At 36.5% G+C, this 121896-nt stretch overlaps 1 pseudogene; it reads left to right on the plus strand.

Annotated features, from left to right (window-relative positions):
* The first annotated feature begins 62895 nt into the window (after nt 1-62895).
* LOC147621992 (uncharacterized) lies at nt 62896-116482 on the plus strand (annotated as a pseudogene).
* The last annotated feature ends 5414 nt before the right edge of the window (nt 116483-121896 follow it).

Here is a 121896-nt window from a genome sequence, read left to right on the forward strand (position 1 = left end):
CGGGCGCGCAGAAGCCCGCCGGGCCCGCCTCCCGGCCCGGCGGGCTATATTGTAGTATAAAAGGGTGGTCCAGGGGGTCACTGTTCACAGAATCTTCCTTGTACTTGGTGTCAGTGGTGCTAGTGTGATCAATTTGAGGTAATTTTTAAGTTGAAAGTGTTGGTGTCATTTAATTTTTTGCATACGCTTAAGTTTAACGTTGTTTGTGATGCATGTGCATGTGTCGTTAAATGTTAAGAGGCCCGCTGCAGATGGCCGAGCGATTGTCTAGGTCTGCTGATGTGCACTCTTAATATTTAACTTATGTAGAAGTTTTCGTTGTGGCACGGTATCTGCAAATGGTCGGTTTACTAACTAGGTTTGCAGTTACCAAGTTACAATGCGGCTTTGTTTTTGTTAAATGCTTTGAGAGCCCGCTGCAGATGGCCGGTTTACTGGCTAGGTCTGCTGATGTGCGCTCGTAGCATTTGACATGTGTGATGCTTTGCTACTTAGTACAGTATCTGCAGATGGTCGGTTTACTGACTAGGTCTGCTGACACCAAGCTATGTGGTGAAGTTTGTTTTTGTTATTTGGTTTGATAGTCATCTGCAGATGGTCGGTATACTGACTAGGTCTGCTGACGATGTGTCAAAGCATTTAACTTGTGCCATAGTTTTCATCTTAATGCGATATCTGCAGATGGTCGGTATACTGACTAGGTCTGCTGACGTCAAGTTAAGTCGTAAACTTGTGTTTTGTGTTTGTTTTTTACGATGAATGTGATTATTTAGTTTGCATGACATGAGTCATAAGTGTGTTGGATGTAGAAATCTCTTAGTTAGCTTACAAATAGCATTTTTTGTGGTTATAAATGTTGCAACTATTTGTCAATTATATTGTGCAGATTGATGGCGACGCTTGCACTTACTCCTGAAATCAAGAAATCAATTCGTATCAAACTCGTTACCCTCAATAGTTGCTTGTCACCTAATCACATCGAGGGTATTGTGTCTGATAGGAATCGATTTGAGCAAATATTAGGTGAGGTTGTCCGCGCAGTGAAAAATATCCATGTGGGTGCTGATGGAGCAGCCATCAAGCATTTTGTTACTAGCATTGTGGGCAACATGCCTAGATGCGCTGTTGACCTAGGTGACGACAGACCAGCGGAAACAAATGAATCCAAGCTGGAGCACTTCCACACAAAATGGAAGGTAGAGAAAGAGAGGTCCAAGCGTGCAAAGGCCATAGACACCCAAGATATCCTGAGCAAGAGAGCTCGCAAAGAGCTGGACCGGCCTGCTGAGAAGATTTATCATCTGGTGCACGTGAGGTCTCTAAAGGCACCCACTTGCAGCGCACAAAGCATAATACTAACTGCAGCATGACAATTGGGTTGCCTGCAGAGGCCATCATCACAGAAAAGAAGATGGGCTCTGGATCGTACGGCGTTGTACATAAATGCCATATTCAAGGTGTCTCCTGGTTTCCAGAAGGCATTTCTTATTGTGCAAAGCAATTCCTTGGTAGCCGAAGGGCTCAATTGAAGTCTTTTGCTCAGGAGGCTTCAATCGACCTAACCCACATGGGCATAGTGCGCGCCATTGGGCACACAAGGAAGGAGCCATGTATACTGCTCTTCCCCCTCTTTAATGGGGGAAGTCTTGGAGATATAATGGAGTGTGTTCCGCCTCCTAAGGGGACCCTCAGTTCCATGCTTGCTGCAGGCAAAGGCAACAGATACAAGAAAAAACAAGTGGCTCCTCATGAAATGGAGCGATACAAGTCTTTGATTTTTCATGCTCCCGAGCTTATCTGTGCCCTTGTGAATACCATGGCCTTTGCACATGCTGAAGGGATCATCCACAATGATTGCCACCCCTGGAATATAATGATAGATTTCACCAAAGAAGGGGTGCCACGGGTAGGCATCATTGACTGGGGTCTTGCATTGAGGGATGGGATTGAGTTCAAACCCACAAATATCGCCAACAAAGCAGAGCACGATCAACGCCCCTGGAGAGCCCCTGAGCTCGCAGATGTAAGGTCCCCTTGTCCATGGAGCAATGCATCAGCAGATGTCTTCTGCTTGGCTTGGGTGATTGAAAAGTTTACATTATTTTGTGCTGAGTTTGCAGAAATGACCAAAGTGCCGTGGGTGGGTAAAACTGCCATCCACACAAATTTGATTAAGGAATGGACGGCTGCCTATATGACGCCATCAAAGGAAGATAGGAAGACCATGGCAGATTTTGAGGAGCAATTGAAGAATTTGGAAGTGTCACCTGCTGCATGCTTACGTCCACTATCTGAGATGACACCACACTTATTATAAAGCCTCTTGTAAATGATATGTTTTGGTTGGCTATCTATTCCATGACCTGCCTTTAATCGACTGACACTATTTTGGTCCCAATTGTTAAATATTATTTTGATCCCAATTCTCTCTCTCTCTCTCTCTCTCTCTCTCTCTCTCTCTCTCTCTGAGTATTTGAAAATAACAAGTTTGCAGTAAATAAACATTGATTTTATAAACTTATACCTAACATCTGAAAATAACTTTAAAGCTATTCCTAAATTAACATTGATTCTATAAACTTAAAGTGTATACATACTTTTTCTCAGATGGCTGATAATAATGAAGCCGCAAAGAAGGCATTTGAACGCTTAAAGCAAATCTCGGGCACTGGCACTGTGAATGATGCGGCACGTATTGCCGGACGCACCTCCAAATGGGCACCGGCCCATGGATTACAGTATGCCCAAGTAAATAAGAATGTGTCCAAAGAGATGGTCAAGAGCATCTGGCCTGACGTCTCCAATGATGCCATAAAAAAAGGGCGCTTGAAGCTAACACAATGTAGTGTTCCTTTAATTATCGAGCATGCGGAGCACATTTTTGTGGATGTCATGGCCCAACCCATGCATCACGGTGACTGTCCCCTCTGGTTTGCTAAAATGCTATATGCACAATTTGTGCAGAATTCAGTTGTAGACTTTAGCTCTCGACCTCCTCATCTACATGTGGAAGACATTCGGAGTGAGTCAATCACTATGCCTCGAGATGAGTTGCAACTGGCCATTCTTGGAGCCTCAATGGAAGTTCATCACACGGTTGATGAGCTTCAAACTCAAATCAACCAAATTAGAGGCACCCAAGGCCCTCAACAGACGGAAGCAGCACCAGAGTGCGGGCAAGCACCTGAAAGTTCAAGCGCTAGAGATATACTAAGAGAGAACAAGATCTTGAAGAGGCGCATAACGCAAATGGAGGAGCAAGGACATGCAAACTCTCCTATGATGGCATTTGAACACCCGAATAGTTTGGAGCAACCACCTCTACATGGGCACGAAAGTGGCGGACCATGCCCTATTTGTTATAGTTTCTTTCACTCATGGTCTGGCCACTACACTGTCCCATGTGGGCACATGTACCACTTGACCTGTCTTTTGCAACACATGGTCAACAGTACTACGTGTGCTTTGTGCGGCAAAGAATTTCACAAAAATTTGTATATATGTTTTAAATTGGGTGCCGACTATGATCGGTTGACCAATGCACGACACATGGACGAGTTAGAGCCGCATTTAAACTTATCTCTCTCTTAAATGCAACCCTGGAATTTAACAAGATTCAGCAACTTTGTTCAAAAGATTTCCAATGCTCTCTCTCTATCTCTCTCTCTCTCTCTCTCTCTCTCGCACACACACAAACACATGCACACACACAATGAGACGATATAATGTCATTTTTCTTTTGCAGATGGAAAATTGTCAATCTAAAGAGGAAGTGGTATTGCAAGTGGTAATAAACCATTTGCGTGGGACAAGATGGCAAATAAAAGTGGCTACAATAAAGAAAGTTGGTGACACCCTCTTTGTCCCAGAGGAAAATAGGCATGCCAACAATATATGGTTGACCAAACAGTCTATGACGCGTGTGACTGTTTGGGGACACCGTCAATTCTTAAATAATATCAAACTGGCAATGATTAAGGAAGGGTTGGGAATGGGTCCAAAATATTATTGTATTGTTCGCTCAGAAGTTGAAAACTTTGCCAGTAAAATTCTGTTGTTAACTAGATATTTACCTCATGAGAAAATGTGTATATACCCTATTACTCTCACTCCTTTGCAAAGTCCATTTCTTAGAGCTCGCTGGCAAGAAATAGGCAAGGGTATAGCATCTCGGAGTCCCTCTATGGGAACCCCTCCTCCTTTTTGTGATCGGTGCTATACTTGGTGGTGTTCTTGCAAATCTGGCATTACATTAGTACCTCAAGAAAATGTTTAGGAGTACAAAATTCACACCGGCTTGAATTCTTGTAACCGTCTGAAATTCTTGTGGGTTAAACTAACTTGATTCGGCATTTATGGCGATGGCAAAATCCAAACGTTTCTCTCTCTGCCTCTCTCTCTCTCTCTCTCTAATATGTTTGATGTCCAGTTGTTGTAAGACATAATGCATTGGAGTGTGGGCAAAACTAACATGGTTTTGTAGGAAGACACTTATATATGTAACTTTGCCTAGCTCTTACTGAGCTCTTTTGAAAGTCTCTTACTAGTTTAACATGACATCTCTAAAACCATTTTCTCTCGAGTCTCCATGACATGACTAAAAATCATTCTCTCTAAGTTGACACTAAAATGTTTGATATTCCTTCGGATAGCAAGATGTAATACATTGGAGTGTGGGCATGAATAAAATGATTACACATTGAATTTAAAGTCTTATCTGCTAAGTTTAACGACATGACTAAAAACCATTCTCTATAAATTGACACTAACATTTTGTGGATGTCGAATTGTTGCAAGATGGAATACTTTGGAGTATGAGCAAAATTAACGTGATTTAAAAGTCTCCATGACATGACTAAAAACCATACTCTCTAAATTGACACTAACATGTTTGATATCCAGTTGTTGCAAGACAGATTACTTTGGAGTGTGTCAAAACTAACATGATTTCGTATTCTAAGTTTAACATGACATGACTAAAAACCATACTCTCTAAATTGACACTAACATGTTTGATATCCAGTTGTTGCAAGACGGATTACTTTGGAGTGTCTCAAAACTAACATGATTTCGTATTCTAAGTTTAACATGACATGACTAAAAACCATATTCTCTAAATTGATCACCAACATGTTCAGTTGTTGCAAGACGGATTACATTGGAGTGTGTCAAAACTAACATGATTTCGTATTCTAAGTTTAACATGACATGACTAAAAACCATTCTCTCTAAATTGATCACCAACATGTTTGATATCCAGTTGTTGCAAGACGGATTACATTGGAGTGTGTCAAAACTAACATGATTTCGTATTCTAAGTTTAACATGACATGACTAAAAACCATTCTCTCTAAAATGTTCACCAACATGTTTGATATCTAGTTGTTGCAAGACGGATTACATTGGAGTGTGTCAAAACTAACATGATTACATCAAACGTGAGGAGCGTCTGCGGGTGGCTTTACTAACACCAAAATCGGGTTGCAAGTTTTCTTCTATCTCTTCAATAAAGCACAAGTTATCGCTCGTATGTGGGACATTAGGCTCTACATCTCCATTCTCTTCTGCATCATACTCATCCTGAGTAATGTCATATGTCCACTTAGGCATCTCTTCGTTGTAATCATCTGACTCAATTGACTTCACCAATTTATCATTACAATACATATACACCAACTTCTCAGCTCTATCACTCAATAAACGATTTCTGCTAATAGAATGCACATACTTGTAACTGCTCCAATTACGTTCAGAACTAGAATTTGAAGCACATTGCGCAAGCACTCTCACAGCTAAGCGTCGCAAAGTTGGAACACTTCCCCCATTCAACATCCACCATTTCCAAGCAGGCTGTTCCTTAGCAAGCTTTTGCACAAACTCCAAGGCAAATCTACCTTCTTTCAATTTATACTTGGTTAGCTCAATTACCGCTGTTGCTTGCTCATCTGGATCTTCATAAAATCGCTCCACAACATCATAGAAATCATCGATTACCTCCTCATCTAGGGCATTCACGTCCATATGCCAGTATTCTGGGTCAAGACAATATGCAACACTATGCAATGGACTATGTGCTCCTACCCACCGAGCGCTTACATACTTGGCCAAGATATTTCTCCTTGCTCTGGTGAATGGAGGACTCCAATGCTTGACAACAGTTTTAGTGGGCTCCTCTGGGTTTGCGAGGCTTTCTTGAATGGACCACCACGCCATCCAAACCTTCCCGATATTTGGCAATCTAGAATCCAACTGGCGCAAAGCAAGCATAACTGGCATCATAACATGATAACAATCTGCTGCTTCCTCCCATAAACTACGATCCGATATCAAAGATCGCATGTACCTCACCTTTTCTTTAACCTTTTCGGACTGGTCAGCCTCCCACTCAGAGAAGCCAGCACACACAAAGGTTTCCATGACTGCATTCCTATTTCTTAGGAGAGATTGAAGCATATAAAAATTAGTGCAAAATCTGGTTTCACAAGGCAACTTTAGCATAGTTTCCATGCGTTGACGATACATATCTAAAACACGTTGCCGTTTGAGCACAAATTTGACAATCTTACTTGCACTATCGATAATCTCCTTGAACCACTCTGTATCAGCATTTTTGTACCAATCTTGTAACACCAAGTTAAGGCTATGAGTGTTACAACCAAATGTATAGATATTGAAAAATCGAGATTCCAACATACGACCTGCTGCTCGACAATTAGCTGCATTATCCATAATCACTTGAAGCACATTTTCAGACCCAACTTGGTTGATAGCATCACCAATGATATCGGCGATAAATTGACCAGATTTAATTTCCCCGGAGCTATCAACAGCTTTGATAAAGAATTCCCCACGAGGACATACCAACATTACATTTATCAATGGACGTCTTTGGACATTCGACCAACCATCACTGACAATTGTGCATCCAGACTGATTTGTGGTGTCAATTATGAGTCTTTGAACGCTTTCCCGTGTGTTGTCATAGCACTTGTCAAGTAATTGATTTCGCATGTGGTGATAAGTTGGTGGACAAAACCCAGGTCCATATTCTCCAATCTTCTTCCAAGCCATCTTCCATGAATCTTTCGTGACCATAGACAATGAAGAACCAGTAAAGAAGATCGCTTTCGCTAAAGCAAGTTGAGCATCCTCTAAAGCAGTGGCACGAAAGCTGTCAACTAGATTAGTTTGTCTGGTACGAGACATACCCACCTGAAACTCAGGAGATGCATCCATCGGTATTGAGACATCTGGACCTTGGGTGTCATTTTGGCAAGTAGTATGTGTTGGAGTCACTCCTTGGTTGGAGATCCCTCCACTTGATGCTGCCAAATTCGGCGATTGGTGATTTCTTGCACAGAGATTGGGCCTCTTGTTTTGTGATGCTTGTTTACTTATCAAAGCTCTAAGGCGCTTTGCAGCATCATCAGCTCCTGCACCCTTGCATTTACCTCCGGGATTTTTTGTGCTAGTGCCAAGCAAATGCTCCCTTATTCTGGGAGCACCCCCAGATTTTACCAAGCCACAAAAATTACACTTCCATTCGACAAATCTAGAAAGATTGGAAGCAAATTGCCATTCAGGTCCTGGTGATTTTCCTCCGCTCCTCCTCTTGCCACTTTGAGACGCAACATTCAAAGTTTGTGCTGTCATATCTCGTTGCAAGGAAACTCCACTAGTTTCTAATGGTCTGTTGCTTCGTTGGGTTGATGTGCCGCAATTAGAAGCAACCATTGTAACACCTAAACAACAATCATGCAAGATTTGAGATCCAAAACAGCTTGAGTAAAACTAAAATATGCAATTATAAAGTCTAAAACCCACTTCTTGCCAATGCAACCGAACGTTTGGTGAGACGCATTTGAGGCAATCCATCCCTAAATAGAGATGATGTCCCGAACATCTCACCACCTATATCCTCCTCTAGAGAAGCTCCTACCCAGACCAAATGGCACTCGAGTAGACCATCCAAGAGGAGGTATTGCTAGTCGACCTAAAGAAACCAAACGTTTGGTGAGATGCATTTGAGACAATCCATCCCTAAATAGAGATGATGTCTCGAACATCTCACCACCTATATCCTCCTCTAGATAAGCTTCTACCCAGACCAAATGGCACTCGAGTAGACCACCCAAGAGGAGGTATTGCTAGTCGACCTAAAGAAACCAAACGTTTGGTGAGATGCATTTGAGGCAATCCATCCCTAGATAGAGATGATGTCCCGAACATCTCACCACCTATACCCTCCTCTAGAGAAGCTCCTACCCAGACCAAATGGCACTCGAGTAGACCACCCAAGAGGAGGTATTGCTAGTCGACCTAAAAAACCAAACATTTGGTGAGATGCATTTGAGGCAATCCATCCCTAGATAGAGATGATGTCCCGAACATCTCACCACCTATACCCTCCTCTAGGGAAGCTCCTACCCAGACCAATTGGCACTCGAGTAGACCACCCAAGAGGAGACATTGCTAGTCCACGTAACAAATACGATAAACCATTTACAATCAAAATCTTATAAAATACAAAATATTATTAACAAGCTTCAAACAAAAATCCAGAATATTTATACTCACCTCTTGTGTCTTTTAGCCTGAGGTGAGCCACCCAAGTGCTTTGGTAAAGCACATTTGGAAGTGAGGGGAAACCCTTTATATAGGTCCCTCCAAAACAGCCAAGTTTTTGGCGCAAAAAAAAAGGCCCGGGGGCCCGCCGGGCTAGATAAGTAGCCCGCCGGGCTAAACAGTGGCCCGCCGGGCCAAGCTAGTAGCCCGCCGGGAAAACCGGGATAGCAAGTTTCTCCCGGTTGTGTGAATATCTATGATATTAACAAGTGTGTGAGAGTGTTATTAACTAGTGTTATTACCACTTCGCGGTTAACGTGATCACGTGAATGAAATCCCTGCCAGAATTTCACCCACCATGGTCTCCCCATTCAAAGATGTACCTGGAGGTTGTCAATAGTGAGGTTCTAGTACAAATTTTCTCCAATGCATGAGTATAGATATGTACTCATGGAGGAGTTGCTGCTACATTAACATAGCCAAAAGAATAGTAAGCTATAAGCTTAAATATAATAGCTATTGAAGATCCTTGGGAGTTGCTTGTGATCTTCTGCCACTTCTAGGTAGGCCATATCTGAGACTCCCTTGTGTTTGTGTTTGTGTTTTTTATTTTTACTACCACCTTGCAAGCAACAGGTTCTTATGGCTATTCTCCTTTTTGAGAGAATAGATTCTTATAAGCCCACCGTGTAGCTTCTACACTTACGCTTCACATCCAGAGGTATGAAAAGAGCATTTTAAGTTTGTCTTTGATGTGCTCATAAGCCTCCATTGCATATGTGGGAATTGATTCTTAAATTTTTGGCTCAAATGTTGTCGAGAAGGCGGTAGGTAAGACTATGGATTAGTTACCATTGGGGTTGCTTGAACACACAAGCTCTTGTGTAGGTGTTGAATACACGAGAGTGGTTAAGTGACTTGCTTGGTGTTGCTTGGATTTCCATTCTTGTCGAACTTTATGTGAAGCTGTTGGGGTTAAATTCAGTGGTGAGGTTGTCTTCAGGTTGTTCAGTTTTGGCAACCATATGATGGCATTACCTTCATAATATCCATGTTGGTTAAAGCACATGCACAGGCACCCATCTTTGATGAACATTATAAATTGGTGGTTGATGCTTTTGGTGCTAAGGTCTTCTCCTTTGTGTGCAAGCTTAGGGGACTTTGTGATGCGCTTGGAAATCTAAGTGGTAGTATTTCCTTGGTAGTACCCTTGTGCTTGTAGTAATCCTTTCGGTACCCACACTTTGTTGACTTAGTGGAGTTCTTTGAGGAACTCACATAAGCTTTTGTAGACGGTGTTGTGGAGTACTTTTCTTTTTTCCTGGCCTTTGAGTGCTGCATTGAGGAAGAGGCTTTGACTATTAAGGCACCCAAATTTGATTGGCACCTTTGTAGTAGCCTTGATTAACAAGTAGCTGCTTCTCCACCCACATTTTGATACCATTAAGATACCTTGATTTTTTTTGTCTTGGTGGATTTTGCTTTTTGGTTGAAGTGGAAAGTTGTGAGACCTCTTGCACATTAGTTAGCACTAAGGCCACAGGTTTGAGACTCATGGGCATTGTTGACGATGAGGTTCGAGTCTCTTGCAGAGTGGTTGTCGATGATGAGGCTTTTGAGTATGCGGTTGGCTCCTTTGGTGAGGTTTATCGATGAAGAGGCAACCAGGGTCCTAGGGATCTTTTCAATAAGATATCTTGGAAGTTCCAACTCCTCCAAGGTCTCTTCCTCTCGTAAATAACAATTGTACAATGCTTGTAGGAGTGTTCAAGGTGACTATTTGCATGGATTCATTAATTGATTACAACAAGTCACGTATCCAAGTTCCACCAAGGACAACATTATACTCAAGGGAATCTAGGGTAACATGGAATGTAAATTCCACATCTCCACCGATTGTTTGAGTAGCATAGCTAAAGTCACTGCGAGAACTTTAATGTTTTATACATTGGCTTCTCTTGCAAGACCATTGTCTCTAGGGATGAGTTTAGGTTGTCCCAATGACACCCAAGTGTCTACTTTCATGATGTTATGACTAGCTCGAGGGCTAATCAACGTGCGTTTTCACTTAACATCATCGCCTATAGGAAAATCTAACCATACCATGATAGAATATTCAAGAGGAACCATGGATGTTATAGTTTTTATTTCAGCTTCAGATCCCGTTTCGGTTTCATATTCCCATTCACTTTCATTCTCTTTTTGGCTCTCAACTTTTTCAAGAGTAGCCAATGTGTACAATGGCACACTTGGTCCTCTGACAATTCTAACTGTGTTTTGTTTGGAAACTTGTGAATCCTCACAGTCCTATTCTATGGATCTCTTTATGTCTTGGTATAACTCATGTTGATGAGCCCTTAAAGGTGTAAGTACTGATGCTATGCTAGCTTCACCATGAGAAAAGAGCATTCCTCCAAATGAGATTTTGAGAGACTACTTTAATATTATAAGGGAATTATCGAATTCCTCACGTGCTTTCTCAACCACATAATTCGTACAATCTATCTCTAATGGCTCTTCTATAGATAGTATGTCTTTCTCTTAAAATGGGAAGCAGTACTCCTTTGGGCGTTATATTTTGGTTGCTTTTTTACGATTGGCATTACGAGGCTTAATCACAACCGATGATCCTATAAGACACTCAATCGTACTAAGAATGCTCTCTTGAGCTTGATTTTTGCATTTCGCATATGTCATATGATCATGATTACTTTTTTACGATTGGCATTACGAGGCTTAATCACAACCAATGATCCTATAAGACACTCAATCATACTAAGAATGCTCTCTTGAGCTTGATTTTTTCATTTTGCATATGTTATATGATTATGATTTTCAATTTAGGGTGATTGGGCGGGTTCTAGTTTCTGGATTCGGGTTCTAGTTTCTGGATTGGTCTAGGAAGTACACTGAGTGAAGAGTCAGAGCTTGTTTCATCCTCACTTAGTGACTACTAGAACTTGTTTCATCTTCTAACTTTCTTTGGATCATCAGTTTTTTATTATGTTTGCCCATGCGAGGAGATTGAATTCTCTTTCGGGCTTTTGTATCATGTGTCGCACATATGGGTTTTGTAGTTTGTGTGGTGGTCTTTGTGGTAGATGCTTTTGCATCATGTGTAGCTTTTGGCTCTTTTGGGTTTATGTCCCCTTTTGGATTTATATCCTCCACCCACAGGCTCCTTTTCCCTGACCTCTTTTTCAACTTTGGTTTTAATAGTTTGTTGCCCCTTGTTTTTCTTGGGTTTAGAAGGTTTTGTTTTCTATTTTGGTTTCTGCTTTAAGGCATGTTCTTCTACGCATTTCGAAGTGTTATCTTTTGCATTCTTTTTTACACTCTCTCCTGCCTTGGCTTGTAAGAGTGTAAGCACATTCAAGGGTACAGTGGACAATTTTTCGTTTTGTACACTTAAGATGTTTAGAGTTGTATTTTGTGAGACAAGTTGCATTGAAGCAACTCTTCTTGGGAAATCTTGGAACATGTGATCAATGCCACATCTTTCACACATGGGTTGCAAAGTGTTAATGACTATGGGCATGGATGTATTCCAAATTGTGCAGCCTGCCACTTTGTGTGGTCCATGACAATAGAAACACTAAAGTGTTCGATTAATTGCTTCTTGAGTACTTTCTACCCTTTCGATTGTTTTTGTTTGGTACACAAGAGATGGGGGTTTTGAGTCAATTAATGATGAATAGAGACACTTTGTAGTATCATGATCAAAGGATTTACAATACGTGCAATACAAAAAAATAGGTGCCTTGTATGCACAATGGGGATTGGAATGGTTGTGTGATTGCACTAAACACAATGCATTTCGCTCCTCACTTGTAGAGGCATTAAGGATGTTTGTCTTTGAAGGATTTCATCCTCTCTTAGAGATGTCGATTTGAAAGCTTTTAAGCAGGGTTGCATAGAACTCGCGAAATGACAATTTTGAGATCAATCATTCTTTTGACATTGCTTCACTTGGTTTAGATGAGGAACATCTCGTAGCATGATCATCTTCTATCATGTTGTCATCTAAACATATAGCTTCTTTACAACATTGATCAAATGTTTCTGGATTATATACAATGATCAAATTGTGTAAGTTGTTTTTCTTTAAGTCCATCTCATGAAACATCTCTTTAATTCAAAATTGTTTAATTTTTCCTATGACTCACATCATGAGTCCAAGAGTTTTATCTGAAGGATAAAGTCTCTAATGGTTTCGTTTGGTTTATGCTCAATTGAATAGAGTTCTCTTATTGTACTCCACCGATCACTTTGTCTTGAAAAGCCGTGGATAAAGGCTAACTTTTAGGTTCTAGAGTTGGTCTTGGTCGCCTGCCGGCATCAATGTGATGAACCATCGACTAGCTTTTTTCTCTTACTACTAAGAATAGGTTCAACGCATGTACCCTAGCGGGGCAGTTTGGATTTTCAAAGGCTTTACATCTCTGTTTAAACATTTGTATGAATTGAATAAGATCTGTTGTTCTGTTGTATTTGCCCTTAATTGTGATCTCTGTATGAGTCATGAAGGCCATATGTGAGTGCTCCTATTGGTAGTAGGGACTCACTAAGTCCTTGGGCAACCCCCCTTCCTAGACTAGTTAGTATATCCAAGGTGTGGGCATCCACCCAGGGGTTGGAAAGGGTTGGTACTTAAAGGATTTGTGGAAATGTTAGGTAAAGAACCAAAGCCCGGTCAGATTGAAGTGACAGGGGGTGTAAAACCCAAAGACACTCTTGTTGTTGGCATGGCAAATGGTATTGGGAGTTGCAGTTTTTGGGGCATAAATCTGAATGGCTCGAAGTTGTCAGCCATTGGGTTATGTGAGAGTGTCGGTCCACGTAGTCCCTCTATCGTTGCCATGTCTAATGATGTCAATTCCTCCTTAATGAGCAAGCACACATGTTTTTTTTTCACTTTTTATATTTTTTCATAGCCCGTTATAGCCTCAAGAGGCCTGACGTAATCTTCGTTGCAGTAAACGAATGTTTGTTTGTACCCTAATTAGCTTAGACGCTACGCGCACGTAAACGACCACTTAGGGGTATTTTTTCAAAAAAAGTGCATGCTAGTAACTTCCCAAATGGAAGACGAGGTCCTAAAACCTATTTTCCATCACTCTCTCAAGATAATAAAAAAATTCTAGATGTTTTTTTTCCTATTTCACAATACATTTTCGAGGGTGTTTGAAAAAAAATTTAGAGAAACTCTGTATGAGAGAGTTGTAGTATTTTTGAAGTGCTACAACTTTTTTTCTCTGAGACGTTCGTGATTTCAAAACGTAGCCCGAATATGGTTCGATGTCATTTTTGCACTGTTTTATATGTTTTATCGAGCTTTTTGGGCTATTTTTACCTCGATTTTTGGGTCAAATTTTAAGGCTATTGGTCGTATAGGCCAAAATGAGCGATTGTGATTTCGGACGGCCAGTAGAAAATTTAAAGAGCTCAATGTTAGCTTTTCTAGAGGGCCTTCATGGGATTCATGGTTAGGAGATACGAGCCTCCAAACAAGGTTTTTTTTTTTTTGCCGACGGACTCCCTTTTATGTCGTGAACTAGCATGGTGCAGTTTATGGTGTGAAGCATACTTCACGAATTTTATCATTTTTTTGGGACTGTTTCACGCCATGAGATATTTAGTATTTTACGCCATGAAATGCTCAGGGTTCCATGCCGTGAACCGGACTTCATTAAAAAAAATTAAATTTTTTTGGATTGTTTCATGCCATGAGATATTTAGTGTTTCATGCCGTGGACTTCAAGGAAAAATTAAAATTTATGTTTTTTAAGACTATTTCACGCCGTGAGATATTTAGTGTTTCATGTTGTGAAATGCTTTGGGTTTCACTCCGTGAACCGGAGGACTTCACGGAAAATTTAAATTTGGTTTTTTTAATGCACGCGAAGACTATTTCATGACGTGAAACACTTACTAGTTCATGTCGTGAACCATTTAGGACGTGAACCGATTTTTTATTTTTTATTATTTTTTGGGAGAGACGTGAACCTTTAGGCCGTGAGACCTTAAGCTGTGGGAGTGTAGAAAATGGTTCACGTGTGAACCATTTTTTTCTTTTTTTGTGTGTAGTGGAAAATATGAATTCTCGTTTTTTTGGGGGGGGGATAGTTTTTGAATTTAAAATTAAGGAGACACGGGCATTTTCCCAAAAAGATAAGTGGGAATCAAAAAGTTAACCTTTTTATAAGACCCCCTTACACCCTTCATAAATGAACCCCAAAATGGACAATTTGACAACTCATGGGCATCTACTCATTGAATGCTCATTAGCCTTAATGAGCTATGTAAAAAGGTGATTCAAAACTAATCAAAGATTAATTCTTTCACTAATCTTTTTCTCTTTTAAACTAATCAAGGGCTCTTATTAACCACTAATCTCTAATTAATTCACACAATTGAGCACATCATTGGATAGAGAAAGGGAATGCTAAGCTGTGTGCATTAACAAATGTGTAAATTAATCTAAAATAGGAGATTAATTAGACTCTTAATTGTGGTCTCCTCTTTTAAGGCAAAATTAAGCAAAGAGAGTCAAATTCCTCCAATTGATGAAGAAATTGATGTAATTAGGTGTTTTGATGAATTTAGATGCTCTCCAAACACTTACAAACACTAGTTTTGATTACTCACATGATCAGTTTAGACCCCAAATAACACATTTTCTAAATTTTTATCTCTTCAAGTGGATTAATAACTCTTAATGACAAAAACCAGTCCATTAAGAGAAATTAGTCGAATCAAGGGTTTTTTATGGTTTTGAGAAATTTTTTGAAGGATTAAGCTACTCTTAATGCTTTTTAACACTCGAATGCAAACACTTTCAACAATAAACACACCAATTAATCTAAAATTAATGAGTTTAGTTCTATGTTTAACACTAAAGAGAGCTAACTTTCACTAAAAATTACATTCTATTACATTGTTTGATGCAATGGATGCAAACTAAGCCTAATACAAACTATGTGCAAGTCCTAAGAACATGAAAAACCACATTAACAGCAACAAAAACGACAAATTAAGCTAAAAGCATTCTTTTAAAAAATAAAAAAGAGAGCTATTCTACACCAAATCACACACAAATAACCATCCAATCCATATCTTTTTCATGGGAAACCATTAATTAAGATAATGGGCAATGGGTAATGCATAGATTAGAGGAAAATGATGGAAAAGGCCAAGGGATGGCTCCCGAGACAATAGCACAAAAAAGGTTATAGCTCACCTTATCCCCTTGAAACACAAGAGATTACCTGGTGAACTACAACTGTTGTGAGAATCTTTCCAATGGCTAAGCTCGTAACCTTAAGGTCTCCAAGCTCTAGAAATCCTTGAGAAGAAATTCCACCATGCCTCCCACGAGCATTGTCACACCGCCGCGTTACGCTACAAGTTCTCGTCCCTCCTCTCTCCTCACATCACTCACACACACTCACTAGCATGCATTAGAGAGATATATTAGCAAGAGGATTACCAAGAGTAAGACTCAATTGCACAATGGGAGAGTATGTTGTATTATGAGAGAAATTCACTTATATACATGGCCATAAGTGTTCACTTTCACTTAAATTGTGGGCTGGGTACTTTAGGTTCACTTATATACATGGCCACATAAGTGTTCACTTAAACTATTGGCTAGGCACTTTAGGCTCATAAGAGGCCTAATGCTATTACAATGACTACTCTCATAATATATCCATGAAGTACATCACTTGGAACTTCATCCTACATGCTACCACATGCTCTTGAAGCAGGAATCGCCCTAAATACTATGTCACACCATTATGAGTGCCCGTCCAAGTTGTAGCTTTGGACACCATTGCTTCATATCTTGAATGTATAACCCTTTGGTGTATCTACCTTGACTCCTTGATGTAAGATAATGGTGGTAGCTCTTGTTAACCCTAGGAATGGGTTAATAGGGTTGTGTACATAAGTACACCAAATATAGTTGGAGAGAAGAGAGTGAACCCATTCCAGTGGCTCTAGTGGGCCTATTCTAGGTTAAAGTTGCCAATGACTCTAGTGGATCTATTCCAGTGGCTCTAGTAGACCTATTCTAGCTTAAAGTTTCCACGGTGACTCTAGTGGACCCATTCTAGGTTAAATTTTCCAACACTAATTTCTAGCTTTGGATCAAGAAGGATACAAAAGGAGTAGATCTACATTTGACTGGGGCCATGAAAAACAACTTGTAGATCCTTGAGAGATAATGCTAGTCTCATAGAGAAGACTCTTCAATGCATTCCATCAACATTTGTGAATAGATCTAGTCTTATTGAATAGACTTAATAAGAAAAGCAACTCTCCTAGCCTCAACATGAGTCTTGTTATTAAATTCCAAACATGGTAGTTGTTGATAGGTGTGAAAAGAGAAAAATCGCCACAATCCTTTCATTTGTAAACTACTTGTTAGTTTATCATCAAGAGGTAGGATGCCCTCTTATTTACATGAATATGGAAAAGCTAAGGATGATTTTCTATCCACATAAACTAACCATAGATAATATGAAATTAATAATAAGTTAAATGGTGTATGTGGGGTTAGGATTTCTCTTTTATTTTATATGTATGCTTTGTACTCCGTAAGGTGAACTACTAGGTCGTATCAATCCTCTTGCTAAGAGATCTTCTACTTGATTTTGGATTTCCTTTTGCTCAAGCATATTCACTCTATGAGGTGCTTTGCAAAGGGAGGAGAATTTTCACTACAAGGGAATGATGGTTTACCACAAACATCGGTATGCACGCAGGTATACCCCGTGGTACATAGGTGCTAGTATGCACAGCAGTATAGGCATCGGTATATGGGTCGGTAAAATTAAAGTTTCATCACCGATTACCTGCACCGATAATACCAACACGCGTACCGGCCCCTATACCGATGTTTTGTGTAAGAAAGTGTTTTTGTAACAACACTTTGTATGTCATAGAGAATCATATGTACATGTAAAAAATGGCAGCCTAAAATACGTGTAACAAAGTAATTCTACATGAAAGTGTTGATCCATTCATGGATAGCAACACGACAAAAGAACATGTGTACAAGCCTTATGTAAACCTAGCTAGCACCACACTACTTGTCGCCAGGTTGTGCCTGAGGCATATCCTATATCAATGCATGCATAAGAAGAAATTAGTATTCAATGCAAACATGCCAATACAAATGAGTAGATGCATGCAAGTAGTAGTAGGATACTGACCACATTTGTTGCCACTCCCAAATTGATAGGCATACCCTCAGACTCCAATTTCTCAAGTAGCGCCTACGTGCCAAACTTGTAGCCATATCTCTCCCCTTGTAGAAATGGAGGATGTCCTACCATGCTATCCTACACTAACCAACCCAAGGTTTAGGGCATGCAACCAATGCACATCATAGACAACGAATGAAAGAGATTTGTAAAAAACACTCATAGAGTACTCTCGCTGAAGAACTCGTAGCCTCCACTACCAACGTGTGAAGAGTCGACACTCTCCATCCGAGCCCATGCAGCTACACTTTAGTGGTTGTACGTATCATGCGTTTAAGTTTTGGCTTCCCCTCATAGCATCTCGCACCTCGGATCTACACGATGCCATGGTTTTAACCATGACACTGTTCATCCATTGATTTGGCACTACATCAACTGAGGGAGTGCACTTGCTCTTAATTTGCTCAATAAAAGTTTTTCTTATCTTTATCCATGGAATCCCACTTCCTCATCACTTCATGTGCAAATTGAATCTTTAAGAGCTGGCGACGGATGTGCCCTTTCATCTCCTGCCCTACGTCATCCATGAGCACGGCTCCGTTGTGTACATGATACTCTATGGATGTCATGCAAGGAGCATAAGGACTCCTAGGTGTGCGTGGTGTACTAGCTGAGGAGATGGGTAGGCATTGATGTGTAGGAGACACCGCATCTATGGCACCACTCCCAGAAAAACCACCACAATCACCCCCACCTACGCGTAGTCAAGCGATGACTAGGGGTGCATGCTAGTGTAAGAGAGGGAGTGGGGATCGGTGTGGCTATAGTGGTGGACGAATCAGAGGGCCCAACCTCCCCTCCCCCCCCCCAAGTACTATTGTTCCATGGCTCTCTGCTCAGAGGTAGCCTATGAAATCACCTTAAAGAACTACTCTATGCTATAGCCTATCGTTTAGGCATGACAGAGGTGTGGTGAGGCGTTTCCAAGGGACTGTAACCTCCTAGGGTATCGGCCATGATCCTACACACATACGTAAAGTTAGAGTTTGTGAGAAGCATGCATAAATATTAATGTAAAAAGCTTAATGCATGCATGCATGCATGCATAGAGCTAGATGCATTAAAAGCGTGTATGTAAGAAGCATGCATAAATCTTAATGCAAGAAGCTTAACGGATCTAGCTCTTGCATCTATCCACCATTTTGGCAATAAAGAAGGGACACCTCTTACTACCATTCATAGTTCCAGGGAAATGCAAAATAAAGAACATGGATGTATACTTGGCCCCATTCGTAGAGCTTTAAACACTTTGGGATGGCATTCAAGTTCATGATATGTCCAATTACTATGGAAAAAGAATTACAACTAAAGTCCATATTAGATAAAATGGGAAAAATCTTGCATTTTGGGAATTTTAAAATTCGTATGTTTTGCATAAATTAGGAATTTTCCACTTATTGTGGGAATTTGTACATGTGTAAAGAATGGCCGTTGGGCCATTCCATAGATAGATCATGTAGGGAGGTAGTGTTGATAAACACCATAATAAGGAAGCCGCATATGTCTTGTATATAAATACCCACTTCATGATTGTGGATCAAACTAATAAATGAAACTCTTCCTTCAATGGCAACAATTAAATGAAACAATCTTTAAATTTAAATACCAAGTCTTGAACAAGTATGATGGTAGATTATGATGGTGGAAAAGTAATTTTGTTTGCAAATTAGATTGTGAGAAATAGAAAGTTTCAAATAAGTGAGACTGCTGCATTTTTACTATCATACAAATTTAAAGCAAAAAAGTCATAGCACCCACAAAATCCATAACTCTTCACGGTAGACACTGTCAAAGTCTTCCTCATCATAAGGTTGATCTGCTCTACCTAGGCGCATTCCTTCTTGAGCTTTTTTGGCTTCCTTGACTAGTATCTTGATTCTCGTATAAGGCCCTCATTTTATGGGCCTCCATGACCAAACAATTACATCCACCTCTTCCCACACCCGAGGATCTACCTTGTTCTCTGCCCAAAACCCCTTCCAACAATCAGCATAGGCCTTTGCATCTGTCAAACCACCCTTTCTTGCACACGGTGCCCAATATTGTATCAGAATCTTCTTGTAGTTTAGTGACTTCATATCTATATCAATGTTTGATTCAGCCATAGCAAAGCCAAATAGGATCCACATCTCTGTTTGGTGGGAGAAACAAGATAAAGTCGCCTTGTTGGACATCTAGCATTGGGTTGAATTCCTCCCTTGGTTTCTCTCATTAAGGCTCGCAATAATGATCATTGTACTCCTCATAACCTAAGAACCTTTCAGGTTCAAAGGAAGCTTCCATGTCCCGCTGTGTTGAGAGCCTCTTGAGTGTAAGATTCCTCCCTCCAGCTTTTGAGGTGTGCATGTGTAAGAACCTCCCCTTCTGATCTTATAATTATTGCCCTCTCTTAAATAAAAGAGAAATCCTGTTTTATCCTATAGAGAGAGAAAATGTTTAGAGGGAAGTAATTCAAAATTGAGATATTTTTGGATATAAAAATCCTCCTAGTGTCTAAAATGGTTTCCCCTGAAACAGAAATTCAAAAAGAACTTTTCAATGTGCAATTGGAATTAATTAAAAATAGGTATAAAGGACCTTAGCCTAAGGGTCAAGATTTTTAAATATTTTTGGAATTATGCTCTAATTAAGGTTCCTATGGACCAATAAGGTTAATCCAAATGTAGGGAGGAGATAAATTGAAGAATAAAACAAAATCTCCCAAAAAATGAGTAAATACTCACATAAGATCTAAGGACAAGGTTTATTAGTTAAAAAAGAAGAGATATTTAGAGGGAATGATGCATTTTTGATACCTCAGTGTGGGGAATTTCCCTCATGAAGGAGGTGCCTATTTCACATGTGTGGAGGAGTTTTAAACTCATAAATAATGAGATATTTTCATCTCTCCTCTCTCCTATTTCAACTAGATCCAAAAAGTAAGCTAAACTGACCCAAAAATGGTCAAAATTGACCAAATTGATCTGAAAAAATCTAGAATCAATTTGCTTGGTTAGAGGCTCATTTTTTCCTATAAATAGAAGCCTCCTCCTTTGTAAAAGGTTAATAGTGTTTATGCACTGCTACTCTACTCCCCCAGAGCCAAAAACATTGAATTCACTTGATAATTCAATTGTTTTTGACTAAATTCTTTACAAAGAATTGGTGGCCACTCTTGATCCAAACAAGAGTAGAACCCTCAATCCCTCAAGCCAAAGGAACGCTCACAAAACTCTATGTAAGTTAATAATTCTACTTTTTTTAAGTTCTAATCTATGGTTTTCTGATTTCTTGCTTTTTTAAAAGCTTTATTTTTATTTCAAAAGTGTTGCTTTCATTAAAATTGATTTTATGCATATAAAGATGCATAAAAGATTTATTTTTATTTCAAAAGTGTTATTCTCATTAAAATTGAATTTATGCATAGAAAGATGCATAAAAGATTTATTTTTACCTCAAAAATGTTATTCCCATTAAAATTTAATTTATGCATAGAAATATGCATAAAAGATTTATTTTTATTTCAAAAGTGTTATTCTCATTAAAATTGAATTTATGCATAGAAAGATGCATAAAAGATTTTTTTTTATTTCAAAAGTGTTGCTTTCATTAAAATTGATTTTATGCATAGAAAGATGCATAAAAGATTTATTTTTACTTCAAAAGTGTTATTCTCATTAAAATTGAATTTATGCATATAAAGATGCATAAAAGATTTATTTTTATTTCAAAAGTGTTATTATCATTAAAATTGAATTTATGCATAGAAAGATGCATAAAAGATTTCTTTTTATTTCAAAAGCGTTGCTTTCATTAAAAATTGATTTTATGCATAGAAAGATGCATAAAAGATTTATTTTTATTTCAAAAGTGTTATTCTCATTAAAATTGAATTTATGCATAGAAAGATGCATAAAAGATTTATTTTTATTTCAAAAGTGTTATTCTCATTAAAATTGAATTTATGCATAGAAAGATGCATAAAAGATTCATTTTTATTTCAAAAGTGTTATTCTCATTAAAATTAAAGTTATGCATAGAAAGATGCATAAAATATGTATTTTTATTTCAAAAGTGTTACTTTCATTAAAATTGAATTTATGCATAGAAAGATACATAAAAGATTTTATTTTATTTCAAAAGTGTCATTCTCATTAAAATTAATTTTATGCATAGAAAGATGCATTAAGGATTTATTTTTCTTTAAAAAGTGTTATTTTTCCTAAATTGAACTTATGCATAAATAGATGCATAAAAGGATTTTTATAAAAGTGTTATTCCTATTGAAGTTGATTTTTATGCATAAATAGATGCGTATAGAATCTTTATATCAAAATTAGAATTCTCTTAAATTCTATGTTTAAATTGAATGAATGGATGGATGTGATGTAAATAGAGGTGATGAGATGTGAGGTGAATAGATGTTATGTGAATGAGATAGATGTGAATGGATGGATATGATGTGATGTGAATAGAGGTGATGAGATGCGAGGTGAATAGATGTGATGAGATGTGATGTGAATGGATGGATGGATGTGATGTGAATAGAGGTGATGAGATGTGAGGTAAATACATGTGAATAGATGTGATGAGATGTGATGTGAATCAGATAGATGTGAAAGGATGGATGGATGTGACGAGAATAGAGGTGATGAGATTGAAGGTGAATAGATGTGATGTGAATCATATATATGTGAATGGATGGATGGATGTGATGTGAATAGAGGTGATGAGATGTGAGGTGAATAGAGGTGATGGGATGTGAGGTGAATATATGTGATGAGATGTGATGTGAATCAGATAGATGTGAAAGGATGGATGGATGTGATGTGAATAGACGTGATGAGATGTGATGTGAATCAGATAGATGTAAAAGGATGGATGGATGTGATATGAATAGAGGTGATGAGATGTGATGAGTTGTGATGTGAATCAGATAGATGTGAGGTGATGAGATTTGAGGTGAATAGATGTGATGTGAATTAGATAGATGTGAATGGATGGATGGATGTGATGTGAATAGAGGTGATGAGATGTGAGGTGAATAGATGTGATGAGATGTGATGTGAATGGATGGATAGATGTGAAGTGAATAGAGGTGATGAGATGTGAGATGAATAGATGTGATGAGATGTGATGTGAATCATATAGATGTGAATGGATGGATGGATGTGATGTGAATAAAGGTGAAGAGATGTGAGGTGAATAGATATGATGAGATGTGATGTGAATCAGATAGATGTGAAAGGATGGATGGATGTGATATGAATAGACATGATGAGATGTGAGGTGAATAGATGTGATGAGATGTGATGTGAATCAGATAGATGTGAAAGGATGGATGGATGTGATGTGAATAGAGGTGAATAGAGGTGATGAGATGTAATTAGAGGTGAATAGATGTGATGAGTTGTGATGTGAATCAAATAGATGTGAAAGGATGGATGGATGTGATGTGAATAGAGGTGATGGGATGTGAGATGAATAGATGTGATGTGATGTGATGTGAATCTATTAGATGTGAATGGATGGATGGATGTGATGTGAATAGAGGTGATGGGATGTGAGGTGAATAGATGTGATGAGATGTGATATGAATCTAATAGATGTGAATGGATGGAAGGATGTGATATGAATAGAGGTGATGAGATGTGAGGTGAATAGATGTGATAAGATAAGGTGTGAATCAGATAGATGTGAATCGATGGATGGATGTGATGGAATATAGGTGATGACATGTGAGGTGAATAGATGTGATGAGATAAGGTGTGAATCAGATAGATGGGAATGAATATAAATGAATGTGAATGTGATGAATATGAATGAATGTGAATATGATGGATTTGAATGAATGTGAATATGATGGATGTGAATGACTGTGATGTGATGTGATGGGATGTGAATCGGGATAGATGTGAATGAATAAGATGTGAGTAAAATGAATGAGATGAGATGTGAGTAAATGTAATGTAGTCTGAATGGATGAGATATGAATGAATGTGAATGTGATGGATATGAATGAATGTGAATGTGATGAATATGAATGAATGTGAATATGATAGATTTGAATGAATGTGAATATGATGGATATGAATGAATGTGATGTGATGGGATGTGAATCGGGATAGATGTGAATGAATGAGATGAGATGTGAGTGAGATGTGAATGAATTGTGATAGATGTGAATGAATGAGATGAGATGTGAGTGGATGTGAATCGGGATAGATGTGAATAAATGAGATGAGATGTGAATGAATGAGATGAGATGTGAATAAATCGGGATAGATCTGAATGAATGAGATGAGATGTGAGTGAATGTGATTTGGTCTGAATGGATGAGATGTGAATGAATGTGATGTGATGAGATGTGGATATGGGTAAATACGAGTAGATGAGATCTGATGAGGATAAATTGAGGAAAGATGTGATGAGATAAAAATGATGTAATTGGATGAGAATAGGAATACTTATGAATTGATTATGGAATTAAATAATGTGGCTGATGTAGAGCAATGTGGAAAGATGAGAGTTTGTTATGGAAACTTTATTTTTGAACTATTTTTAAATGATTGTTCTATGTCAAGAATGCTAGAGAAGCATTTTGACTGTCTTGTGAATGAGGTGGTGGAGACCTAATCTAATAAAGTTGCAACAGCTGACGGAGAGTCAATGGAAGACGTCTCCCGTAGTAAGGTCGTCGACCGAGGTCTTGGCTAGCCGATTAAAATGGTGAGCTTCTGGTACAGTGGATGAGGGACCAAGGAAGCGGCCTATGAGTGAAGCGCTAGGTCACCTGTGAAGGATCCTAGAGGGTGCTGACCATACGGTACTCGGGCTTTGGGTCAGCGAGCGATGATACCCACGCGTGCATCCTCGTGGAAGATCTTGGAACAAGGAGTAAGAGTTGTTTTCTGAATTCGGGCATGGATCTGGTTGATTGACCTTGCTGGTCCTCAACGGATGAGTCCATGGCTCTTTTATATGGATCCGTTGGTTGATCTTGTTGATCTTCAACGGAGATTCCATTTTTGATATGTGAATATATTGCCGGTTACTGTGAGCTAGGAACTATCGAAAAGGCCCCTGAGTGGACAGGTGGTGAGTGTTCTGGTTGCCAATGATGCCATAGGTACACCAATGAAGGAATGATTGAAAATAAAGGATTCAACCGGAGATTTTGAGGATTATGATCAGTGACACAATGGTTTCATTAAATGACTGTTTTTAAAGATAGCTGATTTTGTGAAAAAGGTAATTTCATATTGGGTGTGTAAGTGGTGTGACTAGTTTTAAGTTTGCATGAATATCCGGCTAGGGGACTTGGGAACTCTTTTCCCTAGTACCCGGGACAAAATCTAACCAAATTTCTTAATTGGATCCCACCATCACTACAGTGGTTGGGCGGTTGGCTAACCTACGGGACTAGGCTCGACTGATGGATCTCTAAATTGAGACTCAATTTCTGTTATGGTACGATAGATGAAGTAAATCCCGGATAAAAAATTGTTCTATGGAAAAGAATCAACGGCTCTGCCTCTCAAAGAGGAAAAAAGAGTTGGTCTCTATGATCCAAGTGCAATCTTTTCCCTGATCTGACTATGGGACTTATGGGTTTGGTTAGATCACTTCAGTTACTTAAGACTTTTGACTACGATAGAGAAAACTTATCCTAGAAGAATCGCCCATGGTTTCCAGGTAAGAGAAGTTTTTTCGGGTTTGGTTTTTTGGAAGAACCGATGGATTAGTCTCTTGTCCAGATATCCATGGGCAAGGCCCCGAGTGTGGGACCCTGCCTCGCGCACGAAGTGCTACTTTTACTGCTAGCACCCCTGAATTGGTTGCGCAGTGGGGACAGGGATCTTACAGCTGGTATCAGAGCAAAATTGGCTAATGTGGATCAACCGAGAAGCCAAAAATGTCAAAAATTTATGAAGAAGCAGTAAAAGATTGTAATTGTGTGATAAAATTCATACAAATTGTTATTCAGACTGAAATTCATAAATTAGTAATTGGGTCTTCAGATGGAAGTACCGCAATTGCATGGAATCCCTGACTTGCTTGAGACCTAGACATGATGGTATTTACCTTATAGTTCCAAGGACCTTGACTACCCATATATATCAAGGGTTACTGCAGCTCTTTACTGGCAGTATATACGAGTAAATCTAAGACTTGAAATTATAAGCATAAATGCTATCCACATGATGAATTCGAATGTGGTTGATATGATTTTTAAATTCTGGTTGAGAACTGATGAGTTGATTTGGAATTTGATTGAAAAATGATGATTCCTAAATTTTGGTCGAAATGTGATAAGCTGAGCAAAACTACAATGAGGATGAATTGGACGAGTCCCTGTGATGATGTTCATAACTGGAATGACGTTAATGACTTCAGCAAATCACTATGAGATTAGTGGATTATGCTGGTGACAGATTGCTACTGTTAACACTTGACCCAGTGGATCAAGTTAAGGGATGTCAAATTAAAAATCTGTATAATTGAAAATTCCCATGGAGGACTGTTCAAATAGAAAGTTCGGTCTAATGGACCATTAATGTGATAAGGATTGAATGTTATGATCTGAGTGAATTGTTATCTAATGATGAGTTCTATATAAGGATCTTTATCCAAGGATTCTGTTGGGTTTACATGACTATAAGGAACCTAGAATCAGTTGGATCTTAAGGAAAAGAGTTGTCCTCTGATTTTGCGAGATGAGGATATCTCGCGTTTTTTAAAAGGGGTAGGATGTAAGATTCCTCCCTCCAGCTTTTGAGGTGTGTAGGTGTAAGAACCTCCCCTTCTAATCTTATAATTATTCCCCTCTCTGAAATAATAGAAAGATCCTGTTTTACCCTATCTTAGCCTAGAGAGAGAAAATATCTAGAGAGAGATAATTCAAAATTGAGATATGTTTGGATATAAAAATCCTCCTAATGTCTAAAATGGTTTCCCCTAAAATAGAAATTCAAAAAGAACTTTTCAATGTGCAGCTGAAATTAATTAAAAATAGGTATAAAGGACCTTATCCTAAGGGTCCAGATTTTCAAATATGCTCCAATTAAGGTTCCTATGGACCAATAAGATTAATCCAAATGTAGGGAGGAGATAAATTGAAGAATAAAACAAAATCCCCCAAAAAATGAGTAAATACTCACATAAGATGAAGAGTTGACTAAGGACAAGGTTTATTAGTTAAAAAAGAAGAGATATTTAGAGGGAATGATGCATTTTTGACACCTCAGTGTGGGGAATTCCCCTCATGAAGGAGGCACCTATTTCACGTGTGGAGGAGTTTTAAACTCATAAATAATGAGATATTTTCATCTCTCCTCTCTCGTGTTTCAACTAGATCCAAAAATGGTCAAAAATTGACCAAACTGATCAGAAAAAATCTAGAATCAGTTTGCTTGGTTAGAGGCTCATCTTTTCCTATAAATATAAGCCTCCCCCTTTGTAAAAGGTTAATAGTGTTTATGCACTGCTACTATACTCCTCCCGAGAGCCAAAAACATTGAATTCACTTGATAATTCAATTATTTTTTACTAACTCCTCTACAAAGAATTGGTGGCCTCTCTTGATCCAAACAAGAGTAGAACCCTCAATTCCTCAAGCCAAAGGAAAGCTCACAGAACTCTATGTAAGTTAATAATTCTACTTTTTTTTAAATTCTAATCTATGGTTTTCTGATTTCTTGCTTTTCTAAAGTGAATATGGATGTTATGCCTTGATGAAAAGGCCACCCCCTTCTCTTCATTAAGAATCCCGCCTTTCTTTATCCTAAAATGAGTAACAAATAAATTGATTTAAACTTTTCTTATTGTTTACTCTTTCGAAAGTGAAAAATTGAGTAGATTAGAGTGCTTTACTTCAACTTGGGATTAATTTAAAGTGATATTAGAATGTAAAAATTGAGAAATGGTCAGCCATACAAAGGAGGTTATAGCAAAATTTTCTTAAATTTTGTGAAAATAAAGTTTATCTTTATGTTATTCTAAAAGAGTAATCCCCACCGTTTGTGCATTCTAAAAGATTTTTTTTAATTATAAAAGTGTTATTTTCATTAGATTTAAATTTTATGCATAGAAAGATGTATAAAACATTTATTTTTAATTCAAAAGAGTTATTCTCATTAAAATTGATTTATGCATATAAAGATGCATAAAAGATTTATTTTTATTTCAAAAGTGTTGCTTTCATTAAAATTGATTTTTTATGCATAGAGAGATGCATAAAAGATTTATTTTTATTTCAAAAGTATTATTCTCATTAAAATTGAATTTATGCATAGAAAGATGCATAAAAGATTTATTTTTAATTCAAAAGTGTTATTCTCATTAAAATTGAATTTATGCATAGAAAGATGTATAAAAGATTTATTTTTATTTCAAAAAGTTTATTCTCATTAAAATTAAATTTATGCATAGAAAGATGCATAAAAGATTTATTTCTATTTCAAAAGCGTTGCTTTCATTAAAATTGATTTTATGCATAGAAAGATGCATAAAAGATTTATTTTTATTTCAAAAGTGTTATTCTTATTAAAATTGAATTTATGCATAGAAAGATGCATAAAATATTTATTTTTATTTCAAAAGCATTGCTTTCATTAAAATTGATTTTATGCATAGAAAGATGCATAAAAGATTTATTTTTATTTCGAAAGTGTTATTCTCATTAAAATTTAATTTATGCATAGAAAGATGCATAAAAGATTGATTTTTATTTCAAAAGTGTTGCTTTCATTAAAATTAACTTTATGCATAGCTTTAAAGATGCATAAAAGATTGATTTTTATTTCAAAAGTGTTATTCTCATTAAATGTGAATTTATGCATAGAAAAATGCATAAAAGATTTATTTTTATTTCAAAAGTGTCATTCTCATTAAAATTGAATTTATGCATAGAAAGATGCATAAAAGATTTATTTTTATTTCAAAAGTGTCATTCTCATTAAAATTGATTTTATGCATAGAAAGATGCATAAAGGATTTATTTTTCTTTCAAAAGTGTTATTTTCTTAAAATTGAATTTATGCATAAAAGGATTTTTATCAAAGTGTTATTCCCGCCGCTGAAGTTGATTTTTATGCATAAATAGATGCATAAAGAATCTTTATATCAAAATTAGAATTCTCTTAAATTCTATGTTTAAATTGAATGAATGGATGGATGTGATGTAAATGGAGGTGATGAGATGTGAGGTGAATAGATGTGATGTGAATCAGACAGATGTGAATGGATGGATGGATGTGATGTGAATAGAGGTGATGAGATGTGATGTGAATCAGATAGATGTGAATGGATGGATGGATGTGATGTGAATAGAGGTGAATAGATGTGATGAGATGTGATGTGAATGGATGGATGGATGTGATGAGAATAGAGGTGATGAGATGTGAGGTGAATAGATGTGATGAGATGTGATGTGAATCATATAGATGTGAAAGGATTGATGGATGTGATGTGAATAGAGGTGATGAGATGTGAGGTGAATAGATGTGATGTGAATCAGATAGATCTGAAAGGATGGATGGATGTGATGTGAATAGAGGTGATGAGATGTGAGGTTTATAGATGTGATGAGATGTGATGTGAATCAGATAGATGTGAAAGGATGGATGGATGTGATTTGAATAGAGGTGATGATATGTGAGGTGATGAGATGTGAGGTTTATAGATGTGATGAGATGTGATGTGAATCAGATAGATGTGAAAGGATGGATGGATGTGATTTGAATAGAGGTGATGATATGTGAGGTGAATAGATGTGATGAGATGTGATGTGAATCAAATAGATGTGAAAGGATGGATGGATGTGATGTGAATAGAGGTGATGAAATGTGAGGTGAATAGATGTGATGAGATGTGATGTGAATCATATAGATGTGAATAGATGGATGGATGTGATGTGAATCAGATAGATGTGAATAGATGGATGGATGTGATGAGAAGTGAGGTGAATAGATGTGATGAGATAAGGTGTGAATCAGATAGATAGGAATGAATATGAATGAATGGGAATGTGATGAATATGAATGAATGTGAATGAATGTGAATGTGATGAATATGAATGAATGTGAATATGATGGATTTGAATGAATGTGAATATGATGGATATGAATGAATGTGATGTGATGGGATGTGAATCGGGATAGATGTGAATGAATAAGATGTAAGTTAAAATAAATGCGAATATGATGGATATGAATGAATGTGATGTGATGGGATGTGAATCAGGACAGATGTGAATGAATAAGATGTGAGGTAAAATGAATGAGATGAGATGTGGTCTGAATGGATGAGATATGAATGAATGAATGAATGTGAATGTGATATAGATATGAAAGAATGTGAATGTGATGAATATGAATGAATGTGAATGTGATGGATATGAAGGAATGTGAATGTGATGAATATGAATGAATGTGAATATGATGGATTTGAATGAATGTGAATATGATGGATATGAATGAATGCGATGTGATGGGATGTGAATCGGGATAGATGGGAATGAATGAGATGTGAGGTAAAATGAATGAGATGAGATGTGAGTGAATGTGATGTGGTCTGAATGGATGAGATGTGAATGAATGTGATGTGATGAGATGTGGATATGGGTAGATACGAGTGGATGAGATCTGATGAGGATAAATTGAGGAAAGATGTGATGAGATGAAAATGATGTGATTGGATGAGAATAGGAATACTTATGAATTGATTGTGGAACTAAATAATGTGGCTGATGTGGAGCAATGTGGAAAGACGAGAGTTCGTTTATGGAAACTGTTTTTAAATGACTGTTTTTTGATCGTCTTGTTAATGAGGTCGTGGAGACCTAATCTGATAAAGTTTCAACAACTATGACGGAGAGTCAATGGAGGACGTCTCGCGTAGCAAGGTCAGCCGAGGTCTTGACCAGCCTCGGTTCGATTAAAATGGTGAGCTTCTAGTACGGTGGATGAGGGACCAAGGAAGTGGCCTATGAGTGAAGCGCTAGGTCACCTACGAAGGATCCTAGAGGGTGCTGACCATACGGTGCTCAGGCTCTGGGTCACCGACAATACCCACGCATGCATCGTGGAAGATCTTGGAACAAGAAGTAAGAGTTGTTTTCTAAATTCGAGCATGGATCTGGTTGATTGACCTTGCTGGTCCTCAACGGATGAGTCCATGGCTCTTTTATATGGATCCGTTGGTCAATGGAGATCCCATTTTTGATATGTGAATATATTGCCAGTTACTATATGAGCTAGGAACTATCGAAAAAGCCCCTGAGTGGATAGGTGGTGAGCATTCTGGTTGCCAATGATGCCATAGGTACACCGATGAAGGAATGATTGGAAATAAGGATTCAACCGGAGATTTTGAGGATTATGATCAGTGACACAATGGTTTCATTAAATGATTGTTTTTAAAGATAGATGATTTTGTGAAAAAGGCAATTTCATATTGGGTGTGAACGTGGTGTGACTAGTTTTAAGTTTGCATGAATATCCGGCTAGGGAACCTGGGAACTCTTTTCCTTGGTACCCGGGACAAAACCTAACAAAATTTCTTAATTGGATCCCATCACTACAGTGGTTGGGCGGTTGGCTAACCCACGGGACTAGGCTGGATTGATGGATCCCTAAATTGAGACTTAATTTCGGTTATGGTACAATAGATGAAGTAAATCCCGGACAAAAAATTATTCTATGGAAAAGAATCAATGGTTGTGCCTCTCAATGAGGAAAAAAGCGTTGGTCTCTATGATCCAAGTGCAATCTTTTCCCTGATCTGACTATGGGACTTACGGGTTTGGTCAGATCAGTTCAGTTACTTAAGGCTTTTGACTACGTTAGAGAAAAATTATCCTGGAGGAATCGCCCGTGCTTTCCGGGCAAGGGAAATTTTTTCGAGTTTGGTTTTGGAAGAACCGATGGATTAGTCTCTTGTCCGGATATCCGTGGGGGGCGAGGCCCTGAGTGTGGGACCTTGCCCCGCACAAGAAGTGCTACTTTCGCTGCTAGCACCCCTGAATTCATTGCGCGATGGGGACAGGGATCTTACATTGAGACTTTGGCCAAAATGGTGTACAATCTAGCCTCCAAAGCTATAACTGGTTTATCAAGCTCTTGGATTACATTATTCCAGTAATCTATCCACAGGTCTATAATATCTCGGAGCAAAAGAAACGTTTCCAAGACTTTGCCAAAATCTAATATAAGACTTTGTACCTGATATCACATCCTCATGCCCCTTTACATGCTCCGCCATCGAGAACAAATGTGGATTACCTGGTGGTAATATTGGCTTATCTTCACTATTTGTCTTCCACAGTGGAATATCTCCATCACTAGGCCTCCAATCAGGTGTTGCTACATGCACTTTATATTGCATTACTGGTGTGTCCCCATTCATAAAGAATCGAAATTGAAGTGGCCTAGAGTGGCCTATAAGTGCATCTTTCCCATCACAAATGTATCCATCATAATATCGCTTGAAGTCAAGCACTTGAGTTAGTAAAAAAGGGACTGGTGAAGAGCTTGAGTTGGTCCTTAAGGTGTCCATCAAATGTGGTAAAGTGAAGGTATGTCTGACTCTCAATTTTTATGAGAACCTACTAAACATTGCATCTATGTCCTCATGTGTGTGTCTGACCATTAAAAATCCAAATTGAACAGTTTAAAAACCCCCCTTGCAACAACTAGAAGAGATAGATATGCAAATAAATATCGATTCTTGTTTTCACCTGCACAATTATCTAGTTGCAGTAGCAAGTTCTCTAGAAATCTGCGAAAAGCTGAATCACATTCACACCTTGTAAATCATTTGGACCTGATGCATGTTCTCCTGGAACAATGGTTGTTGTGGAATTTGTATGTGCATTGTCACTCGATACCTGTTGGCCAATAAGCTCTTTACCATTAGTATCATAGTGGTAATCTAAAGCTTCCCTTGAGCTCAAGGCATGGAGAAGCAAAGCATTGCTCCTTTAAGCCCCATCTGTAGCTAGATCACCAAGGGGGTGCTTATCCAACCGCTCTAGGTTATGCAAACACAATGCAATTGATCCAATTGTGAGATTAGGATCCGATGGCCATAACCCATTTAGCATAAAGTGACCGTAATGCCCCTCTCCCTTGTCCATGAGTGATCATACCAATCAATGCCACCTGCAGAGCAGGTGCCATGCTGAATCTGTGTCCTTTAGTACCGTTTGTAGTCTAGGAATGGCCGCCTTCTTTTGACACATCTTATCATGGATGATGCACACATCATTAGGAACTCAACGGAGTCTTTTTGGGCCCTTTAATTTGCCATGAGGTTATGGAAACGTTTAACTTTTTGACAAATAGGAGCCTGCCATGTAAGCAAAAACCAATGGTTTGTAAGAGAGGTGTAAGAGTGGTCAAAGGGTGCACTTTTTCCCCCAAAAAGGGGAGGGGGCAATTTTGCAATTTTCGGACCTCCATAACTTCTACATACAAGCTCCGATTTGAGCGGAGATTACAGATTCGTGATCTACGCATCAAGAGCTTTCCATAGATATGTTACATGATATGGTTTTATCCGCTAGATTTTAAATTCCATTTTTCCCCCAAAATTCAAATTCGAATAAAGTAGCCGTTTTGAAGCTTCAAATTAGAAAACATTTCTTCTTAAGAGAAAAGGTTTGACTCCCTTAAACTGCCAAATAAAAGGGCCCAAGAAGACTCCATTGAGTTCCTAATGATTTCTTTGGTTGTAAATTCTAAAAATGCACGTCAGGCATAGTACATGTTTCTACAACTCTGTTTATTGACTCATGTAAACTTTTATTTCCTCCTTGATCTTTGCTCTTTCCTGTAGACTTGGCTTGGCTCCCATTCTACCCTTCAATGAACTACACAAACCGCACTTAAAGAACTCACTTCTCTTTGTCAATGCCACATGGGGATACTCTTGATTCCATATTCTCCCAAAAGAAGACTTAGATAACTTCTTTTCATATCCCAATTGATCAAGCATTGTATTGATCTCATCTAATATGTCAACCTACTTGTATGTTTTGGGTATCCTTAACTGAGTCTCCCTTAAGCCATCCAGCATAGTTGTAGTCTTGTTAGGCATCCACTCTGAGTTAACGTTGATAAAGTCCTCAATTAGTGCTCTAGCCATACCAATATACTCAAGGCTTCTTCATACTATCCCTCTGTTTCCATGTACATGTTGATGCACGCCAGCCTCAAACTTTTCCCTGTAGCGGTAAAAGGATGTCTTCAGGATTCCATGCACCTCATACCATGATCGGCAATAGACACCCATCCTATTAAGTTTAAAGTCATATTTAATCTTCTTTGTTTTTGAGTCTTGTAGCCAAGACACAAAGAGCACATCATATACATAGTTTGTTCGAATTTCTTAAGATTGTCCCCAAAAAACTTGGCATATGCGCATTATCATGTCGCGATCTGCAAGCTGACAACATTTGTTTTTACAACAATCAATAGAGGAAACCCTTTGCACTAATTCCATTGACAAATAGAAACTTGAAGTTGGTGGTTCTCTCATTTGGAGTTCTTTTTATGAAAGTATAGCTTCTCTTTTTTGAGGTTGGGACCTCCTGAGCCACCATTGGATACTCAACAGTGTTCTGCTCGTCATCACCCTGCATGTCTTCAAAGGCTACATAGCGTTGCAATGGAGTATTGTCTAACATTGTAATTTGCTTGATAGGCCACTTAACTAAGTTGATGTTGTCCACCTCATAACCATTTCCACTTAATGTACCCACTTGTGCCCTATCAACAACCACACCTACGCAATGCTCACCAAGTTGTTCAAAGTTGACACAGTTTTCTAGAACCAAATATAGTATCAAACCCTTATACATCATCTGTGTTGCTCTCATCCCATAAAAGGACATTTTTTCTCTTCCAAGACTCTTGAGTTCTGGTGTCAGACTCTAAAGATGTCACTGGTATAGCATCTACAATTGGAGGTTCCATAAGACGACCGGCTTGTCCGTCTGCATTTTCCATTTTCTCTCCAAAATTTGGAGAATCTCTAAAAGGCATTAACATAACTTTAGGCCAACGGACGGAAGTCCAAACTGCACCTCTTAGATCTTTTGCATCCATAGTTGGAAGGGGAAGGTCTACATCCTTCACATATTTCTCTACAAACACAGACGCATTCCCTTGACCAATCTTAGAGCCACTGCAAAACATCTCTCCATCTATTCTAGAGATACAACCAACTCCAACACATTCACTTGCTAGCATCATAAAGACCTTTTCTCTAGGTCAAGCAGCCATACCTATCAATGATAACATCATAGAGTCAAGAGTAGATCGTGCAAATCTCCAAGGATGAAAACATAATACACTCAATTTTGTTGATAATACTAGGGTATGTTTGAAAGGGCTAGAATGGCTAGAAAGGTATGTATGTCCCCATTCTTGTATGACCCCAAGGCACATAGGTCATGTTGGAAATGGCCATGGGGCATTCAAGAATGGCCCTAGGGCCATTCTTGATGCTCTTCTCCATTCAAGAATGGATATGGGGCCATTCTAGCATGGCCTTGGTGGTACCCAACTTTCTTACAAGCTCTTCGGCATCCAAGAATGGCCCTACGGCCAATCTTGATACTTTTATGCATGCAACAATGGCCCTAGGTCCATTCTAGCATAGCCTTGGTGTAACCCAACCTTCTGGCATGCTCTTGGGCAAGATTGGCCCTAGGGCATCAAAGCATGGCCCCAAGTCCATTCTTGCATGACCCCACGACACATAGATCATGTTGGAAATGGCCATGGGGCATTCAAGAATGGCCTTTATGCTCTTCTACATGCAAGAATGGATATGGGGCCATTTGAGCATGGCCTTGGTGGCACCCAACTTTCTTGCATGCTCTTGGGAATCCAAGAATGGCCATAGGGCCATTCTTTTCTTGTACAATAGGTGCAAGAATGGCCATGGGGCATCCTAGAATGACCCTAGGGCCAGACTTGATGTTCTTGTGCATGCAAAAATGGCCCTAGGGCCATTCTAGCATAACCTTGGTGCCACCCAACCTTCTTGCATGCTCTTGGGAAAACAAGAATGGCTATAGGGCCATTTTTTTCATGCACAATAGGTGCAAGAATGGCTATAGGGCCATTCTTTTCATGCACAATAGGTGCGAGAATGGCCCTAGGGCCATTCTTTTCATGCACAATCGATGCAAGAATGGCCTAAGGGCCATTCTTTTTAGTGTAAATAAGGTCATTTTTTTGCCTTAAAGGCCTCAAAGAGCATGCAAGACTAGCCCTAGAGCATCAAAGCATGGCCCCAGGGCCATTCTTGCATGACCCCAAGGCATATAGATCATGTTGGAAATGGCAACTAATCAACATCCTCTTTGTTGGTAGCTTGGCCCTAGGGCCAAGCTACCATCAACAAAGCAACCACATCTTTGTTGGTAGATTGGCCCTAGGGCCTAGCAAAGATGATGTAGATTTGTTTATGGTAGCTTGGCCCTAGGGCCAAGCTAGATTCTCTTACAAGGGTGTAGGTAGCCAAGTCCTTAGGACCATTCTAAACTTTGGGAGGGATGGCTAAAGAGTTTTAATTGAGAGTGGGAATTTGAAATTGGGTCTAAACTTTGGGGGGGATGGGCTAAATAGACTAAGAGAGTAGCTTGGCCCTAGGGCCAATCTCCATCTACATTCGCCCTACTCTACAAAAGAGAATTTAGAGTGGCCTTAGGACCAAGCTACCACACACAAACGAATCTAGTTTGGCCCCAGGGCCAAGCTACCATGAACAAAGTTACATCCTCAAATTTGAAATTTGAATTTCCCCCCTCCCAAAAATTTGAAAATCAATTTTCTCCCAAAACCCTCTCATCATCTTCAATATCTTCAGCCTTAGTTCGATCAATAACCTTAGTGTCCCGAAGATGAATGGCCAAAAACCTTTGGACATCATCTTGTATTTGACAAGGACTTGCCAAGTGTGGAAGCCCTTAAGGTCATTTTGGAATGGTCATGGGCATTCTTGCCATGCACAACATGTGTAAGGACCATTCTTGTATGACCCTTGGAATGGTCATGGACCATTTTGGAATGGTCATGGACCATTCTTGTATGACCCTTGGGCCTCAAGGTCATTTCGGAATGGCCATGGGGCTTCTAAGAATGGCCCTTGGGCCATTCTTTTCATGTACAACAGGTGGTAGAATAACCCAAGGGGGGCCATTCTTGCATGACCCCAAGGCCTCAAGGTCATTTTGGGATGGACATTGGGTATCCAAAAATAGCCCTACGACCATTCTTTTCATGCACAACAGGTGGAAAAATGGCCCAAGTACTATCATATATGTTTCCAAAGATTTGCTAAGGTTGTTATTGAATAAGCTTGAGCCTCCTGAACGTCTTATGCGCTGGATAGTTGAGTTATGTAAGCCTATGATTATGAGTTAAAATCTAAACCTCCTGCTTTGCAAAAGCTAGTTGATTGCCTTTCTGATTTATCTCCTAGGGATTTGGGTGAGCCTAATGAGCCTACAGTTGACCTTTTTAAGATTGAGCTTTCTCAAGAGTGGTATGATACCATTGCCCATTACTTGTCCACTCTAACTTTTCCTCTTGAAATGAATAAGGCTGAGAAGAAACGTTTAGTGACCAATGCTCAAAAATTTTCTATTATTGAGGGGAAACTTTATAAAAAGGGTTTTGAGGGTGTGTATCGTCGTTGTGTACACAAGGAGGAGATACCCCATATCTTGCGGGAGTGTCATGATTCAGCTTGTGGGGGAAATTTTGCGGGTAAGCTCACTGTGCTTAATTTTGAGAGCGGGCTATTGGTGGCCTACTGTGTTTAAAGATTCCTTTGAGTGGTGTAGAAAGTGTGATATTTGCCAGTGTGCTACCTATTTGGAGAATCGTTTATGACCTAATAATCCCATATTGGCTACCTTACCCTCCTTTGAAAAATGGGGCATAGACTATGTTGGGCCTATAGCACCTACCTCTAAGCATGGGAAGTCCTACATTACTATAGCCACTGATTACTTTACGAAGTGGTCAGAAGCTCTAGCAGTGAGGAAGGATGATGCACGTACTACTTGTTGAAAGATCGGTAGAGGAGGAGGAGACACACACACAGGAGCAAACCCTAATGTATATTCCAAACCCTAACCATAGAGGGAAGCCATGTCCTCTCTCACACAAAGCATAATGCACTAATCCATAATCCACACAACACACAATGAGTTGTGTCCACACTCTACTAACCCTAGCTAATGTCCACACACTATGACCAGCTGGACACGCGGTCATTTATGTCTCACACATGTTCCTACCTAATCTGCCAGCACATAGCATAGCTGGCTCACTGACATCGAGCTTGAATATCTCAACAGCCCCTCTCAAGCTCATGATGTACTGCCGATGAAGATGTAGATGAGCTTGGGATATCAACACTCTCAACACTCCCCCTCAAGCTCATCCCATGTACTCCCAACATAGTCCAGAAGTACTCGAACTTCTCCCTGCTAAGTGGCTTCGTGAAGATATCAGCCACCTGCTCATCAGTCTTCACATAGTGAAGATCAACTGTACCATCCAGCACCTTTTCTCTGACAAAGTGATAATGGACCTCTATGTGTTTGGTCCTCGCATGAAATACTGGATTCTTTGCCAACTGCATACTGCTCATGTTGTCACAATGTATGATAACTTTGCCATCAAGAGGCTCACATAAATCTGCCAAGAGACTCTCTAACCATATAGCCTCACAAGTAGCAATGGCTGCACCTCTGTACTCAGCCTCTGTACTGGATAAAGCAACTGTAGGTTGCTTTTTGCTACTCCAACTCACCACGGCACTTCCAAGTGTAAAAGCATATCCACTAGTAGACCTCCTGTCATATGTGCTACCTGCCCAATCAGCATCTGTGTAGCCATGTATGTCCAAGCTTTTACCACTCTCATAAAATAAACCATAATGTGCTGTGGTTTTCACATATCTCATGATGCGTCTCACTGCATCCAAATGTGGTTTCCTGGGGCTCTGCATAAACTGGCTGACTAGTCCCACTGCATAACTCAAATCTGGGCGTGTGATAGTCATGTATATGAGACTACCAACCATCTTCCTGTACATAGAAGGATCATCCAATTCCTCGCCATAATCAGCCCGCAAGTTCACATTTTGCTCCAATGGTGTACTCATAGGCTTACACCCTGTCATGCCATACTTTGCCAACATATCCAAGGCATATTGGCGCTGTACTAACCAAGTACTTGCATGATCTTTCACCACTTCAATGCCAAGGAAGTATCTCAACTCACCAAGATCTTTCATGTCAAATTGCCCACTCAAAGCTTTCTTGACATGCATCACATTTGCACTATGATCACCTGTAATAATCAAGTCATCCACATAGATGACTAGTAAAACAATCCCCTGCTGTTTCTTCTTCACATACAGTGAAGAATCTGCTGTAGAAATCTGAAAACCAAGTGAGATAAGATATCTGCTCATCTTATCACTCCAAGCACGTGGTGCTTGCTTCAGACCATACAATGCCTTTTTCAACCTGCATACGTGAGTGGGATATCTAGGGTGTACATACCCTTCTGGCTGTGCCATGTATACTTCCTCTTGTAGATCTCCATTCAGAAATGCATTCTTAACATCCATCTGATGCATTTCCCAGCCATTAGCTGCAGCCATAGCAATGACTGCTCTCACTGTGCCCACTGGGCTAAATGTCTCATCATAATCCAATCCTTGGGTCTGTGCATAACCCTTTGCTACCAATCTAGCTTTATGTCTCTCAATAGAACCATCAGATTTGCACTTCACTTTGTAAACCCATTTACATCCAATAACATTCTTATCCTTTGGTAGTGCAACCAAGTCCCATGTATCATTATGGACCAATGCGTCCATCTCCACATCCATTGCTTTTTCCCATACATGCTCTCCAACAGCCTCTGTATAGCATGTAGGTTCCACATGCTTCACCATAGATGTCATGTATGCATAGTGCATAGCAAAATCTCTGTATGTCAACCTGTCAACAGGATATCTGACCCTCTGGGATCTCCGCAATGCATGCGGGTCACTCTGTACACCTGTAACTCTAGCATGTGTTGGCACATATCTGTCCTGTCTAGCACCAGGTGTGCGTAAAACAGGTATGCCAAGCTCCTCATCAAGCTCTCCGAACTAGATGACTCATATCCTGTGATTCCAATTCCTTCGACTTTCTTTTTGCCTTTATCCATAGCACTACTCCCAGTGCTTACACTCTCATGCCTCAAACGTCCTGACCATGGACGTACACTGCTGCTCTCAGCTTCTGCTGCTGCTGGCCCAGACATAGTAGTAGAACTAGAACTTGCTTATGATGGCAAGTTCACAGGCACATCTGCTTCCAGTGACTCAATAACACCTTCATCTTTTGCTTTATACCAACTAGCAAGCTCATCAAACACCACATCACGTGAGATGACCACTTGTCTAGTTTGTGGATTATAACACTTGTAGGCTTTTTGATCCTGTGCATATCCAACAAATATACATTTCTCTGCCTTAGGATCCAACTTTCTTCTCCTTTCATCAGGCACATGCACATAGGCTATGCATCCAAAAACTTTAAGATGTCCAATGTCTGGCCTGTAACCTGTGAGCCGCATCTCTGGCGTGCTTCCATGAATGGCTGCTGTAGGTGTTTTGTTCAATATGTATACTGCAGTAGCACATGCTTCTGCCCAATAGTAATCTGGCATGCTCTTTTCATTAAGCATCGCCCTTGCCACTTCACATATAACTCTATTCTTTCTCTCAGCCACACCATTCTGCTGAGGTGTATACCTGCAAGTCAGCTGTCTCCTTATTCCATGCTTCCTCAAGAAATGCTCAAAGGCCTTTGAGGTGTATTCACCACCTCCATCTGTCCTCAGACATTTAATCCAACAGCCATACTGCTTTTCTGCAAAAGCTTTGAAATCCATGAATTTTTCCAATACTTCACTCTTCTCCCTGAGAAAGTATATCCATGTCATCCTGCTAAAGTCATCAATGAATGTAACATAATATAGACTGCCTTTGATAGATGGGTTTTGTGCAGGACCCCATACATCACTGTGTACTATCTCAAGTGGCCTGTTACTCATATTTCCTTCTCTAGGAAATCTCAATCTTGCCTGCTTCCCAAACTGACAGGCTTCACAAACATGCATATGTCCATCATATTTGAACCTAGGCAATCCATTGACAATGCCTCTTGTTTGCATGTTCTTTAATCTCTGTATATTTACATGGCCAATCCTCTTGTGCCACATATCAATATCCTGTACCACATTCCTGCTCTTTGAGAACATGGCTGATTTTAGCTCAGGAATTCCAGCATCCAGCTTAAACAGTCTTCCTTCTTTCTTGCCTTTAGCAATCACTCTACATCCATGTTTGAAGTCTTCAACGAAGCATCCATGCTCATTGAATCTAACCTGTAATCCCTGTTCTACCATTTGACCAACTGAGGCCAAGCTTTTAGTGATCGAAGGCACATACAGCACATCTGACATAGACTTTGTCTGACCATTATGCATGACCAATGGTACACTTCCAACATGTGTAATGACATGCTGGGTATCATCACCTGTTTCCACATAGCCTTTGACATCCATTGGCTTCATGTGCTCAAACCATTCACCATGGCATGTCATATGATTTGATGCTCCTGAGTCCATATACCATGTATCATCATTCTCAGCATTTGTTGTCATAGAACCCACAACATGCTTCATGGCAAACAAATGATTTGCAGTTCCATCATTGCTACTTGATGCATAGTTGCCACCATGTTGTGCATAGTTTCCACCATAATGACCACCACGTTGTGCTCTTCCCCCTCTCAAATCATTCTGTTTGCGAAAGCAATCTCTCGCCATATGACCATATTTGCCACAATAATGGCATTCCACATCTTGCATAGAATTTTGTTGGCCTTGCCAACGTCCTCTTCCACGGGGGGTACCTCTGCCTCGCTGAGGTGCATATCCACGACCACCTCGAGCACCATATGAAGGCTGAAAATTCTGTTGTGGAGGTCTATCCTGCCATCCACGACCATTACCACCACGTCCACGTGATGCAAATCTCCCCCTGCCTCTAAAACCTCTCTGCGAGTAAAATGCCTGATTTCTGCCATCATCATGGCTAGTAGATGCATCCATAAATGAATCACCGAGCTTGATTTCCTCAACCAATAAGAGTGAAACCAACTCATCGAAATCGAGTAAACCTGTACTCCTCACTGAGATAGATGTATCAAAAGATTTGTATTCCTTGCCAAGACCACGCAAGGTAATATCCACCAAATCATCATCAGGCATGGGGGCATTTATTGTGGCCAATGCATCTGCAAACTTCTTGATTTCTTGCACATAATCATGTATGCTCCTTTTATTCCTTTTCACATTGTGTATCTGCTGTCGCAATTGAGACTTGCGAGCACTCGTATCTGTATCAAACATCTTGACCAAAGTATCCCATGCATCTTTGGGATTCTCAGCATCCTGAATGTGTATGAGCATAGCATCAGATATACATATAGACAAATAATGTAGCACTTTGAATGCTCTCTCTGACCATTGCTTATGAGCAATAAGCTGCTGCTGTGTAGGTTGCCGAGGTAGCTCAGGCTCTGGCTCAGCACCTGTAATGAGATTCCAAAATCCTTTCCCTTTCAAGAAACTCTTTATCCTGTACTTCCATGCCTGGAAGTTCTTCCTATCCAGCTTTTCACCAACAATCTGAACTGGATTGTCAGACATATCTACTCAATGTGCACCTTCCGCACTCGTCCAAATCTGAAACCGAGCCTTCCTCAACTCAACCACACTCCAATTAATGTTCCAGATACTCCAATGTAGCCAACAAACTCCAAATTTGATGTAGAAAATCAACCTGTAATCATCCGAGATGAACGGACTCACGCAGTGCGGGATACCCTGAATTGACACGCCTTCCAAGGCTCCAGATCGCAATGTAATGGTGCAATCAAGTATAGGCAACTTGCATTGACACCTAATGAACCTCAATGTTGAGTATCAACTCCATCTGACATGTATAATTATCAATTTTTGAAAACCCCTTTCTCTGTTTTTGAAAAAACCAGAAAAACCAGTAATGATTTGGCTCTAATTCCTTCAATATTTGACCAAATTGAGCAACCACGCATTCATTGGCTTAGCAATAGTGTCCATCAACTCCATGTGAGAGGAATTTGTCCAATTGTAAAACACCAAAGATTAATTGCTCGATTAAAATGCTCTGTTTCTCTGCAACCAGTGGACAGCCTGTTTTAATCAGCTCATTCCCAGCTCAATTAAGCATCATTGACCAAACAAATCACATAGCCCTCTTCTCCAAGATGTAAAGCATCCAATTGCTAAAGAGATTGTGGAAGTAATCAAGCACATAAGTGAAATTTGACCTCCTCGTGGTGAAAAAACCAGATTTCTGCCCTGTTTCCTCTGTATGGGCTGCGCCGCCTGCAAATCAGGGGTTTGGGAGTGTTTATCAAGTTTTTTGATGATGGTTATAGGTGCCCAAAACACCTAGGTACATGTGCAATCCACCAATGGTTCAATTTTTGCCAAAAACTCACTCCTAATGCATCAATTTTGGGCTTCCTCTTCTCTGTTTTGTAAGAGCTCAAAAAACCAGAATTTTCACTCAATCAAATACATCCAAATTGCTCCAAACTTTGTTCAAGGCTTGCACATGAGTTGCCAATACATCCCTCTTTGACAAATGCATATGTCTTTTGCCAGAATCACACGTATTTCCACCATACATCAATGTTCTCAAGCTTTAATGGAAAGCTTCAAAAACCAAAATTTTGCTTTGCTTTGATTTGCTCTATAATGCTTTGCTTTTGCCTGTTTCACCTGCAATCCGCTCAAGGATGTTTAGAAGACCTTACCCGGTAGGCCTAGCTCTCAGATCTGATAGTATTTGGTGTGCTCCAAGCTTCACATCTCCAATGGCAGCTTCACAGCTTCTTTTCACAGCTTCTTCTCTTCCCTCTTCACTCACTCACTCATAAACCCTAATAAACAGCACAAGGCTCTGATACCATGTTGAAAGATTGGTAGAGGAGGAGGAGACACACACACAGGAGCAAACCCTAATGTATATTCCAAACCCTAACCATAGAGGGAAGCCATGTCCTCTCTCACACAAAGCATAATGCACTAATCCATAATCCACACAACACACAATGAGTTGTGTCCACACTCTACTAACCCTAGCTAATGTCCACACACTATGACCAGCTGGACACGCGGTCATTTATGTCTCACACATGTTCCTACCTAATCTTCCAGCACATAGCATAGCTGGCTCACTGACATCGAGCTTGAATATCTCAACACTACTGCTACATTTTTTACTAAGCGTATCATTTGTCGCTTTGGAACACCTGGGGAGCTTGTTTCTGATAGGGGGACTCACTTTCTTAATGATGTGATATAGGCACTCACTTCTTATTTTAATATTCGGCATGATAAGACTACTCCTTATAAGTCGTCTACCAATGGGCAAGTTGAGAGTACCAATAAAGCTTTAGTGACTATTTTGAGGAAGATAGTTGATATTAATAAGAGGGATTGGGATGAGAAATTGTCAGCAGTTGTTTGGGCTTATAATACTACATTCAAAGAAGCTATTGGTTTTACTCCCTTTTCTCTTGTTTATGGCCAGGAGTGTGTTATCCCTATTGAGCATGAGCTTGCTAGTTTGAGATCTCTTCATGCACATACCTTAGCATTTGAGGAGAGTCTTCAAGAGAGGTTGGGTACCCTAGAGCATTTGGATGAGTGGAGAATGAGAGCATATTTACATCAAGAAGTTGCTAAAAAAAGGCAAAACAAACAACGCGCAAAGAAAGCTAAGAAATGTTTTGCAACATATAAAGATGGCCAAGCTCGAAGGTGAAACAACATGGACGTCTATATGCTGGAAGGTCCAAGCCCAAAATAATGTGAAGCCTACCCGGATGGAACGTTGCAAAGGCTGTGTGAAAGGGACCTTAGCCCATCTAATCAAAATTAAAAAAAAACCTTTGAAAATAAAAAACGACTATCTTGAGAGAAATGAAAAGGCACCAACTCAGCGCAGCAACAAACTGCCATGCACGTTCGTGTGGGTAGAAGACAGCACGTTGCACCATTTCAAAAACTTGCCGACCCTTCAGAGGTTGAGAGCATAGTAGCCAACAGAAGAATTGCCCTGAGCAGAGCGTAGAAGAAACACGTTCACAACAGCAAGATTGCACATAAGAACCAGTTGTGAGCACCATAGCCGTGAGCAGAGGTTGAAGAGATTCATGTAGAAACTATCAACAAGAAGAATCGCCACCAACAACCTATGTAGAAGAACCTACTGAAGATCGCTTTGAAGCCATTAGAAGAATTGTTGTCCCAGCAAAAGAACCGTAAGCACATTTGTGTAGAAGAAGCCGTCATAGCTGTGAACAAGAAGAACCATAGTCGCCAGCCCTTGATCGTGTTGCAGACTACATGAAAACCTGCTGATCGATAGCAAGATTGCCTGCACACTCACGTAGAAGCAAACAGCAAGGTCGCCCTTGAAGCTGTGAGTGGCACATACACAAATAAAAAGAAGCGTTTGTTGTTCCTTGCCGCCATTGAGCCAGCGTAGCAAGAGCAGTGGGAACATGTGGCTGTAGATGAGGCCGGTGCCATAGTCGCCAGCCCTTGATCATGTTGCAGACTGCATGAAAACCTGCTGATCGATAGCAAGATTGCCTGCACACTCGTGTAGAAGCAAATAGCAAGGCGCCGGCCTTGAAGCTGTGAGTACCACATACACAAATAAAAAGAAGCGTTTGTTGTTCCTTGCCATCATTAAGCCAGCATAGCAAGAGTAGTGGGAACATGTGGCTGTAGATGAGGCGGGTGGACAAGAGAGAAACGGCTATGTTGTTGTTGATGCCAGCGCAACCACCACCTGCACAGAGAACACAAAGAGAGAGGAGGAGCCGTTTACTATCCGTGCATCTAAGGTATCGTCAACGTTGTCATCTTCTACGTGCATCTAACAACATCAGCAACGTTGGCATCTATCAGGAGAAAAGGCTTTCTTTCTCTATCTATTGCTAAGAACATTTTTAAGCTTTGTTAGTATTTGAAATAAAGTGCTACACACCTAATTTTCACATTATCCATTGTCTTGCTCATATATCTAAGCTGTGATATACACGCTGTCAATATATACTCTAATAACAAATCTCATCTCTCTCTGCAACATAATACATTTTAAAACTATGATTTTTTGATACATATATAAGTGATTTGTCATCTCATACATCATTGTAGGAGGGATTTGTGCATGCTTTGTGACACACCCAACATATTCCATTGCTGTTAGTAATGACTTAGCTGCACTATATTACCTTGCATTAATTGGTCAGCAGCATGGAACTAGAGAAGTCCTCCCTTCTTATGTCCTTCTCTCTCCAATCATAGCAGGTCTGTTCTCAACTAGAACCTCTTTTTTCTTCTGAGCCAACCTTTAAAGCTTCCATTCCTTCTCTCTTGCACTTACGCCCAAATATCTCTTCTAAGACACAATCATAACTCATACATATCATCTCACACTCGTCTCTAGTCCATAATCTTTCAAGGCATGCATATTCAAATCAATCACAATCAATTTCAAGTATAAAACAAGCTTTTAGTTTAAATATTCTTTAACTTCTCTTTATCTTTTAAGTCACATGAGAATCCTTATTTTTAACATATTCAATTATCATGTTCTAATGAGAGAGGTCATCTCTAGTCACTATAGCTAAGGCTTAACTATGCTTATGCATTAGTTCATCCAGTCTGTATAGTATTGTATTAAAGATATAAATGATATGATCTGAAAAGAATTGTTATCTGATGATGAGTTCTATATAAGGGATCTTTATCCCAGGATTCTGTTAGGTTCACTAGACTATAAGGAACCCCAGAATCAAGTGGATCTTAAGGGAAAAAGTTGTCCTCTAGTTTGCGAGATGAGGACATCTCGCGTTTTTTAAGTGGGGTAGGATGTAAGATTCCTCCCTCCAGCTTTTGAGATGTGCAGGTGTAAGAACCTCCCCTTCTGATCTTATAATTATTCCACTCTCCGAAATAAAAGAAAGATCCTGTTTTACCCTATTTTGGCCTAGAGAGAGAAAATGTCTAGAGAGAGGTAATTCAAAATTGAGATATTTTTGGATATAAAAATCCTCCTAGTGTCTAAAATGATTTCCCATGAAACAGAAATTCAAAAAGAACTTTCCAATGTGCAATTGGAATTAATTGAAAATAGGTAAAAAGAACTTTAGCCTAAGGGTCCAGATTTTCAAAAAAATTTGGATTATGGTCCAACCAAGGTTCCTATGGATCAATAAGATTAATCCAAATGTAGGGAGGAGATAAATTGAAAGAATAAAAGAAAAACCCCCAAAAAATGAGTAAATGCTCACATAAGATGAAGAGTGGACTAAGGACCAAAGAAAACAATTAAAAAAATGAATTTTGACACCTTAGTGTGGGGATCTCCCTCATGAAGTAGGTGCCTTTTTTCTCATCATTATCCCAATTTTAAATCAATAAAATGAGATATTTTATCTCTCCTCTCTCCTATTTCAAAACTAGATTCAAAAAGTAAGTTGAACTGACCAAAAAATGGTCAAAAATTGACGAAACTGATCTCAAAAATTCTAGAATCAGTTTGCCTTGTTAGAGGTTAATTTTTTTCATAAATAGAAGCCTCCCCCTTTGTAAAAGCTTAATGGTGTTTATGCACTATTACTCTGCTCCTCTCCTGAGCCATCTACATTGAATTTTTTAATAATTCATTTTTTTGGCCTAATCCTCTCCAAAGTGAATTGGTGGCCACACTTGCTTCAAACAAGAGTAGAACCCTCAATCCCTCAAGCCAAAGGAGAGCTTACAAGCTCTATGTAAGTTAGTTTTCTTACTTATTTACAAATTTTAAATCTATGGGTTTCTTGATTTTTATGTTTTGCAGTTAATTGAATTAAATTCAAATGCTATGCCTTGATGAAAAGGCCACCCCCTTCTCTTCTTTACATTCCAGCCTTTCTTAATCCTAAAAAGATTAACTAAGGGATTAATTAAACTCTTCTTATTATTTACTCTCTTCAATTTTAGAAAAATGTGTAGATTAGAGTTCTATGAATCTAATTTGGGTTAATTTAAGTTAAAATAGATTGATAAAAATGAGAAATGGTCAGCCATATAAAGGAGGTTATGGAAAATTTTCTAGAATTTTGTGAAAAAGAAAGTTTGTTTTTATGTTATTCCAAAAGAGTAATTCCCACCATTTTTGCATCTAAAAGAAATATTCTAATTACTCCATGTACATATTCACCTATGAATATGCATGGATATCACTGATATTAATTATTAAATTCGATTTTTATGCATAGGAAGATGCATAAGAAATTTTTTTTATTGCAAAAGTGTTATTCTCATTAAATTAATTTTTATGCATAGAAAGATGCGTAAAGGAATTTCTTTTATTACAAAAAAGTTATTCTCATTAAAATAGATTTTTTTGCATAGAAAGATGCATAAAGAAATTTTTTTAATTACAAAAGTGTTATTCTCGTAAAATTCAATTTCTATGCATATAGAAAGATGCATAATGAAATTTTTTTATTATAAAAGTGTTATTCTCATTAAATTTAATTTCTATCCATAGAAAGATGCATGATGGAAATTATTTTTCTTATAAAAGTGTTATTCTCATTGAAATTAATTTTTATGCATAGAAAGATGCATAAAGGAATTGAATTTTTTTATTCCAAAAGTGTTATTCTCATTAAATTTGATTTTTATACATAAAAAGATGCATAAAGAAAATTTTTTATTACAAAAGTGTTATTCTCATTAAAATTGATTTTTATGCATAGAAAGATGCACAAAAGTGTTATTCTCATTAAATTTAAATTTAATGCATAGAAAGATGCATAAAGATGTTTTTTTTACAAAAGTGTTATTCTCATTAAAATAGATTTTTTTGCATAGAACGATGCATAAATGAAATTTTTTTATTACAAAAGTGTTACTCATTAAAATTGATTTTTATGCTTAAAAAGATGCATAAAGGAATTTATTTTATTACAAAAGTGTTATTCTCATTAAAAATGACTTTTATGCATAGAAAGATGCATAAAGGAATGTTTTTTATTACAAAAGTGTAATTCTCATTAAATTTAATTTTTATGCATAGAAAGATGCATAAAGGATTTTTTTTTACAAAAGTGTTATTCTCATAAAAATTGATTTTTATGCATAGAAAGATACATAAATGAATTTTTTTCATTACAAAAGTGTTATTCTCATTAAAATTGATTTTTATGCATAGAGGATTTTTTTTTAAATTACAAAAGTGTTATTCTCATAAAATTAATTTTTATGCATAGAAAGATGCATAAAGGAATGTTTTTTATTACAAAAGTGTTATTCTCATTAAAATTGATTTTTATATATAGAAAGATGCATAAAGGATTTTTTTTATTACAAAAGTGTTATTCTCATTACATTTGATTTTTATGCATAGAAAGATGCATAAATGAATTTTTTTAATTACAAAAGTGTTATTCTCATTAAAATTGATTTTTATGTTTAGAAAGATGCATAAAGGAAATTTTTTTATTACAAAAGTGTTATTCTCATTAAATTGATTTTTATGCATCAAAAGATGCATAAAGGAATGTTTTTTATTACACAAGTGTTATTCTCATTAAAATTGATTTTAATGCATAAAGAAAATTTTTTTATTACAAAAGTGTTATTCTCATTAAAATTGATTTTAATGCATAGAAAGATGCATAAAGGAACTTTTTTTTATAACAAAAGTGTTATTCTCATTAAATTGATTTTTATGCATAGAAAGGAATTTTTTCTATTATAAAAGCGTTATTCTTATAAAAATTAATTTTTATGTATAAATAGATGCATAAAGAAATTCAATAAAATAGTAACTGAATTATCAAACCTTTTCGAGGAAGATAAATCAGGAAAAATCTTATCCGACTCGAACCTTCAATCAGACTATGACCAGGACCAAACTCTTTCGTCAGTTTTAAAGGAAAGAAGGTGTGACCAGTTTAGAAAAGTACACTCAAAACTCCCGCTAAATCTGAAACTAAGTTTGAGACCCTTCAAATTGATCTGCGGATCAAGGTTATATAATTCGAGCAATTCTGGTATGAAATTCAGAATTTCGATCAAGAAGTTTTGGGGATACAAATTTAAGAAATATTCCTTGTATTCAAAAGAAAATCAAACTGAAAACTGCATAGAAATGAGATGTGATGTGAATAGATGTGATGATATGTGATGTGATTAGATGTGATGAGATGCAATGTGAATCAAATAGATGTGAATGAATGGATATGGATGTGTATGTGAAGAATAGATGTGAATGTGTATGTGAAGAATGGATGTGGATGTGTATGTCAAGAATGGACTATGAATCTAATTTGGGTTAATTTAAGTTAAAATAGATTGATAAAAATGAGAAATAGTCAGCCATATAAAGGAGGTTATGGCAAAATTTTCCAAAATTTTGTGAAAAAGAAAATTTATTTTTATGTTATTCTAAAAGAGTAATTCCCACCATTTTTGCATCTAAAAGAAATATTCTAATTACTCCATGTACATATTCACCTATGAATATGCATGGATATCACTGATATTAATTATTAAATTTGATTTTTATGCATGGAAAGATGCATAAAGGAATTTTTTTATTACAAAAGTGTTATTCTCATTAAATTAATTTTTATGCATAGAAAGATGCATAAAGGAAATTTTTTTATTACAAAAAAGTTATTCTCATTGAAATTGATTTTTTTGCATAGAAAGATGCATAAAGGAATTTTTTTAGTTACAAAAGTGTTATTCTCATTAAATTTAATTTCTATGCATAGAAGGATGCATAATGAATAATTTTTTATTATAATAGTGTTATTCTCAATAAATTTAATTTCTATCCATAGAAAGATACATAATGAAAATTTTTTTCTTATAAAAGTATTATTCTCAATCAAATTAATTTTTATGCATAGAAAGATGCATAAAGAAAAATTTTTTATTCCAAAAGTGTTATTCTCATTAAATTTGATTTTTATGCATAGAAAGATGCATAAAGGAAATTTTTTATTACAAAACTTTTATTTTCATTAAAATTGATCTTTATGCATAGAAAGATGCACAAAAGTGTTATTCTCATTAAATTTGATTTTTATGCATAGAAAGATGCATAAAGGAATTTTTTTATATAAAAGTGTTATTCTCATTAAATTTGATTTTTATGCATAGAAAGATGCATAAATGAATTTTTTTTATTACAAAAGTGTTATTCTTATTAAATTTGATTTTCATGCATAGAAAGATGCATAAAGGAATTTTTTTTATTGCAAAAGTGTTCATTGATTTTTATGCAAAGAAAGATGCATAAAGGAATGTTTTTTATTACAAAAGTGTTATTCTCATTAAATTTGATTTTTATGCATAGAAAGATGCATAAAGGAATTTTTTTGACAAAAGTGTTATCCTCATTAAAATCCATTTTTATGCATAGAGAGATGCATAAATGAATTTTTTTTATTACAAAAGTGTTTTATGCATAAAAATCAATTTTAATGAGAATAACACTTTTGAAATAAAAAAATTTCCTTTATGCATCTTTCTATGCATAAAAGTTAAATTTAATGAGAATAACTCTTTTGTAATAAAAAACATTCCTTTATGCATCTTTCTATGCATAAATTTTTTTTATGAGAATAACACTTTTGTAATTAAAAAATTCCTTTATGCATCTTTCTATGCACAAAAATCAAGGAATTTTTTTTTATTACAAAAGTGTTATTCTTATTAAAATTGATTTTTATGCATAGAAAGATGCATAAAGGATTTATTACAAAAGTCTTATTCTCATTAAAAATTCTTTTTATGCATAGAAAGATGCATAAAGGAATTTTTTTATTATAAAAGCATTATTCTTATAAAAAATAATTTTTATGCATAAATAGATGCATAAAAAAATTCAATAAAATAGTAACTGAATTATCAAAACTTTTGGAGAAAGATAGATCAGAAAAAATCTTGTCCGACTCGAACCTTGAATCAGACTATAACCAAGACCAAACTCTTTCGTCAGTTTTGAGGAAAGAAGGTGTGACCAGTTTAGAAAAGTACACTCAAAACTCCCACTAAATCTGAAATTAAGTTTGAGACCCTTTCAAATTAATCTATGGATCAAGGTTATAGAATTCGAGGAATTCTGGTATGAAATTCAAAATTTCGATCAAGAAGTTTTGGGGATACTGATTCAACAAATGCTCCTTGTATTCAAAAGAAAATCAAATTGAAAACTGCATAGAAATGAGATGTGATGATATGTGATGTGATTAGATGTGATGAGATGCAATGTGAATCAGATAGATGTGAATGAATGGATATGGATGTGTATGTGAAGAATGGATGTGGATGTGTATGTGAAAGAATGTGATGTGATGTGACATGAATATATGTGGATGTAAAGTGATAGAAATGAATGTATGGAAAATGTGAGTAGTCGTACATGTGAACGATTGGATGGATGTGGATGAGTATGTGAAAGAATGGATGTGGATGTGTATGTGGCAGAATGTGATGTGATGTGACATGAATATATGTGGTTGTGAAGTGATAGATATGAATGTGTGGATAGATGTGAGTAGTCGTACATGTGAACGATTGGATGGATGTGGATGAATGAGATGAGAGGTGTATGAATAAGATATGATGTGGATAGAAGTGATGTGATATAATGTGGATAGAATGTATGTGATGGGATGGTTATGAGAATGATTGTGGTGGATATGAATGAATGAATGTGATGGATATGAATGAATGTGATGTGATGGATGTAAATGGATGTAAATGGATGTAAATGGATGTGATGTAAATGAATGTGATGGACATGAATAGATGTGATGTGATGTGAATCGAGGTGTGAATGAATGAGATGTGATGTCATGTGAATCGGGATGTGAATGAATGAGATGTGATGTAAAATGGGATAGATATGATATGTGATGTGAATGAATATGATGTGATGAGATGTGGATATGGGCAGATGTGAGTGGATGAGATCTGATGCAGATAAATGAGAACAGATGTGATGAGATGGAAAATGATGTGATGAGAATGGTAGTACATATGAAATAAATGAGGATTGATGTGAAACAATGTGGAAAGACGAGAGTTCGTTATAGAAATTGTACTTATGACCTGTTTTTAAATGACTATTTTATGTCAAAAATGTTGGGGAAGCATTTTGACCGTCTTGTGAGTGAATGAGGTCGTGGAATAAAGTTGCAATAACTGACGGAGAGTCAATGGAGGACGTCTCGCATAGCAAGGTTGGCCGAGGTCTTGACCAGCCTCGGTTTGATTTAAATGGTGAGCTTCCAGTATGGTGGATGAGGGACCAAGGAAGTGACCTATGAGTGAAGCGCTAGGTGACCTGCGAAGGATCCTAGAGGGTGCTGACCATACGGTGCTCGGGTTTTGGATTATCGAAGATATCCACACGTGCGTCGGGGAAGATATTGGAACAAGGAGTAAGAGTTGTTTTCTGAATTCGGGCATGGATTTGGTTGATTGACCTTGTTGGTCCAACGGATGAGTCCATGGCTCTTTTATATGGATCTGTTGGTTGATCTTGCTAATCTTGAACGAGATTCCATCTTGATTTTTATAAGTGAAAATATTGTCGGTTACTACTATGAGCTGGAACTATCAAAAAGGCCCCTGAGTTGACAGGTGGTGAGCGTTCTGGTTGCCAATGATGCCATAGGTACACCGAAGGAAAAATTGGAAATTGGGATTCAATCGGATATTTTGGAGGATTATGATGAGTGATACTTTAGTTTCATTAAATGATTGTTTTAAAGACAGTTGAATCTGTGAAAAAGGCAATTTTATATTGGGTGTGTAAGTGGTGTGTCTAGTTTTAAGTTTGCATGAATATCTGGCTAGGGGGCCTGGGAACTCTTTTCCGTGGTACCGGAGACAAAACCTAACCAAATTGTTAAATGGATCCCATTACTAAAGTGGTTGGGCGGTTGGCTAACCCACGGGACTGGACTGATGGATCCCTAAAATGAGACTCAATTCTGTTATGGTACGATAGATGAAGTAAATCCCGGATAAAAATTGTTCTATGGAAAAGAATCAATGGCTATGCCTGTCAATGAGGAAGAAAGTGTTGGTCTCTATGATCCAAGTGCAATCTTTTCCTTGATCTGACAATGGGACTTACGGGTTTGGTCAGATCCGTTCAGTTAGTTAAGGCTTTTGACTATGTTAGAGGAAAAATATTTTGGAGGAATGGCCCGTGTTTTTCGGGTGAGGAAAGTTTTTCTGGGTTTGGTTTTGCAAGATCCGAGGGATTAGTCTCTTGTCTGGATATACGTGGGCGAGGCCCCGAGTGAGGGACCCTGCCCCGTGCAAGAAGTGCTACTTCTGCGCTGCTAGCACCCCAGAATTCGTTAGACGGTGGGGACAGGGATCTTTCAGCTGGTATCACAACGAATTGGCTAAAGTGGATCAACCAAGAAGCCAAAAATGTCAAAAATTTATGAAGTAACAGTAAAAAGTTAGAAATGTGTGATGAATTTCACACAAATTGATATTCAGATTGAAATTCATAAATTAGTAATTGGGTCTTCAGATGGAAGTACCACAATTGCATGGAATCCCTGACTTTCTTGAGGCCTAGACATGATGGTATTTACCTTTAAATTCTAAGGACCGTGACTACCCGTATGTACCAAGGGTATAACTGTAGCTCTTTACTGGCAGTATATACGAGTAAATCTAAGACCTTAAAATTATAAGAAAAAATGCTATCCAGATGATGAATTCGAATGTGGTTGATATGATTTTAAAAACTCTGGTTGAGAACTGATGAGTTGATTTGGATTCTGATTGAAAAATGATGATTCTTGAGTTTTGGTTGAAAAGCGATAAGCTAAGCAAAACCACAATGAGGATGAATGGGACGAGTCCCTGTGATGATGTTTGAAACTGGAATGACGATAATGACTTCAGCAAATCACTATGAGATTAGTGGATTGTGCTGACAGATTGCTACTGTTAACACTTGACCCAGTGGATCAAGTTAAGGGATGTCAAATTAAAAATCTATATAATTGAAATTTCCATGGACTATTCAGATGGAAATTTTGGTCTAATGGACCATTATTGTGTTAAAGATATTAATGATATGATCTGAAAGAATTGTTATCTGATGATGAGTTCTATATATCCTAGGATTCTGTTGGGTTCACCAGACTATAAGGAACCCCAGAATCAGTTGGATCTTAAGGGAAAGAGTTGTCCTCTAGTTTGCAAGATGAGGACATCTCGCATTTTTTAAGTGGGGTAGGATGTAAGATTCCTCCCTCCAGCTTTCGAGGTGTGCAGGTGTAAGAACCTCCCCTTCTGATCTTATCATTATTCCCCTCTCTAAAATAAAAGAAAGATCCTGTTTTACCCTATTTTGGCCTGGAGAGAGAAAATGTCTAGAGGGAGGTAATTCAAAATTGAGATATTTTTGGATATAAAAATCCTCCTAGTGTCTAAAATGATTTCCCGTGAAATAGAAATTCAACAAGAAATTTTCAATGTGCAATTGGAATTAGTTGAAATAGGTAAAAAGGACTTTAGCCTAAGGGTCCAGATTTTTAGAAATTTTTGGATTATGGTCCAACCAAGGTTCCTATGGACCAATAAGATTAATCCAAATGTAGGGAGGAGAAAAATTAAAAGAATAAAAGAAAAACCCCCCAAAAATGAGTAAACGCTCACATAAGATGAAGAGTGGTGGACTAAGGACCAAAGAAAACAATTAAAAAAATAAATTTTGACACCTTAGTGTGGGGATCTCCCCTCATGAAGTAGTCACCTTGTTTCTCATCATTACCCCAATTTTAAATCAATAAAATGAGATATTTCATCTCTCCTCTCTCCTATTTCAAAACTAGATCCAAAGAGTAAGTTGAACTGACCCAAAAATGGTCAAAAATTGACTAAACTGATCTCAAAAATTCTAGAATCAGTTTGCTTGGTTAGAGGCTCACGTTTTCCTATAAATAGAAGCCTCCCCCTTTGTAAAAGCTTAATGGTGTTTATGCACTATTACTCTGCTCCTCTCCTGAGCCATCTACATTGAATTTTTTAATAATTCAATTGTTTTTGGCCTAATCCTCTCCAAAGTGAATTGGTGGCCACTCTTGCTTCAAACAAGAGTAGAACCCTCAATCCCTCAAGCCAAAGGAGAGCTTACAAGCTCTATGTAAGTTAGTTTTCTTACGTATTTACAAATGGCCTAATCCTCTCCAAAGTGAATTGGTGGCCACTCTTGCTTCAAACAAGAGTAGAACCCTCAATCCCTCAAGCCAAAGGAGAGCTTACAAGCTCTATGTAAGTTAGTTTTCTTACTTATTTATAAATTTTAAATCTATTATTTTCTTGATTTTTATGTTTTGCAGTTAATTGAATTAAATTCAAATGCTATGCCTTGATGAAAAGGCCACCCCCTTCTCTTCTTTACATTCCAGCCTTTCTTAATCCTAGAAAGATTAACTAAGGGATTAATTAAACTCTTCTTATTGTTTACTCTCTTCAATTTTAGAAAAATGTGTAGATTAGAGTTCTATGAATCTAATTTGGGTTAATTTAAGTTAAAATAGATTGATAAAAATGAGAAATGGTCAGCCATATAAAGGAGGTTATGGTAAAATTTTCTAAAATTTTGTGAAAAATAAAGTTTATTTTTATATTATTCCAAAAGAGTAATTCCCACCATTTTTGCATCTAAAAGAAATATTCTAATTACTCCATGTACATATTCACCTATGAATATGCATGGATATCACTAATATTAATTATTAAATTTGATTTTTATGCATAGAAAGATGCATAAAGGAAGTCTTTTTATTACAAGTGTTATTCTCATTAAATTAATTTTTATGCATAGAAAGATGCATAAAGGAATTTTTTTATTACAAAAAATTTATTCTTATTAAAATTAATTTTTTTGCATACAAAGATGCATAAAGGAATTTTTTTAATTACAAAGGTGTTACTCTCATTAAATTTAATTAAGGGAATGCAAGAGGAGAAGCGAAAGAGGAAAGGTGGAAGAACAAGGTGAGTCTCCTTAACCCTATCCCTAATACATGCATGCATAACCGTGGTGGTTTATGAAACCCTAACCCTCCTTTATGTATCTTTCTATGCATAAAAATCAATTTTAATGAGAATAACACTTTTGTAATAAAAAATTTTATTTATGCATCTTTCTATGCATAAAAATTAATTTTAATGAGAATAACACTTTTGTAATAAAAAAAATTCCTTTAGGCATCTTTCTATGCATAAAAATCAAATTTAATGAGAATAACACTTTTGTAAAAAACATTACTAAATTATGCATCTTTCTATGCATAAAAATCAATTTTATGAGAATAACACTTTTATAATAAAAATCAAATTTAATGAGAATAACACTTTTGTAATAAAAAAATTCATTTATGCATCTTTATATGCATAAAAATCAATTTTAATGAGAATAACACTTTTGTTAAAAAAATTTCCTTTATGCATCTTTCTATGCATAAAAATCAAATTTAATGAGAATAACACTTTTGTAAAAAACATTCCTTTATGCATCTTTTTATGCATAAAAATCAATTTTATGAGAATAACACTTTTGTAATAAAAAAATCCTTTATGCATCTTTCTATGCATAAAAATCAATTTTAATGAGAATAACACTTTTGTAGTAATAAAAAAATTCATTTATGCATCTTTCTATGCATAAAAATCAATTTTAATGAGAATAATACTTTTGTATTTTAAAAAATCCTTTATGCATCTTTCTTTGCATAAAAATTAAATTTAATGAAAAACACTTTTGTGCATCTTTCTATGCATAAAAATCAATTTTAATGAGAATAACACTTTTGTAATAAAAAAATTTCCTTTATGCATCTTTCTATGCATAAAAATCAAATTAAATGAGAATAACACTTTTGAAATAAAAAAATCCTTTATGCATCTTTCTATGCATAAAAATTAATTTTAATAAGAATAACACTTTTATAAGAAAACAAATTTTCATTATGCATCTTTCTATGGATAGAAGTTAAATTTAATGAGAATAACACTTTTATAATTAAAAAAAAATTCATTATGCATAGTAAAATGTACTATACTTTTTATTTTGTTGATATTTTGTAGGCTCTTCTTTTAGGGTTTCAAATCAACACTTACAAGATTCTTGAGGTAAGAGCTTACTCCTTTCTCTTATGCTTTTAGTGATTTTATATGCATAGGATTTTTAGGGTTTTGTATTTTTTGACGTTTTTTGCTTTTAGAGTTTAGTCTCAATGCATGTATGGATAGAAGTGATGTGATATAATGTGGATAGAATGTATGTAATGGGATGGTTATGAGAATGAATGTGGTGGATATGAATGAATGAATGTGATGGAAATGAATGAATGTGATGTGATGGTGGATGTAAATGGATGTGATGCAAATGAATGTGATGGACGTGAATAGATGTGATGTGATGTGAATCGGGATGTGAATGAATGAGATGTGATGTAAATTGGGATAGATACGATATGTGATGTGAATGAATATGATGTGATGAGATGTGGATATGGGCAGATGCGAGTGGATGAGATCTGATGCGGATAAAGGAATGTTTTTTATTACAAAAGTGTTATTCTCATTAAAATTTATTTTTATGCATAGAAAGATGCATAAAGAAATTTTTTTTATTACCAAAGTGTTATTCTCATTAAATTTGATTTTTATGCATAGAAAGATGCATAAATGAATTTTTTTATTACAAAAGTGTTATTCTCATTAAAATTGATTTTTATGCATAGAAAGGTGCATAAAGGAATTTTTTTTATTACAAAATAGTTATTCTCATTAAATTGATTTTTATGCATAGAAAGATGCATAAAGGAATTTTTTTTATTACAAAAGTGTTATTCTCATTAAAATAGGTTTTTATGCATAGAAAGATGCTTAAAGGAAGTTTTTTTATTACAAAAGTGTTATTCTCATTAAAATTGATTTTTATGCATAGAAAGATGCATAAAGGAATTTTTATTATTATAAGAGCGTTATTCTTATAAAAATTAATTTTTATGCACAAATAGATGCATAAAGAAATTTAGTAAAATAGTAACTGAATTATTAAACCTTTTCGAGAAAGATAGATCAGGAAAAATCTTATCCGACTCAAACAATGAATCAGACTATAACCAAGACCAAACTCTTTTGTCAGTTTTGAGGAAAGAAGGTGTGACCAGTTTAGAAAAATACACTCAAAACTCTCGCTAAATGTGAAACTAAGTTTGAGACCCTTCAAATTGATCTATGGATCAAGGTTATAAAATTCGAGGAATTCTAGTATGAAATTCAGAATTTCGATCAAGAAGTTTTGGGGATACTGATTCAAGAAATACTCCTTGTATTCAAAAGAAAATCAAACTAAAAACTCCATAGAAATGAGATGTGATGTGAATAGATGTGATGAGATGTGATGATATGTGATGTGAATAGATGTGATGATATGTGATGTGAATAGATGTGATGAGATGCGATGTGAATCAGATAGATGTGAATGAATGGATATGGATGTGTATATGAAGAAGGGATGTGAATGTGTATGTAAAGAATGGATGTTGTATGTGTATGTGAATGTGTATGTGAATTATGGATGTTGATGTGTATGTGAAGAATGGATGTGGATGCGTATGTGACTATGTATGTGAAGAATGGATGTGAATGTGTATGTGAAGAATGGATGTTGATGTGTATGTGAAGAATGGATGTGGAAGTGTATGTGAATAATGGATGTGAATGTGTATGTGAAAATGGATGTGGATGTGTATGTGAAGAATGGATGTGGATGAGTATGTGAAAGAATGGATGTGGATGTATGTGAAAGAATGGATGTGGATGTGTATGTGAAAGAATGTGATGTGATGTGACATGAATATATGTGGATGTGAAGTGATAGATATGAATATATAGATAAATGTGAGTAGTCGTACATGTGAACGACTCGATGGATTTGGATGTGTATGTGAAGAATGGATGTGAATGTGTATGTGAAGAATGGATATGGATGTGTATGTGAAGAATGGATGTGTATGTGAAGAATGGATGTGGATGTGTATGTGAGGAATAGATGTGGATGTGTATGTGAAAGAATGGATGTGGATGTGTATGTGAGGAATAGATGTGGATGAGTATGTGAAAGAATGGATGTGGATGTATGTGAAAGAATGGATGTGGATGTGTATGTGAAAGAATGTGATGTGATGTAAAGAGATGTGATGTGACATGAATATATGTGGATGTGAAGTGATAGATGTGAGTAATCGTACATGTGAACGATTGTATGGATGTGGATGAGATGTGTATCAATGAGATATGATGTGGATGAATGAGATGAGATGTGTATCAATGAGATATGATGTGGATAGAAGTGATGTGATATAATGTGGATAGAATGTATGTGATGGGATAGTTATGAGAATGAATGTGGTGGATATGAATGAATGAATGTGATGGATATGAATGAATGTGATGTGATGGATGTAAATGGATGTGATGTAAACGAATGTGATGGACGTGAATAGATGTGATGTGATGTGAATCGGGATGTGAATGAATGAGATGTGATGTAAATTGGGATAGATATGACATGCGATGTGAATGAATATGATGTGATGAGATGTGGATATGGGTAGATGCGAGTGAATGAGATTTGATGCGGATAAATGAGAACATATGTGATGAGATGGAAAATGATGTGATAAGAATGGGAATACATATGAAATAACTAAGGATTGATGTGGAGCAATGTGGAAAGACGAGAGTTTGTTATAGAAATTGTATTTATGACCTGTTTTTAAATGACTTTTATGTCAAAAATGCTAGGGAAGCATTTTGACCGTCTTGTGGTGAATGAGGTCGTGGAGACCTATCTGATAAAGTTGCAACAGCTGACGGAGAGTCAAAGGAGGACGTCTCACGTAGCAAGGTCAGCCGAGGTCTTGACCAGCCTCGGTTTGATTTAAATGGTGAGCTTCCGGTGTACGGTGGATGAGAGACCAAGGAAACGGCCTATGAGTGAAGTGCTAGGTGACCTGCGAAGGATCCTAGAGGGTGCTAACCATACGATGCTCGGGCTCTGGGTCACCAAAGATATCCACATGTGGGTCGGGGAAGATATTGGAACAAGGAGTAAGAGTTGTTTTTTGAATTCGGGCATGGATCTGGTTGATTGACCTTGCTGGTCCTCAACGGATGAGTCCATGCGGCTCTTTTATATGGATCTGTTGGTTGATCTTGCTAATCTTCAACGGAGATTCCATTTTGATTTTTATAAGTGAAAATATTACCGGTTATGAGCTAGGAACTATCGAAAAGGCCCCTGAGTGGACAGGTGGTGAGCATTTTGGTTGCCAATGATGCCATAGGTACACCGATGAAGGAAAAATTGAAAATTAGGATTCAACCCGATATTTTGGAGAATTCAACCAGATATTTTGGAGGATTATGATGAGTGATACTATAGTTTCATTAAATGATTGTTTTAAAGACAGCTGAATCTGTGAAAAAGGCAATTTCATATTGGGTGTGTAAGTGGTGTGTCTAGTTTTAAGTTTACATGAATATCTAGCTAGGGGGCCTGGGAACTCTTTTCCCTAGTACGCGGGACAAAACCTAACCAAATTCTTAAATGGATCCCATCACTATAGTGGTTGGGGAGTTGGCTAACCCACGGGATTGGGCTGGACTGATGGATCCCTAAAATGAGACTCAATTCTGTTATGGTACAATAGATGAAGTAAATCCCGGATAAAAATTGTTCTATGGAAAAGAATCAACGGCTGTGCCTCTCAATGAGGAAAAAGAATTGGTCTCTATTATCCAAGTACAATATTTTCCTTGATCTGACTATGGGACTTACGGGTTCGGTCAGATCAGTTCAGTTAGTTAAGGCTTTGACTATGTTAGAGTAAAAATATTTTGGAGGAATCGCCCGTGTTTTCCAGGTGAGAGAAGTTTTTTTGGAAGATCCAAGGGATTAGTCTCTTGTCTAGATATACATGGGCGAGGCCCCGAGTGAGGGACCCTGCCCCGTGCAAGAAGTGCTACTTCCGCCTACTAGCACCCGAGAATTTGTTGCATGGTGTGGGGACAGGGATCTTTCATCAACTCTCAGCTAGCACCACTGCTACGATGAAGGAGTACATCCCAGCAAGAGATTCAAAAGTGGTTCACCTATTTGAACATGCAGGAGGTTACCGTATTAATTTTTCCATACAAATCAGGGTATGTTACTCCTCTATCTTGCTAGTTCTGTACATCTAATAGATAGGGGATGCCTTAGTTTTAGATGTTTCTGCTTTTGCAGGAACCATTGGAGCCTTACCGTTATAGAGTTGTATAAGAGGATCGTGTGGACTCTTAATTTAGTACCAAGATCACATCCTGAGTTAGGCCTGTAAGTAAACATTCAAAGCACCTTTCTCCAGTATCTATGGCTCCTTGAAGTTGGCAATGTATCTTATTGTGAAAGCTTATTTATTATGCAGGTGTATAAAAAGGTTTCTTCATGTTCTTGGTTTCCTATATGGAGACTATGAACTGTACAAATCATAGGTCAAGCCTGTTCAAGTGCCCAAGCAAGGAGACACACTCCTGTGGATGAAGATCGATGATACATGTAGAATATATTCTTGAGAGTCTCTTCTCCATGAATCCCTTCATGTCCAAGGTAAGTGGAAGAATCATCTGATTTAGCTAGATTTGTGGTTTGGCATTGTGAATTTTTTTTTCAGACCGCATTACAAAATTATGATAGGAACTATGTGGAGCGGTACAGAGTGACCATGATACGATTAATACTAAAGAATAGCATAGAGATGTTGGAGGAGAACCAGCCAGAATTCCCCGATCCTGCAGACATCGAGGTGCTCCTTCAAGCTGCTGTAGGGGGCGGAGCCAAAGCCTTCTGAGCACATAGAGGCAAAGCCAAGGTCCAATGTGGAGGTTAACATTGAATATCCCAAGTTTGATGAGGTAGAGCAAGTTGAAGAGGCAGAGCCGAAGCGTGAAGAGAAGATAGATGCAAAGAAGATTGCAGAGGCCGAGCAGGGACCTAGTAGGGAGGCGAACAATGAAGAACCTAAGTCTAATGAGGATGCCAAGGTTGTGAGGATCCCAAGCTTGATGAAGATCCCAAGCCTAATTTACCTGATGTAATGTAACCAACTCAATTTTAAGAATTGTTTCTATTAGCTGTTTGTGTCCCTTAACAATGATTATAAGTTTCAATTCAAGCTGATTAGAATCATGTCAATAATGGTTCTAGCCGCTGAGAAGGCTATCCTCTTGGATGTTAATGTATTGCTGCTCAAAAGACAGCCCAAGAACTTTGGACCAAGTGCTACAAGGAATTACAAAGTTGGGGAAATGCATGTCATGCTAAGGCCCAAAGTGTATCAATTTATCAACTTTGTAACTAAGCACTTTCGATTGGCCATCTGGTCCTCAATGATGACGCATGATTTGAGGCCTCTTGTCATGCTAATTTTGAGAGAATCTAAGATTGAGGAAACAGAATTGTATTTTGTATATGACCAAAGGCAGTGTCACATTGAACCACGTGTTTTTCATCCCAAAAAGCCTGGGGTGCCCTTACTTAGGCGCTATGTGGATATCCACCAACACTCATATAATCCCACAAGTACATTATTAATTGATGATACCCCTGAGAAGGCTATGTACAATCCCATTGGAACATGGATATCACCCCGTGAGATTATGTTTATTTGGAAGAATAATTGATTCCATATTTACATGGATTGTACAAATCAAAAGACTCTGTATAAGATTATGTAGTAATGAGAAATCCTTTTTTGCAATGTAATGTCTTCAACTGTTCTATTCTCACTCAAGATGTGTCTTGGAAAATAGTATACGTTGTATTGTTTTTTGAAAGTACTGCACACATCGAACAAAAGGCTCTTGATTAATTATGTTAAAAGAGTACATTCAAATTTGTAATGTCAAGTAGGAATGTCATTAACAAGATAGACTTGATTAATTATGTCAGAAGAGTACATTGGAGTGGGTATTGTCAAGTAGGAATGATCTTGACTGTGTTACCCAATTCTTTACATTGTATTAGTCGCTCCCTTGTAAGGAGGACCTTTCTTCCATTGTGAATGAAATTAAAGTGTGCCGGCGTGTCTTGCAAGGATTCTTCGACAATATCCTTTCTTAGTTGTTGTAAATTACATTTTCCTTGTATAGAAACAATTGTCAGTGTTGAAGCTTCATCAATCACTTCAATGTCTATGACTTTGTCATCCATTGCACTTGCGGCTTCTTGATCCATTGGTACCAACTCTCCATTGATGTAACGGGACCTGCTATACCAGAAGGACAAGATAAAAGTTTGAGTTGCAATCATGTACTTCGCAACTAATGTCTCCAGTGCAATGTTACAATGGATATCATCGAAAACTTTAGTCGGCCATCCCTCATCAAGAAGTCTTACTAAGAGGAATGTGTCCAAATATTTGCAGACAAGCATGGTTATCGCTATCTTCACTTGAAATAAGCTAAAAAGTTCCACGAACATAGTAATTGTTAGGTAAACAATAATTTTTACTACACGAGTTGGAATGCTCCCTCGTAGAGAGCGTTGCACATCCTTGAAGAGCTTGCTCTTTTTGCTGACTCCATTACTGAGGGGTCTGGGATAGGCCAAGTTCCACTTAGCTTGCAAAAGTAGCTCTTCCAAGCAACCCACGATTGTGTTTCTTGTTTAGTAGATGGTAGAAACGATCATAGAAAAAGACTCCTACATCTACAAGGCTTTTGTTGCTCCTTCCCTCATACTGTAGCCGACCAATGTGTGCGTGAACCACATTCATAATTCCAATCATGCACTGAACTAGATCCCACTCCTCATATGATGAGGGGTACACATCTGCAACCATAGACGTGGACAGTTTACACAGTTCATTAGACCATTATGAGAAAATGAAATATTGACAAGCGATAGATTAACTTACAGTTTGGTCTATATGCGAGGGCAATTTTATGTCATCTGGATTCTCAAGCACAAGCTCATTATGCGTATATATATGCTGCACTAGGACTTCCTTGATGGTTGTCCTTCCAGTCTCTATCTTGAAGTCTTTTACTCTTCCTTTCCATGACACCCTAAATGTATTCTTGTTGCTTGTCTTTCTTCTCTTCCTTGACTGCATAAGGAACCATGTGCGCTTGGTGATTAGCACTTCAGTAGTCCACTAATTTTGTGCATTGAGAGAGTTGGATACAAGTATAGCAAACACTGAAGAACTTGGTCTCCTTGCCCTAGGAATTGAATCATCTATGATGGCATTAGTGGGGCAAAATTGAGATGATATAAAACGAGATTTGCTACCCATATTTTCAAGAAGGAATGGAGTACAAAAGCCTAAAGCTTCAGAAAATGGAGTGCAGCAAAAGGTAGAGGAAATGAAAAGAGCGTGAGATATTGTTTAAGCCCAAGAGGAAGTTTGAGAGGGATGGAATTTTTCCTCCTTTGTAAAAAGGTGTATTTAATACATGGATTTGAATAGAAGTTTCCCTCCCACAAAAGTGTAGGTGTGTTTAATGCATTCGGGTGTGAAAAGTGACTATAAAGTGTAAGTAGAGTACATTTTGAGATGAAAAAGAAGAGTTTTTGGATTTAGAAAAAAGAAATAACCTATTTTTCAACGTAATGTTGCCTTCTTCCTGATTTGGATGCGCTCCTTTTTCTCTCTCTGCTAAAAGGCCCTACGAATGACCTCCAAAATGTCCTAATGCCTTGACTACGTTAGAAGATTTTTCCTAGAGGAATCGTCTATGCTTTCTGGGTGAGGGAAGTTTTTTCCGGGTTTGGTTTTGGAAGAACAGAAGGATTAGTCTCTTGTCTGGACATTCATGGGCAAGGCCCTGAGTGGGAAGCTCTACCCTGCACGCAAGGTTTCTGCTTCCGTTGTTAGCACTCCAGAGTTTGATGCACAAAGGGGGTAGAAGAGATCTCTCACAAAGAAATGCAAGGACTGGCAAGAGCTAGCTTCAACTTATCACATTAATGATAGTGTCTACCATGTGCTTCATGGAAAGTGTGAGCCATGGATAAATGCAAGATTGTATGTTGGTAAGACAAACTTGGAGTTTCCATCAGATGCAAAGGGTTATATACAATGGATTGTTGCTGCCAATAGGGAAGAGTAGGTTGTGACTGATCTTCCATGGCGTATTCCCATTGTGAGGTTAGATATGGAAGGCGACCACTTTTTAGCTCGATTTTATCAAAACCAAATGCTGATTGGATTGTGTGTCTTGGATAGCACAGAAGGGAGTGCAAGAGATATGCAGTGGAGCATTGAAAGATTTTCTCAATTGTTGAATGGCATCATGGCAGTCTCATAATCACAATATGTATTCCTTGCCTTTTTAAAGATTGTTGATATTGTGTGTCTACAAGATGCTCTACAATCCTGGATGGCATAGAATGTTCTATGGTGCTCTACATTTTGTGCATGATGCACCATGCAACGGTGCAATTGAGCTCTTCAGTGTGCTTATTATTTTGAGCAAGGAAAACACGTATGAAGGCTATGACAACTATGTTGGCGCTTAGGGTTCCATCTTAGATGCAACTATGTTACCATTGGAGTATGATAAAGTAAAGAGTATGGACCCCATAGTCTTTTTACAACTAAAAAAGGCCATGGTTATCGATCAGTGCATAAAGAGTCTATGTATGCAAGATCTTATGATGATTGATGTATATAGTAATGGCTTTGTGTCAAAGCAAGCACTGAAGGCAAAAAGAGAGATAATATGTCTATTTGAGAGAGCTTAAGACCGTGATGACAAGAATTCCAATCTCTTGGCGTTTGCAAAGTTGGATCATAGTGTTAGACAGTGGGAAAAGATCCCTGAGGACCCACAACCAACTGCTACTTCTACCTCCCAAGCATCTATTTTGCAAATAGCTGAAGAAGCCCAACCCTTGCATATGAGAAAAATTTCTATTGTAGGTTTGGTTTCTAAGCTTATACGCTCAGAGAAAAGAAAATAATTTGTGTAACTGTTCACTAGATGCTAAGAGAGCTTTCTTCTACAAGAAGTCTCATGAGCTAGCGGCATTGATTTTGTAAATGTCTTTTTCTTTATTGAATATAAAATTGTCATTTACCTCTAGTTAAATATTTTTGTGGAAGTTATTCTTGTCTCTTCTATGCACAATAGAATGGCCCTGGGTCCAAACTACATATGAAAAGTTAGGTTTTTTTGCTATGCATAGTCTCTTGTATGCACAATATAATGATTTAATAGTGGTCATAGAGCCATTCTTTTTATGCACATCAACCTTAAGATTGGCCCTAGGGCCATTCTGGGCAATGCTCTAGTATATTCTTCCAAGAATGGCCCTAGGACCATTCCAGTCTTGCATGCTCTTCGAGCCTTAACACTAGTTTGGTACCAAAACAGGACACTTGAGTGTCCTTTTTTGGGGGTTGCAAAAAAAAAATCAAACTCCTAATATAGGCTTTAAAAACCAAAATGCTTCATTGGGCATGTAGAACATAACCCTATTCTTATGTAAAAAATGCTAAACATATAAAATGCCTTTTTATTTGGAAGTACATAAGCAACAAAGTAGCATATGTCTTGAAAATGAACATTTTTTAGGATTTTTCCAAATATGCAAGCATCATTCTCTCAAAAAAAAAATCCAATGATATCAATATCATTTTTCCCAAGATATTTTGATAGCATACATCATTCCAAGGAGGTAGAAGTTCACCAAAAAAATCATTTTCCTTTCCTAGAATTTTTTCCAAAAAAGTTGCATAAAATCAGCAAAAGTAACGCGTATTATCAAAACTCAATCATGCCACTAAAAAATAATGTAGCCCTATCAATGAGAATGTTGATTATTGGTTTTCATGCTTGAGATGAGATAAATAAGCCATAATTTGATGTGTATGACACTAACTTAGCCTCCACTTAAGTAGGTTCTTATCGCCTAGTTCTAAAAAAACTGTAAAAAATAAAAATACAAAATTTGATCATCTTTTATCAAAAACTAATCATAACTATGCTTGCACAAGTAGTCTACACCTATAGTTACAACAAATAATGCACTTACACAGCTTTCCCCTTTGATGAAAATCAAAATTAGGCTCATAATTAGACATTTTATGTATTAAAAACAGGTTGTGCAAAAGGCCATGTATGAGAAGAGGCCCAAAAAGTGGCTCTAAAGTTTTGGAAAATTCAAAACAAAGTAGTATTTATCCTATATAACATGGGTGCACCTCAAGTTTTACATTATTAGCTTGCATATGGAAGGAGAAAAATTCATGCTCCACTTGTATAAAAAACGTCATTTCAATATTAGCGAGTCAAAAATTTATCCAATAATTATCGTTTGATGATTCTAGGATTTAGTTTACATCATGGGCTTTCCATCAAGCCAAGTTTCATGATCAAACTATGTCCCTTCTAAAAGTTATGTCCAAATTATTACTATTTTGAAAACAGCAAAAATCATGCGTTTTATCAGCATGTGTCTAAGAAAATTTAAATATTGCCTTGCAAAAGCTAAGAAAAGTGCAATTTAAAAAATCTCAAGGATTTTTTGGGTCTTGAGGAACATCTGTGGATGTTAAGTATTTCAAAACTCTTAATAGATTGCCCACAAAAAATGCTAACTTTTCAGGACACTTTAGTGTCTCAGGACACTTGATGAGATGCCATATTGGACTAAGCATATATGAATAGTGTTGAGAAAATGTGGTGCACATGCTAGATCAAGTGTGTGGAGAGGAGAGACTCACAAAATACAAGAACAATATCTTGCTTATTAAGTTGTTTATGGATACAACTAGGCCTTGCTCAATACAAAATGCCTCCTAGCTCCACCTTTAAATAGGTGAGCTAGTGGATCTTAAGTCCCTTCACACTCACACCCTTCTCATCCCCTTCTACATAACCTTAGTCTCTTAATACCCCCCTCAATACCAACTATGAAAGAATGGAATAGGTGGTATTGGACATAGGTTTCCTTTATAACATTAGGCATACAAGGATGTCATGGTGATGTGGTTATCTAGGATTTACAAATATGTTCCTAGAGCCTTAGAGGCTAATACAATGATGCCATCTAAGTCTTTATTTGTTGTCGATGAAGATGTACACCTCAATGAAGGTGCACCCCTCTCTTTGTGCTTGCTTGACTTCTTGTAGTTGACATGATTTAGACATACATGCCATTGCTTCCACATGCTTTCCACCTTGACCATTCTCACACAATGATCAAAACGAGGCTGCCACCCTTGCTTAAGTGGTTTGCTTATAGATGTTCCTTCAACGTGCTTGATGCTTCCTTGAATACCATACCTCCTCCATGGGCAATGAGGGCCTTCCTTCTTAGAATAATGGTTATGAGGTAGATTTATATGGGAAAGGGAAAGGGAGGGTCTTACCACTTGCCTTATGAATTGGTCAAGGGCAGTGTCTACTCCACAATTACAACAAAGGCTTTTGTGCATGTTGATTACATGATACCCATTAGGGTTTGAAGATTCAAGCTTAATGAGAGTGAGTAAGTGGTTGAGGTAAATGCTCAAACCAATAAGGTACATCATCCGTGGCTCAAGAAGGAGAGGGCATGGCTTATAATGTTGCCAATGCCTCTTACAAAGACAATGCTAAGAGATGTTTAAAATCATGACAAACAACAAGGTAGAGCACTTAGGGATGCTATGCTCAACCTTACAAGTCATCTTAGACGATGAAAATACAGAATATGCAGCGGAATAATATGCCTTGGGCTTGGGAAATGAGAGCATATGGCTTATGACATGCCTATGCCTCTTACAAATAAGAGCCTCAAGGGTAATACACATAAACATTGAAGATAAGCACTTAGTGTACATGTGCCCAACTTTAAAAACACTCAAAATAATGAGTTTTATGATGAAAAACCAGAAATCTTCAACCTCTTTGGCTTATGAGATGAAGACAATTGTTCATGGGTGGCTGCACCAAGAAACGGTTTGACGATGAAGACTTGTAATGTGGCACTTATGGTGTGTGCCCGGCCTCCAATGTTGATGAAGAAGAGCCTCCTTAGTGTAAAAGACCTCCTCCTTTGATGGTTAAGACCACCTTAGTGTTAAGCAACACTTTAGTTGGTGATTAAGATCACCATTAGTGTGTAGAAAACACAATTAGCTTAAGAGCACATTTTTAGTGTCAAATAACACTTATTTTGGTGATTAGTTCACCATTAGTGTTTAATAACACTTTTAGTGTTTAAGAACACTTTTCCTTTGCTGGATTAATAGATTAATTAGTGTTAAACAATACAATCAGTGCTTAAAAGCACACTTTGAAAGCTTTGAAAGCTTGAAAGTTGATGTTGATGATGAAGCTTGTTGAGCATGAGGTTTATGGATACCTCATGTGAATGGAAACTCTTCAAAATCAAGAGAAAACTCAGCAAAAAACATTCACAACGCCACTTGATTGATTAGAGCAAGGGAGGAGATGATTTGAGCAAGAAAACATTCACACTTGAAGCTTTAATGGAAAGCTTGAAGGAGAAGAAGACCATCGCCTGGTTTTTTGTCTGCAGGCAGCAGCCGACGCCTCGAAGCATTGTTGAAGCTCAAACCTGAGCTGTGGACTCCTCATTCAATAGGATACTAAAGCCCTCAAACACCATACCTAATGGTGGCCTATAGCCGCCATATGGCTGTACGGCCAGCGCAGCAGCAGAAGCTTGGAGGCGACGCACACAGTCGACAATGCCGCAGCAGCGCAGCTACCAAATCGACAATTGACCGTACGTTTGCATTCGCCCAGACCTCCTTAACATTTCCCATGTTGACATCTCCACGAGATCTTGCCTCTACCAGCTAGTAGAAGGCCTCCACTAGCAGAGGGTTGTGCTCCCCACAAGTGAAGATAAGGAGAAAAGTGAAGATTTTTGATCTATTCTACACCACAAGTGGTTCTAATCAACCAAGCTCTAGATACCATGTCGAGAAAACGTGGTGCTCATGCTAGATTAAGTGTGTGGAGAGGAGAGACTCACAAAATATAAGAACAATATCTTGCTTATTAAGTTGTTTATGCATACAACTAGACCTTGCTCAATACAAAATGCCTCCTAGCTCCACCTTTAAATAGGTGAGCTAGTGGACCTTAAGTCCCTTCACACTCACACCCTTCTCATCCCCTTCTCTTACTCCTTGCTCCAATATATTCCACGACACACGTGTGGGTATCTTCGACGACCCAGAGCCCAAGCACCGTATGGTCAGCACCCTCTAGGATCCTTCGCAGGTCACCTAGCGCTTCACTCATAGGCTGCTTCCTTGGTCCCTCATCCACCGTACCGGAAGCTCACCATTTAAATCGAACCGAGGTTGGTCAAGACCTCGGCCGACGACCTTGCTATGCGAGACATCCTCCACCATTGACTCTCCGTCAGCTATTGCAACTTTATCAATTAGGTCTCCACGACCTCATTCACAAGACGGTCAAAATGCTTCCCCAACATTCTTGACATAAAACATTCATTTAAAAACAGGTCATAAATACAGTTTCTATAACGAACTCTCGTCTTTCCACATTGTTCCCATCAATCCACATTATTTAATCCACATCCATTTCATATGTATTCCCATTCTCATATAGTCACATCATTTTTATCTCATCACATCTTTCCTCATTTATCCTCATCAGATCTCAGCCACTTGCATCTACCTATATCCACATCTCATCACATCACATTCATTCACATCTCATCCATTCTTATCTACCTCGATCCACATCACATCACATGACATCTCATTCATTCACATCTATCCCGTATCACATTCATTCACATATCATCCATTCACATATATCCCAATTTACATCACATATATCACATTCATTCACATCACATATCATCCATTCACATATATCCCAATTTACGTCACATCCATTTCACATCACATCTCATTCATTTACATCTATCTCGATTCACTCATGTCACATCTCATTCATTCACACCTATCCCGATTCACATCATGTCACATCTCATTCATTCACATCCCGATTCACATCACATCTCATTCATTCACATCTATCCATTTCACTTCACATCACCTCCATTCATTCACATCCATCACATCACATTCATTCATATCCAATCTCATTTCTATGCAAGTTTTTAGTTTGATTTTCTTTTGAATACAAGGAGTATTTCTTGAATCAATATCTCCAAAACTTCTTGATCGGAATTCTAAATTTCATACCAGAATTCCTCGAATTCTATAACCTTGATCCACAGATCAATTCGAAAGGTCTCAAACTTAGTTTCAGATTTGGCGGGAGTTTTGAGTGTATTTTTCTAAACTTGTCACACCTTCTTTCCTTGAACTGACGAAAGAGTTTGGTCTTGGTCATAGTCTGATTCAAGGTTCGAGTCGGATAAGATTTTTCCTGAACTATCTTTCTCGAAAAGGTTTGGTAATTCAAACTATTTTATTGAATTTCTTTCTTTGAATATTCACTTAACTGATTTCTAAAATAGTTACGAATTCCAATGAAGAATAATTAATCATTTATCTGAATATTTCGATCTCGATAGATTTCTTGAATTTTCTTTTTATAATCCGTGTGAATATAAAACGATAGAAATTTCTCTCTTAGAGTATTTAATTATTCATTTACCAAATACTCATAGAATTTAAACATAGAATTTAAGAGAATTTTAATCTTGATATAAAAATTCTTTATGCATCTATTTATGCATAAAAATTAACTTCAATGGAAATAACACTTTTATAAAAGAAATCCTTTTATGCATCTTTTTATGCATAAAATCAAATTTAATAGGAATAACACTTCTAAAATAAAAAGAATTTCTTTATGCATAAAAATTAATTTTTATAAGAATAACACTTTTGTAATAAAAAATTCCATTATGCATCTTTCTATGCATAAAAATCAAATTTAATAAGAATAACACTTTTATAGTAAAAAATTCCTTTATGCATCTTTCTATGCATAAAAATACAATTTAATAAGAATAACACTTTTATAATTAAAAAAATTTATTTATGCATCTTTCTATGCATAAACATCAAATTTAATAAGAATGACACTTTTATAATAATAAAAAATTCCTTTATGCATCTTTCTTTGCATAAAACTAAAATTTAATAAGAATAACACTTTTGTAATAAAAAATTTCATTATGCATCTTTCTATGCATAAAAATCAAATTTAATAAGCATAACACTTTTGTAATAAAAAATTCCATTATGCATCTTTCTATGCATAAAAATCAAATTTAATAAGAATAACACTTTGATAATAAAAAAATCCCTTTATGCATCTTTCTATGCATAAAAATCAAATTTAATAAGAATAACACTTTTGTGATAAAAAATTCCATTATGCATCTTTCTATGCATAAAAATTAAATTTAATAAGAATAACACTTTTATAATTAAAAAAATTCCTTTATGCATCTTTCTATGCATAAAAATCAAATTTAATAAGAATAACTCTTTTATAATAAAAAATTCTTTTATGCATCTTTTTATGCATAAAAATACAATTTAATAAGAATAACACTTTTATAATTAAAAAAATTCATTTATGCATCTTTCTATGCATAAACATCAAATTTAATAAGAATAACACTTTTACAATAAAAAAATTTCTTTATGCATCTTTCTATGTATAAAAATCAAATTTAATAAGAATAACACTTTTGTAAAAAAAAATTCCATTATGCATATTTCTATACATAAAAATCAAATTTAATAAGAATAACACTTTTGTAATAAAAAATTCCATTATGCATCTTTCTATGCATAAAAATCAAATTTAATAAGAATAACACTTTTATAATAAAAAAATCTTGTTATGCATCTTTCTATGCATAAAAATTAAATTTAATAAGAATAACACTTTTGTAATAAAAAATTCCATTATGCATCTTTCTATGCATAAAAATCAAATTTAATAAGAATAACACTTTTGTAATAAAAAATTCCATTATGCATCTTTCTATGCATAAAAATTAAATTTAATAAGAATAACACTTTTATAATGAAAAAATTTTCTTTATGTATTTTTCTATGCATAAAAATTAAATTTAATAAGAATAACTCTTTTATAATAAAAAAATTCTTTTATGCACCTTTCTATGCATAAAAATTAAATTTAATAATTAATATCAGTGATATCCATGCATATTCATAGATGAATATGTACATGGAGTAATCAGAATATTTCTTTTAGATGCAAAAATGGTGGGAATTACTCTTTTGGAATAACATAAAAATAAACTTTCTTTTACACAAATTTCTAAATTTTTTTACCATAACCTCCTTTGTATGGCTAACCATTTCTCATTTTTATCTTCTTCATTTAACTTAAATTAATCCAAATTAGATTTATAGAACTCTAATCTACACAATTTTCTTAATTCAAGAGAGTAAACAATAAAAGGAGTTTAATTAATCTCTTAATTAATCTTTCTTACATTAAGAAAGGTTGGAATGTAAAGAAGAGAAGGGGGTGGCCTTGTTATCAAGGCATAGCATTTGAATTTAATTCCAACATTTGCAAAACATAAAAATTAAGAAAACCATAGATTTTTCATTAAACAAAGTAAGACAATTAACTTACATAGAGCTTGTAAGCTCTCCTTTGGCTTGAGGGATTGAGGGTTCTACTCTTGTTTGAAGCAAGAGTGGCCACCAATTCACTTTGGAGAGGATTAGGCCAAAAACAATTGAATTATTAAAAAATTCAATGTAGATGGCTCAAGAGAGGAGTAGAGTAATAGTGCATAAACACCATTAAGTTCTTACAAAGGGGGAGGCTTCTATTTATAGGAAAAAGTGAGCCTCTAACCAAGCAAACTGATTCTAGAATTTTCGAGATCAGTTTGGTCAATTTTTGACCATTTTTGGGTCAGTTCAGCTTACTTTTTGGATCTAGTTTTGAACTAGAAGAGAGGAGAGATGAAAATATCTCATTTTATTGATTAAAAATTGGGGGTAATAATGAGAAAAAGGTGCCTACTTGATGAGGGGAGATCCCCACACTGAGATGTCAAAATTCAGTTTTTTAATTGTTTTCTTTGGTCCTTAGTCCACTCTTCATCTTATGTGAGCATTTACTCATTTTTGGGGGGTTTTTCTTTTATTCTTCAATTTATCTCCTCCCTACATTTGGAATAATCATATTGGTCCATAGGAACCTTAATTGGACCATAATCTTTTTTTTTGAAAATCTGGACCCTTAGGCTAAGGTCCTTTATACCTATTTTTAAATAATTCCAATTGTACATTGGAAAGTTTTTTTTAAATATCTGTTTCACCAAAAACCATTTTAGACACTAGGAGGATTTTTATATCCAAAAATATCTCAATTTTGAATTACCTCCCTCTAGATATTTTCTCTCTCCAGGGTAAAACAGAATCTTTCTTTTATTTCAGAGAGAGGGGAATAATTATAAGATCAGAAGGGAAGGTTCTTACACCTGCACACCTCAAAAGCTGGAGGGAGGAATCTTACATACAAAAATAAAACTAAAGATCTTGGCCTCTAGACAGACAGAGGATATCTCCCAGCGTCGCACCAACTGCATGTCCTTTTCAATGATGGTGACCCTCTTTGCATGGACAGCTACAAACACCATGTCACCAAAAATGTCCATTGCGTACACCTCCGCAACCTCCTAGAGTGCCTCCAAATCTTGGGCTGTCCACACCGGCGGCGGGTAGGTAGTGGGCTTGATGCTACATGAGCCCAGAACCTCCTATCATGATGACATTGCAGATCCTGCATGATCTCTCACACCACACGTTGGAAGGAGAGCTTTGATATAAGCCGGTTCACCATCTTTTAGTATTCTTTAATCTCATGGAGAGCCATAGTGCCAGGCTTCCACCTACGCTTGCGATGTTTCTGTTGTGCTGGTTGGACGAGAGATACTCCACGTCCCACCTTGGGGGGCCAAACTCCCCTAGCAGTTTTCTTGGTGCAAGCCATGCTCTTGGAGGTGAGAGAGAGAAATGGAAGATGACAAATGAGGTGAAATGAGGGTTTCTTCCATAATTATAGATGAAAATTTATATATTTTCTAAATTAGCTGAGTACATAAACTTGATACTTTTTATTTTTTAAAATAGTTTTCCTTATTAGAATGAGCTCTAATTTTATGTGTTCATATAAGTATCATGGAACACCTCCTAGATAAAATATCAACCCCATTAGAGGTCTATAGGGCCCTTCATGTATAGACTTGGTACTCTACACGCGAGCCTTTTGGACAAGGGCCCCACAGGCCTTTGATAGGGGTGATATTTTATCTAAAACATGAAAACTATATGATCTATGCACAAAATAAATTTCAACCCATTCTGATCACTGCACAGCATGCATCAATTTTTTCTGTGGAAAAAAATATTATCGTAAAAAATAGCACTTACACATGCACATGGACTTGCTTGCACATGCACATGTACATGCACATGCATGCTCATGATGTAAGCCACATGATCTATGCACATAATAAATTTCAACCCATCATGATCTATGCACACCATGTGTCAATTTTTCCTACACATGCACATGCACATGCACTTGCAAATTTTTTTCCAGGAAAATATAAGAATATACGCTGACATTAAAAATGAAGAAAACTCAAAATATTCAAATCAATGGGCAAGTCCGGTACACAACATTAGAAACAAGGAAACTTAAAATATCCAAATTCGATACATTGCTTAAAGTACAACTAGTTGAGTAGAACTGAAGGAAAACGTGAAAACACAAAATGATACGCGAGCATTTACACAGGTCTTTAAACCATGTCATGGTTAAGGTTGAATGCATCACTATTGTTACGAATCCTATGAAAAAGAGTGAGATCTGAGGGCTTGAGTGTGATGTGCCGGGAATGGATGGCTAACAGCTAACCATCATGCATGAGATCCACCAAGTAACTTTCAGCCGCCTCTTGAAGAGCAAGCAACGCTTGGACTGACCATCGCTCCACATTATATGCTTGATCTCTTGAAAAGTACTTGTAGTGATTTTCCCTTTGTAGATCTTGCAGTATTTCTTACACCAACCTTGAGAAAGGCACCTTGGGTATAATCAACTCAAGACTCTTCTGGAATCTCCTAATTTCAGGAAGAGCGACGGTGCTTGGTCTCCATCTTCTCTTCTTATGCGTAGGCGAATGAGCATTTCCAGCTAGAGTAGCGGGAGCAGCTTTCCTAGACGGAGTAGCGAGGAGGAGCTTGGGCTACATCATTGTCGATATCAATACATTCACTAGATCTGGATGAATGAACCAGTGTCTTGGAAGGCATCTTGTTTGCTCTTTGCTTAGTACATGCCATACTCACACAAGCTAGAAGGAATGGAGAGAAATGGAGGAATGGAGAGAAATGAAAGAAGTGCCTTTATTTATAAATAGAACTTACTATAAGTTATTGACACTTACTTTTAACAAATATCGACACTATCAAAAAGTTATCCATGTTGACTTTAGTAAACACTTATTTTAAAAAAGTTGTCCATGTTGACTTTAACAAACACCTATTTCTTCAGAACATTGGATTGCTCCAATACTCTCATAAACATAAAATGTTATTTCATAATTATAATTCTATTGATATTTCCATTTGCTACTACCGACTCTCTCTTTGGTTATCACCATTCTGCATGATGTTCTTTGGCCATGCTATTTTCATGTCTTGCTTTCCACACTTCATATATTACCCTGCTAACAGCTTCTGTATCATTAGATTTGGACTTTATTAATTTGTCCTCATATCTTATCTCTATTCTCCTATACCACCATTGGAGTAACTGCCTCATAGGATTGGAATCATTGATTCCACCTCCATGTGCCGTTGCTTTTTGAAATCCACATCGAGCTTGCCAATGAGATCGCTCCATGCCTTGTGTGGACCATATCACCAAACTTCCTTGTTCAGCAAAGTATGGACCATGAGCCTCAAGTATGTGCTGCATTCAAAAACACAAGATCCACAATTAAACTCAAAATATTACATTCACAATTTAATTGTGTAAAAATGAAATGGATACCACTCTGACCATATAGTGTGTAATGCAATTTGAAGTCCATGCCTCTGTCATTAAGTTATGAAAGTTTACAACCGTCTCTTTAAATGCATTGGCATCATCAGAATTTAATGTCGTCTTTTGTAAAAGTGGTGCCAGTTTATCAAGTGCAATCTACACATTTTCCTTTGGTATCCGTGTATGTCCCCCATTTCTCCGATCAGGGACAACCATGTGTAGTTTTTTCTATGCTCCATACTTCTCTGATTATTTTACAAGCAACTTACCATCTTTATCTCGTGGTGGAGATAAGAATTTCCTAGCCTTTGCTCCCCCAAAACACGGTTTGCATGACAAATTTTCACTCTTTCCTGACTTTTTCTCGTCCTTTTTTATTTCTACTTATCCCTCGATGCAATCCAACATCATACAAGACTTGTTCTACCTTCTTGCATGTTGCGTTAGCATCTGAAGCAGGTTGCATCTTGTAGGCAAAACACACGTACTCAAACACCAACTTCTCTATTATCCTTACTATGCAATCAAGGTGAAAAAAAGGACCCTTGTTAAGGGTATTTCTAAAATAGGATCCCACTTAGGATCTAATGGCACCAACATTCCATTCCTTTGAACACATCGATCACGTGTTGGAGCACCACATTGTCATATCCTTGAAATCCATTGTTTCTTCCCATCGTTGCCTTTCTTCCTAGATTGCATGCAATATAAGCAAGGGACCTTAGCTGATGCTGAATTTAAAACACTAAACATACATTTCAATGTTTTCAAAATGCCAGCAAGATGCCATTCTACCTTGTATTCACCAAATCTATCGACATGCAAAACTTCACCATTGTTTTGCTGTTGTACAATATCTGGTATCTCTGTTAAGTTAAAAAAAATCTTAAGTACTTCATGGCCCTCCTTTGGTACCTCAAATGCAGCAAGCCACCATATTTCATTCTTCGATTGCACACTAAAATATTTTGGATGTTTTGAATTGATGCTAGGATCCAACACCCTATTCATTAGTGTCAAGCTAACACGTTCAAGCATTTGGCCCTTAACGACTTCACTCTCATCAAGCTTCAAAAAACAAATTGAAGCTTATCTCTGTACTCTTCGATAGACATGTTGTAGAACTATACCATTGTTGCTTGTAGCTTGCATACATTCAATACAAAGTTATTGTCTACATGCAATTTGAAGGGCACTTCCTTTGATCCAGACTTAAGCATCTATGTATGTTCCAAATGCATTGGCTCACCAATTGTGTCTAAGACTTTTTCATTAAGATCTTCACATGGAACGGTTTAGGGATGGGTACCACCTGCCTCTTGTTAAGAACAGCCTTAAACCCTACATCCAATTGCTTATAAATCATAGCATAGGATTCAGAGCTAATCCCTACCTTGTTACATATGCCTTGAGCATCTATATACCTCCTTCAAGCGTACTCTTGCAACATCATCACCAATAGTTTTGAATTTGGGGTTTTCCAATGCATACTTCACCATACCTTTACTTAAGACCTTTGCAATTGCATCATCAACCTCTTCACTTGGGTTGAAAAACATATTCTTCATGTTTGCACATTGTGCATAGACCTGCTGATTATATTGCCCACTCCCTCTGGTTAACTCATGAAGTGGTTTGAGCAACCTCACACACTCACGTGCTTGTTTGGTTTTCGTTGAGGGTCCAACAACAATAGTCTTTGAAAGCATTGCTGCCATATTTTTGTTGTCCTTCTCCAAACCCTTCATTTTGCAATGCAGTTCTGCATTGTCTACCTTCACAACATACATTGCATTTTCCATAACATGCATCACATCTTGCAGACTCTGATTCTCTCTCTCCTTTTCACTTAGTGATTTTGTGAGCTCCTTAATCCTTGTATCCATGCCCATCACGGTCCGCTGAACAGATGTGTAAACACTATGAGGAAGCATTGCTAGCCTCCTAGTGTATCCCAATAACCATGCATTACCTACACACACATACTTAATGAAAGATGTAAGCCCACTAAATTGTGGAGGTGTTTGGGTAATTGGATCGGGTGGATAAATACACCCCTCAACCCAAAGATCGACATGTTTTTTCCTTACATTTCTTTCTTGTTGCATTATCTCCGATTGCATTCTACTTGTTGCCATTCTCTTGTCCGGCGGTGCATAGTTGGCCTCCAATTGGAAGTGAATGTCATGGGTAAAAAGAAATTCAAAAATGTGATGTTTACATCAAGTTATTTTGTTTTTTAACTTTTTCCATTTTGAAATATGCAATCTATTTGGAAGGATTTAGAAGCTGAAAAGTCAAGTGGGCATTTAAGAGTGTCACATCTTATATGCAATCTATTTGGAAGGATTTAGAAGCTGAAAAGTCAAGTGGGCATTTAAGAGTATCACATCTTATATGCTTCACGTTTTTAGATCATAAAAAATATTATTATTTCAAATTTGAGAATTTTGAGGACAGATGGTCCTACAATAAAATAATAGGTGAATCTCTTTTAAAAACAATATAAAGAGATCTCCTTGATTCTACACAAGAGCTAATATTATAATATTATTTTAGAATCTTTTTCTAGAGAGAGAAAAGTGAGAGAAACTCCTTAAGGGGAAAAATGGAGAGTCCATATTTCTCCTAATGTGATGGCTACTGATCTTGACACTTAAATTGGTATAAACTAGAATGATTCAAATAACAATAGGCCGACAATAGGCCATGCATGATAGTTACTGATCTTGATACTTAAATTGGTATAAACTAGAATGATTCAAATAACTTGCATTTGTAATCAAATTTGAGACTTCTACATGAATAATAAAGAAAAGAGAAAGACCAATAAACAAGATACATAAGACTTGAGGCTCTAGCAAATAACATTGAATTTTTATTTCTAGTGAGAAATGTACATTTTCTCATAGGAGAGTACACAATAGAATTACATTTCTCTTATAAAAGTGAAGGGATACCCATTGAGATTTTGCATGTCAAGATGGGTCTTTTGGCTTGAAATATTTACAAGATTTGTGATAACATACATAAATTAACATTTCTTTTGTGTCCAAAGCACCTTTCCTTTAATGATATTGACTCCATAAATACTCCTCCAATACAATATTTTCAAGGTTAATCTTAGTCTAAAAGACATTGTTCTGTGTGTAGCATCTCTTATTATGAGCATATAACCATTGACATAACCAATGGATAGTTGTGGTTTTTAAGAAGCCTTGAAGTTCCTTTGGTGTTTGATTCCACGGCTTTGGAAATACAAGATAGGAACCTAGCATGTTCCACATAATTTGATACGGTGTGTCATCATAAATCAAAGTGTTGTCTCCATCCAAGTCTTGAAAATATGTCTAGATTGCTGGTAGGTTCTTGTGGTAAGCATGCTCATAGTCAAATTACATAGGGCTTTTAAAGAACATCCCAGTGTCTTGGCATATCTCTTGGTTGAGCACATACTTGAATTTCATATGATGTTTTGGAAGACATAAATTGAGGATGCAAAGAATATCATCTAATTTGCATCTACTCCAAATCCAAACCTCGAACCATTTAAAGTAAAATTCTAAGAACTCGTCTTCTTAAGATCCAATTTATTCTGGGGTTCCTTATATTTAGGTCAACCCAACAGAATACGGGGATAAATATCCCTTATATAGAACTCATCATTAAATAACAATTCGTTCAGATCATATCATTCATATCTTTAACACAATAATGGTCCATTAGACCGAAAAATTTCCTTCTGACCATGGGAATTTTAGTTAAGTAAGTTCTCAATTTGACATCCCTTAATTTAATCATCCGAGTCAAGTGTTAACAGTAGCAATTTGACAGGACAATCCACTAATCTCATAGTGATTTGCTGAAATCATTATCATCATTCCAGTTATGAATATCATCAGGGACTCGACTCATTCATCCTCATTGAGGTTTCGCTCAGCTTATTACATTTCAACCAAATTTCAGGGATCATCATTTTTCAATCAGAATCTAAATCAATTCATCAGTTCTCAAACAGAATTAAAAATCATATCAACCACATTCAAAATCATCATCTCGATAGCATTAATGCTTATAATTTCAAGTCTTAGATTTACTCGTATATACTGTCGGTAAAGAGCTGAAGTTATACCCTCCGTATATACGGGTAGTCATGGTACTTGGAACTATAAGGTAAATACCATCATGTCTAGGCCTCAAGCAAGTCCGGGATTCCATATAATTGCGGTACTTCCATTTGAAGACCCAATTACTAATTTACGAATTTTTAGTTTGAATATCAATTTGTATGAATTATATCACACAATTATAACCTTTTTGTGATTCTTGATAAATTTTTGACATATTAGCTTCTCGGTTGATCCTCATTAACCAAATTTGCTCTGATACCAACTGTGAGATCCATGTTCCCACCGCACAACGGATTCGGGGTACTAGCAACGGAAGTAGCACTTCTTGCACGGGACAGAGTCCCATACTCGGGGCCTCGTCCACGGATATCCGGACAAGAGACTAATCCGTCGGTTTTTCCAAAACCGAACCCAGAAAAACTTCCTTTATCCGAAAAGCACGGGCGATTCCACTAGGATAACTTTTTACTCTAACGTAGTCAAGACCATTACTGATCAAACTGATCCGACTGCACCTATAAAGATACTCGATCAGATCAAGGAAGAAACTTGTACTTGGATCATTGGGATCAACGCTTCTTTCCCCATCAAGAGGCACAGCCGTTGATTCCTATCCATAGAACAATTACTATCCGGGATTTACTTCATCTATCGTAATAACAGAAATTAAGTTTCAATTTACGGATCCATCAGTCCAGCCTAACCCCATCCCGCCCAACCACTGTAGTGATGGGATCCAATTAAGAATTTGGTTAGGTTTTGCCCCGGGTACCAAGGAAAAGAGTTCCAAGGCACCGTAGCCGGAAGTTCATGCAAACATAAAACTAGTCACACCACTTACACACCCAATATGAAATTGCTTTTTTCTTAGCATCAGCTAAGAAAAAAGCTGATTTCATATTGGGTGTGTAAGTGGTGCTAAGAAAAAAGCAATTTCATCAGCTTTTTTCTTAGCATCAGCTAACTTTAAAACAATCCTTTAATGAAACCGTTATGTCACTGATGACAATCCTCATAGTCTCTGGTTGAATCCTTATTTCCAGTCATTCATTCATCGGTGTACTTATGGCATCATTGGCAACCAGAACGCTCAGCACCTGTTCACTCAGGGGCCTTTTTACAATAGTTCCGAGCTCATAGTAGTAACCGACAATATATTCACATAACCAAAATGGAATCTCCGTAGAAGATCGGCAAGATCAACCAACAGATCCATATAAAAGAGCCATGGACTCATCTGTTGAGGACCAGCAAGGTCAATCAGCCAGATCCATGCCCGGTTTCAGAAAACAACTCTTACTCTTTGTTCCAATATCTTTCACGACGCACGTGTGGGTATCTTTGGCGACCCAGAGCCCGAGCACCGTATGGTCAGCACCCTCTAGGATCCTTCGCAGGTGACCTAGCGCTTCACTCATATCGCTTCCTTGGTCCCTCATCCACCGTATCGGAAGCTCACCATTTAAATCGAACCGAGGCTGGTCAAGACCTCGTTCGAGACCTTGCTACGCGAGACGTCCTCCATTGACTCTCCGTCAGCAATTGCAACTTTAACAGTTAGGTCTTCATGACCTTAATCCACAAGACAGTCAAAATGCTTCCCCAGCATTCTTGACATAAAATAGTCATTTACAAACAGTCACAAAATACAGTTTCTAAATCGAACTCTCGTCTTTCCACATTATCCCTCCTTAGTCCACATTACTTATTCCACATTCCATTTAATGTGTACTCATTCTCATCCATTTCCTCATATCGACGACACATTAATTCACATTCACATCCATACATCCACATCTACATGCACACATCCATTTTTACATCCTCATTTATACACCCACATCCCATATCCACATTCATACATACACATCCATATCCACATCCATACATCCACATCCACATTCATACATCCACATCCACATTCCCATTCACATCTATACATCCATATCTACATCCGCATACATACATACATCCACATCCATATCTACATCCATACATCCACATCCACATACATACATCCATTTTCACATTCCCATTCATATAACTCCATATGCCTTCACATCTAATCTTTTACAACCCATATACATCTTATTCTATCACATACACTTCTTATCTCATCTCATACACATCTTATCACATCTTAATTCATCTTATCACCTGCTAACTTATTTCATAAGCATCTTATTACCTCTTATCACATCTTATACACCTCTTATCACATCCTATCACATCTCATATCTATTTATAGAATACAAGAGAATTCTTATATTTGATATAAGATTTCTTTACACATTTATTTATGCATGAATTCCATTTAAGAAGATTAATACTTTGGAAGTAAAAATCAATCTTTTATGCATCTTCCTATGCATAAATTCATTTTAAATGAAAATGACACTTTTGAATTAAAATTCAATCTTTTATGCATCTTCATATGCATAAATTCAATTTAGATGAGAATGACACTTTTGAATCAATCTTTTATGCATCTTCCTATGCATAAATTCAATTTGGTATGAATTACACTTTTAGAATAAGAGAATTTCTCTTATGCATCTAAGTTATGCATAAAATCCATTTATGATGAAAATCACACTTTTAGTATTAAAAAGAATATCTTTTATGCATACTTCTATGCATGAAAACCAGATATGATAAAAGTAATACTTTTATAATAAAATAATCAACTCTTACGCATACTTCTATGCATGAAATTCAATTGTGATAAAAGTAACACTTTTATAATAAAATAATCAACTTTTATGCATATCTCTATGCATGAAATCCAAATATGATAAAAGTAACACTTTTATAATAAAATAATCAACTCTTATGCATACTTCTATGCATGAAATTCAATTGTAATAAAAGTAACACTTTTATAATAAAATAATAATCTTTTATGCATACCTCTATGCATGAAATCCAAATATGATAAAAGTAACACTTTTATAATAAAACAATCAACTCTTATGCATACTTCTATGCATGAAATTCAATTGTGATAGAAGTAACACTTTTATGATAAAAAATTTAACTTTTATGCATACCTCTATGCATGAAATCCAAATATGATAAAAAAAACACTTTTATAATAAAATAATCATCTTTTATGCATACATCTATGCATGAAATTCAAAAAGTAACACTTTTATAATAAAATAATCATCTTTTATGCATACATCTATGCATGAAATTCAATTATGCTAAAAGTAACACTTTTATAATAAAATAATCATCTTTTATGCATACCTCTACATGAAATTCAATTATGCTAAAAGTAACACTTTTGTAATAAAATAATCATCTTTTATGCATACCTCTATGCATGAAATTCAATTATGCTAAAAGTAACACTTTTGTAATAAAATAATCATCTTTTATGCATACCTCTATGCATGAAATTCAAATATGATAACTTTTATAAAAAAATAATCATCTTTTATGCATACCTCTATGCATGAAATTCAAATATGATAAAAGTAATACTTTTACATTAAAATAATCATCTTTTATGCATACCTCTATACATGAAATCTAATAATGATAAAAGTAACACTTTGACATTAAAATAATAATCTTTTATGCATACCTCTATGCATGAAAATCAATTATGCATAATATAAAAATCAATTTCTCTATGATTACAATGAATATCTTCAATTAATCTAGGATGATAATTCCTAGAATATGGTAGGAAGTCCTCTTTTCATGCTTTGAATGAAATTATTTTATGCGTAATTTTTATAAAAATTTTGCCATAGCTCCGCTGCTATGACTGATAAATCTCAATTTTTTTAAGAGATAAAGCTTATCATTAAGAAATAATTAGAATGATCCCTAATTGGATCAATAATCCATAATGGATTGAATCATCAATATTCATGAAATACATAAACTAAAAGCATAGAAAAAAGCCATTAATTTGATCTCAAGTATAGATTAATCTTGGATTAAAGAAAAGCTTTATGAAAAGCTTCATTTGGATTGAGAATGGGTCATGAGTATGACCATTTCTTGAGTGAGAGAGAAATTACATAAAAATCATTTGAATTAAGCATAAATAAAAATTTATGTAATTCTTAACTATCATTAATCAATTAACTTCAATAGCATTCATCAAATTATGTAACTCTTCACTACCATTCATCAATTAACTTCAATAGCATTCAAAAACCATTCCAATTAAGCTTCTCAAGCTTGAGAGGGGTTGAGAAGAGAGAAACATTGAGAAATTATAGAAAAGATTAAAATTCACCATTTACCTTACAAATTGCTTGATTCTTTGTTCACGGTAGAGGTCCCCAACCAATCAATTGGTTAAGTATCTTGATGGAGCCACCAATGGAGATTGAAGAAAGAAGGAAGCTCCAATTTCTTCAATTTCGAGAGAATTTTAGAGAATAGTAGAAACTAGCATTATTTCAGCATAACTCTAGTATAGTAAAATTCTTCTATTTTTTTCAAAGGACTCATGTTCTATTTATAGGAGAGGGAAGCTCTAACCAAAGCTAATTGAATTCTAGAATTTTCCAGATTCAGTTTGGTTGAATTTGGACTAGATTTGGATCTAGTTTGGTTCCTTTTTTATTCGGTTTGGTTCCATTTTGATTTGGTTTGATTCAAGAGAGAGGAGAGATGAAAATATCACATTATTTTTGAGTTTAAAACTCATTCAAGCATGTGAAATATGCACCTCCTTTAATGGACTCCCCTTCCTTACATATGTGTCAAAAATGGAATCATTATACCCAAAATATCCCATATTTTTAATATTTCTCATAGTTTTTTACTAATAAACCTTGTACATTTTCAACTCTTCATCTTATGTGAGAATTTACTCATTTTTGGATACCCAAAATATCTCATATTTTTAATATTGCTCATAGTTTTTTACTAATAAACCTTGTACATTTTCAACTCTTCATCTTATGTGAGCATTTACTCATTTTTGGATACCCAAAATATCTCATATTTTTTATATTACTCATAGTTTCTTACTAATAAACCTTGTACATAGTCAACTCTTCATCTTATGTGAGCATTTCTTCATCTGATGTGAGCATTTACTCATTTTTTGGTATCTTCTTTTATAAATTAGATTTATCTTCTCCCTACACATGGATTTATGTTATTGGCCCATAGGAACCTTAATTGGACCATAATCCAAAAATTTCTGAAAATCTAGACCCTTAGGCTAAGGACCTTTATACCCATTTTCAATAAATTCCAATTGCATATTGGAAAGTTCTTTTTGAATTTCTATTTTAGGGGAATTCATTTTAATAATATGAGAAATTTTTCTATCTAAAAATATTCAAAATCTGAATATTCTCTCTCTAGAATATTTTCTCTCTATGTCAAAATAGACATAGACAAGATCTTTTATATTTCTGAAGAGGGGATTGATTACAGAAGAAGATACTGGACATCTTGAGAGGCTGGGGAGGAATCTTACATTCTCTCCCACTTGAAGAACGCGAGATGCCCTCATCTCGCAAACTGGAGGTAATTTCGCAAGATGCACGAATATGAGACTGAGAGAAATTTTTTAATTAAGATTAACCACCAAGAAAAGTCTCAAAGAAAGCAAGACTCAAGACAAGAACAAAGATTTCAACTTTATTCATTCTTGGAACATATACAGTAAAGATAGAAGAACTTTTTACACTTCCATAAGCTCGTCCATCATATGGTCACAAAAGCAGCACTCACAAGCTGCACACGTATAAGGTAATTCATCTATGAAAATAATTCGGCCGGTTATTGCAGCACCTATCTCACTGGTATGAGGTAGCCTATTAAAAGGACCTCTGAGAGGCAAGCCAAAAACCAGATAAAGGCATATCTTCTGATGAGGAAGAAAACACGCCAGTAAGAAGACCCGCTCAGAAAACCCAACATGCCTTGATCTCATCACGCAATAGTATCGGGGACCCAAACCCAAAGCTTCAATAACCATAGCCAAGCGGACATTGTTACGAAAGTGCTGCTGACCCCACGGTGTTACCCTAGTTATGTCTTGATAGGTCCGCCATTTGGTCTGAGCTACAGAAGTTCCCAAGTGAGGGAAAAGTGAGCGCTTATACAGTTCTATAAAATCCTTCTTCACAGACTCACTTGCATCTTGAAGGTGAGAAATCATCATGGATAAAACCAATTCTTGCTGACAAGCCATAAAGGAGATTAAGAAAGAAAGGAGATCGATGGAAGTAAGATTACTACGAGCGACAAGTAAGAGTTATGACTTATATAAAGAAGGAACTAGCGTAACTTAGAAGCCAATGGTATCTTGTCAGTGAAGTTTTACCGTCTTTCCATGATTTGGGTTTGGCACATATTTCTATAGAAGGTTCATATGAAATACATTATGAACTTTGAGATGATGAGGTAGAAAAAGCTCGTAGGCTAAGTCACCTACTTTCATTGAAATCCGATATGGCCCACAATATCTGGGGGATAACTTCTTATACTTCCTAAGAGATAAAGAACTTCTTTTGAGCCGTACTCGAATGAAGACCATATCTGTTTCTTTGAATTCTCTGACTGCTCTCTTTTTATCTGCATACTGCTTCTGTCGATCCTGGGCAGTCTTTTAATTGATGACCAAAACCTTGGCATCCAAAACACCGGTTCTCACTTCTGAACTCATCGTTCATAATCCTTAAAACAGGTGGGACTTTTGAGAAGTATTCTGGGAAAAGGGTCTTCCTTTTTTAAACAGAATCTTTCAATTATTTAGAGAGAGAATAATTATAAGATCAGAAAGGGAGGTTCTTACTCTTGCATATCTCGAAGGCTGGGGGGAGGAATCTTACATCCCACTTAAAAAGTGCGAGATGTCCTCATCTCGCAAGTAGAGGACAACTCATTTTCTTAAGATCTAATTTATTCTGGGGTTCCTTATATTCAGGTCAACCCAACAGAATACGGGAATAAATATCCCTTATATAAAACTCATCATTAAGTAACAATTCATTCAGATTATATCATTCATATCTTTAACACGATAATGGTCCATTAGACCAAAAAATTTCCTTCTGAACATTCCTCCACGGGAATTTCAGTTAAGCAAGTTCTCAATTTGACATCCCTTAATTTGATCATCCGAGTCAAGTGTTAACAGTAGCAATTTGACAGCACAATCCACTAATCTCATAGTGATTTGCTAAAATCATTATCATCATTTTAGTTATGAATATCATCACAAGGACTCATCCCATTCATCCTCATTGAGGTTTCGCTCAGCTTATTACATTTCAACCAAATTTCAGGGATCATCATTTTTCAATCATTCTCAAATAGAATTAAAAATCATATCAACCACATTCGAAATCATGATCTCGATAGCATTAATGCTTATAATTTCAAGTCTTAGATTTACTCGTATATACTGCCGGTAAAGAGCTGCAGTTATACCCTCCGTATATACGGGTAGTCATAGTACTTGGAACTATAAGGTAAATACCATCATGTCTAGGCCTCAAGCAAGTCCGGGATTCCATATAATTGCGGTACTTCCATTTGAAGACCCAATTACTAATTTACGAATTTTTAGTTTGAATATCAATTTGTATGAATTATATCACACAATTATAACCTTTTTGTGATTCTTGATAAATTTTTGACATATTAGCTTCTCGGTTGATCCTCATTAACCAAATTTACTCTGATACCAACTGTGAGATCCCTGTTCCCACCACGCAATGGATTCGGGATACTAGCAACAGAAGTAGCACTTCTTGCGCGCGGGACAGAGTCCCACACTCGGGGCCTCGTCCACGGATATCCGGACAAGAGACTAATCCGTCGGTTTTTCCAAAACTGAACCCGAAAAAACTTCCTTTATCTGGAAAGCACGGGCAATTCCACCAAGATAACTTTTTACTCTAACGTAGTCAAGACCATTATTTACTGATCAAATTGGTCCGACTGCACCTATAAAGATACTCGGTCAGATCAAGGAAGAAACTTGCACTTGGATCATTGGGATCAACGCTTTTTCCCCATCAAGAGGCACAGCCCGTTGATTCCTATCCATAGAACAATTACTATCCGGGATTTACTTCATCTATCGTAATAACAGAAATTAAGTTTCCATTTATGGATCCATCAATCCAGCCTAACCCCATCCCCAGTCCCATGGGTTAGCCAACCGCCCAATCACTGTAGTGATGGGATCCAATTAAGAATTTAGTTAAGTCTTGTCCCAAGTACCAAGGAAAAGAGTTCCAAGGCCCCCTAGCCGGAAGTTCATGCAAACATAAAACTAGTCACACCACTTACACACCCAATATGAAATTGCTTTTTTCTTAGCATTAGCTGACTTTAAAATAATCCTTTAATGAAACCATTATGTCACTGATGACAATCCTCAGTCTCTGGTTGAATCCTTGTTTCCAGTCATTCATTCATCGATATACTTATGGCATCATTGGCAACCAGAAAGCTCACCACCTGTTCACTTAGGGACCTTTTCAATAGTTCCTAGCTCATAGTAACCGGCAATATATTCACATAACCAAAATGGAATCTCCGTAGAAGATCAGCAAGATCAACCAACAGATCCATATAAAAGAGCCATGGACTCATCCGTTGAGGACCAGCAAGGTCAATCAACTAGATCCATGCCCGGTTTCAGAAAACAACTCTTACTCTTTGTTCCAATATCTTCCACGACGCACAAGTGGGTATCTTCGGCGACCCACAGCCCGAGCAACATATGGTCAGCACCCTCTAGGATCCTTCGCAAGTGACCTAGCGCTTCACTCATAGGCCGCTTTCTTGGTCCCTCATCCACCGTACCGGAAGCTCACCATTTAAATCGAACCGAATTAAATCGAATCGAGGCTGGTCAAGACCTCGGTCGACCTTGCTACGCGAGACGTCCTCCATTGACTCTCCGTCAACAGTTGCAACTTTAACAGTTACGTCTTCATGACCTTAATCCACAAGACGGTCAAAATGCTTCCCCGACATTCTTGACATAAAACAGTCATTTACAAACAGTCACAAAATACAATTTCTAAATCGAACTCTCGTCTTTCCACATTATCCCTCCTTAGTCCACATTACTTATTCCACATTCCATTCAATGTGTACTCATTCTCATCCATTTCCTCATATGGACGATACATTAATTCACATACACATTCACATTCACATCCATACATCCACATCTACATGCATACATCCATTTTTACATCCTCATTTATACACCCACATCCCATATCCACATTCATACATACACATCCATATCCGCATCCATACATCCACATCCACATCCACATTCTCATTCACATCTATACATCCACATCTATATCCACATACATACATACATTCACATCCGTATCTACATCCATACATCCACATTCACATTCACATCCACATACATACATCCATTTCCACATTCCCATTCATATAACTCCATATGCCTTCACATCTAATCGTTTACATCACATCCATCCTTGCCCTATCACAACCCATATACATATTATCATATCACATACACTTCTTACCTCATCTCATACACATCTTAATGCATCTTATCACCTGCTAACATATTTCATAAGCATCTTATCACCTCTTATCACATCTTATACACCTCTTATCACATCGTATCACATCTCATATCTATTTATAAAATACAAGAGAATTCTTATATTTGATATAAGATTTCTTTACACATTTATTTATGCATAAATTTCATTTAAGAAGATTAATACTTTCGAAGTAAAAATCAATCTTTTATGCATCTTCCTATGCATAAATTTATTTTAAATGAAAATGACACTTTTGAATTAAAATTCAAACTTTTATGTATCTTCCTATGCATAAATTTAATTTAGATGAGAATGACACTTTTGAATCAATCTTTAATGCACCTTCCTATGCATAAATTCAATTTGGTAGAAATTACACTTTTAGAATAAGAGAATTTCTCTTATGTATCTAAGTTATGCATAAAATCCATTTATGATGAAAATCACACTTTTGATATAAAAAGAATATCTTTTATGTATACTTCTATGCATGAAATCCAAATATGATAAAAGTAACACTTTTATAATAAAATAATCAACTCTTATGCATACTTCTATGCATGAAATTCAATTGTGATAAAAGTAACACTTTTAAATCTATTCGGTTTTTTTTCGAAACCTTCCCAATATGCCGATTTTATAACCAAAATGTATGAAAATTCATTCTTTAAGATAAGATAGGGCCTACTTAAAATCTTAGCCCGTTTGTATTAATTCTGGCGGGTACAAATACACTAGTTGCTGGCACGGCCCCTCCCCCTCGGGCCTAGAGTACTTGGGTGGCAGTGGGCACCAATGTTTATTTTTGAAGGTTGCAGAGCCCCCTTCTACGGGGAATTTGACCTGCGAAAGAAGTATGAGAAAGAGTCAAGTATTGCTCTTGAAGTGCTATAACAAAACCTGCTCCTCTCTCTTTGTTGTAGTCTCTTGGATTCGTGGCTTTGATGTGGTGCGGTCATACCAGCGCTAATACACTATCCAAATATGATAAAAGTAACACTTTTATAATAAAATAATCAACTCTTATGCATACTTCTATGCATGAAATTCAATTGTGATAAAAGTAACACTTTTATAATAAAATAATAATCTTTTATGCATACCTCTATGCATGAAATCCAAATATGATAAAAGTAACACTTTTATAATAAAATAATCAACTCTTATGCATACTTCTATGCATGAAATTCAATTGTGATAAAAGTAACACTTTTATAATAAAATAATCAACTTTTATGCATACCTCTATGCATGAAATCCAAATATGATAAAAATAACACTTTTATAATAAAATAATCATCTTTTATGCATACACCTATGCATGAAATTCAAGTAACACTTTTATAATAAAATAATCATCTTTTATGCATACATCTATGCATGAAATTCAATTATGCTAAAAGTAAGACTTTTGTAATAAAATAATCATCTTTTATGCATACCTCTATGCATGAAATTCAATTATGCTAAAAGTAACACTTTTGTAATAAAATAATTATCTTTTATGCATACCTCTGCATGAAATTCAATTATGCTAAAAGTGTTACTTTTGTAATAAAATAATCATCTTTTATGCATACCTCTATGCATGAAATTCAAATATAATAAAAGTAACACTTTTACATTAAAATAATAATCTTTTATGCATACCTCTATGCATGAAATCTAATTATGATAAAAGTAACACTTTTATGTTAAAATAATAATCTTTTATGCATACCTCTATGCATGAAATTCAAATATGATAAAAGTAACACTTTTGTAATAAAATAATCATCTTTTATGCATACCTCTATGCATAAAATTCAAATATAATAAAAGTAACACTTTTACATTAAAATAATAATCTTTTATGCATACCTCTATGCATGAAATCTAATTATGATAAAAGTAACACTTTTATGTTAAAATAATAATCTTTTATGCATACCTCTATGCATGAAAATCAATTATGCATAATATAAAAATCAATTTCTCTATGATTACAATGAATATCTTCAATTAATCTAGGATGATAATTTCTAGAATATGGTAGGAAGTCCTCTTTTCATGCTTTGAATGAAATTATTTTATGCGTAATTTTTATAAAATTTTTACCATAGCTCCGTTGCTATGACTGATAAATCTCAATTTTTCTAAGGAATAAAGCTTATCATTAAGAAATAATTATAATGATCCCTAATTGGATCAATAATCCATAATGGATTGAATCATCAATATTCATGAAATACATAAACTAAAAGCATAGAAAAAAGCCATTAATTTCACCTCAAGTATAGATTAATCTTAGATTAAAGAAAAGCTTTATGAAAAGCTTCATTTGGATTGAGAATGAGTCATGAGTATGACCGTTTCTTGAGTGAGAGAGAGAAATTACATAAAAACCATTTGAATTAAGCATAAATAAAAATTTATGTAATTCTTAACTATCATTAATCAATTAACTTCAATAGCATTCATCAAATTTCACTACCATTCATCAATTAACTTCAGTAGCATTCAAAAACCATTCCAATTAAGCTTCTCAAGCTTGAGAGGGGTTGAGAAGAGAGACATTGAGAAATTATAGAAAGGATCAAAATTCACCATTTACCTTACAAAATGCTTGATTCTTTGTTCACGGTAGAGGTCCCCAACCAATCAATTGGTTAACTATGTTGATGGAGCCACCAATGGGGATTGAAGAAAAGGGGGAAGCTCCGATTTCTTCAATTTGAAGAGAATTTTAGAGAATAGTAGAAATTAACATTATTTCAGAATAACTCTAGTATCGTAAAATTCTTCTATTTTTTTCAAAGGACTCATGTTCTATTTATAGGAGAGAGAAGCTCTAACCAAAGCTAACACCAAAGCTAACGAAATTCTAGAATTTTTCAGATTCAGTTTGATTGAATTTGGACTAGATTTGCATCTAGTTTGGTTCCTTTTTTGATTCGGTTTGGTTCCATTTTAATTTGATTTGATTCAAGAGAGAGGAGAGATAAAAATATCATATCATTTTTTAGTTTAAAACTCATTCAAGCATTTGAAATATACCTCTGCATGAAATCCAAATATGATAAAAGTAACACTTTTATAATAAGATAATCAACTCTTATGCATACTTCTATGCATGAAATTCAATTGTGATAAAAGTAACACTTTTATAATAAAATAATCAACTTTTATGCATATCTTTATGCATGAAATCTAAATATGATAAAAATAACACTTTTATAATAAAATAATCATCTTTTATGCATACATCTATGCATGAAATTCAATTATGCTAAAAGTAACACTTTTATAATAAAATAATCATCTTTTATGCATACATCTATGCATGAAATTGAATTATACTAAAAGTAACACTTTTGTAACAAAATAATCATCTTTTATGCATACCTCTATGCATGAAATTCAATTATGCTAAAAGTAACACTTTTGTAATAAAATAATCATCTTTTATGCATACCTCTATGCATGAAATTCAAATATGATAAAAGTAACACTTTTATAATAAAATAATCATCTTTTATGCATACCTCTATGCATCAAAATTCAAATATGATAAAGTAACACTTTTACATTAAAATAATAATCTTTTATGCATACCTCTATGTATGAAATCTAATTATGATAAAAGTAACACTTTTATGTTAAAATAATAATCTTTTATGCATACCTCTATGCATGAAAATCAATTATGCATAATATAAAAATCAATCTCTATGATTACAATGAATATCTTCAATTAATCTAGGATGATAATTCCTAGAATATGATAAGAAGTCCTCTTTTCATGCTTTGAATGAAATTATTTTATGCGTAATTTTTATAAAATTTTTGTCATAACTCCGCTGCTATGACTGATAAATCTCAAATTTTCTAATGAATAAAGCTTATCATTAAGAAATAATTAGAATGATCCTTAATTGGATCAATAATCCATAATGGATTGAATCATCAATATTCATGAAATACATAAACTAAAGGCATAGAAAAAAGTCATTAATTTGGCCTCAAGTATAGATTAATCTTAGATTAAGGAAAAGCTTTATGAAAAGCTTCATTTGGATTGAGAATGGATCATGAGTATGACCGTTTCTTGAGTGAGAGAGAAATTACATAAAAACCATTTGAATTAAGCATAAATAAAAATTTATATACTTCTTAACTATCATTAATCAATTAACTGCAATAGCATTCATCAAATTATGTAACTCTTCACTACCATTCATCAATTAACTTCAATAGCATTCAAAAACCATTCCAATTAAGCTTCTCAAGCTTGAGAGAGATTGAGAAGAGAGAAACATTGAGAAATTATAGAAAAGATCAAAATTCACCATTTACCTTACAAATTGCTTGATTCTTTGTTCACGGTAGAGGTCCCCAACCAATCAATCGGTTAAGTATGTTGATGGAGCCACCAATGGGGATTGAAGAAAGAGGGAAGCTCCAATTTCTTCAATTTGAAGTGAATTTTAGAGAATAGTAGAAATTAGCATTATTTCAACATAACTCTGGTATAGTAAAATTCTTCTATTTTTTTCAAAGGACTCATGTTCTATTTATGGGAGAGGGAAACTCTAACCAAAGCTAACTGAATTCTAAAATTTTTCAGATTCAGTTTGATTGAATTTAGACTAGATTTGGATCTAGTTTGGTTCCTTTTTTATTCGGTTTGGTTCCATTTTGATTTGGTTTGATTCATGAGAGAGGAGAGATGAAAATATCACATTATTTTTTAGTTTAAAATTCATTCAACCATGTGAAATATGCACCTCCTTTAATGGACTCCCCTTCCTTACATATGTGTTAAAATGTAATCATTTTACCCAAAATATCTCATATTTTTAATATTGCTCATAGTTTTTTACTAATAAACCTTGTACATTTTCAACTCTTCATCTTATGTGAGCATTTACTCATTTTTGGATACCCAAAATATCTCATATTTTTAATATTGCTCATAGTTTTTTACTAATAAACCTTGTACATTTTCAACTCTTCATCTTATATGTGAGCATTTACTCATTTTTGGATACCCAAAATATCTCATATTCTTTATATTACTCACCTTGTACATAGTTGACTCTTCATCTTATGTGAGCATTTACTCATTTTTTGGTATCTTCTTTTACAAATTAGATTTATCTCCTCCCTACACATGGATTGATGTTATTGGCCCATAGGAACTGTAATTGGACCATAATCCAAAAATTTCTGAAAATCTAGACCCTTAGGCTAAGGTCCTTTATACCCATTTTCAATAAATTCCAATTGCATATTGCAAAGTTCTTTTTGAATTTCTGTTTCAGCGGAATTCATTTTAATAATATGAGAAATTTTTCTATCTAAAAATATTCAAAATCTGAATATTCTCTCTCTAGAATATTTTCTCTCTATGTCAAAATAGACAGAGACAAGATCTTTTATATTTCTGAAGAGGGGATTGATTACAGAAGAAGATACTGGACATCTTGAGAGGCTGGGGAGGAATCTTACATTCTCTCCCACTTGAAGAACGCGAGATGCCCTCATCTCGCAAACTGGAGGTAATTTCGCAAGATGCACGAATATGAGACTGAGAGAAATTTTTTAATTAAGATTAACCACCAAGAAAAGTCTCAAAGAAAGCAAGACTCAAGACAAGAACAAAGATTTCAACTTTATTCATTCTTGGAATATATACAGTAAAGATAGAAGAACTTTTTACACTTCCATAAGCCCGTCCATCATATGGTCACAAAAGCAGCACTCACAAGCTGCACACGTATAAGGTAATTCATCTATGAAAATAATTCGGTCGGTTATTTCAGCACCTATCTCACTGGTATGAGTTAGCGTATTAAAAGGACCTCTGAGAGGCAAGCCAAAAACCAGATAAAGGCATATCTTCTGATGAGGAAGAAAACACGCCAGTAAGAAGACCCGCTCAGAAAACCCAACATGCCTTGATCTCATCACGCAAATAGTATCGGGGACCCAAACCCAAAGCTTCAATAACCATAGCCAAGCGGACATTGTTACGAAAGTGCTGCTAACTCCACGATGTTACCCTAGTTATGTCTTGATAGGTCCGCCATTTGGTCTGAGCTACAGAAGTTCCCAAGTGAGGGAAAAGTGAGCGCTCATACAGTTCTATAAAATCCTTCTTCACAGACTCACTTGCGTCTTGAAGGTGAGAAATCATCATGGATAATACCAATTCTTGCTGCCAAGCCATAAAGGAGATTAAGAAAGAAAGGAGATCGATGGAAGTAAGATTACTGCGAGCGATAAGTAAGAGTTATGACTTATATAAAGAAGGAACTAGCGTAACTTAGAAGCCAACGGTATCTTATCACTGAAGTTTTACCGTCTTTCCATGATTTGGGTTTGGCACATATTTCTATAGAAGGTTCACATGAAATACATTATGAACTTTGAGATGATGAGGTAGAAAAAGCTCGTAGGCTAAGTCACCTACTTTCATTGAAATCCAATATGGTCCACAATATCTGGGGGATAACTTCTTATACTTCCTATGAGATAAAGAACTTCTTTTGGGCCGTACTCAAATGAAGACCATATCTGTTTCTTTGAATTCTCTGACTGCCCTCTTTTTATCTGCATACTGCTTCTGTCGATCCTGGGCATTCTTTTAATTGATGACCAAAACCTTGGAACCCAAAACACCGGTTCTCACTTCTGAACTCATCGTTCATAATCCTTAAAACAGGTGGGACTTTTAAGAAGTATTCTGGGAAAAGGATCTTCCTTTTTTAAACAGAATCTTTCTTTTATTTAGAGGGAATAATTATAAGATCAGAAAAGGAGGTTCTTACTCCTACATACCTCGAAGGCTGGGGGGAGGAATCTTACATTCTACCCCACTTAAAAAGTGCGAGATGTCCTCATCTCGCAAGTAGAGGATAACTCATTTTCTTAAGATCCAATTTATTTTGGGATTCCTTATATTCAGGTCAACCCAACAGAATACGGGGATAAATACCCCTTATATAGAACTCATCATTAAATAACAATTCATTGAGATCATATTATTCATATCTTTAACATGATAATGTTCCATTAGACCAAAAAATTATCTTCTAAACATTCCTCCATGAACATTCCTCCACGAGAATTTCAGTTAAGCAAGTTCTCAATTTGACATCCCTTAATTTGATCATCCGAGTCAAGTGTTAATAATAGCAATTTGATAGCACAATCCACTAATCTCAGTCATTTGCTGAAATCATTATCATCATTCCAGTTATGAATATCATCACAGGGACTCGTCCCATTCATCCTCATTGGGGTTTCGCTCAGCTTATTACATTTCAACCAAATTTCAGGGATCATCATTTTTCAATCAAAATCCAAATCAATTCATCAGTTCTCAAACAGAATTAAAAATCGTATCAATCACATTCGAAATCATCATCTGGATAGCATTAATGCTTATAATTTCAAGTCTTAGATTTACTCGTATATACTGCCGGTAAAGAGCTGCAGTTATACCCTCCGTATATACGGATAGTCATGGTACTTGGAACTATAAGGTAAATACCATCATGTCTAGGCCTCAAGCAAGTCCGGGATTCCATATAATTGCGGTACTTCCATTTAAAGATCCAATTACTAGATTACGAATTTTTAGTTTGAATTTACTAATTTACTAATTTACTAGTTTACTAATTTTACGAATTATATCACACAATTATAACCTTTTTGTGATTCTTGATAAATTTTTGACATATTGGCTTCTCGGTTGATCCTCATTAACCAAATTTACTCTGATACCAACTGTGAGATCCCTGTTCCCACTGCGCAACGGATTCGGGATACTAGCAGCGGAAGTAGCACTTCTTGTGCGGGGCAGAGTCCCACACTCGGGGCCTTGTCCACGAATATCCGAACAAGAGACTAATCCATCGGTTTTTTCAAAACCGAACCCGAAAAAACTTCCTTTATCCGGAAAGCACGGGCGATTCCACCAGGATAACTTTTAACTCTAACGTAGTCAAGACCATTACTGATCAAACTGATCCGACTGCACCTATAAAGATACTCGGTCAGATCAAGGATCAAACTTGCACTTGGATCATTGGGATCAACGCTTTTTCACCATCAAGAGACACAGCCGTTGATTCATATCCATAGAACAATTACTATTCGAGATTTACTTCATCTATCGTAATAACAGAAATTAAGTTTTGATTTATGGATCCATCAGTCCAACCGAACCCCATCCAGTCCCATGGGTTAGTAGCCAACCGCCCAACCACTGTAGTGATGGGATACAATTAAGAATTTGGTTAGGTTTTGTCTCGGGTACCAAGGAAAAGAGTTCTAAGGCCCCCTAGCCGAAAGTTCATGCAAACATAAAACTAGTCACACCACTTACACACCCAATATGAAATTGCTTTTTTCTTAGCATCAGCTAACTTTAAAACAATCCTTTAATGAAAGCATTATGTCACTGATGACAATCCTCATAGTCTCTGGTTCAATCCTTATTTCCAGTCATTCATTCATCGGTGTACTTATGGCATCATTGGCAACTAGAACGCTTACAACCTGTTCACTCAGGGACCTTTTCAATAGTTCCTAGCTCATAGTAACCGGCAATATATTCACATAACCAAAATGGAATCTCCGTAGAAGATCAGCAAGATCAACCAACAGATCCATATAAAAGAGCCATGGACTCATCCGTTGAGGACCAACAAGGTCAATCAACCAGATCCATGCCCGGTTTCAGAAAACAACTCTTACTCTTTGTTCCAATATCTTCCACGATGCACGTGTGGGTATCTTCAGCGACCTAGAGCCCGAGCACCGTATGATCAGCACCCTCTAGGATCCTTCGCAGATGACCTAGCGCTTCACTCATAGGCCGCTTCCTTGGTCCCTCATCCACCGTATCGGCGGAAGCTCACCATTTAAATCAAACCGAGACTGGTCAAAACCTCGATCGACCTTACTACGCGAGACGTCCTCCATTGACTCTCCGTCAGCAGTTGCAACTTTAACAATTAGGTCTTCATGACCTTAATCCACAAGATGATCAAAATGCTTCCCCAGCATTCTTGACATAAAACAATCATTTACAAACAGTCACAAAATACAGTTTCTAAATCGAACTCTCGTCTTTCCACATTATCCCTCCTTAGTCCACATTACTTATTCCACATTCCATTCAATGTGTACTCATTCTCATCCATTTCCTCATATCGACGACACATTAATTCACATTCACATCCATACATCCACATCTACATGCATACATCCATTCTTACATCCTCATTTATACACCCACATCCCATATCCACATTCATACATACACATCCATTTTCACATCCATACATCCACATCCACATCCACATTCCCATCCACATCCACATTCCCATCCACATCTATACATCCACATCTACATCCACATACATACATACATCCACATCCGTATCTACATCCATATACATCCATACATCCACATCCATACATCCGTATCTACATCCACATACATCCATACATCCACATCCACATATATACATCCATTTTCACATTCTCATTCATGTAACTCCATATGCCTTCACATCTAATCTTTTACATCACATCCATTCTTGCCCTATCACAACCCATATACATCTTATCCTATCACATACACTTCTTACCTCATCTCATACACATCTTATCACATCTTAATGCATCTTATCACCTGCTAACATATTTCATAAGCATCTTATCACCTCTTATCACATCTTATACACCTCTTATCACATCGTATCACATCTCATATCTATTTATAAAATACAAGAGAATTCTTATATTTGATATAAGATTTCTTTACACATTTATTTATGCATAAATTTCATTTAAGAAGATTAATACTTTCGAAGTAAAAATCAATCTTTTATGCATCTTCCTATGCATAAATTCATTTTAAATGAAAATGACACTTTTGAATTAAAATTCAAACTTTTATGTATCTTCCTATGCATAAATTTAATTTAGATGAGAATGACACTTTTGAATCAATCTTTAATGCATCTTCCTATGCATAAATTCAATTTGGTAGAAATTACACTTTTAGAATAAGAGAATTTCTCTTATGCATCTAAGTTATACATAAAATCCATTTATGATGAAAATCACACTTTTAGTATAAAAAGAATATCTTTTATGCATACTTCTATGCATGAAATCCAAATATGATAAAAGTAACACTTTTATAATAAAATAATCAACTATTATGCATACTTCTATGCATGAAATTTAATTGTGATAAAAGTTACACTTTTATAATAAAATAATCAACCCTTATGCATACCTCTATGTATGAAATGCAAATATGATAAAAGTAACACTTTTATAATAAAATAATCAACTCTTATGCATACTTCTATGCATAAAATTCAATTGTGATAAAAGTAACACTTTTATAATAAAATAATCAACTCTTATGCATACTTCTATATGCATACTTCTATATGCATGAAATTCAATTGTGATAAAAGTAACACTTTTATAATAAAATAATCAACTTTTATGCATACCTCTATGCATGAAATCCAAATATGATAAAAGTAACACTTTTATAATAAAATAATCAACTCTTATGCATACTTCTATGCATGAAATTCAATTGTTATAAAAGTAACACTCTTATAATAAAATAATCAACTTTTATGCATACCTCTATGCATGAAATCCAAATATGATAAAAATAACACTTTTATAATAAAATAATCATCTTTTATGTATACATCTATGCATGAAATTCAAAAAGTAATACTTTTATAATAAAATAATCATCTTTTATGCATACATCTATACATGAAATTCAATTATGCTAAAAGTAACACTTTTGTAATAAAATAATCATCTTTTATGCATACCTCTATGCATGAAATTCAATTATGCTAAAAGTAACACTTTTGTAATAAAATAATCATCTTTTATGCATACCTCTATGCATGAAATCTAATTATGATAAAAGTAACACTTTTACATTAAAATAATAATCTTTTATGCATACCTCTATGCATAAAATCTAATTATGATAAAAGTAACACTTTTATGTTAAAATAATAATCTTTTATGCATACCTCTATGCATGAAAATCAATTATGCATAATATAAAAATCAATTTCTCTATGATTACAATGAATATCTTCAATTAATCTAGGATGATAATTCCTAGAATATAGTAGGAAGTCCTCTTTTCATGCTTTGAATGAAATTATTTTATGCGTAATTTTTATAAAAATTTTGCTATAACTCCGCTACTATGACTGATAAATCTCAATTTTTCTAAAGGATAAAGCTTATCATTAAGAAATAATTAGAATGATCCCTAATTGGATCAATAATCCATAATGGATTGAATCATCAATATTCATGAAATACATAAACTAAAAGCATAGAAAAAAGCCATTAATTTGGCCTCAAGTGTAGATTAATCTTGGATTAAGGAAAAGCTTTATGAAAAGCTTCATTTGGATTGAGAATGGATCATGAGTATGACCATTTCTTGAGTGAGAGAAATTACATAAAAACCATTTGAATTAAGCATAAATAAAAATTTATGTAATTCTTAACTATTATTAATCAATTAACTTCAATAGCATTCATCAAATTATGTAACTCTTCACTACCATTCATCAATTAACTTCAATAGCATTCAAAAATCATTCCAATTAAGCTTCTCAAGCTTGAGAGAGGTTGAGGAGAGAAACATTGAGAAATTATAGAAAAGATCAAAATTCACCATTTACCTTACAAATTGCTTGATTCTTTGTTCACGGTAGTAGAGGCCCCCAACCAATCAATTGGTTAAGTATCTTGATGGAGCCACCAATGGGGATTGAAGAAAGAGAGAAGCTCCAATTTCTTCAATTTGGAGAGAATTTTAGAAAATAGTAAAAATTAGCATTATTTCAGCATAACTCTAATATAGTAAAATTCTTCTATTTTTTTCAACGGACTCATGTTCTATTTATAGGAGAGGGAAGCTCTAACCAAGGCTAACTGAATTCTAGAATTTTTTCAGATTCAGTTTGGTTAAATTTGGACTAGATTTGGATCTAGTTTGGTTCCATTTTGATTTGGTTTGGTTCAAGAGAGAGGAGAGATGAAAATATCACATTATTTTTTAGTTTAAAACTCATTCAAGCATGTGAAATATACACCTCCTTTAATGGACTCCCCTTCCTTACATATGTGTCAAAATAGAATCATTATACCCAAAATATCTCATATTTTTAATATTGCTCAGTTTTTTTACTAATAAACCTTGTACATTTTCAACTCTTCATCTTATGTGAGCATTTACTCATTTTTGGATACCCAAAATATCTCATATTTTTTATATTACTCATAGTTTCTTACTAATAAACCTTGTACATAGTCAACTCTTCATCTTATGTGAGCATTTACTCATTTTTGGGTATCTTCTTTTACAAATTGGATTTATCTTCTCCCTACACATGGATTGATGCTTTTGCTCACAATGTTCCACTTCAACCAAAAAGAAAAATCCACTAAGACAACAAAAATCAAGGTATCTTAATGGTATCAACATGTGGGTGGAGAAGCAACTACTTGTTGCTAGGCTACTATGAAGGTGCCAATCAAATTTGGGTGCCTCGACAGTCAAAGCCTCTTCCTCAACATAGCACTCAGAGGCCAAGGAAAATTAAAAGTACTCCACAACACTGTCCACAAAAGCATATGCAAGTTTCTAAAGAACTCCACCAAGTCAACAGTGGGTATCAAAAAATTACTACAAGCACAAAGGTACTACCAAAGTAATATCAAAGCTTAGACCCCTAAGTATGTTTAAAGAAACAAACATTAGCACCAAAGGCATCAGCCCACCAATTATAATGTTCATCAAAGATGGGTGCTTGTACACGTGCTTCAACAACAAGGATACTCTGATGGTAATTCCATCATATGGTTGTAAAATCGAACAAAGTGAAGATAGCCTTGCTATCTACTTTAACTCCAATAGCTTCACCTAAACTTTGACAAGAATGGAGACCCAGGCAACACCAAGCAAGTCACTCAACCACCCTCGTACATTTAGCACCTACACAATAGCATGTGTGTTCAAGCAACCCCAATGGTAACCAACCAGCAGTCTTACCTACCGCCTCAACAATATGTCCATTATAAATGAACGCTATATGGGCAGCAAGCTTGGTCGCAGTTTACACAGACACATGTATGGTTCCATCAAATCTTTTCACATGCACAAAGTTAATCTTTTATGCATTCTATTTGTCTTATATTTTAATCTTATATGCAGGCGGTCTTATAGTTGGGCCAGTCAACGCCATGGGGGTAGACTACCCCACTTGGCCAGTCGATGCCATGGGGGCAATCTACCCCACTTGCTCAGTCGAGGCATACCACACCTTTGATAGGTGCGGGGCCAAGTGGCATGGGGCCAAGTGGTGAAGGCCCATCACGATATGGTTATGATGAGCCTACAGAACCTTCCTCTACTAGACCCACCCCTGCTCCCTCATATCCATCTTCACCACGACGACGATGTAGTAGGGAGTCTGGGGGGTAGTAGATGTACTATAGCGGGGGGGGGAGCAAGCTGCTTTTACTTTGGCAAAAGCAGCACTAGGTCTCCCGATCCATCTCCCCAACAGGGAGGCTCTTCATCTACACATTATGAGCTAGCCCCCAGGAGACCCATTCCACTGTTCGATCCATGCCTCCTACCATACACCGTGGATGCGGATGGTGCCCTTATGATGGATGCACAAGGAAATCAAGTCATGAATCGTATGCATGTACTTGCGAACCTGGAGTTTGTGAACTTTTTTAAAAAGTGGAAAGCACAAGATGAACTTTCTAAGCAATATGTTATCAATGTGCTTAAGTCGGAGTTTCTCGCACCACATGTGGGTTTGTGCTTTTCCAAGGAGTGGGTGAAGCGGCATATCAAACTTTTTCTCTAACAGGAGAGCAAATATCAAGAGAGTAGCAAATAATAATTTGGAGAAGCTTAGCATATGTACGGCCTAGGAGTGGAGACACGCACACAGTTTTGTGAGAAAGCTGCACCCAGGCGCATTTCAACAATAAGCGGCGAGACGAGTGCTTCCCCACTACGGAAGCAAGGGGCTTCGCACTTTCACTTTAGCGGGAAATCCTTCTTTCTTGCTCATTTTGTAAGTATCATTTCTTCTCTCCTTTCATTTCGCTTTGTACGATATTGTTTTCTTGAAATAATTGTATATTTTCTTAATTATTTTTGTAGAGAGAGGTTGTTGGGCGTGACCCAACAAAGGAGAAATATGACTATGGGTATAGATCCCCCATTCATAATTGTGGGCATGGATGCGTACGCGAGGTGTATGCTTGGATGAGTTTGTTTTGGGGACTCAAGCTGATGAGGTAATGTGTGCCTAAACCATTCTCTTTTCTACATGTAATTGTATTTTAATGCTCTTGCTTATCTTACACTTGATGGCATGTATGTAGGGTGAAGGGGAAGAAGAAGAGGAGGATCTAGATTATCAGCTGTGAAGCAAGTGAAGAGGACGACGAATCAGATGATGAAGATCACTCGAAATTCGATGCCAAAGGCCCAACAATTTTTGAAATATAATAACTTTTTGGGCTCAATTGCATTCTCTACAATGTATGTGTTTCTTATATTTTTGTTTGTGTTACAAATTTGAAAATATGACTCTATTTTAATTTAAAAAAAAGAGCTAGGGCAGACTGGGGAGTCCTGTTGTGCAGACTTCCCAGTCTGCCCCAACTCTTTTTTTGCTGTGCAGAGCGTTCACTACTCAGCAACAAAATATCGCTGCTATTTTTGTTGCTGAGCAACGAACCCATTGCAGCAAAAATAGCAGTGTTTCTAGTAGCAAAAATGGCCCGACACTTAGCTACCCTTCTATTTATATAAACGTTGCTATTTTCGCTACTAAACCCTCATTCTATTGTAGTGATTGTGGACCATGCAACTTAGATGATCCGCAATGTGGAGATGGCAGTAAAAAAAGATTGCAAGAAATTACTTCTCATGTGAAGGAGGGCAGGCTATCACAGTGGATATAGGAGGCCATAGAAGTTGATGAAGAACTCCCTATAGCCCAAATGCCAATGGCAGTGATGGAGCAGTGGGAAGAGGATTTGACAATCACTGAGAAAGCATGTTGGGAGGGTAATTTACAGTTGATGAAAGAATACATGGTACTTCTAACTCCCACATGCCATCTGCCTCTCCCACCAATCCTACCCTATGACAAAGGTAGAGCTGGAGGGTCACCACACACCCTGCAACAAAGCTCAATTGCGGAGCAACCACCACCACCTCAACAACTACTAGCACTAGAGGCAATGCATAGATAGGTCAGGTGTGAGAGGGAGCTACAAAAAAAAGTACAAAAGCTGATAGAGTAGCTAAATGAGAAAAAGGAGCTGGAAATCAAGCCGAAATTACCATAGAAACAGTTGTTAGCCAAAGGCATTGTAGGGGAAGGCTCAGTAGATCAGTAACAAACACATTGAGGATGCTGAGAGGTGAAGGCGCAAACCCACTTTTAGCAACATGAGGGAATCAACCCAAGGAATCACTATAGATCTGGGAGCATGAGGATCATGCCTCGAGGGCAACACTGAGGAGGTTAGGAGATATGAGGCTCCCACAAGCAAGCCCATAACCAAAAGTCCAAGGATAGATGACTCACACCTCGGGGGGGTAGAAGGCCGGAGGAGTGAGGCTCACATCCATGAGGAGACCCACATGAAGCTAGGTAGGACCCAAATAATTCCACTATCAGATGGATGTTAATGTGAAGTAAATGAAGAAATTTAATAAACAAACTTGACACCATAAAAGATTCCTTCACACCATTGCAATAAAACAAAGTGCCAACCTCAAGCAACTAATACATGTATGCAGCAATCAACTTCTTGCCAACTTGACACTCTACTCAATTATAACTTCATGTTGCCAGTGGAAGTCATCTACTTCTTCCATCCTAAATTCTCATAGAAGGTTCCAACTAATATCTCTCTTGACCAACTAGCTACTCCTCAGCACTTTTAATTTTACCCCAAATTTGAATGCACCGTGAGAGAAATAAAGTTCTAGCCTTGACCCCACTTGCCCAATCCAAACAACCCACTGCCACGTGGCCACACACCTAGAGATGCAAAGCCACCTGCATAGTGATCTAGCCCAATTTTAGAGCACTCTCTGAGAGATCAATCAAGCTAGTAACTCAATTTTCACCCTGATTCGATACTCACACAGTCTTTTTTCTAGATTCACATGCAGTGTGTGATTAGCAAATCACTTGAGAGAGGAATTAAGAGATGATCAAAGATAGGATTAGCCCTGTGATTGGAATTTATAAGAATCAAACCTAATCACCTATGTGCTCTACCTAATCAAGGATTATTAGCGCGTTAAAACGTTAATGAGCTTGTGCACCAGTGAGAAAGGAGATTAGTAGAGAGGTTCTTTATAGCATCCTAGGATAAAAGAAATTTAGTAGAGAGAGAGAGAGAGAAACCTTGGCCCTTCTGTTAGCTTTTCGTGCATCCTTATAGTACTTGGGGGATTCAATAGATGTAAACTCTTTGTATCACCACGTGCGTTCAAGGCCTACTTTAAAAATGACTTATCTGTGAATTTTTCATGAATAAAACACACCCTTTTTCTATTCAACATGTGAATATCCCCTTTAAATGGTACCCTTCTATATGTAAAAAATGTGTAAAAAGTGGATTTCTAAAATCCCTTCTATTGACCCCACGTGCTACGCTTACATATTTATGAGTGACATCCCCCCCCTCTCTAAGTTCTAGCATTGGGCTTTGGCATGGTTTGGCACCTTGTTTGCTTAGTGTCGGGCCTTTCTTGCCTCTTTTGCTATGCGCCGCACATGGCATGCGTCACCTTTCCCTTTGCATTCCTCTCGCTATTTTGCAATGCCCAATCCCATAGGCAACATTCTCTTTGCTTTTTGTAGTGCCCAACATAGAGGTGAGAAGGCCTTCCCATCAAGGTTATTATCACTCAACCTATAGGATTTATGAATTTTATCATAGAGTCTACGTTAGATCACATATGATCATAATCAACTCCATGATTAGCTAAACAAGATGTTTTAAGAGCTTAGAATGAATTATCAACAAGGAATTGATACCAGACAAAAGCATAGCTTTAATTTTTGATCACACAATCTAACAAGAGCTCCAAATATTTATGTATATTTCTATGTGAATATTTAATTCTTGCATATTTTATAATCCATGACAAAACTAGAATGAGTAAGATCCATGAAAAAACTAGTATGAGTAAGAGAACATTGTAGCTTACATTTTTCATGTTATCCTTTCATAAAGGTTGAACAACCACTCCTCAACCTTAGAAAACACAAGCAAGCTAATGTAACTCATCATTGAATTTCAAATAGTAATGTAGTGAGACAAGGAAAAAATAGAGTCTATTTTTAGCCTAATGGTTATTTAGGAGATCCTTCAAAAAGTGTAAGACTATTTTATAATAAAATTTTGGGCTAGGAAAAATAAATAAATTCCTCCGAAATCTCTAATTTCAGTGGCTTTATAAGGACAAATTTGTTAAAAATACACTATATATCAGCACATAATAAGCAAAAATTTTAGAAGACTCTCACAAGGGTGCCACACAAGGGTTTCTATGATTTTATAAATACCAAAACTTATATTCGCTCACCTATCTATAATTTTACCATGATAATAGGCTCTTGATTTCTACCATGGTTACAAACATTATGTGTCCAGTGAATCCACCTCGATTAACTATCCTCACATAAGATTTTTAAATGCCTAGCTAGAACCACAAACCTCCAAGATCATAAATAAAGGATTATCATCATCCTCCCTATTATTAGACCTCTTGAGCATCGATGCATTCTCACCTTTGGGCTAGTTTTTTGGATGAGTTGCTTTGTTGGAGTTAGTGTAGCATCCAAAGTTGTTTTTATCATTGATGATGAATACTTGATTCTTGCAGAAGCACGCAATGCATGTTTTCATGATTATGACATACTTCTAAGACCAATTTTTTCTTTGATTTCTTTGTTGTCAACTGGTGGCTACTAGTCAATGTATAGATTTCCAATAGCTCATGTCATCTATGGCATAAACCTCAAACTCAATGAAGGTATCCAACCCAAACTAAATTGGTGGCATTAGCATAGGATGGGACATGATGTGCTTCTAGCTAGCTGTTGTCGCCCGAGAGGACTTAAGTGAGCTTCTAGGGTTTTTAGAGGAAGAGTTTGCCCACAATGCAAGAATAAACTATGACATTGCTATATGAAGAGAAGTTATCAAGGTCACCTCATCACCCTTAACAAGGAGAACTTAGCAACATATATACATGTCTACCATGGAGGAAACATGGAGGGTGGTGGATGAAGGTGTTATTTTTTACAAGCACTTAAAAAAAGCCCTAAACCTTTTTCAAATGAAAATGTAGCAATGTTCTTTCACTTCATTGACAAACTTTGAATTCAAGGAAATAAATACAATAGCCAAAAACACCTTAATCTGCATTCTTAGAAGAAGCAAACATTGACATAAGTGAACTTTGCAGCATTGTTTTATGGAGGCCTAGGTGAGTTGTGATGTGGCTAACACTACCATGACAAAGGCAATGATGCAACTGTTAAAAAGGTCAAAAGCATGGAGCTACCAAAAGTCAAAGTGCAAAGTATCTAAGATAAGCATCAAGAAGCTTCTTACTGATACTTATTATTTAGTTACAGTTTCTTCTTTGTCTTTCTCTATGAATGGATAATCTCTATTTGATTATATGTATCCTTTAACACCACTCAAAACCATTAGAGCATCCCCACACTATATCCATGAATAGACATTAATCTACATTTTGATGGAAGAAGAGAGATGATAATTTTGTGTAAAATTCTGAATAAAGTTGAGAAGGAGTACTAAATATGGATACTGTAGCTCTGATTTAGTTGTATTGCAGTTTTTGAACAGTTTCAGTTAATATATATAATTATTATTGATTAAAGAAAAGAGAGAGAGAGATTAGAAAAAAAGTAATAGATATATTAAAAACCGTGGACGCCAACAAAAAGTGAATGACCATTAATATTATTATTTAGGTCTAGCAGTTGGTCATGAGACGAAGTCGGTGCCATCGTTGGCATAGGTATATTGCAGTTTTTGAACAGTTTTAGTTAATATATATAATTATTATTAATTAAAGAAAAGAGAGAGAGAGATTAGAAAAAAAGTAATAGATATATTAAAAACCGTGGACGCCAACAAAAAGTGAATGACCATTATTATTATTATTTAGGTCTAGCAGTTGGTCATGAGACGAAGTCGGTGCCGTCGTTGGCATAGGTGAAGCTGGCTGCTGAGGCATGGAGGTGCGCGGAAGGAAGGAAGGGGCAGTGCTGAAAATGGAAGTCTTCCCAGGTAATCTTGGGTCCTTGAAGCTGCTACATAAGTCTTTCAAAAAAATTTCTTTCCAAAAGAAAACCAAGCTCAATATTTGGTCTTCCAGATGGGAAGACCAAAACAAAAATTATTTTTGCTTGGAAAGACCTAAGTAGGGAGAAGTCTTCCTGCATTCTGAAATATATGTATAATTTTTTGGGACCAATATAATATATATGTGTGTGTGTGTGCGCTATTCAAAACGCATTACATCTTTGATCTTTCTACCCTTACAAAGCTTCAAAAGAGGAGTTGTGAATGGTGATGTATAGTTAATCTAGAATCAACGTGTGATTTTATGAAGGAACTTGGAAGGATAATGGATCGATTATGTACAAAGTTTGGTGTTCAAGGGAGTAAGCTTATAGATGCAATGCAATGTGAGTTTGAAGTGGATTGTTTTTGTCTCACATTGTACAAAGCAAATCAAAGCTTTACTTTCCACCACGAAGCATGGGGGCATTGTCGTGGTGAAACAGAGTGGGTTGAATCTTATCCAAATCTCATGAAGCTTTGGCAAGCACTACTTGTGGTTCGGAGTACCGCCGCATGTGAGAGAGGGTTCTCGAAGCAGAATCGTATCAAAGATGACGAGAGGAGTAGTCTTACATTGACTACATTAGACACTCATGCTTTTGTCATTATCGACACCACATGCTTTGGATGAGGTGGATTGGGAAAAGATTTATGACATGGGCCTCCATGAAGTTTTGGAGAGTTCAACATTTGTCTTCTTAGTTTTGCATGAGGTATGATGATTGATTATGCAACTTTTTGGTGATGGGATGCCTATGTGTGTTGTGCGCATTTTTGGCATTGCAACTTTTTGGTGCTGGGATACCTATGTATGTCGTGCGAGTTTTTGGCATTGCAACTTTTTGGTGATGGGATGCTTATGTATGTTGTGCGAGTTTTTGGCATTACAACTTTTTGGTGATGGGATGACTGTATGTTTCAAAATTTTTGGAAGGAAACTTGAAATGTATGCATCTTTTTGATGTAAAGAGATCGGCTATGTAAGTTGTAACTTTTAAAGAGAAAATGGGCTATGTAATTATTATGTGATTAACAACGTAACTTCTACAACCTTGTGAGATTGGTAAGTATTGCATCCTTGAGAGTGAATTATCTAGTCATTAAAACTATTTGAATTTCAAGTGGCTATGTAAGATTTTAGGTCCGTTGAAAGTGGATCACCTTTTTGCTTCTCTAAGCTTGCTTGTGTAGGCCACTTCGCTACAATGGTAGATGTCTTTCACAAGTACCTTTAGAGGAAGTGGATCCATAATGAAGAAAAAAGACTTGATTGCTTCATTCTCAAAGATGAAAAACTTATCGAGGTAAGAATAAAATAACTCAACTTTATCATTATCTTCTATTGTGATTTCTCAAGTATCTTATCTTTTGGCATGGTTTTCAAGATGGTGGAGAAGAGGATAAAAGCTTTATTCAATAAACATGGGCAAGTTGGAATCAAGATGTGTCAACAAATGGTATTTCTTTTCATTGTGTTCAAAATTTTAATTTTAATGTTCTTTTTTGTAATGTAACTCTTTTAAAAGTTTTATTTTTGTAATCTCATAGCTTAGTATATAACTCCACATAAATTATAATGACATAAATTTATAGACAAACTCAAGGTGTATAGAAGAATATTACGATTGTGTATAAAATGCTTCTAGGCTCTACTTATTAATGGTTTATGGGAAGTCCATTTTTTTTTTGGGGATGCATAGTGAAGACCTACCATTATGTGTAGTTTCAAGTGGGAAGACCAAGCTTCATTTTGGTCTTCAAAAAAATACTAAGGGAGGCCTTCCATTTTTCAGTCTTCTAAAAAAAATACCAAGGGAGGTCTTCCTGGGCGAGGGTGCCATTATTGACAAGGCTTGCTGTCGTTGTCCACGTGAAGAGTAGGGTTTGAAAAAAGATAGGTACGACTTAGCCTAAGACTTGTTCAACTGTAGGAAAAATCTTTCAAAATTATGGAAAAAGGAAAAAAACCTCTTCACAAAAATTTCAAGATTTAGTTATATTTTGGAGAAAATATAAAGAAATGCCTGCTCAAAATGATAATTTTCTCCTCAAGAATGGGCAAAAAGGACTCATGTAATTTTAGTAAAAAGAGTTTCCCAAACACTGGCGTGCAGAGTGTCCGGATCCCACCAGTCCTGGTGGCTGAAGCCCGCGCAGCCCAGTCGTAGAATATACACCACCGAACAGCGATAGAAATGAGAGAGAGTAACATTCCAGGTCGTCATGTCAAGCGCGTGGGGAGTACGCCAGTGCTGAAAATGGAAGTCTTCACAGATAATCTTGGGCCCTTGAAGCTACAGAAGTCTTTTAAAAATTTTGGTTTGCAAAAGAAAACCAAGCTCAATATTTAGTCTTCTATACGGGAAGACCAATATAAAATTTATTTTTGCTTAGGAAGACCTAGGTTAGGGAGAAGTCTTCCTAGACTAATTCTTCCAAACTGTGGAAGGCCAATTTTCAAATTAGCCCGGCTGCCTGTAAGTTATTTGCAGATGAAAATTATCCCGGCCACCCGTAAGTTATTTGCAGATGAAAATTGTAACATAGTAAGATGTGGTGAGAAAGAGAGCTTGACAACTTTGGTGCAGGTATATGATCAGTTTTGTAGTGTTTCAGGGTCCAAAATAGCACCTCAAATAACTAAGTGCCTTAAACTGAGCTATGATGGAGGATTAGATTGTCTTGTTGATTTCAATTTGAAGGACATTGGTCTTGGAAATGCAACTAGATACCTTGGGTGCCCAGTGGGGCTTGGTTTGATAGCTCATCAATCCTTTGAATGGTTGCAAGCAAGAATTAGACAGACGGTGCAATCCAGAGCCCACTTGAGGCTAAGCCTGGCAGGAACGTTAATTGCATTGACACACATCTTATTTGTTTATGATAACTAATGCTCACGTTTCAAGATTGTTATGTGTTTATTTAATCATATAATTCATTAAGATAGACTTTAATCTTCTTTTAATAGGTCTCAACTATCATTGTAAATACCAACAAGACATCTCGGATTAGAAGACCTAGAAATGATCCTAGGCAAAAGAATATCAAGGATGCTTTTGGCCTAAAGCAAAGGGACGCCATTAACTTGAATGAGGAAGTTGTCGAAGCAATTTCTCTTCAGGAGGAACCTGACAATTTTGAGCCTCTTGAAAACAAGGTAAAAACTTTAATTTCGCAATGGAAACAAATACATACGTGGGCACGTCCTTTTTCTGAAAATGGGAAAGTAAGAGTAAGATGCTTGTGGTGTAAAGAATTCGGAATGAATAATCCTTATGGTAAAGAGGGGGCTACAACCATTCAGCTTCTCGCTCTTTGATAAGCATGTGGAATCGGATGTGCATAAACTAGCTGCCCAAAGGTGGAGGCTCAAAAGCCACAAAGATGTATTGGCAATTGAAAAGCATGTAGAGCTTATGGTTGATGCTGAGAAAAGTCGCATCATAAGTGTTATGAAAACAATGTATTTCATTGCGATTGAGGACTTGACTTTGGACTTTTTCAAGTCTCAATGCGAGTTCTTACGATACATGGGTACTCGAAGAATGCCCATGAATGATGAGTACTCCACATATACCAATAGAACTTCCGGAATAGAGTTTCTCAAAGCCACAAGAGAGCACTATTGGAGAATCCTTAAAGCCTTCATTGGCAAAAGTCCATTCTTTTCAGTGTTGATTATAGTACGGAGCTCACCTTGGAAAAGCACATGATCGTGTATATAACTTACCTAGAAGATGAAGATAATGGTCCATGTGCTTGTAAGTTTATGGCTTTGCTCCCATTGGATAATGGGAAAGCCCACCAAACAAAGTTCAATGCATTGATGACTCTCTTGGAAGAAATGGGCTTGTCTCTTGCAAAGCTCATTGGGATTTGCATATCGGATGGAGTCTCATGTATGAGAGGTGTGAACAATGGAGTGCTTGCCAAATTGCAAGAGAAAGTGCCACATATCATTGGCGTACATTGCATTGCTCATCGTGAAGCGCTTGTGGTCTCGGATGCATGTGACAAATGTGGAATTTGGGTTTTTGGATGCTATTGCCAATAGAGTTCATGCATGGGTGGTGGGAAGGTCCACACAACATCACAAGAATCTCGATAGGTTGATGAAGTCATTTAGTCTTAAACCCTTAGAAGTTCTAAGGATACATAGTGTTCGATGGCTATCAAGAGTTAAAGTTATGAAAAGATTAGTGGATACAATGCCCGCCCTCTTGAGTGACTTTAAGGAGAATGATGCAAACCTCTATAACATTGCTACAAGTGTAATTCTTGATTCATTTTATGGCGGATGTATTGCATGAAATGAACATTCTCAATAAGAAGTTTCAAAATGACCATGTGGATATCACCGGTGTTGCAAATGCCTTAGATGTTGTTATTGAGCTCCTTCAAAAGAGGTATTTTGGTAATCCATTTGGGTATGGTTCAAAGAAATATAGAGAGTTCTTGAATAAGGTCAACAATCATGCACTTGTCTATGTTCGAGAGGATGGTTGTGTTGAAAGGCATGCTTTGCATTACTCTTTGTTGCCATACTCTACTAGTGGAGGGGAACTATGTGATTGCATCACACTTGCCAAGGCATTTATTAGTGAATTAATCAACGTAATAAATGCTAGATTTACTGGTTTGCCTCTTTTCAATGCTGCAAAGATTTTTTCTCCTTCTAGCTATGAGAAGGATGTTCATGTTTGAGGTCAAACGCACAAGGGATTTATGGATCGATTATGTACAAAGTTTGGTGTTCAAGAAGGGAATAAGCTTATAGATGCAATGCAATGTGAGTTTGAAGTGGATTGTTTTTGCCTCACATTGTACAAAGAAAATCAAAGCTTTACTTTCCATGAAGCATGGGGACATTGTCATGGTGAAACGGAGTGGGTTGAATCTTATCCAAATCTCATGAAGCTTTGGCAAGAACTACTTATGGTTCCGGTGAGCACCACCACATGTGAAAGAGGGTTCTCGAAGATCACAAGAGGAGTAGTCTTACATTGACTACATTAGACACTCTCATGCTTTTGTCATTATCGGCACCACATGATTTGGATGACGTGGATTGGGAAAAGATTTATGACATATGGGCCTCCATGAAGTTTTGGAGAGTTCATTATTTGTCTTTCTAGTTTTGCACAAGGTATGATGATTGATTATGCAACTTTTTGGTGATGGGATGACTATGTATGTTGTGCGAGATTTTGGCATTGCAACTTTTTGGTGATGGGATAATTATGTATGTTGCAAAATTTTTGGAAGGAAACTTAAAATGTACGCATCTTTGTGGTGTAAAGAGATCGGCTATGTAAGTTGTAACTTTTTGAGAGAAAATGGGCTATGTAAGTCTTATGTGATTGACAACGTAACTTCTACAACCTTGTGAGATTGGTAAGTATTGCATCCTTGAGAGTAAATTATCTAGTCATTAAAACTATTTGGATTTCAAGTGGCTATGTAAGTTTTTAGGTCTGTTGAAAGTGGATCACCTTTTTGCTTCTCTAAGCTAGCTTGTGTAGGCCACTTCACTACAATGGTAGTTGTTTTTCACAAGTACCTTGTTTTGTCAAAGAGAGGAAGTGGATCCATAATGAAGAAATACTCGATTGCTTCATTCTCAAAGATGAAAAACTTATCGAGGTAAGAATAAAATAACTCAACTTTATCATTATCTTCTATTGTGATTTCTCAAGTATCTTATCTTTTGGCATGGTTTTCAAAATGGACAAGAGGATAAAAGCTTTATTCAATAAACATGGGCAAGTTGGAATCAAGATGCGTCAACAAATGGTATTTCTTTTCATTGTGTTCAAAATTTATTTTTAAATGTTTTTTTTGTATTGTAACTCTTTTAAAGTTTTATTTTTGTAATATCATAGCTTTGTATATAACTCCACATAAAATATAATGACGTAAATTTATATAAAAACTCAAGGTGTATAGAAGAATATAAAGATTTTGTGTATAAAATGCTTCTAGGCTCTACTTAACGGTTTATGGGAAGTCCAAAATTTTTTGGGGGATGCACAGTGAAGACCCACCATTATGTGTAGTTTCAAGCGGGAAGACCAAGCTTCATTTTGGTCTTCCAAAAAAATACCAAGGGAGGTCTTCCATTTTCATCACTAACGCACACTTGCTCCACGCTGCCACACCGACCTGGTTTTGAAGCAATTATCCACATCACCACCATGAACCTGCAAGAGGCCGTGCCAGGCAATGTTTTTATCAACGTCTCGGACAACACATCTAGTCACCGACTAGAAGAGGACAATGCCCTTATCGACATAAGAGGTGACACTAGTCGAGTGGAGGCCGCCATCGCCCCCCTATATTACACAGTACATATCACATTCATGAGTATTGATCGACGTTTCACTGCACACAACAACCACAGTAGTGGAAATTAAATAGAGAGTGCTGGAGTCTACCAGTAAGAGCAAGCATCACTATCATAACAAGTGCTGCAAGGTCTTGGTGGACACACATCTCTACTATCACTTGTTTCATGGCCATGGCACCCACTGAGCAAAAACAAAAATGCAGGAAGCTACAAAGCTTTCAAGCTTTGGGGCAAAAAAATAAGGCCCCTAATGGCCCTCTCTTCCTTCTCCCTCTCGAGGCCCGGGAAACCTCCCCAAAGTAAGTACATACATCCCCGTGTATCCGTGAAAAAAAAACACAAATCGCCTCAAGCTCCCTCAAGCTCTCGTATTACTCAAGAATATCTAGCGTAGGGGGCTGTAACATGGTACCCAACGTAGTGAGGTTCACACTGGAGGAGAAAGTTCTCCGATGGTGGGAAATGATGGCTCTGATCCTCTTGAGATGACGTGAGCATGGGTGGTGGCCACTATATCGTGGGGAATAGCTCAATGGCTCTATCTAATGTCACTCCTCTCAGCGGACAGGCTCCTTGGCATCAACCTGGAGGTCAAGGCAGTGGGTGGATTTGCTCTCAAGGCTCTAGTCTAGAAGAAGTCAGTGAGAGCTCTCTGTGTTGGTCGCGGGTGCAACTAATCTGGACCACAGAAGGGATTCCCTATGATTACAGAGCTCCCGCAAAAAAATCCCCAAGCATCTCTAGTCTAGAAAATCCATGATCTTAGAGAGTGGTCGAAATCCCTCTCGGAAGAGGTAGTGGAACCTCCCCATGATCTCGTAGTATATTGGGCATTTGCATATATAATGAGCCTCTACTTCGGCCTCTGTATGGTAAAGCTGGCATGTCATGTCCTGTTGTGTGTAGCTGCTCTTGCCTCATATCTGGCTGTCTCCACTCTCAATTGGTGGGATGAGGTTTGGATCTATCCAATCGCACATCGCACCACCCCAAATGAGAGATATGTATTCATAGCTACTCTTGTCCCATATCTGGCTGTCTCCACTCTCAATTGGTGGGATGAGGTTTGGATCTATCCAATCGCACATCTCACCCCAAATGAGAGATATGTATCCATGCAGTGCAGTGCAGTGTAGGCATATGATGAAGCCATCCTCCGTTATGTGAAGAAGAAGGTCTCTGTAGAAAGCCATCTTCATCCTAGGTGGTTGGAGGGGTGGTTGCTAGGTCCTCTGGGTATCGAATCTCACAATGTCCTTCATGATCACCTTGTTTAGTTCTCTGCAGGACTGAGAGAAAAGAAAGGGGCATCTAGGCTATATTGAAATGATGGGAGTGCCCCCATTTGCATGCCATGCATACCAAACCAAGTGCTCACCTATGCATACCAACACTGCGTGTCTCTAGCAAGTGCCCAGCTATCTCAAGGACTCTAGGGCAAGCTAGGGGTATCTATCTACTAGGAGCTCTCCCATAATCTGTGCTAGTATGTCATTGTTTGGAAAAGAGTCTCTATCATGATAGGTGGAGATCCTATCTCTGCTCGCACAATCTCATGTGGCATTGAAGGTGGCTTACTCCTGATCATGTGTGAGATCATCATTACTAGTGGACTCTCCATCGACTTCCACCCATCATATACATCTCATGTATTTGTCACAGTTGATGTCCTTCTCTGTCTCCTCCTGTGGTATAAACTGGGATCCCACATGGGAGCTCCATACAATAATGTAGGTGTGACTAATGTGTCAAACAGCTAGAGCTTCATCCTAAGCTCTTGAAACTGTATCTATGAGCAACCAAGTGAGCAATGCCTCCCAAGTGAGCCCACAACTGCATACTCTCACATCAATTTGGTTTTCACCTTCCGCATAGGGAATTGAGGCCTAACAAAAGTGATACCAAGATATAAATAAGAGGCCAAATACTCCATGGGTAGCCCACTATATGTAAACTGAGATGTAGATTTGCCTACCCATTTGTGGGGATGTGTTAAACATCATAACCTTGGTCTTCCCAAGGTTGACTATGAGGTCTCGATCCTTGAAAAAAGCCTGTAATGCATCCAAGTGCCTATGTAGCCCCTCTGGTGAATCAAAGATAAGGACAATGTCATCTGCATACAATAAGTTAGGTATCAAGACTCTTGCCAATTGTGCTCCTAGTTCTCCCTGTCTATCAATGTAGCCAGATATCTCATCAATGTATAGCCCAGAGAGAGTAGGAGATCGGGGGACTGCCTTGTTTCACTCCGATAGTGTTGTGTATGACATTTGGGTTACCCCCTCGGACCCATACTCTACAATGAGACGGACTCATATAGTGTGAGGATCCCCAAAAGCATATTTGTTGGTACTCCCATATCCTATAATCTTCTCATTTGTAAGATTTCTCCCCAGTCCCTCAAGATGTCCAGTTTCTTCCCCTGTAATCAATCTCCTTTTCAGAATAATAAAAGATCTTATTTTTACTTCTTTTGGTCTAGAGAGAGATAATTCAGTTTTAAAATACCTTTGGATGGAAAAATATCCTTTCTTATTAAAATAAATTTCCTCGAAATAGACGTTTAAAAAGAAATTCCTAAGGTGCATTAAAAATAAATTATAATCTGCACAAAAGACAGCCTAAGGATCCAGATTTTTTAAAAATTTTGGATTAAGATTCTTATGGACTAATAAGATTAATCCAAATGTAGGGAGAAGAAAAATTAAAAAATAAAAGAAACCTTCCCCAAAAATAAGCAAATGCTCACATAAGATGAAGAGTGGACTAAGGACCAAAGAAAAGATTAAAAAAATTGAATTTTGACACCTAAGAGTGGGGATCTCCCCTCATGAAGTAGGTGCCTTTTTCTCATAATTACTCTCCAATTTTAAATCAATTAAATGAGATATTTCATCTCTCGTCTCTCCTATTTCAAAACTAGATCCAAAAAGTAAGCTGAATTGACCAAAAAATGGTCAAAAATTGACCAAATTAATCTGGAAAATTCTAGAATCAGTTTGCTTGGTTTAAGGCTCACTTTTTCCTATAAATAGAAGCCTCTCCCTTTGTAAAAGATTAATGGTGTTTATGCACTGTTACTTTACTCCTGCCCTGAGCCATCTACATTGAATTTCTTGATAATTCAATTGTTTTTGGCCTAATCCTCTCCAAAGTGAATTGGTGGCCACTCTTGCTTCAAACAAGAGTAGAACCCTCAATCCCTCAAGCCAAAGAAAAGCTTACAAGCTCCATGTAAGCTAATTTTTCTAACTTGTTTAATTTTTAAATCTATGATGTTCTTGATTTTTATGTTTTATTATTGATTAAATTAAATTCAAATGCTATGTGTTTGAGGAAAAGGCCACCTCCTTGTCTTCTTTACATTCTAGCCTTTCTTAATCCTAGAAAGATTAATTAAACTAGTCAATTAAAGAATGATAAAAAATAAAAAATGGTCAGCCAGTAAAACTGCCACCATTTTTGCATCTAAAAGAAATATTCTAATTACTCTATGTACATATTCGCCTATGAATATGCATGGATATCATTGACATTAATTATTAAATTTGATTTCTATGTATAGAAAGATGCATAATGGAAATGTTTTTATTATAAAAGCGTTATTTTTATTAAATTTAATTTCTATGCATGAAAAGATGCATAATGAAATTTTTTTAATTATAAAAGTGTTATTCTCATTAAGTTTAATTTCTATGCATATAGAAAGATGCATAATGGAAATTTTTTAATCTTAAAAGTAATATTCTCATTAAATTTAATTTCTATGCATAGAAAGATGCATAATAAAAATTATTTTTATTATAAAAGTGTTACTCTTTAAATTTAATTTCTATGCTTAGAAAGATGCATAATGAAATTTTTTATTATTATAAAAGTGTTATTCTCATTAAATTGAATTTCTATGCTTAGAAAGATGCATAATAAAAAAATTTTATTTTATTATAAAAGTGTTATTCTCATTAAAATTGTTTTTAATGCATAGAAAGATGCATAAAAGAATTTTTTATTATAAAAGTGTTATTCTTGTAAAATTTAATTTTTATGCATAAATAGATGCATAAAGAAATTCTTTTTATTTTAAACGTGTTATTCCTATTAAAATTGATTTTATGCACAAAGAAACTCTTTTTATTTTAAAAGTGTTATTCTTATTAAAATTGATTTTATGCATAAATAGATGCATAAAAAGATTTTTTT

This window comes from Cibotium barometz, chromosome 29 (genome assembly GCF_041138505.1).
Source record: "Cibotium barometz isolate CiBa-2024 chromosome 29, ASM4113850v1, whole genome shotgun sequence".
In the NCBI taxonomy this organism is placed as follows: Eukaryota; Viridiplantae; Streptophyta; class Polypodiopsida; order Cyatheales; family Cibotiaceae; genus Cibotium; species Cibotium barometz.